We start from the raw sequence: 144,179 nt of genomic DNA, 5'->3' as shown, positions 1-144,179 counted from the left end.
CCAAAGAACGGATATGTCGTGACTTTTACGCAGCGGACCAACGCTGCGGAAAAATCACGCACATGTCTGCACGGCCCTATAGACTAATATAGGTCCGTGCGACGCGCGTGAAAATCACGCGCGTTGCACGGACGTATATCCCGTTCGTCTGAATAAGCCCGAAGAGTGTAAGATTATGTTCACACGTAACGTAATGGCTGCAGATTTTCCGTCTGGATTTGCGGGCGGAAAATCTATGGAGTATTACAGTAGCAGCCAAGTGTCTGAGATTTAAAGTGGTTTTCCGAGACCTAACATGTAATGGCCAATGACCTATAACTACAAAAAAAGAGTCACTTTCAAATTTATTCATGCTGTTTTCCAGATCGGATTGCGGGTCACGTATTGCTGCTCCCTTAGAACTTTGAGTCTTTCGCTGACGTCTTGTTCATTCACTGCTCATGTTTCCTTCCAACGTGCTGAATGTACAGAGCGTCATTACTGACGTCACGTATATGCTCAGACATACACAGAGCACGCGTGTGCATGGAGCAGGCTCTGTTTGCTCCACACGTGCTTAGTGCATTGCCTCAACTCCACCTGCGTGAGGATTCTTTCATCAAACAAGCCCGAGAGTTCACCATTGAGTTCAATATGGAAGGGAAAATCCACAACAAATGGCAAATGTTGCGTTTTTTGCTGCAAAAGAAATGTGAATCCACAGCAAAGAAAAACCTGAGGGAAAAACCTGTAGTAAAAACCTGGTCTGTATTAATTCGGCCTCCTGAGATGACATTTTGTCTCGTGTGACCGCTGTACCATGACATGGGACAAGACGTCAACCCAGGAGGCTAGATCAACAGAGACCTACAATGGGAGCAGGGACATGTTGCTATGGGAGTGCAAAGGGATATGAGTATGGTTTTTTTTCTAATCCCCTCTTGTACTCCACAGCGGCAAATCCGGCTGAAAATCTGCGCCATATCAAACGCGATTTGGTGCAACATTTCGACCGGAATTCCTTTCGGAATCTGGGTCGGATTTGCTGCAGCAAATTCAACATCTGTGAACATTACCTTGAGGTTACCCATGTGGGTATGTGGTGCAGTGAACATCCAGAACAGAATCAACATCCTGGGGATGCGAAAATCCACAGCATGTTCGGATTACCCGTGACAGTCTTCTGCTGCAGATTGCTGCAGATTTTCCTCCTGCAAAGCCATATGGGAGATTCGCAAAAATACGCTACGTGTGCAGGTGGCTACTGGGAAAATAAATCGTAGAAAAGTAGGGCGGAAAGTGTTCTGCGCACTTTCGATTCCGCAGCATGTCAATTTATGCTGCGTATTCTGTGCGGAAGTGCTGCGTGTTTGGGCCATAGACTTCAACGGGGAACATAAATTCAACACTAAAAGTCGCAAGTTGAGTTGTGTTGCGGTTTGTACATTATTCCACAGCGGAATCGCAGTAAAAACCGCAGAGAATTCACAGGTGCACATAAAGTTTGCTATGATCAATGCTTCACACTAAGGCCTTGTTCACAGAGTACAGATTCGATGCAGATTTTGCATGCATTTTTTTAAGCCAAAAGCAGAAATGGATCCAGTAGAGGAGACACTTTAAGGCCTTTTTATTTTTTTTACAACTTTCTTGTTTAGGTTCCGTTCCTGGCTTAAAAAATACATGAAAAATCAACATTGTGTGAACAAAGCCTAAGGCTGAATTCAGACGAATGTAGAGTACGTCCGTGTGATGGTCGTTAAAACAACGACCGCCACACGGACGCATGTATTTCATTGGGGCTGTCCTATTTTCTTCCGTTTTCATGGAACCCTCCATAGACTCAAGTCTTTGGGGATCCATGAAAACAGAACCTGCATGGGGGCACCTCGGACAAGAAAAACTACATGCGTTTTTTTTAAAAATTACGCAGCAGATTATCTGTTGCAGAAAATGTGCAGCGTATCCGGCCTGTGGGAACGTAACCTTAGCATTGCGGCCTCTACAGTATTAAAATACTGGAACTACTAAGCTGCCAGTAGCAAGTTGTATATTAACGGACAACATATTCTAATTGTTAGCAGAACTGTACACTGCAGCATTGTAAGGGTATGTGCACACGATAACGACCATTACGTCTGAAATTACGGAGCGGTTTTCAGGACAAAACAGCTCCTGCATTTCAGACGTAATTGCTCGTACTCATGTTTTGCGAGGCGTCAATTACGGACGTAATTTGGAGCTGTTCTTCATTGAATTCAATGAAAAACGGCTCAAATTACGTCCCAAGAAGTGTCCTGCACTTCTTTGCCGAGGCAGTCATTTTACACGTTGTCTTTTGACAGTGACACGTAAAATGAAAGGTCGTCGGCACAGTACGTCAGCAAACCCATTGAAAGCAATGGGCAGATGTTTGCCGACGTATTGAAGCCGTCTTTTCAGGCGTAATTTGAGGCGTAAACCGCCTCGTTTACGCCTGAAAATAGGTCGTGTGAACCCAGCCTTAGTGATGAGATGATTGAGTCCAAGAGAGAGAAAAAAAGCTGAACAAAATAACACAAGACCTAATTAGAAACCTGAGCCTTATTACATCATCAGTAACTGGGCAGCACAGAGCTCCCGGAACTACATTTCCCATGAGCCTCCTGGGCGCCGTCATGACGTATTCGGAAGCGGGCGTCGCGTTTTCACTTGTGCGTGACAGGAGGATCCGGCGGCACGCAGAGAGAGTCGAGGCTGCACTCACTATAAGACAGGATGACCGGGTTACCCCGCAGGATCGTTAAGGTAACACGTTGCTCAGCCATCTCGCCTTTCTGCCGAGGCTAACCACCTCATGTCAAAGGAGGAAGCCGGGAGTGATCCGCCCTCCGTTCTTCTCCAATATGGCAGCCGCCGGGTGGTGGAGAGGCCTGGTCTATGTCGTCCCAGGTGTCGGTGCATGAATGGGTTGCGGCCGCTTCGCACTATCATCCCGTGCTCCACCCCGGCTGTCTCAGTCTCTGTTAGTGCGCCTGTGGCCGGTTCATATTGACTTCACATTCATTGAATGGTCTATGAGGGCCACACCCACAGCCGCCAGTGGCAGCCCGCCCTCCAGCAGCATCGCGGGTACAGCCACTTACTGGTGTCGCATCGCTGAATGTGCGGTACTAAACCTGTCATACAGCGCTCTATCGCATACAACGAGGAAGGGACAGCTGCGACTTGTGTGCGGTACTGCATCCAACTTCTATCCGTGAAGAGCTGCTAATGTCGCACACATGTATGGAGGTGTTTCTGGAGCTATGCGACATAGTGATCCTGGGGCAGACCGTTTCCTCTCACTAATTCCATTGGACATTGTAGCCAACATGAATTGGCTGATAACAGGGAACACTAGATTGCAAGCTACTGCACACAGAAAATGTACACAATAGGTTTAGGTCCCATTTACAGCTGGTGGTGGAGCTGAGGTCTGCCCAGAAAATTGGGAAAAAACACGGAGGTTGTTTTTAAAAAATGCAGCCAATCCTATAAACCGCATAGTGTGAACGAGATTGTGTTCTCCAATTGGTATGGGGAAAAAAAGTGGCCATACATGTACTGCCTGGAAATCACCAGGTCTGAATAGGGCCTTATGGCCCATTTACACGTGCCAATTACAAGCGATCATCCAACAAATGAACAAACGCTCGTTCGTCGGCTGATCGCGGTTTTTTTGTGCAGCCTATAAAATCATCGTTGTCAGAAGCACGCGTCCCCGTGTAAATAGAAGATGTGCTGCCCACAATAACGCAAACTGTATGGGGGCCGAACGATCGTATTAACGATCATTCATCCCCATACAAAAAGCATTGGCTCATGGAAAGGGGCCTGTAAACGGGCGCTGTTATTGGCAGAGCTCTTCCCGTGTAAACCAGCCTGTAGTGTCCCTTTAAATGTTGTCATTAGCTCACCACATCTTTAATTATCGAGGTGATCATAAAGTAAAACCACAGTATGGACAGTGATGATAATGTGCAGTCCTAATGTCTCATTACTTCATTTTTATGGCTGGTTATTAGCAGCTCATTCATCCATCATGAAGTATAGACATGCGTGGCGCAGGGGTGTGATGATCTAAACAGATTGATTCATGTAAACACTTGTGTTGAGGGTAAGGCCCCAAAATTGTGCGGCCGTTACTGAATAACACCCTTCATGGCTGCTCGATTTTTCTGGTAAACAGCCATTTTACGCACTGCCGTTAACTAGCAATCTGAATAGGGTGCCGTCATGGCTATCGGCTGCATTGCAGTTGTGTTAATTCCAGCATCTCAAAGCCCCTAGCGTCACTGCCCATATATGGACAGTGACGTCAAGGGCTCCCTCTTGGAGTAGACTTCCAGACCGTTGCCTGGGATTCTTACAAAGCCTTGTTCGGGCCAGGATCAGTTTTTAACGGCCGGAACATGGATGGCTTTCTGAAAAAGGCTGTTAAAAACGGATCCATTGACCTCTGTGGGGTCTGTCGGGCCGTGAAAACCGCTGAAACTTAGATTTTTTTGATGGCCAGTGTTCACTGGGTGTTAAAAAAAACAAACAAAAAAGGCTGTGTGAATACACCCATAGAACTTCATTGTTCTGAATACGGCTGTGCGATGGCCATTAAAATAACAGCCGTCATGCAGCCATTTTTAACTGTTGTGTGACTATAGCCATAGGTGAAAAAAACAAAGGAGGGTGCAAACAATTTAGGGGTCCAGGTATACTGGTCACTTTTGTGGCTGACATTTTGGACTTGCTTTTTTTTTTTTTTTCGTAGCTTTAAAGATAATCCTCGTTCGCACACTTCTCTTCAGCCTGTGACGCACAACAGGCTTAAGTCCTCATACACATGGCTGTCTTCAGAATCCATGACACATAGTAGATGCTGCATTACGTAAGAATTCTTCCCTTTTTAAAGGGGTTTCCTTAGGATAGGTCATCCATACTAGATCGGTGGGGGTCCGAGTACCATCACCCCCATGATCAGCTGACTGAAGGGGCCATGGCAACAAACGCTACGGCCTCTTCATAGTTTACCAGGCACTGCGCCAAACACTCCCATAGCAGCAGCGCCTGGGATTGCAGATCGGTCCCATCAACTTGATGTGGATAGTTCATCAATATAAAAGTGCCAGAGAACCCCTTTAAATCATCGCTTTTGAAGGCACCATGTGGAGTGCGTGTGGATCCGTAGTACGGACCCATAGACTGTGCCGCTGTGTAGACTCCATGCACACTGCACTGCTATGTGCATGAGGCCTGACTGTCAGACATTTCTGTATACAGTAGTATTGGGGTGCAGTCACACGAGGCAGAAATTCATCTAAATGGGGATGGTTCTGCAGTAAGCACATGGATTCCTACAAGTTCCATTCCAATGAATGGAACTAATTTTCAGGCACTTTCTGCAACACAATCTGCCGAGTGTGAATCCACCCTAACACCTAGTGCATGAGAAGCCTGGAGTACAGGTCTATGAGACTATTTCTTGTGGCCTGGTTTGTATACCAATGAGGAAGCCATGGCAGTGAATTCTAGGGAAGTGAATGTGTAGCATTTACCGGAATAGCCTTTGTACGCAGGATTAATACAGGGATTTCCTTTTTATTTTAGGAAGATTGTGACACTTTGTGTTCCATAGGATTAGACCGTAGCTGCCTAATTGTCAGGGTTGAAAAGTGCAGGTTTACATGTTGTGCTGCCAGTCAGTCTGATCACGCCGATTATTACATTAGACAGACTGGATTGGCTCTAAAGAATAGCCCAAGACCCGCGAGCGCGGAGCCGAGTGCCAGCAATTCATCTAATCTGCTTTCACTGCGTTACATAGTGAAAGCAAAGATTGCAGCTACTGTAGGTGCCAGCAGTGTGGTGCCCATGGGAGGTTGGTCATGGGGTGACGATGACACTGACCGGATCACATCCTCTTTTAGAGACTGTTTCCAAGGAAAGGATTTCTCATAGATCACTTCCATGTCCAGCGCTATCTTGGCTACTTTTATAGGAAAATCCTTAGTATTTTTTTGAAGATAATCTGTGGCAGAAACTCTGTTTTCTGTCATGGATTAAGATGTGGATCTGCACGCGGATTAGTTATTCAGTGGAGCTGATCAGCAACTTTTTAGAGTTGAATCCGTGGCAATATTGAACACGCTGCAGATTTTAACCCCTTCCCGACATTTGTCGTAAGTATATGTCATGGAAAGCCAGTGCTTCCCGCAAAATGTTGTATACTTACGACAAATGGATGGCATCGGCTCAGAAGATGAGTCGGTGCCATCATCCCCGGATATCAGCTGTATCTTACAGCTGACATCCTGCTGTAATGGCGGGGACCGAAGTTAGCTTCGATCCCCGCCATTAACCGCTTAAATGCAGCAGTCAAAAGCAATCGCTGCATTTAAGGGGTTTGCAGCTCATCGACACCCCAGCAATGAAATCGCCGGGGTGTCGGTGGCTGCAATGGCAACCGGAGGCCTAATACTGGTGTGACTAGCACGGGAAACTTCCAGCTCCCGTCCGGAGACGGGGCCTGAAAATCTTCCGTAGCCGCCGGCAAGATGGCGCCGGCTCAGGAGATGAGTCGGCGTCATCCGCGGTGGATATCGGCTGTATGTTACAGCTGACATCCACCTGTAACGCCAGGAATCGGAGCTAGCTCCGATCCCTGCCATTAACCCCTCAGATGCAGCGATCGGATGTGATCGCTGCATCTTTGTGGTTGTTAGCAGATCGCCAGCTGTGCCCTGCAATCGCACGACTGCCGACTGCTATTATGACAACAGGAGACCTACGTTATTCCACGTGGTAAACAGTGTAAAAAATTATGCCAGAATTTCTGGTTTTTAGTCACTTTGCCCTACAAAAATTTAAATAAATAGTGATCAAAAAGTCACATGTATCCAAAAATGGTGCCTATAAAAACTATAGCTTTTCTCGCAAAAAAACAAGCCCCATACAGCTCCGTTGACGAAAAGATTAAAAAGTTATGGTTCTCAAAACTTGGCGACAGAAAAAATACATTCTCTTACAAAAGTAATTTTATTGTGCAAAAAGTTGTAAACCATAAAAAAGTGCTATAAATTAGGCAACGCCTGAATCGTACTGACCCGCAGAATAAAGTTCACATGTAATTTATAACGCATGGTGAACGCTGTATAAAAAAAACCCTAAGGCTGGGTTCACACGACCTATTTTCAGACGTAAACGAGGCGTATTATGCCTCGTTTTACGTCTGAAAATAGGGCTACAATACGTCGGCAAACATCTGCCCATTCATTTGAATGGTTTTGCCGACGTACTGTGCAGACGACCTGTCATTTACGCGTCGTCGTTTCACAGCTGTCAAACGACGACACGTAAAATTACAGCCTCGTCAAAAGAAGTGCAGAACACTTCTTTGGACGTTTTTGGAGCTGTTTTCTCATAGACTCCAATGAAAACAGATAGACTCCAATGAAAACAGATCCAAAAACGGACGCGAAAAACGCGAGTTGCTCAAAAAACGTCTGAAAATCAGGGGCTGTTTTCCCTTGAAAACAGCTCTGTATTTTCAGACGTTTTTGGTCACTACGTGTGCACATACCCTAAAAAGACTATGCCAGAATTGCTGTTTTTTGGTCACCTTGCCTCTCAAAAAATAGGATAAACAGTGATCAAAAAGTAGCATGTACCTCAAAATGGTACCAATAATAACTACAGCTCGTCCCGCAAAAAAACAGCCCTCATACCACTACGTCTATGAAAAAATAAAATTAGTTAAGGCTTCCATAAGTCAGGAAATAAAAAATATGCAGTTGTGCCGGCCCGAGGGGAACATTTGTTCTGTTTCAAGGGGAGATTTATCGGGGCCCTAAAATTAGGGAACCAGGAAGGGGAGGTGGGCCCAAACATACCTGCTAGAAGCGAGGGTGCCCGTATTATACCAGGACAACAATTTCCCAGCAAAATTCCCCACACTGCAAAGGTGTGAAGTGTGGACCAGAAGGGGGATAAGTAAAGACACCATTTATCAGTGCGACACCGGCCTGTGCAGAAATAATTGCTTCACAGCGTAACATACATCTATGGATTATTTTATAGTTTACCCCATTATTATACCCCCTGACTATGCCCCTGATATACTCTGCCCATCTTACATATGCCCCACATTATAAACAGAAACACCAGTAATACTCAAACAAAACTACTACCAAGCAAAATCTACGCTTCAAAAGCCAAATGGCGCTCCCACCCATCTGAGCCCTACAGTCTGGCCAAACAGCAGTTTACTTCCACATATTTGGCACTGCCATACCTGGGAGAACCCTTTTAACAATTTTTGGCATGTGGCCTAAGCTGGGTACGACCTATTTGCCACTGATTGGCATATCCGGGGAAAAATGTTAATTTTTTTCTTTGCGCCATCCGCAGCGCATTCATTTATGGAAAAGACCTGTGGGGTGAAAATGCACACTACACCCTTGAATAAATTCCTTGAGGGGTGTAGTTTCTAAAATGGGATCACTTCTGGGGGGTTTCTTTTATTATTTCCCATCTGAGCCTCTGCAATTGTGAACCAATTCTGTGTAAATCGCCAAATTAGGCCTCAATTTTACATGATACTCTCTCACTCCTGAGCCCTGCCAAATGTCCAGGCAAAAGATTAAGGTCACATGTAGGATGATTCTAAAACCGGGACACACCGCATAATAATTAGAGAGCTGTCTTATGGTGACACAAGCTGAGCACCACATATTGGCATATCTATGGAAAAATGCAATTTTCACTCTGCAATATCGAGTGCACACTAATTTATGCAAAACACCTGCAGGGTTAACATGCTGACTACACCCCTAGGGGAATACCTTGAGGGGTGTAGTTTCCAAAATGGGGTCACTTTTGGGGGGTTTCCACAGTTTTGGTCCCACAGGGGCTTTGAAAATGCTACATAGCAACCAGAAACCAATCCAGCAAAATCTGTACTCCGAAAGCCAAATGGCGCTCCTTCCCTTCTGAGCCCTGCCGTGTGCCTAAAAACTAGTTTATAACCACATATGGGGAATTGCCATACCCGGGAGAAATTGCTTAACAAATGTTGGGGTTCTTTTTTTGCTTTATTTTTTGGAGAAAACGAAAAATTTTGCGCTAAAGCTACGTCTTATTGGAAAAAAAATAATTTTATTTTCGCTGCCCAATTCAAATAAAATCTACGAAACACCTGTGGGGTCAAAATGTTCACTACACCCCTAGATTAATTCCTCAAGGGGTGTAGTATCACAAATGGAGTCCCTTTTGGGTAGTTTCCACTGTACTGGTACCTTAGGGGCTTTGCAAAAGCGACATGGTGTCAAGAAACAAATCCAGCAAAATCTGTACTCCAAAAGCCAAATGTCGCTCCTTCTCTTCTGATCCTTGCCATGTGCCCTAACGGCAGTTTATGACCACATGTGGGGTATTGCCGTACTCCAGAGAAGTTGCTTTACAAATGTTGGGGTTCTTTTTTTCATTTATTTGATGAGAAAATGAAACCTTTTGAGCTAAAGCTACATCTTATTGAAGAAAAGGGATTGTTTTTATTTTCACTGCCCAATTCTAATAAATTCTATGAAACATCTTTGGGGTCAAAATTATCACTACACCCATAGATAAATTCCTCAAGGGGTATAGTTTCCTAAATGGAGTCAGTTTTTGGGCGTTTTCACTGTTTTGATCCCTCAGGTGCTTTGCATATGCGACATGGCCTCCGCAAACCATTCCTGCTAAATTTGATCTCCAAAAGCCAAATGGCACTCTTTCCCTTCTAAGCCCTGCCGTGTGTCCAAACAGATGTTTATTACCACATATGGGGTATTGTTTTACTCGGGAGAAATTGCGTTACAAATGTTGCAGTGCTTTTTCTCCTTTAGTCCTTGTGGAAATGAGGAAAAAATTAGCTAAACCTACATTTTCTTTGGAACAATGTAGATTTTCATTTTCACAGCCTACTTCCAATAATTTCTGCAAAAAACCTGCGTCGTTAAAATGCTAACAATACCCCTAGATAATTTCCTCAAGGGGTGTAGTTTGCAAAATGGGGCCACTTGTGGGGGGTTTCCATTGTTTTGGTCCCTCAGGGGCTTTGCATATGTGACATGGCCTCCACAAACCATTCCTGCTAAATTTGATCTCCAAAAGCCAAATGGTGCTCTTTCCCTTCTAAGCCCTGCCGTGTGTCCAAACAGCCGTTTATGACCACATGTGGGGTATTGTTTTACTCGGGAGAAAGTGCTTTCCAAATTTCGCGGTGCTTTTTCTCCTTTATTCCTTGTGGAAATTTGCTTCTTTGAAAGAATGTAGATTTTCATTTTCACGGCCTACTTCCAATAATTTCTGCAATAAACCTGTAGGGTCAAAATGCTCACTATACCCCTAGATAATGTCCTTAAGGGGTGTAGTTTCCCAAATGGGGTCACTTTTGGGGGATTTCCACAGTTTTGGCACCGCAAGAGCCCTTCAAACCCGACATGGTGCCTAAAATATATTCTAATAAAAAGGAGGTGCACCTTTGATTCTGAGGCCGGTGCTTCAGTACATTACCACACTAGGACCACATTTAGGATATTTCCTAAAACTGCAGAACCTGGGCAATAAATATTGCGTTCCATTTCTCTGGTAAAACTTTGTGATACCAAAAAAATTGATTAAAAATTAATTTCTGCAACAACAAAAAATGAAATTTGTAAATTTCACCTCTACATTGCTTTAATTCCTGTGAAACGTCTAAAGGGTTGAGAAATTTTCTAAATGCTGTTTTGAATATTTTGAGGGGTGAAGTTTTTAAAATGGGGTGACTTTTTGGAGGTTTCTAATTTATAAGGCCTTCAAAGCCACTTCACAACTGAACTGGCCCCTGTAAAAATAGCCTTTTGAAATTTTATTGTAAATGTGAGAAATTGCTGCTAAAATTCGAAGTCTTGTAACGTCCTAGAAAAATAAAAAGATGTTAAAAAAACAATCTAAAGTAGACATATTGGGGATGTTAATTAGCGACTATTTTGTGTGGTATAATTGCTTGTCTTACAAGCAGATACATTTAAATTGAGTAAAATGCAAATTTTTGCAATTTTTCGCTAAATTTTTTTTCGCTAAATTTAAATACTGAATGTATCGAGCAAATTTTGTTAGTAACATAAAGTCCAATGTGTCACGAGAAAACAATCTCCGAATCGCTTGGATAGGTTAAAGCATTCCAAAGTTATTACCACATAAATTTAAGCATGTCAGATTTGAAAAATAAGGCTCTGTCAGGAAGGTCAAGAGTGGCTAAAAAACCGTGGTGCGTTTATTCCACTCAGATCTTTTTCCCAGAGCATGTGAATGGGACATATACACAGTTAGGTCACATTATTATGACGACTAGCTAATATCCAGAGTAACCGCCGTGTGCAGCATGGACAGCAGCTAGACGGGCTGAGGGTCACTCAATAAGGTGCTGGTAGGTTGTCTCAGGTATCTGGAGCCACGCTGGATGCAGTGGATCCCATGTTTTCTGGAGGATGCGTGGGGGAGGATCCATAGAGCGAACAAGACGATTGAGGCGGTCCCACAGATGCTCAATTGGGTTCAAGTCTGGCGAATTAGGGGGCCAGGGAAGTACTTGGAGTCTTGGTCGTGCTCTTCTAACCACTGTCGGACATTTCTAGTCGTGTGACATGTCAGATTGTCTTGCTACAAGATTCCATCTGCCCCAGGGAAGACAAACCTCATGTATGGGTGGACGTGATCTGCATCGATGGATTCATACCCAAATCGGTTCAGAGTGCCTTCCACATGGATGAGTGGGCCCAGAGAATGCCATGAAAAAATTCCCCAGACCATAACGCTACTGACACCAGCTTGTGTTCTTCCAGCAATGGTTGCAGGCTATTTTTTCTCTGTATCTTGCCTGACACACCAACGTCCATCCCTTTGATGACGCAGAAAACATGACTCATCAGAGAAGGCAACCATTTGCCAATCAACGGTGGTCCAATTCTGATACTGCCGTGCTCCACTGTAGCGTGTCGTTCAGCCCTCGCGCACCTTCGTATCTGACGCTCACATCAATGGCACGTGTTGCTCTGCAGTTTCCATGTCTGTTATTCCAAATGGTGCCATTTGTCCACTCACGATATGTTTTCACCACCTCCGCATGCGAACCGTTCACAAACCGTGCTGTTTGGGAAATACTGCCACCCTTGGCCCGAAAGCCACTAATCATCCCTTTTTGCAACTCTGATAAATTGCCCCTTTTACCTATGACCACAACGAGTGATATGTGTTCAGACAGCCTATCGTACACCTGCTATACCCACCAAGCCAGCCCACGACACATCACTTCCTTCATGGGCGACGTCAAAAGTAGGAAGTGGTCATATTCATGTAACTCGACTGGTTAATACCCCATTCACGTGTATTGCTGGCGGAATACTAGCAGATTCTGTCAGGAGTTAGGTGTGGAATCTTCTCCTAAATCCTTACTGAAAGGGAACAGTGGAGTGGCTGATGCTGTCATTGTCCAAAGCTCCTGGAATCTGGTTACCTTGGTCAAGCTGTAAAATTCAGGGATTACACAGGTATGTTAATGCTTGTAATTTATAAATGTAAATACATTTGTAATATACTTACTTTTTCCCAAGTGACCCCATTTCCAGATCCCGCTGTGGGGTACTTGACGGGTGACGTCACTCTTTTCTCTAGCCACTGTGTTGATCTTCATTTCTTTTCCAGGTATACGACACATCATTTCTGACTTGCTGTGTATGGGCTGTTCTATTGTAACGTGCATGCGTGGCCCCTGCTGTTATCTCGAACAGCAATGACAGCGCATGCGCGTTACGGGCTGCGCAGCAGAACAGCCCATACACGGCATGTTACAAGTGACGTGTCGTATACCCGGCAAAGAATTGAAGATCAACACAGCGGCCAGTGCAGAGAGTGACGTCTCCCATCAAGTACCCCATGGCAGGATCTGGAAACGGGGCCACTTTGGAAAATATAAGTATATTACAAATGTATTTACATTTATATATTACAAGCATTAACAGTCATTTAATCTAGGACAACCCCTTTAAATTTTTCCTGAAACAGACAAACTGCCCATTGCCATTGTACTGGCGTCTTAACAGCCATGTCCAGCTTCACGTAACTTTGTGACAAACAAGAATTATTATTTTAAAAAATAACATACATTTGTGTCTAAAACTCACATAAAGGCCACTTTCACACGGCAGGATTTTTATCAGTATCTGTAAGCCAAAAGCTGGAGTGGGTCCAAAACATGGAAGAGGTACAAATCTTTCCATTATAATTCTTCTCTGTGTAGGTTCCACTCCTGGTTTTGGCTTCCAAATACTGATCATACTGACGTGTGAAAGTGGCCGAAAGCGAAGTTTTGCACGCACGCACGCACGCACGCACGCACACCACAGTAAAAATAATAGACCATGATGTGCGATGTTGGTATATACCGCAAGCATCTACATCAACTAGAGCTTATGTTCTCAAAAATGCTGAAACAGGCCATGCAATATTAGTCCGTCATCCATAAATATGTTCAAAATATATACTTTACATGGCAAACAGCTACTATATTACCAAAATCTACATTGTATAGAAATACAACTTAATAACTTCCACACTACCATCTTCATGCAGCTTTGCATCAAAGTGATTATATGAAAAAATTGCATGAAAATAAAACTTTGACTGAAGTGCGTACTCAAGCAGAACCCCTAATGCAGACAACATGTGCTCTACAAAGAACTGTAAGATGTGCGTTCATACATGCTACAGGTCTATGTTCACAGGTGTGTATGTTAAAGACTTTCCAAAACCACAGGAATACACCAACCAATTTTTTTTATGCATATAAAATTGGAGATTATATAGGTATATAGTTTTCCATCTCCCTATCCAAACTGAGGCTATGTTCACATGTCACAGGCAAAATTGCCTCAAATTGGAGTATTTTGCCGCGATTCTCCAACAAATCGTGGCAAAAAACACGAATTGACCGCTTTGTAAACAGTCTAACCCTAATCACAATTCCCTAAACTTATTCTAATGCAATAATAAGTTGTTTTGGTGGAATTTGTTGGAAACTATCTTTTATGGCGACTGTCAGTGGATGGAAATGTATTTTGCATCGATCAGAAATGTGTTCCCTCTAGTGATCATTATCGCTATGACTGTCGCGTGTAATGGGTATCTCTAAAGATTGGGTACGGAAAAGATAGGGACAGTGCAAAATGTACAAACGACACTATTTGTGTCTGGTGTAAGTGCTTGGTACCGCCTATTTGACGCTTCAATCCAGACGCTGGTAAATGTCCGGATCGTGGAGTCAATAAACGACCTCATTAGGGTGATAAGATGTGGTACGTCTCCATATGTCACGATAACATTCCTAACTTTGAAACAAGACCTGAGTTAAGGAAGGCCCTACTACACGAGACAATTTTGGCAGGTGCAGCGAGCACCGATCAATGAGACAACTCGTTGATCGTCGCTCGTTTGCTCCTGTCACAAGGAGCTATGGATGGGGACAAGTGGTCGTTACGCCGATCGCTCGTGCCCATACATTATCATGTCCGCAGCACCTCTCCCTGTTTAGGGAGAGGTGCTGCCGACAACGATAATATTTGACTTTTTTTTTAAACCATGCGATCAGCAGATGAACAGGCATTTGCTCGTTCATCTGCTGATCGCTGCCCTGTTTACACACGGCAATTATCGGCAACGAGCGTTCTATGAACTATAGTTTGCCTGATAACTGCCAAGTGTAAAACCCCCCTTTAGTGCCTTGGATTTGACCAGTATTAGGGTTGTATTGTGTGTCAGAGGCACACAGAAGCCGCTGTCAGATGAGCCGTCAGTTCAGCTCACTGACTAATTCGGTTTACCGCGGCATTATGCAGCTTCTATGTAAAGTGGATACATCGAAGCTTCAGTGCTTAAAGAGGCTCTGTCACCAGATTTTCAAATCCCTATCTCCTATTGCATGTGATCGGCGCTGCTATGTAGATAACCGTAACGTTTTGTTTCTTTAAAATCGTTCATTTTTGGCCAAGTTATGAGCTATTTTATATATATGCAAATGAGGTTTGAAATGGACAACTGGGCGTTTTTTTTCGTTATGTCCAACTGGGCGTGTATTGTGTTTTTAACTGGGCATGTTTACGTGTATGACGCTGACCAATCAGTGACCAGTCAGCATCATACACTCCTCTCCATTCATTTACACAGCAGCGATGTGCAGCCGCATAAACAGAGATTAACGTTACTGCAGTGTCCTGATAATGAATACACATGATCATCCAGCCTGGACGTCATGTGTATTCAGAATCCTGACACTTCTGACTCTTTTCTGTGTTAACTATATTAATGCCCATGGTTTTGATATTGAATGCCACATACTTTTGACCGCAGAATATATTGCCCAGTATATCTGTGTGGAGCAGTCACTTACATACAATTTTGTATTTTGTTCTCTAGTTTTGTGTTTGCCAATTTTAAATCTTATTATGTATTGACATTATACAAAATCTTTTTCCTAGTTTTCTTTATTAGAACCATTTATAGGCCTTATGCCGCCTTTTATTGAGATAGCCAGAGCATATATGGAGGGATCAGATGACACCTGTACAATGTCCATTGAAGAGACGTTGGTGTCAGAGAGGACCCTGCTCTTGCAGTCAGTTAGCATGCCACTCTGGTGAGGGTTTAAAGAGTTTGTGGTATGGGCTTAGTCCGCATTATCTTGCTCATTGCGGTCACCCTATGAAATCCAGGAAGCAGGCCAAGTTTTTCCATTCGGAAAGTGTGCCTCTCCCTAGTGACCCTTGAATGTTTGACAGGCCTTTCGATAAGTAAAAGTGTCTCACAGATGTTGTGCGTCATTTACCATACAGCCAGCCTTTGCCCAAGTATGAGCACAAGTCCCTTTTAGTGTTTTATTATATATTTGGAGAAGAGCTATCCAAACTGGTGCAGAGAAAAAGTGGAGCAATTGTCCACAGAAAAACCAATAAGCTTGCTTCTTTCATTTTCAGCCTCTGAAATTGACTTGTCCTTTGCACCAGTTTTGATAAATCTCCCCCAATGTGTATTACAGTGTAAATGAGAATTGTGTTTTTGTACTTGTGTAATGTGTCCGAAGTGAAGTCTCAGAACTGATAGTGAAACCAAGTGATTAAAAATGCTTCTTCCTGCTTTCATTGCTTTTCTGTTAGCAGTAAGTGTAAGGCCTGATTCGGACGAGCGTCTTCGTTTTGCGTCTGAAAGAAACTGACCGTATTTATTGCATTTCAGTTCCGTATGCCATCAGTTTTTAATATCCGTGTTGGTGCACATTATTATATATTTTTTCTTCTCTGCATTTATTTAGCAAGTGGTGCATGAAACACGGACAGCACATGGATTACGTCCGCATGCTGTCCGTGATTTTCATGCACCCATGGACTTCAATGGGTGATGTGGCCTGCAAAAACACATAGCATAGATGCCTACTGTAGATAGCGCCACTGTAGCTCCCTCTAGGTGTTGAATCCTCGACCAAAGTGTTGTTGAAACTCTGGCTGGGGACTCCGCTCCTAGATGGAGTCCCTGACGTCTCCGTCCACATATGGACAGTGATGTCGGGCTCCCTCTAAGAGCAGAATTGCCTGCCAGAGCGTCGGCAACGCTCTGGTTGGCGATTCCACTCCAAGAGTAGCCCCTGACGTCACTGTCCATATATGTACTGCGACGACAGGCGCTCCTCCTGGAGCGGAATCCCCGGCCAGAGCGTTGGCAACACTCTGGCCTGGGATTCTTCTACAGAGGTGCTATCTACAGTGTGGGAGGGGGGAAGGGCTTAGTTCAGTCATTTCTGTCCCCCTCTTCATAATATTTAGAGATTCTCTAGTGACTGGTATAGTGCCAAGGGACTGGCGCAGGGCAAATGTGGTGCCTATTTTTAAAAAGTGCTCTAGGTCTTCCCTGGATAATTATAGACCAGTAAGCTTAACATCCATTGTGGGGAAAATGTTTGAGGGACTATATACATGATTATGTGACAAAAAATAGTAAAACCGTGCTGGCTGTCACTTATAATACTAAGGACAGAAGTTGTCAAACCAACCTGATTTGTTTTTATGAAGAGGTAAGCAGAAGCCTAGACAGAGGGGCCGCTGTGGATATAGTGTGCTTGGACTTTGCAAACGCATTTGACACTGTCCCTCATAGACATCTAATGGGTAAATTAAGGATTATAGGTTTAGAAAGTATAGTTTGTAATTGGATTGAGAATTGGCTTAAGGACCGTATCCAGAGAGTTGTGGTCAATGATTCCTACTCTGGTCCCCGGTTATAAGTGGTGTACCCCAGTGTTCAGTGCTGGGACCCCTATTATTCAACTTATTTATTAATGATATAGAGGATGAGATTAATAGCACTATTTCTATTTTTGACGATGACACCAAGCTATGTAGTAGGGATGCACGATGCATGGAAACTTCGATTCTGTGCATCCCTAAACGGTTCGATACCGTTATTTCATGTATTTCGATACTTAGCTGTGCGGCCGCACAGCTAAGTGTAGTAACACATGAATGTATGAGAGCAGGGCTGCAGCTGCGTAATACAGCCATTGCCCTGCTCCTGAGTACTGACAAGTGCACGCCGTCAGGATGATGCGATGCGGCCGGCGCTGCACTAATGATCGGCAGCACTGAAGACAGAACATGGCGGGCGCACTGCAAAACACCCCCATGTTCTGTCTTCAGTGCTGGCTGCATGACCTCATGCTGACCGAGTGCGCACTTACTGTCCGGAGCGGGGCAATGGCTGTATTACACAGCCAAAGCCCCGCTCTATAACGGCCGAGATCAGAGAAGCCTCTCCTGAATGCTGCGATCAAAGCTGACTGCAGCATTCAGAGGTAAATGAGATGGGGGGATGCCCCTTTGGATCGCGTCACAGGGAATTCCTGTGACGCAATTGAGGGACATACCATATATGGGTAGACAGCCCAGGGTCCATTGAAGGACCCCAGGGCTGTCCTACCATATTTCCTGTTAGGGCATACTTGGGTATGTCCTAACAACTGCCTGTGTACTATCCGTACACAAACTAATGTACATTAAAGTTAAAAAATAAAGTAAAAACTTAAAGTAATATTAAATTTAAAAAAATGCACATATACTTTTTTTTTTTTTTTACAATAAACATTAAAATAAGCCTCAATACATAAAATATACACACATTCGGTATTGGCGCGGCCATAATAACCTGCACAACAATTTTTTTGCGTCATTTATGATGTGTACGCTGTAATTTTTTTTTATAAAAACTGCTTTCTTTCACTTATTAATGTGAGGCACGAGGTGTGATGAATTTAACCTCCATGTGCCTCACATTAATAGTATATAACCCCATCATGTACCTTACATATTAACCCATTATGACTGGGAAAAATGATGGGGTTAATTACTATTAATGTGAGGCACATGGAGGTTAACCCCTTAGTGACCAGCCCATTTTAGGCCCTAATGACCAAGCCATTTTATTCGTTTTTCTATAGTCGTATTCAAAGAGCTATAACGTTTTTATTTTTTCGTCTACATAGCTGTATGAGGACTTGTTTTTTGCGGGATTATTTGTGCTTTTTAATAGCACCATTTTTGGGTACATATAATTTTTATATTAACTTTTATTAACCTTTTTGGGGGGGTATTATAACAAAAACCTGAAATTCCGCCATTGTTCTATGCGTTTTTAAATTGACGCCGTTCACTGTGCGACGTAATTAACATGTTACCTTTATTCTATGGGTTGGTACGATTACGGCGATACCACATATGTAGAGGTTTTTTTATGTTTTACGACTTTTGCACAATAAAAACACTTGAACTAAAATTATTTGTTTTTGCATCGTCGCTTTCCAAGAGCCGTAATTTTTTTATTTTTCCATCAATGTAGTGATTTTTTTGGGCTTGTTTTCTGCGGGACAAAACGTAGTTTTGAATGGTACAGTTTTGGGGTGCATGGGACTTATTGATTCATTTTTATTATGACTTCTTTGGGGGGCAATGGGAAAAAATTGCAATTTCGCCATGGTTTTTTGCGTTTTTTTTTACGGTGTTCACCTTGCGGTTTAAATGACATATTAACTTTATTAATGGAGTCATTACGGTCGCGGCGATACCACATATGTGTACTTTTTTTTTTTTTTACACTTTTTATGGGAAAAAATTATTTTATTTATTTTTTTACTGTACTTTTTATTAATAATCTTTCACTTTGATGACTTATTTTATTAGTCCCACTAGGGGACTTTACTGTGCGATATTCCGATCGCTGCTATAATGCTCTGGTATACTTCGTATACCAGAGCATTATTGCCTGTCAGTGTAAATCTGACAGGCAATCTGTTAGGACGTGCCTCCGGCGCGTCCTAACAGGAATATGTCCAGGGCAGACCTGGGGGCTTTTATCAAGCCCCCGGCTGCCATGACACCCCATCGGAGACCCGCGATTGCATTCGCGGGCCGCCGATGGGTGACAGAGGGAGCGCACTCCCTTTGTAAACAAAGTAAAATGCCGCGGTCGCTATTGACGGCGGCATTTAACGGGTTAAACGGCCGCGATCGAAGTAAACTTCGATCGCGGGCTTTGGAGCAGGAGCTCAGCTGTCATCAGACAGCAGAGCCCCGGCTCCTGCCTGCACGGGAGACCCGTGCAGGACTTAGACTAGGCTGACGTGAAAAGGCGTCAGCCTAGCCTAAAGCCCATTAGTGACTCACGTGAAAAGGCGTATTGGTGGTCACTAAGGGGTTAAATTCATCACACCACGCGCCTCATCAGAAAATGGAAGAACTTTTTTTTTTCTTCTTACTGTTGGCAAAGTATCGAATTGGTATCAAAATCGCAATACTACACAAAGTATCGGTATCCAAGTCCAAATTCTGGTATCGTGACATCCCTACTATGTAGTATTGTTCAGACTATGGAAGATGTTCGTAAATTGCAAGCTGATTTGACCACACTAAGTGTTTGGGTCGTCCACTTGGCAGATGAAGTTTAATGTAGATAAATGTAAAGTTATGCATCTGGGTACAAACAACCTGCATGCATCATATGTCCTAGGGGGAGCTACACTGGGGAGACACTTGTTGAGAAGGATCTGGGTGAACTTGTAAATCATAAACTAAATAACAGCATGCAATGTCAATCAGCTGCTATAAAGGCCAGCAAGATTTTGTCGTGTAAAAGAGGCATGGACTCAATGGACAGGGATATAATATTACCACTTTACAAAGCATTAGTGAGGCCTCATCTAGAATATGCAGTTCAGTTTTGGGCTCCAGTTCATAGAAAGGATGCCCTGGAGTTAGAAAAAATACAAAGAAGAGCAACAAAGCTAATAAGGGGCATGGAGAATCTAAGTTATGAGGAAAGATTAAAATAATTAAACCTATTTAGCCTTGAAAAAAAGACAACTGAGGCTTCATGCACACGACCGTGCTCGTAATTACGACTCGTAATTACGGGCACGGCCGGCCGCGGGCAGCCGGCCTTTTTTGCGAGCCGTGCTGTCATTATAAAGTATAGCAGCACGGCCCGTAAAATAGAACATGTTCTATTTTTTTAACGGCACGGGCACCTTCTCGTGAGAAAACGAGAAGGTACCGGTGGCTAACACAAGTCTATGAGCCCGTTATTGCGGGTCGTAATTACGACCCGCAATAACGGGTGTTTTTACGGTCGTGTGCATGAGGCCTAAGGGGGGACATGATTAACTTGTATAAATATATGAATGGCACATACAAAAAATATGGTGAAATCCTGTTCCATGTAAAACCCCTCAAAAAACAAGGGGGCACTCTCTCCGTCTGGAGAAAAAAAGGTTCAACCTGCAGAGGCGACAAGCCTTATTTACTGTGAGAACGGTGAATTTATAGAATAGTCTACCGCAGGAGCTGGTCACAGCAGGGACAGGAGATGGCTTTACAAAAGGCTTAGATAATTTCCTAGAACAAAAAAATATTAGCTCTTATGTGTAGAAATTTTTGACTTCCCTTTTCCCATCCCTCGGTTGAACTTGATGGACGTGTCCTTTTTTTTTTTTTTCATCTGTATGAATTATGTAACTATCTACAGGGGAGTGTGGCACTTTACTAGGGGTCCCTGCTTCCCCATGGAACTGCTGTTCCATACTTCATCATTTTGTTCAGTATAGAACAGCGTTTCCGTGGGGAAGCAGGGACTCCTAGCACCATATATGACTATGATGCCAGGAGTCTCGTTCACATGTACATGTTTTTCACAGCTCGATCACGGTCATGTGAAACAATGGAGGCAGAGCCGGGACAGAACAGGGAGCAGATGAGGCGACAATGCACAGCTCCTCAGACAGGACGGATCAGGCAGGTGACAGGGTGGCGCTTCCTCCTGCAGCACTGCGCCACTAGGGGATTGATTCAGTGATTTTGATAAAACAGAATTGTCAGAAGCCTTGAGGGCGAATTAATCAAATTAATTTGATTGCCCAGCCCTAGTCCAGAGCACCTTCTGTCATTTTTCCGCACCCCAGTTCCTATGTTTTCGTGCATAGTTGAGTTGCTTGGCCTTGTTTTCATGTTGCAGGTTTGCCTTTTGGGCCGCAATTTTTCCATGAAGACCACTTCTGGCCAGACTTCTCCAAAGTAGATGGGTGTACATGGGTCCCACTGGTTTCTGCCAGTTCTGAGCTGATTGCACTTCTGAACATCTTCAGATTTCGAAGAGAAGTAAGCACGATGTGTTTATGATCTGCTGCACTAAGTTTCCTTGGCCGACCATTGCGTCTACGTTCCTTAACGGTGCCTGTTGTTTTTTTTTGTTTTTTTTGTGCTTCTTCAAAAGTGCTTGAACAGCACATTTTGAAACCCCAGTCTGATTTGAAATTTTTCGAGGAGAGATTTTTGCTGATTCAATATAACTACATAGTGACTTGTTGCTGTGCTCAGTCTTGCCACGGTGGACCTGTGACATTAAATTGTCTTCCACAACCTCGCCTTTGTAGCAGAGTTTGGCTGTTCCTCACCCAGTTTAAGAGCCTCCTACGCAGCGGTTTCTGTTAAGGTTAATGACTGTTTCAACCTACATATGAAAATAATGATCACTGCCACCTGTTTGGTATAATTGGTTAATTATACACCTGAGGGCTTATTCAGACAAACGTATAATACGTCCGTGCTACGCGCGTGATTTTCACGCGCGTCGCACGGACCTATGTTAGTCAATGGGGCCGTTCAGACTGTCAGTGATTTTCACGCAGCGTGTGTCCGCTGCGTAAAACTCACGACATGTCCTATATTTGTTTTTCGCGCATCACGCACCCATTGAAAACGGCACACGGACGCGCTTCCGTGTGCCGCGCGCTACAGTAGTCAAAACTATGAATGAAAACAGAAAAGCACGACGTGCTTTTCTGTTTACAAACATAAAAGCACGACATGCTTTTCTGTTTACAAACATAAAGAGAGTGTCATAATGATGGCGGCTGCGCGAAAATCGCGCAGCCACGCATCATATGCTGCTGACACACAGAGCTTTTATGGACCTTTTGCGTGCGCAAAACGCACACGCTCGTGTGAATCCGGCCTGACTATAATCCTACAAAATCTATTACTTTGCAAGTGTATCTAGTAGAATTGATGCTGTTTTTAAGGCAAAGGGTGGTCACACCAAATATTGATTTGATTTAGATATATTTTCTGTTCATTATCTTTGTATTTCAATAGTTTTTTTTAAATCAATTAACGCTTCTATTTTTGAAAGCATTCTTAGGCTTTATTCACACGAACGTGTTTAACTTCCGTGATACGCGCATGAAAATCGCGCACGTTGCACGGACCTATGTTAGTCAATGGGGCATTCAGACATTCCGTGATTTTCATGCAACGTATGTCCGCCGCGTAAAACTCACGACATGTCCTATAGTTGGCCGTTTTTCGTGCATCACGCACCCATTGAAGTCAATGGGTGCGTGAAAATCGCACGGCACGCGGGTGATTCGCGCAACAGTAGATCAAGAAATGAAGGAAAAAATAAAAGCACTTCCTTAATTTCTTTTTCTAAACCTCAAAACCGCGTGTCATAAGGATGGCATATGCATGAAAATCACGCAGCCACGCACCATTAACTGATGACACGGAACTGCAACGCGCGCAAAACGCTGCATTTTTCAATTATTCAATTTTTGGGGGGCTGAAGTGACTAAGTATAGCAATTCTGGTATTTGTTTTTTTTATAATAAAAAAATTACGCAGTTCACCATGCGGGATAAATAACAACATTATATTTTTATAGTTCAGGCCGTTACGGATGCGGCTATCAATTCGGCATAGTTTTATTAAATTTTTTTCTAATAAGAACTTTATAGGGGAAAAGGCTGCTTTTTAATTTTATTACTTGGAACTTTTACGGTTTTTATTTTTATACACTTTTTTTTTTTTTTTTTTTAGTCTAATCCATTAATTTAATCCAACTGTTGGATCGTTGTTATAATACCCTGCAATACTTATGTATTGCAGGGTATTACACCTGTCCGTTTCACACTGACCGGCAGCGTATTAGGTCCTGCCTCTGGCAGACCGGGACAGCTTTAAGCTGCTGGAACTAGTCAATCACAGTGTGGGGTGTTCAGGTTTGACGGCCACTGACCGCTTCTGCTCTGGGTGCTTTCATTGGGACATGATAGGTTCTAGTCCCAATGATGGCACGCAGACCAGCAAATGTAAGTTACTGGACACTGTTGTGCTGCTAGAACCTGGTGATCGCAGCGTCCCAGCAGCATAAGGGTGTCCAAGTCTGCTTAGACCATAACCTCACCTGCCTGTTGTCCAGGTGATGTTATGGAGACATGAACCAATAAGGCCCTGATGATGGCACCAGTACCAGAGGCTGTCCGCTAAGCCAGATCTGGACACTCAATGCAGCAGCAATGCTGCAATCGTTGGGAAAAGGGGGACCGTAAATACTTGGTAGTTTTGCAGACTGGCACGCTGCTAGCTTCCGCATTTTTACACTAAGCAGTCAAAGGGTTTTAAGGGACTTGAGGTGTTTTAATGCAACCCTGGGGACCCGTAGTGATGGTAACCTACAGCAGTAATTTGACAATGTGGTCGTGTGACATTGCATTTCTATGTATATACTGTCCATACTTCCTAGTCATAAAGTCAGACTGAGGGACACGGCCTACAAGGTACACAGGAAGAATTTGGATAGTAAGTACGGTAGATTTAAATTTTTATTTTATTTACGGTTCCGGTGGTTTTAGAACATGACAATGCACAACAAACACTACAATTTTCCTGGCTCACTAAAACTCTTGATAAACATATTGAGCCTTAACCCTTTCACTGCTAAGGATGTATGAAATCTATTCGGGCGCAACACTTGTTTGTCCCGCCTTACAGCCTCCAGTGGCCCCAGGAGGGTGAATACAGGAGCCTTTCGTCCAGATATCACTCCTGCCAATCAGAGAGGACATGTGCGATCTGTCACATTTAGGCGTAAACACTGCAACATAATACAGTAGCAGCACAGAAAAAAAAAGTTTCTTTGGCATTAATAAAAAAAAAAAGTTTTGTTCTTACCCTGGCCGTAGTCCTAGCGACGCAATCTTCTCTCCTGAGCGCAGCCCAGCCTCCTGGGAAACCGTTTCATCCCATGTGACTGCTACAGCCAATCAAAGGCTGCAGCAGTCACATAGAGTACAGCGTAGTTTTTACGCAGTGGACATGCCGCCCGAAAAACTGCACCACACTTTCGTTCTGTTTTTCATGCGAAATTCCGTGCGGCTTCCATGACAGATACGCTGTGTACTTTTATGCAGCGTATCCGCCCTGTGTGTTCTTACCCATTAGTGGGAGAGTCTTCTTTTTTTTCCTTTGACAGGGGTGAAGAAATAAGCAGTTACACATCTAATGACCCCCTGCATTTATCGACTGCGTGACTCAGAGCAAAAATCCAAATGCTGGTAAGAAATTCTATTTAGTTCTGGTGATTATGTGAATACCTTTGCGTGAAGACCTAAGACATTGGCAAAAGTGGCATGTATGAACCCTGTACACATTGAACTTTTACTTTCAGGAGATGTTTTGCATCTCTGCCTCTGCTTGGGGAAGACTTTTAGCCACAAACGTGACTTTTCTGCATTTTTCACACAATGTGTTCTGTTGCAAAAATTGCATGGAGGTAGCCATGAGTGATGGGTGGAATTTTCACAATGTTGCCAGATGTCTACTTTCAAAAAAATGAGGGTTATGGGGGTATAATGTGATTATTATATTCATGTTTGTGTATGGGGCAGCTAAAGGGAAAGCAATGCCCATTTTTTAAATGTTTGTTTACTGACTCTTCTAGTGGAATTTCCTCAACTAGACCTCTCACATCGTTCCTCTTCAAACTGTGTGTCGGCACGCTTACTGGGGCACTATGAAAATATGTTGAGTTGGGTTCTGATCAAGCTGGCATATGTTTGTTATTCAGTACTGCTATTTTTACCTCAAAACACAGGCATGTTTCCTTTAAAGCCACCCTCCATGATCCGCATAAAAACTTGTCCACAGTACAATAATGGGATATATTATACTGCCTTGCCCAGTTTGTATTTATTTTTTTTTGGACTCTATTTTTTACCCCTTTCATACACCATTTCTTTGTCCCTGTGATCTACCACAGATTTGGCAAAGTGATGTCAGTGTTTTCATCGTCCAGCCTGCCAAGTACTCTGCGTCTCCTACACGGGCCAATGATCGGGCAAATGAATGTTCATATAATGCTCGTTTGCCCGATCATTGCCCTGTGTAATCAGAACAACCATTAGCCGATGAACGAGCAAACGCTCATTCATCGGCTGATCTGCTCTTTTATGCAGAATTAAAAATGATCGTTGACGGCAGCACATCTCGCTGTGTAATCGGAGAGTGGCGCTGCCGACATAATGAAAATGTATAGGAACGAGTGATCGGAGTAACGAGCGCTTGTCACTATACATAAGCAATCATTGCTCCGTGTGAAAGGAGCAAACGAGCACCGATCTGTCATTTATTGGGCCGTGTATGAGGACCCTTAGGCTGTCTGCAGCAAATCTGCACTGTGGGAACCCAGCCTTAGTGTAATATATAGCTGTGTCCTCAGTGTGCCCAAAATTGTATGAATATGCTGCTGACAATGAGGCATTCCTCTGAAAATCGGTCATGCAGCGCTGATAGGAACCTCCTACACTGAATTGCTAGGAGCAGCAGGGGAATTTTTAGGTTAGACACAGTGATGATGTAATGGGTAATCTAAAGGGTCTTAGATGATCGGCGCACACAGTTTGCATATTGTAGTCTGGGACTGCGTATAACACGCATTAGGTGACATACAAAGCTACAGTGAACTAATTTGATCGTCGGGATAAAGAGCCATTGTTATTGTAAACAGATGCATTTTTGACTTCCTGAATTTTTTTTATTTTTTTTTGTCCGTGCCTATGTATATTAATTAATTTATTATGTATTGTAGGAAACCCAGCGCTTAATGGCAGAGCCAGTCCCTGGGATAAAAGCTGAGCCAGATGACTGCAATGCACGATACTTCCATGTTGTAATTGCGGGTCCACAAGATTCACCCTTTGAAGGAGGGACATTTAAACTTGAATTATTCCTTCCTGAAGAGTACCCAATGGCAGCTCCTAAAGTACGCTTCATGACAAAAATCTATCACCCCAATGTAGACAAGCTGGGGAGGATATGTTTAGATATCTTGAAAGGTAAGACCACTAACTGATTTGGATCACCGTACTCCAAAATCCCTAACCCATTGCTATGATAAGGTATCTATATAAGGATTTAAAGAAAACGTTATTTTAGGCCACTTTCACGCGGCCGTATTTTACTTCAGTGTTTGTAAGACAGAACATGGAAGAAGTGCCAATCTTTCCATTACACTTTTTTTCTCTGTGCAGGTTCCACTCCGGATTGTGGCTTATGAATACTGACCAAAATACTGCTGTGTAAAAGTAGCCAAAGGCTCTATCCACACTAGTGTCATGACTTCTGTGTATAACAGAGCCACTACCTCTTTTTGACATGATTTAAATGTAATCTTACAGACCTTGGGCAGCGCTGCGGCCCCTTCATTCTCCAGATCGGTGGGGGTTTTTGCCAGTCGGACCCCCTCTGAACAAAAAGTGATCACTTTGAGATTGGAATAACCCTTCAATGGGTCTGTAGGGGCTTCTCGTATTTTTTTTATGGCTAGAATAGTGCTGCTTCATTCCAAAATGTGTGAACTGAAGTGCCCCCAATATTGTACCTTGGCATCCGTGATCTACACAGGACCTTTCAAAGATCTACCAGTAGAATGCGATCTACTGGATGCTTACCTAGGATGTAGAAGAATATCTATGACCAGGATGGTTCTGAATATAGCAAGCAAGTATTTTTCATTACGACATGTCAGTAGTTCTCCCCATGAACGTCTGATGGGCTCACTGCACCAGACACTTGATCTGTGCAGAGGTCAGCGGCCTCAACGGAAAGCAGAGATGGGTAAACCCTTACTGCATGCTAAGCACAAATATGCACATAACCTTTACATTTACCTTGCTGACGCAGAGAGCATTTACATGGGAGTGTGATATACCAGTCATTGGTGATGTAAAAAGAATAGTTGTCACCTTACTCATGTCCCCCATTATGCATATTTAGGCAATTTGTCGCCTTTAGACAAAATCTAATATTCGACCAGGGGAACCGGAGTAAAGATATAAGTTATCTCCCCCATTGAAATCCAACATGGCTGATCCTTTTTCCCCTTAATATCTTCCATCTGGGGAAAGTTGGAAGATACACATTAGTTGGCCAAAATCGTTGGGTTTGGCCAACTTTTATCGAATGTATATGGCCTGTATGAGAAGGACCTGTCACCTCTCTTGACATGTCTTTTTAGTAAATACTTGTATATCCCATGAAATAACAGTTCTGAAGCAATCGTACAGCCATAAGGGTCTATTCATTAAGGGGTGCATCATCTTGCAGGTAACAAGTAGTTTTACCCACTACACCGTGCAGCCGTTAACCAGCAATTTTACAACCGCTCCGAACATCAAGCTGGTAAGGTTCTTGCCCGTGTCCTTGTCGTTCTGTGGGGCCTTACCCTAAGTAAAGGTGCTCCAGCATGGTTGTATCATGGGGAATACAAGTGTTTACTAAAAGACATGTCAGGAGAGCTCCTCTTTAAGGTTCTGCTCACACTATGCATTTAATCTGTCCTTCTGTTCTGTCATTTTTGCAAAAGACATAGAGAAACGTCTCTGTTCACACATTTTATGTCATTGGGACTAGCTAATCTTCCGTCAGATGCATATGTAAACCGAGCCTATTAATTGTAACCAAACAATTGTAACCGTATACTATAATTTGATACCCAACTTTGGCTAAGAAACAAAAGCAGCAATGCCAATTTAATAATACCTTCACTTTGAACTATTAGACTGATGGTCTCACTCTTAAAGAGGATCTGCCTCAACTTTATTAATGCCCAATCTCCTTAATAATCACGCAGATAATTACAGTGAAAATTGTGTCCCAATAAGTTTATTTTAAGTTATGAGCTTTTTTTCTAGGTATGCAAATGAGGCTATACCAGCCAAAGGGGCGGTAACGCTCTGCTCTCCGTGGGCGGTGTTTGTGTTGTCTGTATGACTCAGTCTAATCCGCATCATACAGTTCCCCCCTTTGCGAGATTACACTGTGCAGGGAAGGAGAGAAGCTGTATGATGCTGTTTGGGTAATATTCTACAGACAACATAAACACCGCCCAAAGAGAGAGCAACTTTACCGCCCCTTTGGCAAGTATAGCCTCATTTGCATAATTAGAAATAATAAGCTGATAACTTTTAACATGGTAAACTTTTCAGGACACAATTTTCACTAGAATTATCAGCATCGTAGCGCGTATTCGATTAGTTAGGAGATTGGGCATTAATAAAGTAGTGGCAGATCCTCTTTAATGGGGGTTTTCCTATCCGAGACATTTGACATATCCACAGGATATGTCATAAATGTCAGATAGATGCGGGTCCCACTTCTGGGACCCGCACCTATCTCCAGAACAGGGCCCCCTAAACCCTGTTCAGCCGCTCTGTTAAAAATGTTATATGGTCGGGAGTTACAAAAACAGCGTAGCTCGCCGAGATACGCTGTTTCCGTAAATCCCATAGAACTGAATGGTAGTTACGGAAACGGCGTAGCTCGCATGCTATGCTGCTTTATGTAAATGCCATTCACTACTATGAGAGTTACGGAAACCGCGTAGCTCAGGGAGCTACGCTGTTTTTGTAACTCCCGACCATATAACCAGGAAGTGGCCGTGAGGCTGCGGGAGCACAGAGCGGCAGAACATGCTTTAGGGGGCCCCGTTCTATAGATAGGTACGGGTGCCAGAGCTGGGACCTGCATCTGTCTGACATTTATGCCATTTCCTGTGGATATCTCATAAATGTCCTTCATGGGAAAACCCCTTTAATAAAGGGGACCATATAAGCTCCATTGGACTCCTTCTGTATGTGAGATATATTTTCCCCTAAAAACAATTTACTTAGAGAAAAGAGAGCTCAATGTGCAATAACAGAGTACATGCGGAAGGACAAATAAATATTCCTAGCACTGTATGCTAATGCTATATGAAGAGGGAGGTTTGCCTGAAGAGTAAAGCTAGATATACATTAGAGATTTTAGCTGGCTAATTTAGACCATTTTCTAAAGACCATCGGGATACGAAAAGATGGCGACTGAATGCAGATATCTGTGGATCGTTCTTGGGTGCTGCTTGTAGTTGGACCGTTGTTTATACCAAATGACCAATCTTCATCCTATCAATAGAAGAGCGGGCCATAGCTTAAGGCCTTAGTTGCACGAACGTGTCCTTTTGCGCGCGCAAAAGTTCTGTGTGGCATCAGTATGTGGTGCATGCCTGCGTGATTTCCGTGCATATGGCAGTGTGAAGACACTCTGGTTTTATGTTTACAAACATAAAAGCAGGAGGTGCTTTTCTTTTTTCATTTATTTTACTACTGTAGCGCGAATCACGCGTGGCACGCAGAAGTGCTTCTGTGTGTCGTGAGTTATACGCAGCGGACATACGCTGCATGAAAATCACTGACCGTCTGAACGGCACTATAGACTAACATAGGTCCGTGCGACACGCCTGATTTTCACACGCGTAGCGCGGACGCAATATACGTTCGTGTGAATAAGGCCTAAGGCAGAGATCAATCGGTGAATTGTTGTTTTAACCTTTTATAGACCAACCATCAACGACGGCCGTCTGAAATGCTTAATGTATGCCGGCTTTAGTTTCTTAGGCTGGAATCACACATGCAGATTTCATGGCAGTTTTCAATGCAGTTTTTTGAGCAATACAGCAGTGGATCGAAAAAGAATAAAAAGTATAAACGAAAGACTACTTCTCCTTTCTTTTGTATCCACTCCTCCTGGTGTGATTTCAGCCTTTGACAGATTGGGTCAATCTGGTTTCAACAAAAGAAAACAAGAGCTGTCAGAAATTCCTTAATGGAACTTGAATACCTATATACAAGAACCCTGGATGGCTGCTGAAATCTTACTAGTAAAAGTCCTTTATCTCTCTCTTGAGTGTCCGTTTTTATTTTTTTCTTTCTCTAGTTTCTACTGTAAAAACAAAAGTTTAGCTAAAAGTTTTTGTCACGCTGTCACAATTACCACGCTTGGATAACTGGCTTTGCCTCTGACACAGAACAGTGTTGATGTCCTTTTCACCTCCTGTGTGTGCAGATAAATGGTCTCCGGCTCTGCAGATCCGTACAGTGCTTCTATCAATTCAGGCTTTGTTAAGCGCACCCAACCCAGATGATCCATTAGCAAATGATGTAGCCGAGCAGTGGAAGACAAATGAAGCCCAAGCCATAGAAACAGGTATTCTTGTTTACTAGTAACATAATCTAGCGTGACACTACTTCTACACTTCGTTATGAGCGTAATATATTACACTGTAGGTAAGATATGTTTTTCTGAAAACCGTGTTTTTAAAATATTGATACTTTCCAAAAAGGCTTAGAGAGAAGTGGCGCAAGCGGTTTCATAGTGTGCAAGATATTGCCCAACGCCATTACAAAATCGCAAAAACAATTTAGCGAATAGGATGTAGTCGTTGCAAATGCGACCTCCAGCTTACCTCGCTTAAAGGCAATGTAATAATATTTTTTAAAGTAATTAAAAAGTTGCACCAAAAACCCTGATACACTTATTAATAATTATTTCAACTTTTTCAGATACAGCTGCTTTGTATCCTGGATACATAGAAGCTGTATCTTGCACTGGGTTCTGAATCCATCAGGTCAGCGGCACTGACTGATTCAGTGACGGCGGTTCCTGCGTGTCAGATGTGATCAATAACCGCTCAATCTGACAGGCAGGAACCGCTGTCACTGACCCAGTCAGTGCCGCTGAAGTGATGGATTCAGGTTTCAGCGCAAGATAAAAAGATCAGAAAAAGTACAAATAATAATAAAAACGAATTACAAAGTTGCACCAAACACACTTAAAGCACGAAAATCTTTTTCAAGGTGTACATAGCCTTTAACCCCTTAATGACCAGCCTATTTTGGACCTTAATGACCAGGCTATTTTTTAAGTTTTTCAATCGTCGCATTCCAAGAGCTATAACCTTTTTATTTTTGCGTCGACATAGCTGTATAAGGTCTTGTTTTTTGCGGGACAAGTTGTATTTTTTAATAGCACCATTTTGGGGGACATATTATTTATTAATTAACTTTTATTAACTTTTTTTTTGGGGGGAATAGAAAAAAAATCTGAAATTTCGCCACTCTTTTTTGCGTCCTAAATCTACGCCGTTTGCCGTGTGATATAAATAACACAATAACTTTATTCAGCGGGTTATTAAGATTGCAACGATGCCAAATTTGTATCGTTTTTGTATGTTTTACTACTTTTACACAGTAAGAACGCTTTTTTTTCTAAATTATTTGTTTTTGTGTCTCCATATTTGAAGAGCCATAACGTTTTTATTTTTTCGCCGATGCAGTTGTATGAGGGCTTTCTTTTTGCGGGACGACTTGTAGTTTTTATTGGTACCATTTTGGAGTAGATGCGACTTTTTGATCACTTTTTAATCACATTTTTTTAAAGTCAGGATTCACAGAAAACAGCAATTTTTCTGTCGTTTTTTATTTAATTTTTTACGGCGCTCACCGTGCGGGTTAAGTAATGTAATAGCTTTATAGTCGGGGTCATTACGGACGCGGCGATACCAAATATGTGTAACTTTTTAGCTTTATTTTGGTTTTTTAATAGTAAAGCATTTTGTAAGGGGAAAAAGTGTTTTTTTCATTTTTTTTTCACATTTTTTTTTTAACTTTATTAAGTTGTTTTTTTTAAACTTTTTCTGCGATCGTTATTATAATACATTGCAATACTTCTGTATTGCAGTGTATTATGCCTGTCCGTTTAAAACGGCATGATCTAGCAGGCATTCACTCCAGGCAGACCTGGGGGCCTTTATTAGGCCCCCGGTTGCCATTGGAGACGCAGACACTCGGCGATCGTATCGCCGGGTGTCGGTGGGGGAGAGAGGGAGCTCCCTCCCTCTCTCCAAAACCACTCAGATGCGGTGCTCGCTATTGAGCACCGCATCTGAGGGGTTAAACGGGTGAGATCGATACTAATATCGATCTCACCAGGCAGAGCAGGGACGCCCCCAGCCCTCAGCTGCCTCTGGCAGCTGAGAGAAGGGAGATTTGACAGCTCCCTGCTCTGTTTACTTATTCCGATGCCGCGACGTAAAAAGTCTATGGCATCGGAATAAGGCCCGTTAGTGACCGACGTAAAAAGACTATGGGCCGGTCACTAACGGGTTAAGAAATAATTGTGATAATGTGTTTTCCAATGATCCCTTCTCCTACCTGATAAACGATGAATATAGCATGCAGACTGAAAGATCTATTGCAACTAATTCTTCACCTATTTTCTTTGTTCCCTGCAGCCAGAGCGTGGACTAGGCTATACGCCACAAATAATGTTTAAATTCTTCTTGATCTCCCAAGTGTGCATCAAATCTTCTGTTCTGCCAAGACTTCTTCCTTTTTTTTTGTTTGCATTTAATGGACACAGTCTTAAAAAATAAAAAAAATACAGAATAAAAAAAAAAAAAGCCCAGACATGGTCAGTCTTTGGTGATTAAATGCACAGTAGCAAATCTCATGTCTTGTCCTATTTCACTGGTGTACCGCATGAGCAGAGGCTGTAGATTATCATTAGCATGTTCAGAAGAGGTGGCGCTACCTCCGTATCTCTCCGTTGAGATGTTCTAGGTTAGTTGCGTCTTGATTATTATTATTTTTTGTTTTTTTTAATTACTGGGCACCTCCCTTTTATTATTCTCCTAGTTTTGTCCTTTGAATGCAGCTAACCTGAACTTAGTGTATTTGCCTGATGTAGCCTGCTATTGTAGACAGAGTAGGCGGACAAGCTTGATCGAAGAAACAATGGCAAAACCGGGAGCCCGTTCTAATCTCGGCTCAACCTTCACTAATCACCTTTCTTTTGAGTGTTAAACCTTCCAAAGCTTGTGACCATTTTGTATGGCTTGTCTTGAAAATCTGTATATCTTATGTTTTAGTAAAATATTTTTTTGTTATTCTACTTTTGCCTTTGTACAGTTTTTCTTTATTTTTCTGTAATGCTTATGAACTTGATAAAAAAAGAAAAGTCTTCTCCTTCCCACCATCGTGTCAGAGATGGTTAGCAGGACAGATGAGTATTCTACCTTTGAGTAGATAATGGTATGTTTTATAGTAACCCTCAATACTTGCAGAATAGTCCTTAAATCCGGTGCTATTACAAAATGTGAATTTTATAACCGAATTCCGTCTGTTCAGGGAAAATTATGTCAAGAAAGATCTTTTCCATGTTGTGATAGGCATTCGCGGTTAAGCCTGGAATTCTAAGGGCTTAGATATTGAGAATGCTATGTTTCCGAATACTCCGTGCCATTTGAGGTGCTTCAAACATTCACTTCTATCTGTAACTAAGATTGTTGCAGACATGACATTCGATTTTTGTGTTCTGCGCTCAACTATAGAATTTTTGTTTTCTCTTTTTATATATCAAATTTTTTCAGGTTTCCTCTACACGATAAAAAAGAAAAATCTGAAAGATTGTGGTGTCTCTTTGTTTAATGGGATTTGCGCTCATTTTTTCAGTAGTTCTTCACATATGTATGAAGTTGCATGACCCTACCAAGAATACCATATGGTTTATATATTCGTCTGAGGCTACACACAGACTTTTCTTTTGAATTACTTTCATGTAACTGTCACACAGCAAAATATGAGTAAGAAAACGGACTTCAATTGTACAATAAGTGTGCGTGGAACAATATAAAAGAGTCACCAATCAGGCCGAATTAAATTAGTGGATGCAAATTGACATGCCACTCCAACTTGTGGGCACTCGGGTCTTTTTACCAGCTGAAACTGTTCCTTTTAGGGGCTGAGAGATACAGATAGGGCACACTTTACCACTTTCTCCCCCAAACGAATCACACATCAAGGAGCTGTGTGGTGGGTGCCCTTGTACCCACTAATTAAGTTGTAGTATTGCATCTTATAGGTGCCCTTATTGAGATAGTTCTGTACTGGTGACCATCCTTTTACTGAGCGCACCCACTAGTTGTATATGTTTTCAAAACTTAGAGCGTGGTCTACTTTATTAAGCAACATGGGGAACACAAATTATCGCCACTGATATTTAAACATCCTATCAATGTGGTGTTTTCTAGGTTCTAAATTTATAACACGGATACAAGATCCTGAATTGATGGAAAAGGCAGTACTGACAGTATTGTCGGTGATGGTCCGTCTATATATACATTACCACATTTGGAATTGGATGGATGCTTGTAGAGGTTTCTTAATGAAGGAAATTGTCATTCTACATATTTCAGTTTTGGAATCCTCTTTATCCATTGTATGTTTGAGAAGCCGTCATTGCACAGGTTCTTAATGGTATAATAATGCATAGTCCGATCTCTATGATGTTTTTAGTTTAGGTCAGTAGACACATGGTTGAGTCGGGACTGGTAGCTGTAATATGCACGCTAAAATGCAGCCGTATTACAGCTGTCTGACACTATCACTCCATCAAGGGAGACATGTTGCATTTTTCTAAGGCCTCATTCAGCCTTTTTCTGTAAGGGCGTGTTCACACGCCCTATTTACGGATGTAATTCAGGCGTTTTACGCCTCGAATTACAGCCGAAAAAACTGCTCCAAACCGTCTGCAAACATCTGCCCATTTAATTCAATGGGTCTTACGGTGTTCTGTGCAGACAGGCTTTTTTTTACGCACCGCTGTCAAAAGACTGAGCGTAAAAAGACGCCCGCTTCAAAGAAGTGCCTGTCGCTTCTTGGGACGTAATTGGAGCAGTTTTTCATTGACTCCAATGGAAAAACCTCTCCAATTATGTCCGTAAAAGATGCTGCGAAAAACCTGTGCACTTGTCAAAACGTCTGAAATTCAGGAGCTGTTTTCGCCTGAAAACGGCTCTAATTTCAGACGTAATTGGTGTTGCCGTGTGAACATACCCTAATAAGGTTAGCTGTTTTACAAAAACCTTTACATAACTGCCCCCATATGTTTATGATTAATTGAGACATTTCAAAGGAACAAACTTTAACTGGTAGAGATAAAATAAGCGGCTTTCAAACCACTGTTGTGAGGCGGCAGCATTTTAAATAAGGGCATCTTCAGGGTGGCCATAAAGGGTTAAAAACAGCCCACTAGGCTGGCATTTGATGGTGTTAAACGACACTTCTGCATTCCCTCTAAAAAAGTCTGTATAGGTGGGGCTTCAGGAGGACAGTAGAAAGTGTAGTCAACAACCACCTATAAGATGTTCATAAAGTGCCACTGTCTCATGACGCCTCGGAAGATTTGCTAAACTGGCGTCCAAATATCATTGTATATGGGAGATCATTTATTTTTTTCTCTAATGATTTAACGGTTACTGTGAAAAGAACTATAAGGAAATGATACAAGTAAAGCAGAAAGTATGTGACTGACAAGTCTGGACTTCATCACCATGGTTTCCATTTCATTTTTACATACACCAGTTTTTAGTTTTTGTAAAAAGTCATATTTAAAGAGGTTGTTAACATAAACTTGCCAGTCTTCACAAAAAAAGCCCAAACATGCACTATGCCACATGCAACTTTTTTTTTTTTGCTCCTTATTTCACATTGAGCAGTTTGAGGCCTTGCAGGCACCAAACTGCCAATGTGAGCTCTCAAAGCCTCTTTCCCTCTCACAGCAAAAAGTCCCAGCAAGATTGCAAGTGCTGTTTACCACCCCTTTACATTGAATGTATATTAGTTTTGCAGGTAACCCACATAACCTCTGTTAGACTGTAAGAAATGATTAAAGTGCACTGCGGCACTAGCGATGTACAATGCACATTATTTACAAAGCAGGCTTATTTTTTCATTACTTTTCTAAACTTAAATGCCAGTGGCATACAAAAGCTTATACAGCATCAATTTAGAGATTTTTTTTACCCTTTTATTTTGCTGTGAACGAAAGTCTACCCAGCATTCCTAATGCTAATCTGTAGACTTTGTGCTCTTCCTGTAGAACTGAACATTTGGTGTCCATAAAAAAATCGTCAATCCTCCGGTCAGTTTGCTGATTTTAAACTGTTTAGCAGTGCAGTAAATCCTCATGTATATTTAGACTGTATTACTGCAGTATGATTTATGTTATGATACATTAGACATGACCTGCTAAGCAGACTACCATCTAACAATACACACAGATGGAGACAAGTGAGAATCCCTGCCAAGTGATGTTTCTGCTGGATATAGATGAGACGTACCCAGCACAGTTTGTAAATAGACGTTAATGCAGATTTATAACCTAGAAAGTAGTCCGCTACTGTTTGAATATGTTTTCTGCATGCGAGTCCATGTCCTATGTGATGTCTGACTGCTCAGAGATCACATTATGTTCATGTTTTTGGCCAGACCTTAAAAGTAAATTTTTTAGGAACGCATTCTTCCATTCAATGGTGTCCTGTGAAATGGTTTGTAGTTCCAATTGTGCAGTTCCTCATCTAAACTTCTGTATGTTAATTCTTTAACTTATTGTAACACTTTTTGTAATGACTCATTAAGAATGTTTAATAGGTCTTCTCCTATAATGGCATGTCTCAATGTAAGATAACGTTGCAAATAAAAGGAAGAAACTGTTCTGAGTCCTGCATTTCTTCCAGCTGCTGTTATACATTTAATGCTAGAGATAGGAAGGGATAATAGGCCAGGAATCGTGTTCACAAAAGAATTGCTTTATGTATCGCAACATTCAGTACAAAAAGCGACTACCAAAAGCTGCGTTCTGTACGTGTACAGCAGCAATTTCATCGCAACACATCGACAAGAGAAATGTAACATAATAGGCAAGTATTCTGTCTGCGTTTTTTTTTCTGCGTGCGTCTGAAAGGCTACAGAAATTTTGCATAAAACACGGGTGTAAAGTGGGTTGCCTCTTTTAGACCCCCCCCCCCACTCTACAAAAAAATGTGCCTATTCTGATGGGTCTAGGTCAACAATGTGTTACGAGGATGGCCCATTGATTTCAAGAAGTGCTGTGTAATTCTTTACTTCACCCTACAGCTCATCTTCAGGATCACATAGGAAGAGGTTGTCCAAAACAAACATACCCTTTAGGGCGGATTCAGACGAACGTGAGCGTTTTGCGCGCGTGGCAGCTCCGTGTGTCCTGTTCATATGGATGCGCGGCCGCGTGCTTTTCGCGCAGCCGCCATCATTATGACACTCCGTTTGGATGTTTGTAAACAGAAAAGCATGTGGTGCTTTTCTGTTTACATTCATTCCTTTACTGCTGTTGCGCGAATAACGCTTGTCCCACAGAAGTGCTACCATGGGGCATGCGTGATGTTCACGCACCCATTGACTTCAATGGGTGCGTGATAAACGGCTAAATATAGAACCTGTCGTGAGTTTTACGCAGCGGACTCGCGCTGCGCAAAACTCACGGACTGTGCACTGCCCCATAGACTTGTTTAGGTCCGTGCGACCCGTGTGAATACCACGCGGGCTGCACGGACGAAAATCACGTTCGTCTGAATCCGCCCTTAAAGTGTAGCTAAACGTTTGACAAACTTCTGACTTGTCATAGTGACATGTCAGAAGTTTGGATTGGTGGGGGACTGAGCACTGAGTCCCCCACCAATCGCTAGAGCTGAAGCGCTCTTGTGAGCACTCAGCCGCTTCGGGTCTGTTGGGCTTTTTCTGGAAAGCCGATGTATCGGAACCCCACCAATCCAAACTTCTGACAGGTCACTATGACAAGTCAGAAGTTTTTCAATCATTTAGCTACACTTTAATTTTTCTCCTGATCCCTTAAATCTTTGGCTGGCAGACGACTGAGGGGCAAGACTTTGCAAAGCGGGCAGCATTTATTCTGCATGGCCTGCTATTGCACACAGGGTAATGGAGGAGGGCTCCTGCTGCAAGCACTTACCTCACAGCCAGAGACCAGTCTGAACAGAGGTTTCAAAGGAGAAAATGGATGAATGGAAGACTGAGAAATAAAAGATTTCTTTTGGTTTTGAATTTTGTTTTTGTATTTTCTAAATTTTTCCTTAATGTGTGACTTACGTGCAAATATGGTGGGTGAAAAAGCATTTTGTCCTATATGATCCATGTAATATATCTCCTTATGAATAGGAATGCTACAATGTTCTGTTTAAGGCCCCATGCACACGACCGTAAAAAACCTCAGTGGAAATGTTCCGGGAATTATGGAACATGTCCGTTCTTTTTCATTTTGCGGGCCGTGCTCCCATACTTTGTATGGGAGCACGGCCCAAAAATGTGGCTGTCAGTCGGCGGCCGGCCGTGCCTGCAATCGTGGGCTGTGATCGCGGGCACGGTCGTGTGCATGGTGCCTAAGTCTTTAGTAGTCAGAGCTTATACAATGAACCACAAGTGGAATGACAGCAGTATTTTGACCATAATCACACACACAGTTTTTGGCTGTTTTTTTTAAGCCAGAGTCAGAGGTGGATCCAAAAGGTATAAAGAAAAGACTGAGCTTGCTCCTTTCTTTTATGTCCCCTTCTGGCAGTCAAAAACGGCATCAAAACTGTGTGCGTGATCTTGGCCTTAATGTGTAATCTACTCCCATGAGGGCACACTCCAGAAGGTGGGATAGTAGCAGTTTCTGTTTAATCTGTATAATGTTTATAGCAAAAATGGGAATAAATCTCATTAGCAGGGGCGTAGCTTTAGGGAGGGCAAAGGGAGTTGTTGCGCCAGAAGGGGCCCATAGTCCCCTTTGGCACATAAGACAACGGTATTCTAAAAGACACATGGGGGATGGGGACCTGTTACAAAGCTTGCGAGTGGAGGGTCCAGGAGCTTGAAGTTATGCCTCTGGTCATTAGAGGAAACTTAACACGGTTTATGTTTTTCCAATTGAAGTACCTGCGAGAGAATATTTAAGTTGAATTAAAGAGCAACTTAGGTGAACACATTTAACCCCTTCAGGACTGAGCCTGTTTTGGCCTTCAGGACTGAGCCTGTTTTGGCCTTCAGGACGAAGCCGATTTTTAAAATCTGACATGTGTCACTTTATGTGGTAATAACTCCGGAATGCTTTTACCTATCCAAGCGATTCTGAGATTGTTTTCTTGTGACACATTGGACTTTATGTTACTGGCAAAATTTGCCCGATAGATTCAGTATTTAATTGTGAAAAACACCAAAATTTAGCGAAAAATTAGCATTTTTCTAAATTTAAATGTATCTGCTTGTAAAACCGATAGTAATACCACACAAAATAGTTACTAGTTACCATCCCCCACATGTCTACTTTAGTTTGGCATCGTTTTTTGAACATTATTTTATTTTTCTAGGACGTTACAAGGCTTAGAACTTTAGCAGCGATTTCTCATATTTTCAAGAAAATTTCAAAAGGCGATTTTTACAAGGACAAGTTCAGTTCTGAAGTGGCTTTGAGAGTCTTATATATTAGAAAGTCCCCATAAATCACCCCATTTTGAAAACTGCACCCCTCAAAGTATTCAAAACAGCATTCAGAAAGTGTATTAACCCTTTAGGCGTTTCACAGGAATTAAAGCAAAGTAGAGGTGAAAGTTACAAATTTCATTTTTTTTTATACAAAATTCATTTGTAATACATTTTTTTCTATACCACAGAAGGTTTTTCCCAAAAAATGTAACTTATTATTTATTGCCCAGATTCTGCAGTTTTTAGAAATACCCCACATGTGGCCCTAGTTCGGTCATGGACTGAAACACAGGCCTCAGAAGCAAAGGAGCACCTAGTGGATTTTGGGGCCTTCTTTTTTTAGCATATATTTTAGGTACCATGTCAGGTTTGAAGAGGTCTTGTGGGGCCAAAACAATAAAGACCCCCAAAAGTGACCTCATTTTGGAAACTACACCCCTCAGGGAATTTATCTAGGGGTATAGTTAGCATTTTGAAGCCACAGTTTTTTTGCTAAATTTATTTGAATTAGTTTGTGAAGATGAAAATCTACTTTTTTCTGAAAAAACGTAGAAATTTTAAATTTTTTCAAGGTATAAAAGAGAAAAAACACCCCAACATATGTAAAGCAATTTCTCCTGATTATAGCAATACCCCATATGTGGTAATAAACTGCTGTTTGGACCCACAGCAGGACTCAGAAGGAAAGGAGCACCATTTGGATTTTGAAATTCTGATTTTGCTGGAATGGTTTTCAGTGCCATGTCGCGTTTGAAATGCACTGGAGGGAACAAAATAGTGGAAACCCCCGGAAAGTGACCCCATTTTGGAAACTACACCCCTCAAGGAATTTTTCTAGCGGTAAAGTTATCATTTTGACCCCACGGTTGTTTTGCTGAATTCATTGAAATTATTCTGTAAAGGTAAAAATCGACTTTTTTTCTGAAAAAAGGTAGCCATTTTTAATTTTTACAAGGAATAAAGGAGAAAAGGCACCCCAACATTTGTAAAACAATTTCTCCCGATTACGGAAATATGCCATATGTAGTAATAAACTGCTGTTTGGACCCACAGCAAGGCTTAGAAGGGAAGGAGCGCTATTTGGCTTTTGGAGCTCAAATTTAGCTGAAATGGTTTTTGGGTGCCATGTCGCATTTGCAAAGCCCCTGAGAGGCCAAAACAGGGGAAACCCCCCAAAAGTGGAAATTACACCACTTAAAGAATCTATCTAGGGATATAGTGGGCATTTAGACCCCACAAGTCTTTTGCAGGATTTATTAGAATTAGGCCGTGAAAATGAATATCGACATTTCTTCCACTAAAATGTTGCATTTTTTTCAATTTCACAAAGGATAAAGGGGGTAAAAGCACCCCAACATTTGTAAAGCAATTTCTCCCGAGTACGGCAATACCCCACGTGTGGTCATAAATGGTTTTTCATTAGAAAGTAATTAACCCTTTCTGGAGTGATCCATTTTTTTCTTTTCCTTCTTAGTTTTTTCCTCCCCGTGTTCCAAGAGCCACAACTTTTTTATTTTTCAGTCAATAGAGCGGTATGAGGGCTTATTTATTGAGGGACGAGCGGTCGTTTTTATTGGTGCAACTTTTTGGTACATACAACTTTTTGAGCACTTTTTATTACATTTTTAGGTAGAGCCAAGGTGACCAAAAAAACAGCGATTTTGCCGTTCTAAATTCTTTATTTTTTACGTGAGACGCTCCATACATCACCCCCCACACTACGACATGCTATGTCATGGTGCGCGCAGGGGTTAATGCGCAGCGCATGGTGCGGAGTGAAAATTACAATTTTCCACTCATATGCCATTTTAGTGCACTATATGTTATGCCCAGTTTGTGCCACTGAAGACAAATAACTCAAAATATTAACCGGGTTCTCCCGGGTATGGCGATGCCATATCTGTGGACTTAAATTGGTGTTTAAGCACGCTGCAGGGCTCAGAAGGGAGGGAGGTCATTTGGCTTTTGGGGCGCAGAGTTTGCTTGGTAGTTGTTCTGTTTGGGGTTTTACTGGTGTTTCAGTTTATAATGTGGGGGCATATGTAATCTGTGCGGGGTACATCAGGGTACATGTTATCTGTGCGGAGTACATCAGGGTATAATAAGAGGGTATAATAATGCAGTAAATAAATAATAATCCACAGATATGTGGCCGGTGTCGCACTTTTAAATGGTGCCCGATCTTATCTGCTTTTGGAACACTCTGCACATTTTGCATCGCCATATTCCGAGAGCCAGAACGGTTTTATTTTTTCTCCACCGGAGCCGTGTGAGGGTTTATTCTTTGCGGGACAATCTGTAGTTTTCATTGGTACCATTTTGGGGTACCAGAAATTTTTTTGATCACGTTTTATTCCATTTTTTGGCAAGCAAGGTGACCAAAAACCATCAATTCTGACAATGTTTTTTATTTGTTTTTTTTATGGCCTTCACCCTGGGCTATAAATGACCATTATACTTTATTCTGCGGGTCGATACGATTACGGCGATACCAGATGTATATAATTTTTTTATGTTTTGCAGCGTTTGTGCAATAAAATCACTTATTTATAAAATAAATAAATTTTTGTGTCACCATATTCTTAGAGCCATAACGTTTTTATTTTTCAGTCAAAAACGCGGTGTAAGGGCTTGTTTTTTGCGGGACGGGATGTAGTTTGTATTGGTACCATTTTGGCGTACATGCGACTTTTTGATCACTTTTTATTGTATATTTTGGGAGGGTTGGTAACCAAAAAATTGTGATTCGGGCACTGTTTTTCGTTTATTTTTTTCGCGGTGTTCACCGTGCGGGAAAAATAATATTACAGTTTTATAGTTGGGGTCGTTACGAACGCGGCGATACCAAATATGTGTACTTTTTTTAACGTGTTAATTTTTTTCCTATAATAAGTCTTATTATAGGAAAAAAAGCATTCTTTCTTTATGTCACTTTGATGTCTAACTTTGATTTTTACACTTTTTCAAAACATTTTTATTATCTTTTTTTTACTTTTTTTACTTGTCCCACTAGGGGACACTTAGACTGGCAGCTCTGATCGCTGCTGGAACACATTACACTACACACGTAGTGTAATGTGTTCTAACTGTCATTGTGACGTAACTGTCACACTGACAGGAAGCAGGGGAGGAACGGCCGGAGGCTGATCCTCCGAGGCTTCCGTACATGGCAACCCGGAGGTCATTGTCTGGCCTCTGGTTGCCATGATAAGGATCACCAGCCCCCGCAAATACATGTGGGGGGCTGCCGATCCGCTGTAAACCTCTTCGATGTGATCGCAATCGACCACCGCATCGAAGGGGTTAATTGCCGATTTCAGCGGCGACAGGCCGCTGATCGGCAACGGGGAGAGCAGGGCTGACACCCTGCACAGTTAACCGCCGCTGCGGTGTAGCGCCGCGCGGCGGTTAACTGTTAAAGCGCGGACGTAACTGTACGCCCAGGTGCGCGAAGTTACTGCTTATCTGGACGTACAGTTACGCCAAGGTGCGGGAAGGGGTTAAAGGAAACTACAAAATGGAATGACTTGTAAAAGAAATATTTACAAAAAATAGAAACAAAGCTAGAAAATATGTATTGTTCTGCATACTTGTCTCCTCTTACTTTATCCGAGTCTTTCAAAATTGGGGGATACCTCCTGGCAGAGCAGGCAAGTCTGTGGCATATGTATTTATTTGGTACCATTCTACTTCAGCGGGAGGTGTTTGTGTGTGATCTCTACTGCATGGCCCCAGGCAAACATTTTATTATTTCATTATATTGCTTTGTAAAGGAAAGCCGGAGATTTAGAGGTCTTTATCATACAAATTATGGAGCTCTAACCCTTAAAAAGATTTATTATGAAACTAAAGGCTCTCTTACAGGGGCCAATGAGCAAGCAAACTAGTGTTCCTATGAATGCTCGTTCCCGATCATTGCCCTGGGTAAACAGGCCAGCAATCAGCCGCTGATTCATCAGCTGATCGCATCTTTTGTGCAGCTAAAAAAAAAATTATTGCTAGTCGGCAGCACGTCTCCCCGTGTAAATGGAGATGTGCTGCTGCTGCCGACATGCAAATGCATGGGAGCGTTTTACGCCTCGAATTACGCCTGAAAAACCGGCTCCAATACGTCTGCAAACATCTGCCCATTGCTTGCAATGGGTTTTACGATGTTCGGTTCAGACAAGGTGTCATTTTACGCATCGCTGTCAAAAATACGCCCATGTCAAAGAAGTGCAGGACACTTCTTGGGATGTTTTTGGAGCCGTTTTTCATTGACTCCATTGAAAACCAGCTCCAATTACGTCCGTAAAGGACGCTGCGAAAAACACGAGTACTTGCAAAAACGTCTGAAAACAGCTCCGTAATTTCAGACGTAATTTCTTAAGACGTGTGAACATACCCTGAAACACAGATCCTGCTGTTTGAGTGGGCCAAAGGGCCTCTTTCCCACATTAAAACACCAGGAATAGAAGGACATGGTAGTTGGGGGCCTACAGATTTTGCATTACTGAATTAGAAAATTTTATTTTAGGACTCGGACATTAGATATGTATAATATAAAAAAATGCAACTTTTTTTTTTTTTCTTTAAAGCATATTGTTTGCAGATGCAATTGTTTTTTACGATGTGACCAAATGTTACTAGCATGTTGCACAAAAAAAATGTATATAAGCATCAGTAAACCTCAATTAGCCATAGTTACACTTTGCTGTTACCTCGGAAATCAGTCCCTCTACATAACGGTCTGGTGCCATTGTGATACTCCTCCAGATTCAGTTCCTCATGTAGAAATGAAGCCTGAGGCATCTTGGCTCCAAACAGAAAAATACCCATTTGGGGAGTTTATTTTTTTTTTTTTTAAAGTCACTTTCCAAAGCATAATTGGAGGTGTAAACACCTGCAAATATGCTCCAAATAGAGGGCCAGTGTATTTGGAGCAAATACCTTCTATTGACTTTATTGGGAAATTTCAGCTTAAAAAGCGCATCAAGAAGTGACAGGCCACTTCTTTTTATGCTGTACAATTTTACGCGATGTGTTTGAATTCAACGGCAGAAATACGCCTCATCTGAACTACACAGTGTATTTCCCATTGAATTCTTGGACGATGTTTGTGGGCGTATTGCAAGTGTATTTCAGCGCACAAGCGGATTACAAGCGGATTACGCATTGAAATACACCTGCAAATTGCCCTTGTGAACATACCCTAATAGTGGCTTCCTCTTCACTTCTCTTCCATAAGGCCTATTTTCTGTTTTTGGGCAGTATTTTGTATCAGTATTTGTAAGACAAAACCAGGAGTGGGTCAAAAACATGGAAGAAGTGCAAATCTTTCCATTATACTTTTTCTTTTCCATTCCTAGTTTTGTTTTCTAAATACCGAGGCAACATACTGACCAAAATACTGCTGTGTGATAGAGGCCTAATGCTGTGAAACACCAGCCAGATTACAGAGTTTATACCTACATCCCAGGTATGGGATTAAAAAAACCATGGTACTTACTTCGCCACATCCAGGACCCCACTCCTGCTTCTGGTTGCTGTGGCCAAATGACTAACACAAGTAGCCGATTTGAACTATCCATGGACATCCAGACCTCATCTGAACCTTAGAGGGTGTGTGTTTCTAGCTTTATAAATGTTCGTTTGGTTCCCTTTGTACCCCCATATAGTAGTTAGGACACCTTTGTGCCCCTGAATAGTAGTTAGGATACCGTTGTGCCCCTATATTGTAGTTAGGTCCTTTGTGCCCCTATATAGTAGTTAGGTCCTCCTTTGTGCTGCCCCTATAGAAGTTAGGCCCCTTTTGTTCCCCCCATACACTAGTTAGGCCCCTTTGTGCCACCTATATAGTCGTTAGGCCCCCTCCATAAAGTTAGATTGCCATTTGCGGCAATTAAAAAAAACAAAAACCTGACCCCGTTCCGACGACGAGCGGATAGGTCTTCTGCTTGTTGTCCATGGCCGGCGCAGTGACGTCATCAGATCACCTGCGGTGGGACGCCGACATCCTCTGTATCCTCCCAACCTGTAGTAAGCCACAGGCCTTAAACAGCTTGTGGTCTACTAGCGTAAGCGGCTGTGCAGAGCCAATGGCTCTCCACTCTGTGGCCAGAAAGCAGCAGCTTCTTTGGTGGGCCAGTCTAAAGCTGTTCTCGCCTATACTGCCATGTTACTGCTCCTTCCCTGACAAGCTGTGCAGAAAGCTATTTCTATAGGTTGCCCTGCGGCGAACAGATGATCACTATGCAGAGACGTGGCTGTAGGGAGTGATTTGCTTGTCTACCAGCACTCCGCTCAGAAGGTGGCTATGCACATTGCTATACACTTTGAACACCAGGTGGCACCATACTCTAAAAAAATCTGAAGAATTGACGTTTACTTAAACAGAATGGCAAACATTGTTCATTTTTTATGATTTATACAATGAATATGAAATGTAATGGTGGGACAACCACTTTAAGTTACTGTTACCTTATTGCATATAGTATCTTGTATATTCCGTATTTGTATTTTCTGATCCTGGTTCCGAACTTTGTTGCAACCGGACCTTCGCTCCTTTGGATTTACATGTGGTACCTTTCTTGCTGGGCTCTCTGATAGTGATCTTGATTCCATCTTCTGGGTACTTTTGCCGATTCTAACCACTTCCTGGTATGGACCTGTGGCTATCCTTACCTGCTCATCTGTGTTATCGCCACGTCCTTGCCCGACAAAGTCAGCACGCATGATGCCAATTGGTGACTAAATGTGAGGGCCGTGCCCTGGGGATCTGACTGGGGAGGTCCATACCATCACGAGAGGGTAAATGGTGAACAGGTGGGCTCCTTAGACTTAGAGCCCTGATAAATCAGCGACAAACTAGTTGCAGCACTAGAGGTTCCACTATCCGACAGGAACCTATTTGTGAGCAATTGATAACCGCCTGCTGCATGCAGCTATTGCTTGCTGCATCAATGTGTGCCAGTGGGATAGGCAACGAGCTGACTTCGAACGAAGCTAGAAGTCATTTAAAATCCATGCACTTGGTACCAATGGAAAAAAACCTATGTGCCAAATACAAATAAGGCGGGAAGGAAAACCAGGTCACCACTTTGACCCGTTCTTGTTTGACCCTAGCAGGAAACAAAAATGCTACCAAAGCCTGATTTACAGGAGCGTGTGCGTTTTGCGTGCGCAAAAGGCACTTAACAGCTGCGTGTGTCATCAGTGTATGATGCGCGGCTGCGTGATTTTCGCGCAGCCGCCATCATTATGACACTCCGTTTGGATGTTTGTAAACAGAAAAGCACGTGGTGCTTTTCTGTTTACATTCAGAGTTTGACAGCTGTTGCGCGAATCACGCAGTTCGCACGGAAGTGCTTCCGTGCGGCATGCGTGGTTTTCACGCACCCATTGACTTCAATGGGTGCGTGATACGCGAACAGCACACAAAGAAAGGACGTCGTGCGTTTTACGCCACGCACTCGCGCTGCGCAAAATTCACGCACTGTCTGCACTGCCCCATAGACTAATATAGGTCTGTACGACACGCGTGAAAAGCACGCGCGTATATTACGCTCGTGTAAATGATGCCTAAATGTAATAAAAAAAACTCTGAATAGAATTGGCTGATGACTTGGATCACCTTTCTTAGGCCTCCTTCACACATAGTTTAAAATGCCAGAAATTTTCTGTCTAAAAATGCTAGCTTTATTAAAATGAAATATGCGTTTTTGGTGGAGTTTTCATTTTGTGCATTCCTTGTTACTTTGCGTTTTTGAAGTCCTAGGGTATGTTCACACGGCAGCGTCCGTCACGGCTGAAAATACGGGGCTGTTTTCAGGAGAAAACAGCTCCGTAATTTCAGCCGTGATGGCATGTTGAGGCGCTTTTTCGCTGCGTCAATTACGGACGTAAATGGAGCCGTTTTTCCATGGAGTCAATGGAAAACGGCTCCATTTAACGTCTGAAGAAGTGACAGGCACTTCGACGCGGGCGTCTATTTACGCGCCGTCTTTTGACAGCGACGCGTAAATTTACGCCTCGTGGGAACAGACCAACGTAAAACCCATTGCTTTCAATGGGCAGATGTTTGCCGACGCCCGAATTACGTCCGTAAATAAGCAGTGTGAACATACCCCTATAAAGAAGCCTACGGGGAAAAATGCGTGAATAACGCCTTACTCAGAGCATGCTACGTTTGGGAAAAAAAAAGCCACAGACCACAAAATTTGCCACAAAAAACAAAACGCAGTTGTGTGTAGTGCATTTGATATTTTACTATAGACTTCAATGTAACATCTGGCTTCACTAAAAACAAACAAAAAAAAAAAAACACCATAAACCGCTCCCAAAACGCTGTGTGTGAATCCAGCCTCAAAATGAATCTGTCACCAAAACTGCAAACATACAACATATACACAATAGACGTATAAAATTATCAAATCAGAGTGTGGTAGAGCAGTGGAGGACACAGCAGGTTGCAATATCTACAGACAGTGCAAAGAGACTACAGCTGGGAGGCATGGTTATGCATGTAGACAGTATAGTATAAAGGAGTATAATGCAAGTGAGCAGTAAATACTGACACTCCTCAGGTTCAGTCAATCATTTGAAACATCTACACTGATATGTACTGTGTCACTCTTTTCAAACTACATGGAAGGTAAGACCAAACCAAAAATATTGCTGATACGTTGATAAAAGGGAAAGAATGATATTAGTCAAAGGCTTGAAAATATAACAATGTAGAATACAAGCTTTACAGACCTGAATTGGTCATACTGCAGACAAGCCTCCTGTCGTGTCCTCTCCCTGCACATTTTGCAATCCTTCAGGGAGAGTAAGGTGAGAGGGCAGAGAGGAGGTATTTATATGGGCAAATATTCAAATCACTTAACTTACCACTCCGGTACCTAGTGATATTATAAATGTGTCAGATGTTTCCAACATGGCGCTCTCCACGCCATCCCAAACCGAGGGAATCTGGCGACGCCCACCACTTCCGCCAAACCGAGCCGTCGGCACTTTCAGGAAAGCGGATATGACGACACCCATCACAGCGGCGGGACGGTGCATGTGCAGTGGCCATTTTACGAAGGGGCAATTTAGCAGAAATCTATATTTTGGTGAGAGCAATGCATATATACATGAAAACTCAACAGGGACAATATAGGGGAGCAACCGTATAAACCCTGGACTAATACCAGACCAATGTCTCTGCAGAAATAAAGTTGTATAAATACACCAATAGGTATATTTCTAAATGTATGTAATCTAAATAGTATCTAACAGAACAAAGTAATCCAAAAACATTGGAATATTATTACGGATAATAAATCTATGTAAACACATATAATAGATAATAATAATAAGCATCCACTCGACCCAAATATGGACAGTGATAAGGTGTAAAAAATAAATAAAATAATAAGTGGTGATGGTGATATCATATATATATATATATATATATATATATATATATATATATATATAATAAATATATATATATATATAAAATAAATATATATATATAAAATAAATATATATATATATATAAAATAAATATATATATATATATATATATATATAAAATAAATATATATATATATATATAAAATAAATATATATATATATATATATATATATATATATATATAAAATAAATATATATATATGTGCATGTATGAAAGATATATATGAAAAAATTCCGTTATTTACTTAAGTTATCCATTCATGGATGTGTAGCGTATAAATATACACAAAAGTGTAAAGAGAAAACCTAATCATGCCAGTGCTACTGAAAGTGAAAAATAAAAAATATTTAATAAAACTAAAAACATGTGAAGTGCAGAAAAACAATATGAGGAATAATATATGTTAATAAACAAACGATTCCAATACCAATACAAGTGGGTATCAATAATACAAAATAGGAATATTGTTATAATCTTGAGGGAAATATATGTTGAATAATGGAGTCATCCAAATTATCCAACGTCATCTTTTAGTCCTATCTGGTGTAGATCACATACATATTCCATGCTAAGAAAAATTTGTAAAGCAGAATAGGAAGAGAATTAGAGTATATAATGTTCAGGTACAGTCCATCACTCATGATAGTGGAAATATAAGACTCATAAGAACATCCACAGCCCTATAGAGAAAACTTTGCATGCTAGACTCAAAAATTGCCCCTTGTAAGTATGCCCTAAAAAACAAACCAACCTCTCAAAGTCCTGCCCACCCAAAAAAGTGATTCTATTAAAAAAAAATCACAAGATTTACTGAACAATAATGCCATGTATATTGTATTATGTTGTATCAAAATATTAATGTGTTATCAAAATTTATTAATAAGCAGAGGTCACGGAAGATCATATACTACTCACAAATATGATGAAAACGCCAATCTTTCATTTAGCCCCATTGGTGAGATCGTTCTGAGTACAGTAATCCATTTACATTCAATCCTCAGTAGTTTTTGCATCAGGTTCCCCCACCTGGATCCCAGGGTAACATGATCAATGCCCCTCACTTGTAGTTTATTCCATTGGCCATGATGGCATTCGCTGAAATGTTTCGCTACTGGTTTCAGCTTCCTAATTTTATATTTTTCCAACAAAGATAATGCATATGCCCTTTTAATATCTCCGACATGTTCTTGAATTCGAACGCTCAATTCCCTTGACGTGAGAACAACATAAATAAGTCCACAAGGACATGTAAGGTAATAAACCACTGAAGATGTACGACAATTTACATGATGCGCAATTTTGTAGTTACGATCACCGATGGAATTGGTAAAACAATCTGTCCTGACCATATATTGACAAACAGAACAATGTCCACATGGTAGAGAGCCCCATTTAGGGCCACGTGAATCAAAAATGAAGCTAGATCTTGGAGCCACATAGTGGCTATGTACCAAGATATCCCCTACAGTCCGGCTCTTTTTGGCTACTTTAGGTTGTAAGGACAAGAATCTATTAAGACCCGGATCTTGCCTCAAGATAGGCCAATATTTTTTTATAAATCTGCATAATTTCATTCCAACGTGTATAAATCAAAACTGGTGATCAATCTCACCAGTATTTTGCTTACAAGCTTTTGGGCACCAATAATTGAGCCCGATTTTAATTTTTAACACTTGTATAATATGTGGTTTATAACCGCGTTTAAAAAAACGTCTTTCTAGCTCTAAGGATTCTCTCTCAAATTCAGAGGTTTGATCAGATTCTTCTAGCCCGCAGAAATTGGCCGGTAGGTGTAGCTCGTATAACATGAGCTGGATGGGCAGATCTCGCATGCAGTATTGAATTCACACTAGTTTTTTTTTACGATGTATAGTTGTATGTATTATATGGTCATACCGACTGAGATACCAATATCCAAAATGTCAATAGATGTTTGGCCGATAACATGAGTAAGACGAATATTCAATTCATTATCATTAAGTTGCTGAATGAAACATTCCAGAGATTCCAAAGTGCCCTGCCAGATGAAGAGGACATCATCTATAAAGCGCATCCATGATATAACAGACCCTGCTTCGGTGCAATCCTGAATCTGTTCTCGTTCCCAATAGCCCAGGAAAAGGTTTGCATAAGATGAAGCATATGCTGCACCCATAGCCACTCCTCTTGTCCTTAAAGAGAAAAAAATTATGATTCAGTGCAAATTCCAGCAATTGCATGAGAAAATTCACAAATTCAATATCGTGCCCCTGTATCAATAGAAAAAATCTTGATGCCACCAATCCATGCTGGTGATTGATGCAGGTATAGAGAGACTCTACATCACAGGAAACCAAATACATATTTGATTCCAAGGTGACCCCTTCTAATCTCTGCAAAACTTCACCAGAATCCCTGATGTAAGAGGGTAACTGGAAAACACATGGTTTTAAATAAAAATCAAGAAATTTGGCTATGGGTTCACATAAACCTCCACTCCCTGAGACTATAGGTCTCCTAGGGGGATTTTTTTTTTTATATCTTTGTGGACCTTAGGTAAAAGATATAAGGTTGGAGTAATAGGATATTCAACCCAAAGTCCTTCTCAAGTTTTTTGGGGGATGAGAAGTTGTTGAAGTGCTTCATCAAGAATATTAACTATAACTATCGCTGAAAAATCAATGTGGGATTAGAGGGTAATTTTCTAGAACACGATGTGCCCCCCAATTACATGGGGGGAGTCAACAGGAATTGGCTGGAGGTGACGCAAACTGGCAGTAGCTGTGTGGCGAGGCAGACACCAGTGAGACTCCTGAAGTAATTCAGACCCCTAAATAAACTTACATCCCCAAATCAGATCCCCATATTAATTCAGTCTCCCGCCCAGACCCCTAAATTAGTTTACACTCCCAATCAGACCCCTGCTTCAATTCAAACTCCCGACCAAACTCCTAAATTCAAAACCCCAAAATTCAGATCCTAGAACCCTAATTTAAATTACACCACCAATCAGACCCCTAAATTAATTTACACCCCAGAACAGACCTCCAAAAAAATTCAAACCCCTATGTACTTACTGTACCCAGGTTCTTTTTCCTCCACTTCTGTCTCTGGGCATCTCTTCTTCCTGGATGCTTCTTCCCGGGCATCGGGGCTCACAAGCCCAGCCAAAAAAAGAAACTGGCCCGCTGACATGCTCACCAGCCCACAGGCTTGCCCGGCCACCGGCATGCCTGACCACCAGCACATATCCCTGCTGCCAGCCAGAGTAAATTTGAAGAATCAAACACTCATATTTCTGGGCCCATTCCCTTCTACTAAACGCTGGTCTCTTCTATCCAAGACGGACGCTCGGTGAAGTCACGATGTTATATAAGACGGCGCATATATCGTCATGGCGCTACCCTGCGTCAGTCTTATGAATAGGAACCCAGCATCCGTTAGTAGACGGTAATGGGCCATGCAAAATGGGCCCGTTCCTTTCTCCAAATTAACTTTGGGCAGCAGACAGTCTCTGTGGACTCAGGCCCCTGTTCTCTCTCTTTGTCCAGGCCCCAGACAGGACTACCAGCTGTACTGCCCTCTTGACGGCCCTGCCTGCAGACATTAAGGGAGCTTATAGTATGGCCTTTAAGGCTGGATTCACATGAAACAGTAATGACACAGATTTTCTACAACAAAATCTGCACGTCTTAGCAGTGAACATCCGTAACAGAATGAGAAATGCGGTGTATTTGAAAATCTGCAGCTTGCAGATTTCCACCTGGAAAACATTCAGCAGCATGTGGAGGAGATTTGTTCAAATCTCATACACATGGCTGGGACTGTAATCTACTACGGATTTTCTGCACTAAAAATCTGCAGCATTTGCGTCCCATGTAAATCTAGCCTAAGAGAGGAGCCAAAAGTGCAAAGCCCAGGAGTCAAGGGATTTCACAGCACCAGAGAGCAGACTATTTCCTTAATGATCAGGCAGTGTTCTGGCCAGTCAGACACCACTCTGCTAAATCACAGTCATGGAATGCTCATCGAAAATTATTTGTATCTTGGGAAATATGCATTTTTAATGTCCCACATGTATTTATTAACACTAAAACATTACAATGACGTGAGACCGTATTTCGAGACATAGAGCAGGTTGTATTAAATCGTTAATCATCTATGACCTGCTTAGTAAACCAAGCCCTTCACACCATTTTTAAAAGACAAAACAAAAAAGTGTCACAAGCTGGCCATACAAATTGTTGTCAAATCCCAAATTTTGTCATCCATCGGGAACAAGGATTGGCAATATTGGATTTCAGCATGCCAGATCCTCTGTTCGCGTAGATAGTGCTGTCAAGTGTATTGTAGCAGCTCTTTGTTAGAATAAACATTGATACCAGCCTGTATAATTATGTGATTTGGGAGATAGTTTATCATGGGGACGGCCAAAGACTTAAGCGGCGGCCCAGAGAGTGCCGATCAACAAGACATCTTGTCACATGGAGCTATGGATAGGGACGCGCGCTCGTTGCTCCGATCGGTCATCCCCATGCGTTATGTCGGCAGAGCGTCTCCCTGTTTACACAGGGATATGTGCTCCCGACAACGATAATCTTTTTCGAAATGATACGATCACCAGATGATCTGCTGATCGTTCCCGTTTACACAAGGCAGTTATCGGCAACAAGCGTTATACGAACGCTCGTTTGCACGATAATCTGCCAGTGTAAAACCCCCTTTAATGTCCTCTTACACTGTAAACGAGCGCCGATCAACGAGACACCTCGATGATCGGCGCCCGTTTGTTCCTTTCACAACTAGCTATGTATGGGGACGAGCGGTCGTTATTGTGATCGCTCGTCCCCATACATTATCATCCCACAGCTTACACACTGGGATGCGCTGCCAAAAAGAATATTTTACCATTTTTTTTAAACCGATACGATCAGTAGATAAACGAGCATTTGCTCATTCATCGGCTGATCATTGCCGTTTACACAGGGCAATTATCTGCAACGAGTGTTCTATAAAACGAGCGTTTGCCCGATAATTGCCCAGTGTAAAAGATTTTTGAATTTTTTTCCCTAATTAAGAAAGGAGCAGATCCAAAACAGTCACAAAACTCGGGACGTTATCACAGACCATGTGGGATACCAGGTCTCCATCAGCAGCATTTACAAACCAGCATGCCTTGTGAAACAGACTCTTTACCCACCTGTTCTTTCCTCAGCCACACATAATCTTCGCTCCCAGGAGTCGCAAGTTGTAATCTGGTATAAATGTGCCGATACAAGCAAGCATTTATTGTTCACATATCTGTGCCTTCATAGGTCTTTATTTCACACACCTCGTCTATTATCGTCCCCTCCGGAACCAACGAGGTTGGGGAAATGTGTCTGGATGGTTATAAAGTATTAGTGTTGTGGTTTCTCTTTGGGTTTGTCCATAGGTGGTGTACGGTACCACACAGTCTTAGTAAAGGTTTCTGGACTCCAGGTGATTGTGGTTTGCTTATTTGATTCAACCCTGTGTCATGGGTATTTGTGTATCACAATAATTACCTAGAGAATTTTATTCTTAATAACGAATAAAAGGTTATTTTTTTATGAAGAGTTCCTACATATTGATTGCAGTGATAACAGATCCAAAACTGAAGTAGTATAAAAGGAAATATTTATACACTGCTCTGGAGTAATTTTTTAGAAGAATGTTTTTATTTGATTTTTAAATATAAAGTACACAGACCCAGTACGGCAGGATACTTAGAGGTTATTCACAGGAACAGCATAAATTGGCCGCATGACAGACATTATTTTTTTTTATTTAACGGCCATCACACGGCTGCATTAAAATCAGTTCTTCTATGAGGCTATTTACACAGCCATTGTTTTAACGTACCATGTAAACGGCCCGTGAAAACACAGGACGTGTCCTATTTGTGCCCATTTTCACAGATCACTCAAAAGGCTCACGTCTATGAGGGATGTGTAAAAAGAGTCCCGCACATATGCAAATCGGGCGTGAAAAAAACGCTGTTTTTCACAGTTGCTTTGACGCCCATTCGTGTGAATAAGCCCCAAGGCCACTGGTCCGTATTAGAAACTCAATAAGCACAATAACGTGCCTCTTTGTGGCAATGTAGTCTCTCGAAAAAAAAAAAAACACTTCTAGGATCTGTAGTATGCAAATATTCTCACAAATTCAGGAAGAACATTGCAGACCTTAATCTGTTCTCCTTGAAGACCTCGATCAGTCTCAAGAATTATCAGATGAGGTTTAAGAAATACAGTGCAAGTCACCGCTGATGGTTTTCAGGACCCCATTACCATCAAGAAGTGGGTGTTTATAATAGATGATGACATGTGGCAGCGCTACAGACCATTATGTGAATGAAATCTACCATTTAATTAAACTGCACTGCAAGCCAGGAATTTTATTAATTAGTCCTCGTCTATAAAAAGATAAGTATAATTAAAAAAAAAAAAAAAAAAAAAAGCACTATTAACATTTCATACACAAACACTCGTCTTTAGAAAATCACAAATGGTTATTTTGTGCATCTGTCTCTTCAATTGCAGTCAGTAAGCCACATTCAATGCCACCACTACAGCCAGCCGAGATCATTCAGAGCTCTCACAAGAAAATCACAGTAATACAAGCCTATCTGGCTCATAAAATAGAACATGATGCACATGAACAAAGTGACCGGGCATGTGTGACCATTTTCATTATTTAAATGACGGATTTTATTTTAATAAACAAATTCATACGCTGAACATTTGATTGTTTCACTAAAAACAAAAAAATATATACAGCCCATTTCTGTATACTGAAAAATTTGTACATTAGACATGGGTTACTGAAGTATATACATGTTCCCATGTGCTATATGTTATACCTACAAAACGGCAATGTATGCAACAGGCATTTCACATTTTATTCCTTTTAGATTTCATCATTTACATCATCATTTAAAGGAGTACCCCTTATGTGAAATTTCAATACACTATTTAAGGTACCCCTTGATATGCTATTCACATTCATTAATGACAAGGTATTACCAAACTCAATCCAAATAGATTATACTGCACAATACAGCATTCTGTCCAAGAAAAAGGACACAAATATCCAGTTCAAGGGAAAACCTAACTACCATACAGACATCTCTAAAGCATAAAGTACACCTCTACCCATTGTCGGCCATTTTGTTGTGTGTTTATCCTGTGGGGAGGCCAAAACCATAGCTTTAGTTAGAGCCATCTTCACCAATGTGTGTGGTCGGAGGTGAACTAAAAACATACCCTACCCAATTTAACCTACCAAATTGGCAACCAGACAGGCATCAGAAGACCATTCTGCAAAAATGAGCATCACCTTTATACGGCCATAGTTCTGTGACGGTGCGATGGAAAAAAAAAATTAAAAATCAAAAACATCTAGGTAAACGTTCTCTATAGAAAGAAAGGACTGTTCATAAGAGGATCTGTACTTAAATTGCATAGAGGTTGCGTGCATTCAGTAACTGTTGTAGGATTTTGGCACAAATGAATAGCAAAAGATTGAATGGCATACATAAAACCCAACTAAAATGAAGTGTAAATGCCATCAAGTTGATAAGCAACATCAATACTGTACATATTACTTTATTTGTCAAATACATTTTTATCGTTACAAAAGACCATGCAGCAAAATCTCTAAGAATACAGTGACGCAAGCTTAGCCATTTTCCAGAAGAACTCTATACCTTTATTTCCCAATTTATGTATGATGAAATGAGATGTGTAATACATGTATGCTTTCCATATCTTTACTGAACACGTATACAGTAAGGGCTGCACCACATACCCAGTGAGATCATGCGACACTACCTCTGTTAACGTTAGTAAAGTCGGGGAAAAGTGGTTTCACATGTGTGTGCGTTAGGATGACATCACAATTGCTCCTTTTATGAGTGGGCACAAGTTCTGCGTATTAGAGCAACGCTGGAGTCTGCTGACAGGGAAGCTACAACCTGAGTGCTCTATTAGACCGATCTCCATCTCATAACACTCTGCAAGAATCAAATTCTGTAAGGATTTCCCACTTTTAACTGAATCTTGGAAGTAATGAGCGCACGCTATGACAAATTTGAAAAACACTGTGAACACTAGTAAATTAGAGGTTTGCGTTCTGATAAACACTATATACATGGGAATATACATGAGAAACTTCTATGAGAGAGCAAATGCCTAAAACTGCTTGGTGGTCAGTGTGTGCCTTACAGAGTTTTTTTTTACCCCAACACTATGACCATCTAGCCAAGCTACTAGAATGCAGCACAGGCAAGTCAGGTGCCACACAAGAAAGGCAAAGCAATAAAAGCCCTTTCAGTGTAAAGGTCGTATCACACAACCTACAAAATGGTAAGCTCGGCTAATTAACACCTCCTCCCCACCCCCTACAGGCGAATGAATGGTCACTACACGTGAACACCTCATGGTTGTGCGGCTCCAAAATCACGGTGGTTCGTTACATGAAGCTGCAGAACTAATGCGATAATCCACTATAGGTACTAGTCATCTGGCCACAGGCCGGACATCACTGTGACAGAGTGGACTAAGCAGAAGCAAAAAATTGCATATCTATGATGTACTAGACGTGTCATGCACTTTATTATTTACAAGTTACAGCATTGTCTGAGCTCTGTGACATTAACCTGAAAAGTCTGAGCTTTTTAAGCAAGGGGCCCTTTTTACAAAAATAAAAATGTGATGTTCAAAACATAATTTTAGCTATGGTTACAATATTCAGTGGTATAGCCCTCTCCCCAAACCTCAAGCACCTGTATTCATGTATTACCTCATCCACTATTAAACTAGATGCTCAACTGCACACTACCAAACCCAGTGAGGCTGTATGTGGGTTTATACCACTGTATATTCCAACGAACACAGACCTGCTTGTTTCTGGAGGCCTAATCCCACAATCCTTAACATTTGCATTCTTCTATCTGAGGAGAACTTCAGAACCTCTTAAGGCTATGTTCACACGGGGTCTTTTGCCGAGTTTTTTGACGCGGAAACCGCGTCGCAAAACTCGGCAGAAACGGCCCGAGAACGCCTCCCATTGATTTCAATGGGAGGCGTCGGCGTCTTTTTCCCGCGAGCAGTAAAACTGCCTCGCGGGAAAAAGAAGCGACATGCCCTATCTTCGGGCGCTTCCGCGTCCGACCTCCCATTGACTTCAATGGGAGGCAGGAGAAAGCGTGTTTTATGCCCGCGGCGCTCAATGGCCGCGGGCGAAAAACGGCGCGATAATTGCTATTCACACGGAGTATTTTGGGGGAGGAATATCTGCCTCAAAATTCCGTTTGGAGCTTTGAGGCAGATATTCCTCCCCCAAAATACTCCGTGTGAACATAGCCTAAGAATACAAAAAAAATTAAACAAAAAACAAACAAAACAAAACAAAAAACCAAACAAACAAAAACAAATAAACAAAAAACAAACAAAACAAAGACTTAGGCCTCATTCACACGGCAGGGTTTCCCGGCCGGGTGCCGGCCGTTCATAAATCGGCCGGCACCCGGCTGCATTAGGAATGATAGACCCCTAATGGGGCTATTCACACGACCGATTTTTTGACGGACGGAAAATCCGGCCGTCAAAAAATAGGACATGCTCTATCTTTGCCCGGGCACCCGGCCGCCCGGCTCCCATAGAAGTCTATGGGGCCGGGTATTACACGGCCATCACCGGAATGTGTTCCGAGTGATGGCCGGGTTTCCCGGCGCTTGCGCTCTATCTCCTCCTCCTCACAGCGCAGAGTGCATGTGAGGAGGAGGAGTTGATGCCATTCTGACGAATGGCATCGCTGCACACTGTGTTGCAGGGCCGGGGTGTACAGCAGGTGGAGGGAGCGCTGCGCTGGCTCCCTTCCCCTGCTTGTTAAAAGCACCCTGGCTCGGCGACACCTTAGATGGCGCCGCTAGTAGCAGCAGCTGCTGCTGCTGCTACTACTGTAGCGACGCCACTATAGCAGAGCGGGGAGGTATCTCCCCGCTCTGCTATGTGCTAGCCGCACTTTAGCTCCTTGAAGGAGCGGAATCCCCGTGTGTTCGGGGATTCCGCTCCTGGACAGAGCGCTTGATGTCTCTGTCCATATCTGGGCAGTGACATCAGGGGAAACTCCTGAAGCGGAATCCCCGAACACATGGGGATTCCCCTTCAGGAGCTGCCGCTGATGTCACTGTCCGGATCTGCCCGGCCCGGCACGGATGCATAACTTTATGCAAACCGGCCGGGCAGAATGGCCGATTTTACCGGCCGGCACTCGGGCTCGGACCCGACCCGGTCGTGTGAATCCCGCCTAATGAACCACTGAATTTGGAGCTATAAAGAGGCTCTGTTATGGGGCACAACTTGATTAAATAATGAAGGTTTTTTCACCCCATTACTCAAAAGCCCATGACCCCATCCAGAAGAGTTTGAGATCCCTGGACATTTTTGCAGGTTTTATATAAATTGTGATGCTCGTGCTGTTGATTAATAAATGAAGCTGCGTCCTAGTGACTGATCCTGTAATTCTCAATATGCACCCAAAATATGGCTACATTCCCATCTGTGAACCATTTCTAGCCCTCCAGAACACAGATAAGAATATGGGCAGCCTAGGGACATACGAGAGAAGAAAGAGGGGTTAAACGCTTCAAAGAAATAAAAAAGGATTAACCAGTGTAAATATGCGTGGTACAAACATTACCCTTAAAACGTATAAAGGCAATCATATGGCACAGGTACATTAAACTAACAGAACAATTGTGGCACCATCCTCTCTTTAACAAAAAGTGTAACAGCACTCACAATTATTTTAATTTATAGCAGCATTTTACACAGTTTGTGTTAAAAAAGTAGAAGAAAACAATGTTGAGTAACAAAATGCTTAAATTACAACAATCCTTTGTGCACGCACGGCCATTTTACTGGTTTGATTATTTACAAGAAAGTATTTTTTTGTTGTTTTTTTTTACATGAAATCTGATAATGAAGGAAGCAATATTACAACTTATCTACACATATTTTAATACAACTAGGGACATGTGTTAAGGTAAACATCACCAGGTGTTGGGTTTTACCTTACTATGAGGCTTACTAATGTAGAACTTTACTTATAAAAACAGTGAAGTCAACCATTGTATTTGCAGTGAAAAAGGGAGGAGCCACAGTACGGGTACGAATACAAGTGGTGTCTGGTGGGGACCATGTGCAGAACGAGAAACTAATTACAGGTTTTCAAAGTCATTCAGGAAGATTAATGGGGTATTCTCAGAAAAGACATGTATTACCTATCCACAGCAAAGGTAATAAAGGGTCTGATCCCTGGGGGCCAAAAACTAGAATGGGGGTCCCAAGTCCCCCATTTCTCCTCATTGAACTCCATGCAGTGAGCTTGAATGGAGCGGAGGGGGAGCATGCACCCTGTCTCTATATAAAGCCTATGGGACTGGCAGAAACAGCCAAGCGCTGTACTCGGCAGTCGAAGTCAGACTTTGAAAGGCGTAGTAGGGCGCATACTCGTCCACCGCTCCAGTCAAAGTTCTCCTTACGGCGAGGGTCCAGGAAAGAGGAATGGGGGGCGGGTCCAGGACCCGTTTTAGTGACCAGTGGTGGGGGCCAAGGTGATTATCACCTAGCCTGTCACTAGGTAATAAGTGTCTATTCTGGGAATACCCCTTTATGAGATATGACTAATGAAACTCATAACATAAAAAGATATTTTCCTCCAATGGAGTACTTAAAGAGGCTCTGTCACCACATTATAAGTGCCCTATTTCCTACATAATGTGATCGGCGCTGTCATGTAGATGACAGCAGTGCTTTTTATTTTGAAAAACGATCATTTTTGACCAATTTTAAATTTATGCTAAATCGTTTCTTAATGCCCAACTGGGCGTTTAACTTTTGACCAAGTGGGCGTTGTAAAGAGTGTATGATGCTGACCAATCAGCGTCATACACTTCTTTCCATTCATATTCACTGCACAGCTTGATCTCGCGAGATCACGCTGTGCTGGCACATACACCCACATTAACATTACTGAAGTGTCTTGAGAGTGAATAGACATTACCTCCAGCCAGGACGCGATGTCTATTCACAATCCCGACACTTCGGTAAAGTTTTTGTGCGACTTAATCACACAGCACAGCTGTGCCATCATTCACAGCGTGATCTCGCAAGATCACGCAGTGCTGTGATTAAGTCCCACACAAACTTTACCGAAGTGTCGGGAGTGTGAATAGACATCGCGTCCTGGCTTGTGGCAATGTCTATTCACTCTCAAGACACTTCAGTAAAGTTAATGTGGGTGTATGTGACAGCACAGCGAGATCACAATTTGTGGAGTACAAATGGAGAGAAGTGTATGACTCTGATTAGTCAGCGTCATACACTTCTCTTTGCAACGCCCACTTGGTCAAAAGTTAAAAAACGCCCAGTTTGTCATTAAGACAGTAATTAGCATAAATGTAGAATTGCTCTTAACTTGCTCAAAAAGGATAGTTTTTCAAAATAAAAAAAAACACTTATATACATTACAGCGCAGATCAGATTATGTAGGAGATAGGGCACTTATAATCTGGTGACAGAGCCACTTTAAGGTTTGTAAAAAGCAGATAGCCACATCAAACATACGCTTTGTGAACATATGTATGGCAGACTGCTATATATATATATATATATATATATATATATATATAATATATATATAATATATATAGCCTTATGGTATTAAACCTGAGAGAAATTGCTTGCCTTCTGTGTCCCTATGAATAGGAGGCACATTCAGGGGTCCAACGTCATCAACACCACAGAAACCACTTAGGTCTAAAGGGTTAAAAGGCCTAATTTTGCTACTTGAAATAAAGTTACTATGCAGGAAAAAGCAATGTGTCCCTGATTATCAGTCTACGAGTGCATTAAAAGGCGAAAATGTAAATTTCTTTGGCAGCCAATGCATCGATGGCTCGTGAGTATGTTTTGATGTAATACAGCTTTACATTTCTTAAGCTACATTCCATATTTAAACCTTCCCATAATGCACCCCGTTCTTTGAAAGTGACTGATATAGGTAAAAATTCTAAATAGAATTGCAACAGACCAATAACAGACAGGGAAGGCAATATCATTCCTAAGCCGGCTACAGACAGGTAATCTGAAGTATTCCTCAGGAGGCACACAAAAAAAAAAAAAAAAACACGACAATTCTCTATCCCCAATATCATAGGTTTGGCTCTGCCTGGCAAATACCTATGGCACTGCTTATTTTGGGAGGAAATCTAAGGTCTGAAATCTACTTGTGCACCCTCCCTCCCTTCCCACATCTGGTGTTAGGCCAATGTGTGGCAGCCACATAAACATTGACTTTTTGTCAAGATAATGTTTGTGCACCCATTGCCAGGTATATGATCGAGATAGCTATATAGATACAACGTCAGTATGTCTTCTCTTCGAATACTACCATAAGGGACCTTGGTTCACTGTAAAAAAAAAAATTTAGTTGTCCATTTCCAAAGCATCCTAAATTTTGGCTTTGCAACAATGCTAAATTGCCTTTAAAATACAGGTTTGCCATGCGACTAAAGCAATGTCCTAAGCCAGAGATGGACAAAATACTGTAGACTGTAGGAGCCGGGCTTTTTCTTTTAATGGTCAGGTAATAAGACATCCATAGAAAGCAACTTAACAAGTTAGGCTCGGTCTATTATTCTCTATGATCATTGGCTACCTGGCTCCTGGAATCGGTCAAGCCCTGTCCCAAGTACCAAAGAAATCATTTTTGCCTACTACTACATTTACACATATCAATAGCTATTTAGAGGGACCGACCAGAAGCAACACAGCTTACCACAATATGCATGTTGAGAGGCGACAAAGGGGGGGAAAAAAAATACAAAGAGCCAGCTAAAGATGGTTTCTACCTAAATCTACAGAGGGTATTGATTTTGATTTTTTTTTTGTAATGGGACCACATTTAAAAATAAAAATCAAACTAGGTTTGAAATTCATCTGCACCTAAATGTAGGACATTTCTCAACCCTGCACAGATATCAAATAATCTTCCTTGCTATTGACCCATCACTTCACAGGAGAAAAAAAAAATAAAAAATCTGGAACAGAAGCCAACTACTAGGACTATTAAACAGGGTACACATCAGTAAACTGATCAAATCCAGCCAATCTTCTGCAGTATGGAGTAGCCAGTAATAGAACAGCAGCCCTCTTTAAAGCTGGAGAGACCAAATCGAGGAGGATAACCTAGTTTTACTCTGCAGGATGGCCTTCATTTGGTATTGAACCTTTTACACTGTACACCCGAGGCCCATCTCAGACCCAGCAGTAGTTAAAGCCCTTACGGAAAGAAAGCAGTTGGAAAAGAACGCCATAGTACGGCACAGAAGCCATTGTGATAAGCATGTGGATAAACATAAGACCAGAAAAGATGGCCATGTAAGGCAACACAAAACAAAAAAAATTATTCCTATGGCTTTTATCTGTTGAATGCTATTTTACATGGTTAAAACAAAAAAAATGAAAAGAAACCAAAAATTAGTTTTAGCACATTTTGCAAGAGAATCCAGGTCTAAACATTAGGATGTCCGCATGAGAACACAAAAGGCCATTCTTCCCACTGAATCAGCAAGTCGCCTTGTAAAGTGCAGCGTTTATCTCACTGTAGACGGCAGGCCAGAAGTCTGTGCAGAGGTGACATATAAAGTACTGTTGTCCGATAAGGGTGGGCCTACAGAATTTCCATTAGTCGGGGAGCATCCCAGTTTCAGTTTTTCCAAATATTCTGCATGAACTGGCTTGTGGCACTGCAGGACTTTCAGGGCATCTTCAACTTTAAACCATTCTCTCTTTCTCCCTAAAATCAGAGGAAAAAAATAATGAGGTACACATTCTAGCCTAAATTCCAATGCCAGCCGGGCAACAGGCAGACTACAAAACACTGGTGTGCTGGCACAATAGATGTATGAAAAAGAACGTCCTCTGGCATTAAATATACCATCTACTGCAGTTTTAACAAACTCATAAGAACGTGTCAATTCAAAGTGAAGTAGAAGAAGTACAATAAGGGTACCTGCACACGCGCTGGAAAATTTGGCCTAAAATACGCTTGCGCATTTTACCACATATCCGCAAAGTTTCTGCAGCAAAATTTGTATAAAAAAAAAAAACCGACTCGTGTTAAAAGCGAAAAAAAATATATATTTCTCTCTTATTTGACTTCTATGCAGAGATCGGATTGCTTGAAATTCCAGGCCTAAAGTCTGAGGCTGGACTATTGAGAGATTCTGACAATACATCCGCTTCAGATTTCTGTAAGGTACGATGTTCTCATGAAGACCTTGTGAGGATTCAAATCATTGTCTACATTAATATCTACATTCTATCTAGCTTCAGTAAAGGAAAATATGTCGGTATGGGTGTAGAAATTTATATAAAAATGGTATTTGAATCCACACAAGGTCTCCATGACAACACTGCTCCTGATCGAAATCAGAAGGAGATAAACATGTCATCAAAATCTCAGTAATTACATTGCATCACTTATTTTGTACTTGCCTAGCATTAAAGGGAACCTGTCACCAGCATTTCACCTATTGGACTTTACTTCTCCCTCACTGGCCGCTGCTATCAAAAGTTCATTGCCATTATCCCCGCTCCTAAATTCCTCCTCCGCCTGTAAATAACGGTCTGCAGACATTTCGCGCCTTTTATCGTAATAATCCGGTGTCCCATTGTGCGCAAACACCAGAGGACGACATCAATGCACAAGCACTGGATTTTGTGTGCTGGGGGAGGTGAGGAGCCGTCAATCAAAAGTAAGGAGGCGGGGTAAACTCGGAAAGACTGGAGGAATGAAGATATGACTCTTTTCTGCTCATTAGCATACAGAGCGGGAACACTAAAAAACTGAATACTAAAGCTATAGAGCCGACTTAGAAGACAATTATAGGTTATACAGAAATGATTTTTCACCCACTACCACCAGGTATTGCTGGTTTAATAGGTGAAATGTTCCCTTTAAAGGCCGTATTAAAGGGAATGTGTTGCCAGCAAAACATGATTTTTTTTTTTTAGTTAAACAATTAGTGTATAGGTGATTAAACATTGTTCTAATTTTTTTTTCACGAGTCAGGAAATATTATAAATTGGATTCAATTGGATTCTAATTTATAATATTTCCCATTGCTGGTCACTAGATGGAGCCATTCCCAAAATTGCAGCATTGCATGTGGTAAAGCAACCACATTGCTTTATGCTGCAAAATTGGGTAAAAAGCCCTCGCTCTAGTGAGCTCTCAGCATCCCCCCCTCCTTTATCCTGGCTAGTGCCGGGAGAAACGAGGGGTTTGAACGGTCTAACCTCCTACACTGTGTGTCGCCATTTTTTGAGCTAACACACAGTGTAGTAGGTTTACATACAGTAGTAAACACACACTGAAACACAAACATACATAGAAATCCCTTACCTGCTCCAGTCGCCGCCGCTCCCTCCGGTCCATCCGCTCCGTCTGCTGCCGCTGCTCCATGTGCACAAGTCCGGAAGCCGCGACCGGAAGTAGTAATCTTACTGTCCGGCCGCGACTTCCGGTCCACAGGAAAATGGCGCCGGACGGCGCGCATTTCAAATTGAACTGTGTGGGAGCGGCGCATGCGCCGTTCCCACACAGCGGCGTACACGATAGTGGATGGAACGGGCCCCGTTCGCAGTCCCTATGGGACTGGAGCTGCCGTATTCCATTTCTGTATGTGTCGTTAATCGACACATACAGAAATGGAAAAAAAAATGGCAGCCCCCATAGGGAAGAAAAAGTGTAAAAATAAGAAAAAGTAACACACAAACACACAAATTAATCCAAACGTTTTTAATAAAGCACTAACATCTTTAACATATTAAAAAAATTTTTGTGGTGACACTGTTCCTTTAAAGGCAAGAGCTACATTCACAGTTCTGATGGTTGTCATTGGAAACCCGTCAAGGTGCTTCAGACAGACACACCCTCAACAGTTTAGCTGTTCTATAATAATAGTAGTGGAACAGTTCATTTTTCCTACACCGGATTACTGTACAACGTGTGGAGCAAAAAAACAAAACAACAAAAAACCCACACCAGAATATATATAAAAAAAGTCAGCAAAACAAAGTTCAGTATAGGCACTGAGCAAGCAAGTAATCCTGGGAGATTTCAGCTCTGAATCCTTGTAAAGGCAGCCCTGGGCTGTAACTCCAGATCATTATCAAGAGAAGTAATGCAAAGAAAAACAAAGTTACTGAACATTTTACACTGTATAATTCTATATGAAGTGTGAAATGGTGTTCACAAGGGAAGATATACTGCCTGTAATTGGAGGCTGTAAAAAGGAGTATAACATTAAAACAGATATAGAAATATAGCCCACTGCAATGTTAGATCAGCCCCTCATCAAAGACTAAGTCAATTCTGGCCTTAAAGTGGAGCGTGCAGCCCATTTGACTAAATGGTTACCCCCCCCCCCCGGCTCTGTGCCAACCCTGGTGTTGGAAAGTATAGCATACGCAAATCCGATTTTTTTTATTGTGACTCCCAAAATCCACTAATGTGGGCAAGGAATGTGTGTGAAGTTGCACTCTCATAGTCACATAAATAAAATGTATTGCCAATAGAGTATTTGGCTTACATTTTTTGTTTTAATAGTATATTGCTTGAAAACATCAGAACTCCGTATAAACCCTGCAGTTGTCGGTTTGACATTGTAACAACGAGATTTTGGATCCATTGAGGGGAGATTTGATGGCACCGCACATCATTGACGGCCTCCATCTGTTTGGTTTTGTTGGTTGGACCTTTTTTTTTTGCAATTTTCAGTTCGCAATATGCAATAAATTGTCAAAGTTCTGGATTGAGATCATAATTTCCAGGCCACTCTAGCACCAAAATCCCAAGTTCACGGAAAGTTGCTTTCACCGGATAAAGTCATCATTGGTAGGAGTACACAATAACAATGCCTTAAAATAAAAAGGAGTTCTGGTACGGTTACCGTATTAACAGTATGGCACGGAGCAAGGTCCTGCTGCAAAACCCAATTGTTGTCAGGAAACGAGGAGTTGTTGAACATTAGTGTATTAGGGGACATTCATCATTCCAGAGATGTAGCGAATGCGGCCAACTTCAATGTATGACAAAGCCCCCCACACCATGACTCCAGGAGCAGGTTTTACGGTTTGCTGAAAACACTCCAGTCACATCCGTTCCTCGGTGGTACAGTAAACAAGCTGCGCTCCATTGCTGCCAAGAAAATTCAGCTTTCGTCTTTAAACAATATTTCCACAGGAGAAACCTCTTTCTTGTATTTGTTAGCAGAGGCTTATTCTTCAGTTGTTAGGCATACAATCTCATGGAACAGTCTGCACCGCACAGAACTCGCAGTTGCGGCAACAGAAGTGGAGACTTGCCATTCTTGTGCCAATTCTCTGGACCTGCTGAAACGGTTCTTTTGGCAGATCCTGTTACAGTCTTGGTCTTTCCTTCCTAACGGTCAGTGTTTTCCTCTTCATTCAGGCTATTTATCAGTTGTGATACAACACAATGTTTTTATAAAGCCTTTTCAAGGTTCCAGAGGATTTTAGCAATTTGGGCAGATATACATAAATTATCCACACCATCTGAACTTTCTCACACCAGTGTAGGTTTTGTGTAATGGAAGGGGGGGGGGGGGGGGGGTCACCTTCCCATAAATGCCTTGCTATATTAGGCTTATACATTTATGCCTCCTTCCTGCATGCTGCAGTCAGTCACTCACACAGACCTCAGCATAGCACTAACTATGCAATGCAGGTAGGAACTTCCTTATAGAGAAGCCAGAGAGAAACAACATGACTGCTGGGCTAAGAAGCTAAAAGTGGATTTAACTATAATAAAGGGGTTTTCCTATCAGGGACATTTATGACATAGCCACAGGATATACCATAAATGTCAGATCGGTGCGGGTCCCACCTCTGGGACCCGCACCTATCCCTATAACCAGGCCCCCTAAACCCATTCTACCTTTCACGGTTCCCGCTGCCACTTGTAATTTCAGACCATGTGATCAGAAAACAGCGCAGACCGCTGAGCTACGCTGTTTCCGTAACTCCCATAGAAGTGAATGGCATGGAGATACCGAATAGTAAAATATTGTTTACGGTTTTGTGATACGTGAAAAACTCCCTGTACAGCGCTGCAAAGTTTAGAACAGAATTTTTTTTTTTAACTGGTAGATCCTTATATCCTAGGTTAAACAACTGCTGCACATGCACGATCACTATGACTTATATAAACATCCAGTTAAGAGCTCCCCAACTGCGATGTGTTTACACGTCATTTTATGGAACTTAAATGAGACCACTAAACAGAATTGCTCCTGTTTAGTAACTTATTTTGGAGAAATCCTTACAGCCAGCATGCAAATTTATCCTCCACTACACTGCATCCTGGAGCATCCGTAGAACGCTTCAGGAACCTGGGCTGTCTGGTCTGTTACTTAGGCCTCATGCACACGACCGTAGTTTTGCAGCCGCATACTATCTGCAATTGCGGATAGTATAGGACACATTCTATCCTATGGGCTGGAATGGTTTGGAAGCCCGACGGCAAAAAAAAAAATAGGACAAGTCGTTTTACAGGTCGTATTTGCAGTCCGGGATCCTTGACCCCTTAGTGACCACCAATAGGCCTTTTCACGGCTGTCACTAAGGGGCCTTAGGCTAGGCCGCTGCCTTTCTTAGAGGCAGCCTAAGCTAAGTCCTGCATGGGTGTCCCGTGCAGGCTGGAGAGGGTGCTCAGCTGTCTGATGACAGCCGGGTTCCTACTCCAATGGTAACTATCGAAGTAAATAGCGACCGCGACATTTAAGTCGTTTACAGAGGGCGGGGAGCTCCCTGTCACCCATCAGCGGCCCGCAAGTGCGACCTGCCCTAGCTATATGCCTATTAGGCCGTCCTAATAGATCGCCTGTCAGATTTACACAGACAGGCAATAATGCTTTGGTGTACCAAAGCATTATATCTGCGATCAAAAGATCGCACAGTGAAGTTCCTTTCTAGGACTAAAAAAAAATAAGCAATGAACGTGAAATAAAAATTAATAAAGATCACAGTTAAAAAAAATAAAACAATTTTTTCCAATAAAAAGTGGTTTTATTTAGTAAAAGTGTAAAAAAAATAGAGAAGTACACATATATGGTATCGCTACGACAGTAACGACCCAAAAAATAAAGTCTAAATGGAATTTAAACCGCAAGGTGAACGGCGTAAAAATAATTAAATGCAAAAGATTTTGACGAAATTGGTATTTTTTTTCCATTGCCCCCCAATAAAGTAATTATAAAAGTTAATCATAAGTCTCATGTACCCCAAAAAAGTACCAATGAAAACTACGTCTTGTCCCGCAAAAAACAAGCCCTCATATTGACGGAAAAATAAAAAGGTATGGCTCTTGGAAAGAGACTATGCAAAAACAAATAATTTTAGTTCAAAAGTTTTTTTATTGCGCAACAGTAGTAAAACATAAAAAAAAACATACATATGTGGTATCACCGTAATCGTACCAACCCATAGAATAAATGTAACATGTTATTTACGCCGCACGGTGAACGCCGTAAATTTAAAAACGCATAGAACTTTGGCAGAATTGCTGGGGTTTTTTTTCTATCCCCCCCAACAAAAAAAAAATCTAAAAATTATATGTACCCCAAAATGGTGCTATTAAAAAATACAACTAGTCCCGCAAAAAAAAGTCCTCATACAGTTATGTTGACGGAAAAAAAAAGTTACAAAAGTTAGAGCTCTTTAAGTGCGACAATAGAAAATTAAAAAAAAATTGCTTGGTCATTAAAGAGGCTCTGTCACCAGATTTTGCAACCCCTATCTGCTATTGCAGCAGATAGGCGCTGCAATGTAGATTACAGTAACGTTTTTATTTTTAAAAAACGAGCATTTTTGGCCAAGTTATGACCATTTTCGTATTTATGCAAATGAGGCTTGCAAAAGTACAACTGGGCGTGTTTAGAAGTAAAAGTACAACTGGGCGTGTATTATGTGCGTACATCGGGGCGTGTTTACTACTTTTACTAGCTGGGCTTTCTGAGTATCATCCACTTCTCTTCAGAACGCCCAGCTTCTGGCAGTGCAGATCTGTGACGTCACTCACAGGTCCTGCATCGTGTCGGCACCAGAGGCTACAGTTGATTCTGCAGCAGCATCAGCATTTGCAGGTAAGTAGCTACATCGACTTACCTGCTAACGCCGATGCTGCTGCAGAATCATCTGTAGCCTCTGGTGCCGATGTGTCCTCGCTCGCCTGACACGATGCAGGACCTGTGAGTGACGACACAGCGTGATCTCTCGAGAACACGGCTGTGTCTGCACTGCCAGAAGCTGGGCGTTGTGAAGAGAAGTGGATGATACTTCTATACACAACGCCCAGCTAGTAAAAGTAGTAAACACGCCCCGATGTGCGCACATAATACACGCCCAGTTGTACTTTTACTTTTAAACACGCCCAGTTGTACTTTTGCAAGCCTCATTTGCATAAATACGAAAATGGTCATAACTTGGCCAAAAATGCTCGTTTTTTAAAAATAAAAACGTTACTGTAATCTACATTGCAGCGCCTATCTGCTGCAATAGCAGATAGGGGTCGCAAAATCTGGTGACAGAGCCTCTTTAAGGCCTAAACAATTGGGCTGGCCACTAAGGGGTTAAAGTGTGTCCACGGTTCGGGATTGCGGACGGCCCGCAGATGACACTCGTTGGCTGTCCGAGCTGTAATCATGGACTGTGCACACAGCTACGGTCGTGTGCATGAGGCCTTACATAGACCTTGCAGTTTAAGTAAATTGCTTTTGCTGAGATTTCCGACATTATATCAGAATTGTCAAATGCTCCAATTCTATGTTTGGGTGGGGAGCCTCTAACCACCACCTTGTTAGAAGCAGTACATGTTGACAATGTCCGTTACCATTTAAAAGTTTTTTTTACTGAGATCGATCGGAGAGCACCGGATCGGCTGCGCAGAAACGCCAGGGGATCGGTCAGGTGAGTAAGGGTTCTAATGGTTTTATGGAATACCCGCCCCTCATTTTTCTGATCTCGGAAAACGTATTTAAGATGCTCCTTATCAACTGTAATGTCGCAAATCTCAGGGATAAAGAAGCTATAAGCAATAAAACAGGTCCCATATTGGAGAATACACGTCGGATGGTTTATGTTCTGTTAATACGACAATGTTTTGTCGTCAGTACAAGCTAATCAAAAGAGAATTAGGTTAATATTCATATACACATATCGACCTATATCATGTTTTTTGGTACAGTTGAGGCAAAACGTTTACATACACTTACCCCTCATGCACACGTTGTGCCACTCGGGCCGTTTTTAACGGCATCCGAGTGGCACCAGATAGTTTTCACGGACCCATTCACTTTAGCGGGGGGAATCGGGTCCGTGAAAACTGACCAGATTCTCGGATCCGAGGAAAAAGAGGACATGTTCTATCATTCCTCGGATCACTGACGGGACTTTACCCACATTTTTGCCTATTCCTCCTTACAGAACTGTAAGTCAGTCAAGTTTCTGGGTTGCCTTAATGAGACAGGTTTTTTGCTTCACAGTTGGGATAGAGCTCCTTGGATTAAAAGCCTCACCGTTTTGACTCCATACATAGCGCTGATCATTCTAACCGGTTAAATTTGTGTTTCATCGGACCAGAGAACCCTCCTCCAAAAGGCTAGGTGTTTATCCAAGTGCAGGCTTCAGTCTGGCTTTTTTATGCCGGTCATGGAGTAGGGGCTTCTTTTGCATGATAGTCTTTCAGGGCATGGCAATGTAGGACACTCTTAAGGGTGGATATAAATACTTTGGCACTTGATAGCTCCAGCTCCTTTTCTTTTGTTGTTGTCTTAGAGCAAGTTAATACGGCTTATTTTAAGGCGCATTTTGGTGAATAAAACATTCGTATTATGCTCTGAAATACACTGCAAACAGCTTCCCATTGATTTCAGTGGGAAATACAGTGCAGTGCATGTTATTTTGTAACATTTAACAAGCCGATTTACCATTTACACTAGAAATAAAATAAATGAAACTTTAAAAATTCACCTCAAAATATGCCTAAAAAAAACCCCTTCAAAATATGCTTCTGAAACGCTTGCAAAAATAAAAAAAACTCTGAAAAATCTGCTGGTTTTTAAATCAAGCTCACATTTTTCTGCCTTAAATTTATACTGTATGTAACATACCCTTAGGTCCCTTTCAGACGAGCGCTGTGAAACTAGTTTGTTACACATCAGGAAAAAAACGGACGATTTTTCATCAGCGTTAAATCGTTCGTCTATTTTTTACATCCGTATAGCATCAGTTTTTCACATTTGTTACGGATTTCGTTTCAGCGTCTCCTAGCAAACCATCCATGAAAGATAGACCGCACTAAGATCACATCCACGCGCTGTCAAGATTTATTCATGAACCCATTCAACCCAACTTCAATGTGAGAATCAGACAAAACTAGTGGCTTTTAATGGTCCGTGTGAAAATATTTAAAAAAAACGGACATGTAAATTATTCCATTGAATTTAACGTGTCAGTGTTTAATTCATTTACTGTATTTTCTGAACTCTGGACAGCACACGGACGTTAACAACGCTCGCGTGAATAGGAGCTTAGTGTTAAGTTGAACCATTTCAGACCAAAGCCCTGGGAATTCATTTTTGCCTCCTTCCCAAGGCTCTGAGCACAATTTTTGTACCACGCAGCAAAAAAACAAAACAAAAAAAAAACCCACGTGAGAACACAGCCTAAATTTGTGACCTTCACTTATCAGACTTGGGGAGAGCCACAATTTTTTTCTGAGGTCCTAGCTTGAGTTGCTTGAATTTGCACTGGATGAAAGGCATGCCCTTAAATATATTAGTTGGAATAATATAGGGATGTTTTAGATTATTACATCAGGTGTACAATAGTAGATAGGAAATAGTGCGGTCATTTAAAAATGTACTTTGATTGAATGCAATTAAACTATATGCATTTTCATGCTTTTTAACTTTTTCTTTCCACTTATTTATTACTTTTGTATTATTTATTAAAAATAAATAATAGGTTAGCCCGCATAAGTGTCAGCTTTATTGTGAATATAGCCATCATTTCTTATGTTGTTGATAATCAGCTGTTATATAAAAGAAAGCGCTAGTACATATACAAGCTATAAATACACAGTTATATCAACGCAAAAAAAATTATTATTTTATACATTGAGGAATAGGAGTGTCTGTGTTAAGAAAAGTGGGCTATATTCACAATAAAGCTGACACTTATGTGGGAACGCTGGTGAAAATGATAAAAAACAGAATGGGGACTGCCAGCCTATGTCCTGTGAAATAGTCAATAACCCAGTAACCTATTTATTTTTAATAAATACAAAAGTAATAAATAAATAAAACAGAAAGAAAAAGTAGGGCCTGTTTTACAAAAACTGCACCCCTCAAAATGTTCAAAACACCATTAAGAAAGTTTCTTAAACCTTTTGGTGTTTCACACGAATTAGAGCTAAAGTAGAGGTGAAATTTACAAATTTCTTTTTTTTCTGTACCACAGAAGGTTTTACCCGAGAAATGCAACCCATTATTTATTGCCCAAATTCTGCAGCTTTTTTTTTTTTTTTTTTTAGAAATATTCAACATGTGGCCCTACTGCGCTAATGGACTGAAGCAAGGGAGCACCTAGAGGATTTTGGGGCCTCCTTTTTATTAGGATATATTTTAGGCACCATGTCAGGTTTGAAGAGGTCTTGTGGGGCCAAAATAGTAGAAACCACCCAAAAAGACACCATTTGGCAAACTACATCCCACAAGGAATTTATAGAGTGGTATAAGGAGCATTTTAATCCCACAGGTTTTTTGCTGAATTTAGTGTAGTCTGTAAAAATGAAATTCCAATAAAACGTAGAAATGATACATTTTTACAAGGCATAAAGAAGAAAAAGCGCCACAAGATTTGTAAAGCAGTTTCTCCTGATTACGGCAATACCCCATATGTGGTGATAAATGGCTCTTTGGACACACGGCGGGGCTCAGAAGGGAAGGAGCGCTATTTGGCTTTTGGAGCTCAAGTTTGCTGGATTGGTTTCTGGTCGCTATGTCGCATTTGCAAAGCCCCTGAGGGACCAAAACAGTTGACACCCCCCAGAAGTGACCCCATTTGGGAAACTACAGCCCTAAAAATAATTTAGGGGTATAGTGAGCATTTTGATCCCACAGGTTTTTGGATGAATTTAGTGTAATTAGGCGTTCACCGTACATTATAAATTACATTTAATTTATTCTGCGGGTAGATGCGATTGCGGTGATACGCATATAGGTTTTTTATGTTTTACGGTGTTTGCACGATAAAAATCACGGTTTTAAAAAAATTATTTCGTTTTGTGTCGCGATATTCTAAGAGCCATAACTTTTTTATTTTTCCATCAAGAATGGTGTGTGAGGGCTTGTTTTATGCGGAACAAACTGTCGTTTTTATTGGTACAATTTTTGGGTACATGCGACTCTTTGATCCCCATTTATTAAATTTTTTGTGAGCTGAAGTGACTAAAAAAAGCAATTCTGGTATCTTTTTTTTTTTTCTTATGGCGGTTACCGTGCGGGATAAATTACATTATATTCTTACAGTTCAGGCCGCGGCGTAACGGACGCGGCGATACAAATTATACATGGTTTATTTTATTTTTTTCTAATAAAGGACTTTATAAAAGGGAACAAGGGTGGGGTGATTTTTAATACTTTGAACTTTTACATTTTTGTACAATTTTTGTAGGGACTTGTAGTCCACTAGGGACTTGAAGATCCAACTGTTGGATCGTTGTTAGATTACCCTAATACCCTGCAATACCAATGTATTGCAGGGTATTATACCGGTCAGTTTCACACTGACTGGGGGCATATTAGGTCCTGCCTCTGGCCATTCAAACCATTCCTATTTCAATCATTCGGATCCAGTATATAGGCAGTGGAAATATATAAGAACAAATGTGTGTGTGGTATTAGCCAAAGTAAATGTTGCTGGAGAACAGTGTGTCAAGACAACCCCAAAAGAGTAGCTCGACAATAAAGCAAAACTAGCACGGTGATAATAACCTTATAATCTTCATTAAAAAACAAGCAGTACTTACCTATGTTCACAGAATCTTCCCAGTCTTCTAGAACCTCAGTGACAGTGAGTACGTACACATAAGTCCTATGCTTTCTATCTTGATTCTGCTTAAAAAGGAGAGAAAAAAAAATTCTTTAGTGTGACAAAGTATGGGTTAATATATTTGTTTTAAATATCATGTAATAGATTGGGATTTGAATGATCACATTGATAAAAAATAGGGCTGCGTTAAAATATTTAGACCTGTAAATTGCCAGTTCACCAGTTGCTCAGGAATTTCATTAGTGTATATAAAATCTACCAGTTCAATGTTTAGCAGCCCCTTATCTTTCTGGTCCATAATGGCAACCCCTTCCCAGAGAGAATACTACAAGAATCCAACCCCTTATTCAGCTTTTTGATGGAATGGGAACCCATTTCATGGGTCAATTTAAACTGAGCACCTTTGACTATTAACCCTTTCATGCCTACAATCTGTAGATTCACGTTCTTTTCGCACATACCCCGTGCTGCCAGGATGTGAATATACAGATCTCTGTTCCAGTCGGCATATCGCTGTGAAAAGCGCTCGGACGCCGGCTGTGTCAGTGTCCTCGTCTCCCCAACAACCTGCTCACTGACTGGTTCGGCTACAGAGATTATTATCACCATTATTAACGGCTTCCTGACCGCCCAGAGTAAATTCACGTCGGCGCTTGCTAGAGACTGTGCAGCGCTGACGTGAATTCCCAGTGGGTGTTAAAAGCGCGATCCGGGTAACTCAGAGTAGTGCGGACACCCGGATCGCGCTGCTAACCCCTGCCTCTGGTCCCGGAAACATAATCGGGACCTGATTGGTTCAGGTCCCGATCATGTGATCGCAGGGAAAGTTTGTTGTAGTAACAAACTGAAAAGTTTGTTGCTACAACAAATTTTCCCGAGGACCGATTGCGGGTGCTGCCGTCAGTTGCATGGCAAAACCGGAGGCCATACAACGGCCTCCGGGTCTGCCATTCACGGAAGCCTATGAGGACCAGCTGGTTCTCATAGGCTTCCTGTCAGTGTGACTGTCAACGTCACACTGACAGTTTATAATACGTTACACTACCTAGGTAGTGTAATGTGTTATAGCAGCCACCAGTGCTGCAGGTCTTCAAATAAAACAAGTAGAAAAAAAAAAAAGTTATAAAAATGTTTTATAAAAGTGTAAAAACAAATTATAAGTTACAAAAAATGCTTTTATTGTACACATATTTGGCATCACCGCGTTCGTAACTACCCAAACTATAAAACAATAATATTATTTTTCCCGCATGGTGAACACCGCAAAAAATAATTTAAAAAACAATACTAGCATCACTATTTTTTTGGTCATCACCCCTCCCAAAATATAGAATAAAAAGTGATCAAAAATGTGCATGTACCCCAAAATAATACCAATAAAAACTACAACCTGTCCCGCAAAAAACAAGTCTTTACACAGCTTTTTAGACTGAAAAATAAAATTATGGCTCTCAGAATATGGTGACACAAAAAAGAAATAATAAAAAGTGATTTTATTGCACAAACGCCACAAAACATTAGAAAAAACTATATACATATGGTATCGCCGTAATCGTACCGACCTGAGAATAAGGTAAAATGTCATTTATAGCGCACAGTGACCAGTGTATATAAAAAAAAAAAAAGACAAAAAAACATTGTCAAAATGTATGTTTTTTTTTTGTCACTTATCTTGCAAAAAATAAATTTAAAAAAAAAAATCGAATAAAAAGTGATCAAAAAAAAAAAAAAATGACATGTACCCTAAAATGGTACCAATGAAAACTACAGATTGTAACGTAATAAATAAGCCCTCGCACGGCTCCGGTGGAGAAAAAAAAAAAAGTTCTGGTGCTCAGAATATAGCGACAGAAATTGTGCAGAGTGCCCAAAAGCGGATAAGATTGGGCACCATTTATCAGTGCAACACCGGCCACACATCTATGAATTATTTATTGACCCCCTTATTATACACTCTTATTATGCCCTGATGTACTCTGCCCAGCTTACATATGCCACCGCATTATAAACTGGGGTTTTGCTGGTATTTCAAACAGAACTATTACCAAGAAAAATCTGCGCTCCAAAAGCAAAATGGTGCTCTTTCCCTTCTGAGCTCTGCCATGGGTCCAAACAGCAGTTTATTACCACATATGGGGTATTGCCGTAATCGTGAGAATTAGCTTTTGCAAGTTTTGGGGGTGCTTTTTATTCTTTATTCCTTGTAAAAATTTCAGAAAACAAAAAATTTAGATTTTCATAGACATATTCCAATAAATATAACAAAAGACCTGTCGGGTCAAGATGCCAACGATACCCCTAGATATATTGAGGTGTGTAGTTTCCAAAACCACTTTTGGGGAGATTCCACTGTTTTGGCACCACTAGACCTCTTCAAACCTGACATGGTGCCTAAAATATATTCTAAAAAAAAGGAGACCCCAAAATCCTCTAGATGCTCCTTTGCTTCTGAGGCCGGTGCTTCAGTCCATTATCACACTAGAGCCACATGTGGGATATTTTTAAAAACTGCAGAATCTGGGCAATAAATATTGAGTTGCATTTCTCCGGTAAAACCTTCCGTGTTACAGAAAAAAATGCATTACAAATTAATTTCGGCAAAAAAAAATAAAAAAAATTTGTACATTTCACCTCTACTTTGCTTTAATTCCTGTGAAACGCCTAAAGGGTTAATAAAAATTTCTGAATGCTGTTTTGAATACTTTGAGGGGTGCAGTTTTAAAAATGGGGTCTATATAGTACACAAGGCCCTCAAAGCCACTTCAGAACTGAACTGGTCCTTGACAAAATAGCCTTTTGAAATTTTCTTGAAAATGTGAGAAATTGCTGCTAAAGTTCTAAGCCTTGTAACGTCCTAGAAAAATAAAATAATGTTCAAAAAACAATGCAAACATAAAGTAGACATATGGGGGATGTTAATTAGCAACAATTTTGTGTGGTATTACTATCTGTTTTACAAGTGGATTACATTTAAAATTAGAAAAATTATAATTTTTGCACATTTTCTTTAAATTTTGGTGTTTTTCACAAATAAGCTATGAATTTATTGACCAAATTTTTCCACTAACAAAGTACAATATGTCACGAGAAAAACAATCTCTGAATCGCTCGGATAGGCAAAAGTATTCCAGAGTTATTACTACATAAAATGACACGTCAGATTTGAAAAAAAATGGGGCTGGTCATCGATGAACCTTGGTCCTGAAAGGGTTAAAATTGGTATCTTTCCCAGTAATGTCAAGTTTCAGGAGACTGAAGTCCATGAAAATACAATTAAAGAACACTCACCTCAAATATTCCCAGGAGTCTACCCAACTTCCCCTTCACTCCAGCCTGTATAAAGAAAAAAATAAATTCAATTTAAAAAAACAAAAAAAGAAAAAAAAAACCAAAACCTGTACTTTGGAATGAAACCGTTTCAGATTTAGGCTGAGTTCATAGGTCGCAGATTTTGTTGTGGATGTGACGTGGATCTCCCCCTTCGCTTTGCAAACTGTGAACTTCCTCTGTTAGTCCTCCTAGAAATGCATGAATAAATTGACAACTGGGTGTTAAGGGGGTTTTACACAGGACGATTATCGGGCAAACGAGCATTAATATAACGCTCGTTGACGATAATTGCCATGTGTAAACAGGGGAACAATCAGCAGATGAACGCGCAAACGCCCGATCATCTGCTCGTCGTATAGTTTAAAAAAAAGTAAAAGATTATTGTTGTCAGCAGCACCTCTCCCTGTGTAAACAGGGTGACGCGCTGCCGACATGATAATAATGGATGGGGACGAGCGATCGATGTCTCGTTGATCGGCGCTCGCTGCACCGGCCGCTGTAAAAGGGCCTTTACCATTCCTCTGGTCAAGGGACGTGTCCCTCCACAATCTGACAATGTCCAATCAGTGCCAAGAGTGAGAATGTGTAGGGTCACGTCCCCTGAACAGAGTAATGGTAACACCCAGTTTATTCATGCATTTCTAGGAGGAATAACAGAGGAACGGCACAATGCAGTTCTAAAAAACACATGTTCCAGAATTGTTATTTCATGGGGAATAAAAGTATTTACTAAAAATAGACATGTCAGGAGAGGTGACAGGTCCTCTAACATATTACGCTTGTTAACTCTTTCACTATGGCCCCTCAAATGCTACGTACATTATAGTTCCTTTACCACAACAAAAGAGACTGCTACAGGTTACTTGGCTGTACAAGAACAGTTGTCATAATGACATCCCTTTTGTGACATCACTCCTGCTCTGCAGCGATTGGCTGAAGCTGCATTTCACAGACTTTTTCTTCTGCCCACCCCCTGCACATAATATTGGTAATACTGAACGCTCTCTGTTCCATTTTTGCTGCTTTCTTCTGCATTTGGACCTTATAGAAGATAGTGAATCTCTTTAGACCATTTTCAAATACTGGTAAAACACCCACAACAGATAAATGCTCCGTTGACCACTAGTGCAGTTTAGAGCATGCAAATTTGTTTTGCCTACTGCAGTCTTTAAGGGTGAATTCAGGCCATTTGTCACAGATTTTCACTGCTGAATTCTCTCTCTTTGGAATGCAAAGGGAGAAATCTGAATGTAACATATGCATATTTTGCTGCAGATTCGCTATGGATTGGTGTCAAAGTCCACTGAGGATTTTGTATCTCCCCGCCTCCACCCTAAAGCTGGCTATACTTTTCAGATAGCTGTCCCGACCCCCCCCCCCCCCGCCCCCATGTACACTCGGGCCAATCTTCTATGAGTTCTCAATAGGGAAAAGACTTAAAGGGAAGGTGTCATGAAATTTTTTTTTTTTTTATCATATTGCTTTTAATAGGATATTAACATCAATTTTATTTATTTGTGTTCTCATGTTCTACTTTTTTCTTACTTTTACTTCTCTATGGGGGCTGCCATTTTTTTAATCTCTGTACGTGTCGATTAACGACACATACAGAGATGGAATACGGCACATACAACCCCATAGAGAATGCGAATGGGAGCCGTTCCATTCTCTGCAGCGTACTCAGTCTGTGTGGGAACGGCGCATTCGCCGCTCCCACACAGGCCAAAACTAAGCTCGTTCGCAGAGCGAAATCCGGCGCCATTTTCATGTGGACCGGAAGCCGGACAGTAAGATGACGACTTCCGGCCGTGGCTTCCGGCCATATGTTCAAGGAAGCGAAGGCACAAGTAATAGGAGTGGAGGCGGCAGGAGCAGGTAATTTATGTTCGTGTATGTGATGTGTGTATTATGTTCGTGTATGTTTGTGTTATACTGTCTGCTGAGCCCTGTATCTAATCCTAATACACTGTGCAGTCGCTCAGAAAATGGCGGAACACAGTGTAGGAGGTTTGAAGATTCAAACCCCTCCTCCTGGCACTAGCCAGAATAAGGGAGAGGGGCTTGTGTGAGGACACTAGAGAGTGTGTCTACCCCAAATTTGCAGCATAAAGCAATGAGGTTGCTTTAGCACATTGACCATGCTGCAATTTTGGGAACTGCTCCCTCTAGTGGCCAGCACATGGAAATGTTATAAATTAGAATCTAATTTATAATATTTCCTGACTTGTGAAAAAATTAAAACAATGTGTAATCACCTAAAAATGAATTGTTTAACTAAAAAAAACAAAAAACATTCGACACATTCCCTTTAAAAGCCGCTGACAGACTCCTCTGGCGACATTTTATCTTCTTGCAAACAAAAGGATCTGGCATATTGAAATCCAACATGCCCAACTCTTCTCTATCCTGACATCTGCCGTCAGGGGAGAGTCGTACACCACCAAACTCATTAGATGGTCAGTCATTTCGGCCGACATACATCTAATGTGTATGGCCACCTATAGCGGTTAATCTTTTTTTTGTTTTAAATCTTCTTTTGAAGCAACACTCAAACGGAAACACAATATGCTGCCTTTACTTAAAGGAACAGTGTCAAACATTTTTTTTTTTATATCAGTTTTATGTTAGGGTTTTTATTAAAAACGTTTATATTTATTTGTGTGTTTGTGTGTTACTTTTTTCTATTTTTACACTTTTTCTTCCCTATGGGGGCTGCCATTTTTTTTTCCATTTCTGTATGTGTCGATTAACGACACATACAGAAATGGAATACGGCAGCTCCAGTCCCATAGTGACTGCGAACGGGGCCCGTTCCATCCACTATCGTGTACGCCGCTGTGTGGGAACGGCGCATGCGCCGCTCCCACGCAGTCCAATTTGAAATGCGCGCCGTCCGGCGCCATTTTCCTGTGGACCGGAAGTCGCGGCCGGACAGTAAGATTACTACTTCCGGTCGCGGCTTCCGGACTTGTGCACATGGAGCAGCGGCAGCAGACGGACCGGACGGAGGGAGCGGCGGCGACTAGAGCAGGTAAGAGATTTCTATGTATGTTCATGTTTCAGTGTGTGTTTACTAGTGTATGTAAACCTTCTACACTGTGTGTTAGCTCAAAAAATGGCGACACACAGTGTAGGAGGTTAGACCGTTCAAACCCCTCGTTTCTCCCGGCACTAGCCAGGATAAAGGAGGGGGGGATTCTGAGAGCTCACTAGAGCGAGGGATTTTTTCCCAATTTTGCAGCATAAAGCAATGTGGTTGCTTTATTTACCACATGCAATGCTGCAATTTTGGGAATTGCTCCATCTAGTGACCAGTGCTGGGAAATATTATAAATTGAACCCAATTTATAATATTTCCTGACTCGTGAAAAAAATAAAAAAAATTAGAACAATGTTTAATCACCTACACACTAATTGTTTAACTAAAAAAAAAAACAAAACATGTTTTGCTGGCAACACATTCCCTTTAAGTTAATAGGCAACTAGCAGTTTGAGTTTATGCTCTGAACTACTATGCTTATCTTATTCTAAACACTACAAGGTTAAATAAGAGCAATGTGATCAAGGTCATGCTTGTGGCGGATGCAGAGTATAAAGCACTAGGAAAAAAGATCTTGATCTCTCTATTGCTGCTGTAATGTTTCTCTAAATTTATTATTGAGCTAAGGGTCAACAAACTTTATCTGAACCATGCTAACTCAATGAAGCCAGTTTTCAGTTTTCCTACATTTTATGGCCAAGGAAATTAAAAATATCTAGTGAACATAACCACACGGTTTCACAACACCCAAATCAATAAATATATGGGAAAAGTGTTTATTATACCTCTTCATACACCTCTCTCACTGCCGCTCCGCCAGGCTCCTCCTCTGGCTCCATTCCGCCACCTGGTACAATCCATTGATCAGGGTAACGACTGCTGCTGACCAAGAGTATCTGGAACATAGTAAACACATTGCAAGATTGGAAATCAGAATTCATGCATATAAACACACACACACCATTTGTTTACCCTGCCAAGCCGAACAAATAGTTTAACCTTTTGATGACTAGAATGCTTTCACCTCAAAAGCGTGAATCACAATTTAGAGGATCTGCCACTAGATTACTAATGCCCAATCTCCTAGCTAATCTAGTGCTGGGGAAAATGGTGTCCCAAAAAGATTTTAAAAGTTTAAGCTTTTTTAAAAATATGCAAACGAGTCTATACTAGACAAGTGGGTGTCAAAAGCAGCGATTCTCCTGAGGTGGAGCTACGTCACAGCGTCTGATGGGGTCCTGTGTGAGAGACTGAGGCTGGAGGGAAGGGTGATCACTTCAAATAGTTATATCTCCGGCTGTGGACCATCTGAAAGAGGAGATGCTAATCTTTCATATGGCACCGGGATCGTAGTTCTGGCTGTAAAACAACCGGAGGTATCACCAATTGAAAACACAGTCGGGAATGGAAGCTGTATACTATATCATCACACTGTGCGCAGGGAAGAGAAGAACTGCATGCTGATTGGACAGCGTCATACAGAACACATTGAACCGCCCAGAGTGAAAAGAAAGTTACCACCCTTTTGGCAAGTATAGCCAAATTAGCATATTTAGAAAAATACACAACTTTGCAAATAATAAGTTGAAAAAAATAAAACAAAAATACACTAGTTATCAGCATCATAGCGCCTATTAGATTAGTTAGGGCATTAATGAACTAGTGACAGAACCTCTTTAACTAAGAAAACAAGCCATTTTGGAGTTTCGGAAAACAGAGCGTCAATCCCTGTAGGAGGCCATATTAATAATCTGACTTTCACACATACAAAACAGCTAAATAGCAGAAGTTTTACGACAGTTTACTGGCGTAGAAAAATTGCAAATACCCCCCTCTCCCCATTAACTTTATAAAACAGCATTTCAACAGAAAGCACTGAATCTGTTATGGGTTAGGCTACTAATGAAGCAATGAGGTATGCTACTCTTATATCAATCATTTATACACTACACAATTCTGAGCCTTGAACCCAAATCTCAAGCCAAATCAAGATAAGCCTGCCTATTGAGTCACTTACTCATGACAGCATGGAATGCATAAAATGTGCAAATGCCGGCAGCTTCAGTTAATCTTTAATACAAGGGATTTGACAAAATGGAAAAATATTCATAGCTAGAAATGAACACCTCAATTTAACAAATTAATTGTAATCAAAATGATATCAAAACACATATTGCAATAGAATAAAAGAAAGAAAACACATTTTAAAATAGTTTGATCTCAGAAGAATTGTATGCTCTTGATGACTAAACTGTCATATTAGGGGTTACACACACCGTACACGGGGTCCCCCAGTGTGTTGCTCATAGTACCCTATGGGCCCATAACTGGACATCCAGGTGCCTCAGATTTTCACACAAGGTCTTTTTTCTCATTAACTCCGTAGCATGCTGTATGACCAAAATGTATCCTTAGGACAGGCTATAAATGATTGAACGATTGGGGCCTTTTCTCCGGGACAATCAGCAGAATGAATGGGACTAAGTTGCAGCACCAGGCACAGCCACCTGTACGGATGAGCTGCTGTGCCTGCATAAACAATGAAGCCAATGTGGCATGTCAAACTCATTCTGCGGATAGATTGCCAATCAATGTCCTGTAAAAACCCCTTTAATAAAACGTACCCTTTTACTTTTTTCTATTATCTATACAGTGCAGTAGGGAAGCACGATGCATCGAAACTTCGATAGGGTTTCGATACCGTGCACCCTGAAACTGTTCAATACCGTTATTTCACAAACCAAAAAACACCCCCATGTTGTCTTCCGTGCCTATGCCGCCGCTCAATAGTGCAGCGCCATCCGCACTTGTCAGGAGCGGGGCAATGGCTGTATTACACAGCCGCGGCCCTGCTCTAACGGCTGGGATCAGAGAAATCTCATCTCCGCAGTTATTGCCCTGAAGTCTGCCATCAAAGCTGACGGCAGCATTCAAGGGGTAAATGAGATGGGGGGTTGCCCTATGGATCGCGTCACAGAGAATCCCTGTGAAGCGATCGAGGGACATACCATGTATGGGCAGACAGCCCAGGGTCCATTGAAGGACCCCAGGGCTGTCTGACCATATTTCTTGTTAGGGCATACTTAGGTATGTCCTAACAACTGCCTGTGTATTATCACTACACAGGCTAATGTACTGGCCTATAGATATATGCCAGTACATTAAAGTTAAAAGAAAGTCTCAATACATAAAATATACACATACTCTATATCATCGCAACCGTAATAACACATTTATAGCGTCATTCATGTTTACGCGGTTATAAAATAAAACATTTTTCACTTATTAATGTGAGGCACGAGGTATTATGAATTTTGAACCTCCATGTGCCTCACATTAATGGTAATTAACCCTATCATGTTCCTCACACATTAACCCAATGTTGTCCATTATGACTGAGCAACATGATGGGGTTAATTACTATTAATGTGAGGCACATGGAGGTTCAAAATTCATCACACCACACGCCTTACATCAGAAAATAGAAGAACTGTTTATTATTATTATTGTTGGCAAAGTATCGTTTTGGTATAGAGTATTGTAATACTACACGAAGTATCGGTATCGCAGTCCAAATTCTGGTATCGTGACAACCCTACAGTGCAGGCATTTTTTCCACAGCACTGCATAGAGAAGTGGTGGTTAACCAATCATTATGGAGACCTCAGACAGTGCTCTTCACTCCATCAAGGAGCTGTGCCTTACATTCATGTGTACCCTGCTTGCAGCAGGAAGGTGGCCAGTCTTTACGTTTCATCCAGACAGGGTCCTTTTTTTACGTGGCCGTTTGAAAAAACGGCATGTCAAAAAACTCCCTGTAACATGAAGTGCATGTCACTTCTCCAGCCGTTTTTCATTGTGTCAACAGAAAAACAGCTCCCAAAAAAACGTTCGATGCTTTAAAAACAGCTGAAAATCAGAGGCTATTTTCCCTTCAAAACAGCTCTGTATTTTACAGCCGTTTCTCATGTGAACATACCTTTAGCAAATACGTGTCTGATTTGCCCACACATGTGAAGGGAGATGGGAGATATGGAAAAAAATCGGTGCACGTGCCATTTATTTTTTTTTTTTAAATATTCTGCCTAGATACTCACAGGTCATACGGCTGTGATTCACAAAGGTCTATGTCCTTTTAAACATGGAAGTCACAAGCAGTAGTTTAGAGGAGTTGCTTATACCAACTGAAACCCCTTAGAAGAGCCCATCAGCCATGAATAAATAAAGATCCAGTTTCTTCACTACAATTGCAGCCCTTCGTCATATTTTGTACAATGATGTGAAAATCACAAATTGCCAGTCCTGATCCAGTGTTCCAGTAAGACCATAGCAGAGCATTTGTTAAGCCAGTCTTACAATTGTGACTACATTGGAATCTTAAACTGGCCACAAAAATCAGATACCGCTATGAAATGCACACAAGGCTTAGCACAAACGGAATAGGTCATTCCCTCTGCACTCTTCTCAGATTACCACACCGGAGCAGGTAACAAAGAGGGTGAAATCCTTAGCACCCAAAAATCCTGTAGTTCCACAGAAGGAATATCGGTCTTTCAACACCGATTCTCCGGACAGAATGGGAGCCTATATTAAAGATGTAGAAAAGATATGGCGCAACACTTTTGGGATAGGTTTCACTACACGCAGATTTTATTATTCCATACTCCCAGGATATAAAAGAATTCAAGGATATCAAATATAAAAGCACGCCATATGGGGCACGCCAATACTCCTGCCCTATTCTGTCTGGTAAATCAGGGTCAAGAGACCGATTGCAGGAGGGGGGCAAAACACATATAAAAACCATCATATGCCACAATTCTGCTCATCACTAAAGGTCTCAAAATCATTTTACAAATGTCCCGAATTTGTCCAATGCCTTGTGAAGAAACACAACTCTCCAAGCTGGGTGATACGGAGGAGCAGGGCACGCACGTTATGCACCGGCATTGTGCAGAGCAGGAGATCAGGCGGTGTTATGCAGTCACACAAAGCCATTAACATTCCTGGTGATGGCATGTGAACCAATGGTGGAATGTAAAATCGCACACGCTGGTTGGAATTTTCCATGTCTGCAATACAGAAACTGCAGAAAGAGGTTAAGGTATATTCACACCTGGCAGATTTGTAGCAGAAATTTCTGCGACTTAAAATCTATTCTATACATCTGAATGTGCATGGATTTCTGCAAACCCAATTCAGATGAATAGAGGAGATGCAGAACTTTCTGCAACAAATCTGCGGTGTGAGCATACACGGAGACTCCAAAGCAAACGTAAGGCTCTGTTTACACTTTGATGCAATTTTTTTGCAGCCAAAACTGGGAATGGATCCATGAAAGTAGTAAGGGTGGATTCACATGCGGTAGATTTTATTGCAATTTCTGCGACTGAAAATCTGTTCCACCCCCAAGCAACCACAAATTTAAAAAAAAGTTACTGATTTTCATTTGCAGAAATTTCTGCAACATAATCTGCCACGTGTGAATCCACTCTAAGGCCACATTCACAAGTATGTGGCCTGAGGAAGATGCCGGTGCGGCATTGAAACGCGTAGCCTACTAATAAATACCATTATCTACTCCTGCATCCTTATTGAGTAGCAGCGCCGTGGTTATATCCCTCTTTTTCTACCTTTAAATTACCAACATTCACAAGTAATCTCATCAACATGTTGTAGCATTTTTCTGCATGTATATTCACCTGCGGTGGATATTTTTAAACCTGCAGCACGTTAATTTATCTTGCATTTCCATCACAGAACATATCTGATAAGATTCTTTAAGAAAAAAAACAAACAAAAAAAATAACACCAATACCCGCAGCATAATATCTGTACCGGTTTCCACCTCAAAATGTAAAAACCGCATCTAAAACCGTGACATTAAGTGCTTATTTTACCTGCAGAATTACCTGTGCGTATCTGCGATTTTCTGCACCAAATGAGGCAATGTAACCTATGGTTGCGGATTTTCGATGGAGAACCCACGCTGAAATTGTACCTACACATAAATACTTCCGCAATAGGGAGTGGGGGATAAGCCACAGCAAAACATTATTCTTCTTACAGAACTGTATTATTCCAGATGGATTTATAGGTGACGGAGGAGGTTTATGAACATTTATAGGGAGCCTGCAAGGAACGGGGAACTACAGGAAGCCCAAAGCATATGTGTGAATTGACTGACCACATTCAAATTAAATTTCAAAGTTAAATCTGTGGATTCCTAATAATTTTACTTAATCTTAGGAAGAGTTGTTTTTTTGTTTTTTTTTAATTTTGGCTTAAGACAACACTTTTCAACAATCTGACCCACAGCTCCACCCTTTCAGCCAGGACGGAAAACCCTAGGCCTCATGCACACTTCTGCTTGCCTTTGAACGGCCGCTAATGATGGTTCCGTGAATCACGGACCTCACACGGATGGCTTCCGTGTGCAGTCCGTTGTTTCACGGACCAAATCAATGCAAAGGCCGAGACTGTTCCATCAAAAACGGGAAGTAGTACCTGCCCTATTTTTGACGGAACAGCCGCACAGTTCCGTTAAAAATACAGACATGTGCATGGCCCCATTGAAATGATTGTGTCAGGGTGCTATCCGTTTAAAAAACGGATAGCACCCTAATGAAAAAAGACTGAAGTGGGCATGAGGACTTACTAAGTGCATAGCCACTCGGCAGGACCAGTCACATCATCGATTTCAATGAGCACTGAATAACGCGTCATCGATGCAGACACCCCAGCTGCTTCATTGATCGGGGGATCCCCTGAATAAAAATAGTTGTACAAACCAAACAGCTTTTTTTGTTTAAAGAGGCTCTGTCACCAGATTTTGCAACCCCTATCTGCTATGTGCGTACATCGTTTTTAATACTTTTACTAGCTGGGCGCTCTGAAGAGAAGTAACATCCTCTTCTCTTCAGAACGCCCAGCTTCTGACAGTGCAGATCTGTGACGTCACTCACAGGTCCTGCATCGTGACGGCCACATCGGCACCAGAGGCTACAGTTGATTCTGCAGCAGCATCAGCGTTTGCAGGTAAGATCGACTGCAGGTAAGCTGGGCGTTCTGAAGAGAAGTGGATGATACTTCTCTTCAGAGCGCCCAGCTAGTAAAAGTATTAAAAACGCCCCGATGTACGCACATAATACACGCCCAGTTGTACTTTTACTTTTAAACACACCCACTTGGACTTTTGCAAGCCTCATTTGCATAACTACAAAAATGGTCATAACTTGGCCAAAAATGCTCGTTTTTTAAAAATAAAAACGTTACTGTAATCTACATTGCAGCGCCTATCTGCTGCAATAGCAGATAGGGGTTGCAAAATCTGGTGACAGAGCCTCTTTAAGAACGGATTTGTCAGATAGCAAAAGCTGAACCTGTCTAGATGAACGAGTACTCCTTTCTACAGTCCCTGACATGCCTACATGAAGTAGAGACTCAACATCTGCCACTTCTAGGGCACAATAAACGCAGCACTTGCTAGCGGTGTTCTTACCAGTGGTAAATTTCGTACCCTTTGACCCCCTCGTCTTTTCTCTGGCTCTCCTCTCAAGGAGCAGCATTTATCTCTCCATTTTGGTATAAACTTTATTATATCTGTTTTTATAACTCCTTGACAGGATCTGCAGCAGAAAAAGATAAGGCTGGATTACGGACCCATTTAGTAGAATTCCATCCTGTGCTTTTTACATTCTACTTCTTATACACCGCTTGACAGCCATTTTCGTTTTTGGTACAAATTCCATTTTATGCAGCACCTCTGTACAGATGTAGAACGTAACCGTCCAGTTTGTGGCATACCCATACTTCTTAGATTTACTTTTTTCATCATCTGTATGCTCAAAGGTGCATAAGTGTTAAGTGCCAATAAAGTATATTGGATATTTAAACAAATATACAGCGTTAATTCAGACGTTGCAGAATTGCGGTGGGTTTTCGGTGTGGATTCTGCACTGAAAATTACAGTACAATAAACGTGGATGGGGTTTTTCAAAACACCATCCACACATGGAAAAATGGGTGCGGAAAGGTGGGCACGCTGCGGATTTTCAAATCTGCAGCGTGTCAATTTTTGTGTGGATTTGTAGAGGATTTTCACCCTAACGCATAGGGTGAAATCCACATCAAATCTGCATGCAACAAGGAAATCCACAGCTGAAAATATCTGCCACGTCTGAACGCTCTGGTGTTCCTACAGTTCCTATGATATAGACCAGTGATACAGCAAGACAAACGACTCACACGTTTTGTATTCTGTTCACCAAAAAGGGTGTTGGCATAGAGAACAACATTGATGGGTATATCCAAGAGGCAATAAATGATGGTAAAACAAAGAGAAAAAGTCTAGAATTAAATACAGGTATACGCATACACCGTGCTATGGCTAATTACATTTCCACCTGTGCATGTTAGATACATGTGTGTCAAAAAAAGACAAACGTATTATAGGTAGGATACCCATCAGCTAACCAGCAAAATTATGTTTGCAAGCTTTTAGACCACACAGGCTCTTTGAGCAAGCAAGTTCACAAAAACGTATCCTACCTATAATACTAGTCTTTTTTTTAATTTATTTTTTTACACAAAAGTATTTAAAGAGGCTCTGTCACCAGATTTTGCAACCCCTATCTCCTATTGCAGCAGATCGGCGCTGCAATGTAGATTACAGTAACGTTTTTATTTTTAAAAAACGAGCATTTTTGGCCAAGTTATGACCATTTTTGTAGTTATGCAAATGAGGCTTGCAAAAGTCCAAGTGGGTGTGTTTAAAAGTAAAAGTCCAAGTGGGCGTGTATTATGTGCGTACATCGGGGCGTTTTTAATACTTTTACTAGCTGGGCGTTCTGATGAGAAGTATCATCCACTTCTCTTCACAACGCCCAGCTTCTGCCAGATCACGCTGTGACGTCACTCACAGGTCCTGCATCGTGTCAGACGAGCGAGGACACATCGGCACCAGAGGCTTCAGTTGATTCTGCAGCAGCATCAGCGTTTGCAGGTAAATCGATGTAGCTACTTACCTACAAACGCTGATGCTGCTGCAGAATCAACTGTAGCCTCTGGTGCCGGTGTGTCCTCGCTCGTCTGACACGATGCAGGACCTGTGAGTGACGTCACAGCGTGATCTGGCAGAAGCTGGGCGTTCTGAAGAGAAGTGGATGATACTTCTCGTCAGAACGCCCAGCTAGTAAAAGTAGTAAAAACGCCCCGATGTACGCACATAATACACGCCCACTTGGACTTTTACTTTTAAACACACCCACTTGGACTTTTGCAAGCCTCATTTGCATAACTACAAAAATGGTCATAACTTGGCCAAAAATGCTCGTTTTTTAAAAATAAAAACGTTACTGTAATCTACATTGCAGCGCCTATCTGCTGCAATAGCAGATAGGGGTTGCAAAATCTGGTGACAGAGCCTCCTTAACATTGCATAATTTTTTTCTGCCTACTTTACTACACTATTTTTTTTTTACTCCATTTCAAGTCCATATATGCAGCCAGTAGGTGACGCTATTGCTAAAGCAATCAAAGATGTCACATTGTCCACAACCTTAAAAAAAAACAACTATTTAGGCTTCTTTCACATCCGCGCCATTGTCCCGTTCAGACGATCCGTCTGAGCTTTCCGTCAGAACGGGACCCTGACTGACACAAACGGAAACCAAAAGGTTTCAGTTTCCATCACCATTGATTTCAATGGTGACGGATCCAGGGCCAATGGTTTTCGTTTGTCTCCTATGTGCAAGGGTTCCGTCGTTTTGACGGCATCAATAGCGTAGTTGGAACAGGACCCTGCCGCAGATGTGAACGAAGCCTTACCTGCACAATCCTTGTTGATGGAAACCAAATATACCCAAGGACGGATTTAACTCAAACCGTAGTGACGCAGTAATCCTTGTTGATGTTAAAGCGTCACCAATGAATCAATTATTAAAACATACAACATATCACATAACACCGTAGGCCACGGCTGCACCTAGACTTTTTGTAGCACTACTGATTGATTTGAACTATTTAAAGAGTGACTGCACTTTGCTCCTTCAGCTGTGATGAGCGCACCGTCAGATGTTCTGTGTGAGCAGTCTTCAGGCTGTTTAGGAGCGCCGATCACTGTCGAAGGTGCAAAGCGGTCGGCTAAGTGCTTCTGCACCAACGGTGGAGTTCTCAGCACCCAGACCCCCACCGATCCAAAATTTAATATGTCTCTATGACACATCAAAAACAATGAAAGTGCAGTTGCTCTTTAACTACAGCTGCAGTCAAACACACATTGAGTTGAATGCAATCTTGTGGATTGCAGCTGTGGCTCAATATTAAATCAGTAGCGCTACAAAAAGTCTTCGTGAAGCCCCAGCTTTACCGCCCACTATATTTCCAATAATAAAAGAAAATACTTTTTAGGAATACATCATCCAATAGTTAAGTGGGAATTTTCAGCAAGCTAAATGCAGTCGACCAATGCGGTCAGACAAGTCTAGATTTTCAAAATCCCTTTGTGATGAGCCAAGTGATGGAGAATTTCATAATTCACCTACCGAGCTGTTTAACAAATTGACTAACATTTCAGTAGTATCCACAGACCTGCTACCACGACAGGCACACGTCTGACAACTGAAATCAGCTATTAGCATTTACTAAGTGAGTCTACGCGTAATCCTAAAATGTTTCACTGCAACCTTCTTCAGATGCCGAATTACACTGAACAAGGTTCTCGGACATCCTATAAGATAATTACATGTTTATACACTTCAGATGATAGGTGGATGGAGCGTAGACAACTGCTATGGACAATCAACTGTATAAATTAAAGCCCCAGGATAGCCAGATGACAAGTTATTTCTCTCTTACCTGTGGGTTCACAAAACGATTATTTTGTCATTGGCAAACTAATAAAACACAATATCAGAAGAAGTATGTTTGAAATGACCCAAAAAGTTCCACCTAATTTTCAGCGGATAACTTTTTAACCAAGATTAAGCGGACACTGGCCATCACAGCCAACTTCTAATGAGTGGATAGACAAAATCGTGTAGACTTAAAATTGTGGTGCACAATCTCATAGCCCAATGCTGTTTCGTAAGGCCATAATTGCATCTACAATTGAGACAAGCAAAGAAGAGTGCTGTCACTTGATGGCAGTTCCATTAGTTCCTGCACAGAGTGCAGGACCAGGAAGATATGAGCAGCTGTAAGGGGGGTAGTCACTGCACTTTTGTACTATGTACAATGTTTCTGCAAGGAAAACTGCAACATGAAGGCGTGCACAGTTGAACATACCCCAAGTCCTTGTTCACACAGTGCAGATTTGCTGCATATTTTGCATGCATTTTGTAAGCCAAAATCAGAATTGGATCCAGAAGAAGACGACGACTTTTCCTTAATATATTTCTTCTGTTTAGGTTTCATTCCCGGATTTGGCCTAAAAAAATAAATGCAAATTTTGCGGACCTGGATTGTGTGAACAAGGCCTTAGGGCAGGGCAACAGGTCAGTCCACAATTTTTTACCACTTTCATCTTAACCGAAATATACAGTCCTGGCCAAAATTTGAGGCTGGCACAAGTTTTGGTTTTCACAAAGTTTGTGGCCTCAGTTTTTATAGGCAATTTGCATTAACTCCAGATTTTTATGAAGAGTGATCAGATGAATTGCAATTAATTGCAAAGTCATTCCTTGCTATGAAAACTAACTTCATCATCACAAAAACCCCATTTCCACTGCATTCCAGCCCCGACACAAAATGACCTGTTAACATAATTTCTGTGATCTACTCATTAGCTCAGGTGAAAGTGTTAATGAGGACAAGGCAGCTGATATCTGTCATGCTGATTGAATTATAAGAGCAGACTGTTTGCTTTAAAAGGGGGGGTGCTTGAAATCATTGTCTTCTTCTGTTAACCATGGTCACCGCCAAGGAAACACGTGCAGTCGTCATTTGTTTGCATCAAAAGGGCTTTACAGGCAAGGACATTGCTGCTTGTAAGATTGCCCCTAAATCAACTATTTATCAGATCAAGAACTTCAAGGAGAGAGGTTCTGCACGTACAGGGAGGCGAAGGCTTGTGGTGGCTGGCCGGCCTGTTGAAGGGCAGCAATGAAGCCACTTCTTTCCAAGAAAAACATCAAGAACAGACTGACATTCTGCAGGAGGTTTAGGGATTGGACTGCAGAGGACTGGGGTAAAGTTATTTTCTCTGATGAAGCCCCCTTCAGACTGTTCGGGACATCTGGAAGAATGATTGTCTGGAGAAGAAAAGGTGAGTGCTAACATGAGTCCTCTGTCATGCCAACAGTAAAGCATCCTGGGGCCAGTCATGTGTGGGGTTGCTTTTCATCCAATGGAGTGGGCTTGCACACAATTTTGCCTAAGAACACTTCCATGATTAAAGAATGGTATCTAAACATCCTCCAAGAGCAGCTTCTCCCAACGATCCAGGAGAAATTTGGTGACGAACAATGCTTTTTCCAGCATGACTGAGCACCATGTCACACGACAAAAGTGGTAACTAAGTGGGTCGGTGAACAAAACCTTGAAATCTTGGGTCGATGTCCAGGGAACTCCCCAGATATCAATCCCATTGAGAACCTGTGGTCAATCCTCAAAAAAGAGGGTGGGGAAATAAAAACACAAAAATTGTGATAAATTCCAAACAAACACTGATTAGGCAAGAATGGATTGCCATAACTCAAGATTTGGTCCAGAAGTTGATATCCAGCATGCCAAGGCGAATCACAGAAGTCTTGAAAAAGAAGGGTCAACTCTGTAAATATTGATTCTTTGCATAAACTTGATGTGTTTGTCAGTAAAAGTTTAAAAACGTATAAAATGTTTATAATTGTACTTCAGTATACCATAGAAACATCGGAGTAAAAGATCTAAAAACACTGAAGCAGCAAACTTTGTGAAAGCCAAAATTTGTGTCAGTCTGATTGTACATACACTACCTAAAAACAAGTCATTCTTGCTGAAGCTTTATTTCTACATCCATGAGTAACGACTTGATGATAAACTACCTCAAATTGTACCAAAAAGAAACAATGCTAAACGGTCTCTGGTTCATGAACTATCATTGGAGACATCTAGTGACCGATGAATTTGAGAATGTGCCACCCAGTCAAGTTACAAACAGACCTATATCCATTAGCGGATATATGAATATACTCTTCGTACAAGAATCACTCTACATTTCCAGTTGCCTCTGAAGGCCATCAAACCATAGATTGTGGTTTACAGAAAAGCACAAGTTACAGACCACCCTAAGACAGCTTGAAGGCAGCCTATTAAGGGGCTGGGAGTCATGTGGTCGCCACAGCTGCCCTGTGCTCAGTTCAGGTTCTAATACAAAGGGTATATGAGTGGACCACATATAATGCTGTTCGCTATTAGATCAGTCCCAGGTATACTAACTACATGATGAGCGAAGACACACATATTGCGGTGTTTTTTTTATGCTGTGAAAGCTCACATTCTTGCCATGCCATTGTGAACTATGGGGAGATTTAAAGGGAATGTGTCGCTAGAATTTTTTTTTTTCAGTTCAAGAGTTAGTATATAAATGATTACACATTTTTCAAATTTTTTTAATTTTTTCACAAGTCAGGAAATATTATAAATTAGATTCTAATTTATAACATTTCCATGTGCTGGTCACTAGAGGGAGCAATTCCCAAAATTGCAGCATTGGCATGTGGTAAAGCAACCTCATTGCTTTATGCTGCAAAATTGGAGAAGACACACTCGCTCTAGGGTCCTCAAACAATCCCCCCTCCTTTATACAGGCTAATGTACTGTAATATAGATATATGCCAGTACATTAAAGTTTAAAAAATAAAGTAAAAACAAAGTAATGTTAAAAAAAAAATATATACAAATACACCATTTTTTAAAATAAACATTAAAATAAGCCTCAATACATAAAACACACACACATTCAGTATTGGCGCGGCCGTAATAACCTGCACAACAATGTTTTTTGCATCATTTATGATGTGTACGCTGTAAAAAAAATAAAATAAAAACTGCTATCACTTATTGTGGGGAACAAGGTGAGATTAATTTAACCTCCACGTGCCTCACATTAATAGTAATTAACCCCATCATGTACCTTACATACTAACTCATTATGACTGAGAAACATGATGGGGTTAATTACTATTAATGTGAGGCACGTGGAGGTTAAATTCATCATCACACCACGCGCCTCACATCAGAAAATGGAAGAACGTTTTTTTTTTATTACTGTTGGCAAAGTATCGAAATTGCAATACTACACAAAGTATCGGTATCGAAGTCGAAATTTGGATATAGTGACATCCCTAACTAAATGTGTAAAAAAAAAATTAAGATACACATATGGTATCGTCGCAATCGTAATGACTCAAACAATACAGATAATGTGGCGACAGAGCCTCTTTAAAAGTAGCCTATATTGTACATGATGTGATCGGCGCTGTAATGTAGGTTACTGCAATGTTTTTTATTTAGAAAAACGATCATTTTTGACGGAGTTATGACCTATATTCGCTTTATGCTAATGAGTTTCTCAATGGACAACTGGGCGTGTTTTACTATATGACCAAGTGGGCGTTGTACCGAGGAGTGTATGACGCTGACCAATCAGCGTCATACACTTCTCCCCATTCATTTACACAGCACATAGCGATATAGCTATATCGCTATGTGCAGCCAGATACACAAAAACAGTTTCCTGTCAGTGAATATACATTAACTCCAGCCAGGACGTGATGTCTATTCAGAATCCTGACACTTCGCTAACGTTTCTGTGAGATTTACAGCAAGTCAAGTGTAATCTCGTTTTAAATGACAGTTTACAGCGTAATCTTGCGAGATTACGCTTGCCTTGCTGTAAAACTCACAGAAACTGATTCTGAATAGACATCACGTCCTGGCTGGAGGTAATGTATATTCATTGTCAGGACACTGCAGTAACGTTAGTGTTTGTGTATGTGGCTGCACATAGCGATATAGCTATATCGCTATGTGCTGTGTAAATGAATGGAGAGAAGTGTATGACGCCCATTTGGCCAAAAAGTAAAACACGTCCAGTATCCATTAAGAAATTCATTAGCATAAAGCTAAAATAGGTCATAACTCCGTCAAAAATTATCGTTTTTCGAAATAAAAAACACTGCTGTAATCTACAATACAGCGCCGACCACATTATGTACAAGATAGGCCACTTATGTGATGACAGAGCCTCTAACACATTAATTAAGCCACCAGGTTAACGCTGTACCAAAAAAAAAAACTAAAAACTTCCATCCCCCCACATCAAAAAATAAAATATAAGTTAATCAATAAGTACCATGTACTCCAAAATAGTACTAATGAAAACTGCATCACGTCCCACAAAAAACAAGCCCACATATGGTTACAATGAAAAAGTTAAAAAATAAAAATAAAAAAAAATAACTTACAGCTCTTGGAAGCGGCAATGCAAAAACAAATAATTTGTGTTTACAATTGTTTTATCAATCACCGTCATGCACTTCTCCCCATTCATTTAGTCAGCGCATAGTGACCCTGCGTTGTTCGCTATGTGCTGTCTTATACGGACATATTAACGTTACTGAAGTGTTTAGACCGTAACTAGAAATTCCTTCCAGCCAGGGCGGTATGTCTATTCACAATCCCGGCATTTCGCTAACGTTTCTGTGGTACTCACAGCAGAGCAAAGCGTAATATCGCTGTAACCTGTCATTTACAGCGAGATCTCGCGAGATTACTCTTGCTCTGCTGTAAGTACCACTGAAAAGTTAACGAAGTGTCGGGATTGTGAATAGACATCCCGTCCTGGCTGGAAGGAATGTCTAGTCACTGTCTAAACACTTCAGTAACGTTAATGTCAGTATAAGGGTATGTGCACACACACTAATTACGTCCGTAATTGACGGACGTATTTCGGCCGCAAGTCCCGGACCGAACACAGTGCAGGGAGCCGGCCTCCTAGCATCATACTTATGTACGATGCTAGGAGTCCCTGCCTCGCTGCAGGACAACTGTCCCGTACTGAAAACATGATTACAGTACGGGACAGTTGTCCTGCAGCGAGGCAGGAACTCCTAGCATCGTACATAAGTATGATGCTAGGAGCCCGGCTCCCTGCAGTGTGTTCAGTCCGGGACTTGCGGCCGAAATACGTCCGTCAATTACGGACGTAATTAGTGTGTGTGCACATACCCTAAGATAGCACATAGCGGACAACGCAGGGTCACTATGTGCTGACTAAATGAATGGAGAGAAGAGCATGACGCTGATTGGTCACTCATTGGTCAGCGTCATACACTCCTCTGTACAATGCCCACTTGGTCTAAAGTAAAAACACGTCCACTTGGGCATTAAGAAACTAATTAGCATAAAGCTAAAAATTGCTCCTAACGTGGCAAAAATAGATTGTTTTTCAAAATAAAAAGCACTGCTGTCACCTACATTATAGCGCCAATCTCCTTATGTAGGAGATAGAACACAATGTGGTGACAGAGTCTCTTTAAGGGCTTAATGGACACTTTATTGCAGCTTCATACAACTTGGAGGTAGTAATACAGCCGTGTGCATGAGGATTAAAGCAAACATGTTCTATCTACCAACTCTTTATAATTTAGATTCCTATTACATGGGGCAACCACTGATCAAATTCTAGGGCAATTTCTGATAGAACAGTTCAAAAAGGTAGATAAGTAATTCCGCAAACCATGTCGTAATTAGAAAACTCAGCGTCTTCATAACACTAGGAAACCAACCATGAAATATATTCACACGCGTTAAAATTTGTTACAGAAATTTCTGTAGCTAAAATACACAATTTACAGCAGCAAGGGTAGACCACATATGGCATATTCGATGCAAAATTTTCCACCGAATTTTAGATGCAGAAAATAGTCAGCATTTTCACAACATAACATACTGCTGATTGAAATTCCGTACAGCCGGTCAATTTCCGCACGTCTTTTCTACAGCATGTGGATGATCCACCTCGCTGCTACTGCAAAAGAAGCGAATACGGCACGTGTGGCCTGATCCAAAGTGTTGTTTCTGCAGAATATTCATGGATTTCTGCAAGTCCCATTCAGATATATGGGAGAGTCGCAGACATTATTTTTAACCAAATCTGCCGCATGTGAACATACCCTAAAGGCCCTTTTACATGGGCCAATTATCAGGCAAACCAGCGTTCACGTGAACCCTCGTTCCCGATCACTGCTCTGTGTAAACAAGGTAACGATAAGCCAATGAACGAGCAAACACCCATTCATCGGTTCAGTGTATCATTTACACTACCATTCAAAAGTTTAGGGTCACTTAGAAATTTCCTTATTTTTGAAAGAAAGGCACAGTTTTTTTCAATGAAGATAACATTAAATTAATCAGAAATACACTCTATACATTAATGTGCTAAATGACTATTCTAGCTGCAAACGTCTGGTTTTTAATGCAATATCTACATAGGTGTATAGAGGCCCATTTCCAGCAACCATCACTCCAGTGTTCTAATGGTACATTGTGTTTGCTAACTGTGTTAGAAGGCTAATCGATGATTAGAAAACACTTTAAAACACTTGTGCAATTATGTTAGCACCGCTGTAAACTGTTTTGCTGTTTAGAGGAGCTATAAAACTGACCTTCCTTTGAGCTAGTTGAGAATCTGGAGCATTACATTTGTGGGTTCGATTAAACTCTCAAAATGGCTAGAAAAAGAGAGCTTTCATGTGAATCTCGACAGTCTATTCTTGTTCCTAGAAATTAAGGCTATTCCATGCGAGAAATTGCCAAGAAACTGAAGATTTCCTACAACGGTGTGTACTACTCCCTTCAGAGGACAGCACAAACAGGCTCTAACCAGAGTAGAAAGAGAAGTGGGAGGCCCCGCTGCACAACTGAGCAACAAGACAAGTACATTAGAGTCTCTAGTTTGAGAAATAGACGTCTCACAGGTCCTCAACTGGCAGCTTCATTAAATAGTACCCGCAAAAACGCCAGTGTCAACGTCTACAGTGAAGAGGCGACTCCGGGATGCTGGCCTTCAGGGCAGAGTGGCAAAGAAAAAGCCATATCTGAGACTGGCTAATAAAAGGAAAAGATTAATATGGCAAAAGCACACAGACATTGGACAGAGGAAGATTGGAAAAAAGTGTTATGGACAGACGAATCGAAGTTTGAGGTGTTTGGATCACACAGAAGAACATTTGTGAGATGCAGAACAACTGAAAAGATGCTGGAAGAGTGCCTGACGCCATCTGTCAAGCATGGTGGAGGTCATGTGATGGTCTGGGGTTGCTTTGGTGCTGGTAAAGTGGGAGATTTGTACAAGGTAAAAGGGATTTTGAATAAGGAAGGCTATCACTCCATTTTGCAACGCCATGCCATACCCTGTGGACAGCGCTTGATTGGAGCCAATTTCATCCTACAACAGGACAATGACCCAAAGCACACCTCCAAATTATGCAAGAACTATTTAGGGAAGAAGCAGGCAGCTGGTATTCTATCTGTAATGGAGTGGCCAGCGCAGTCACCAGATCTCAACCCCATAGAGCTGTTGTGGGAGCAGCTTGACCGTATGGTACAGAAGAAGTGCCCATCAAGCCAATCCAACTTGTGGGAGGGGCTTCTGGAAGCATGGGGTGAAATTTCTCCCGATTACCTCAGCAAATTAACAGCTAGAATGCCAAAGGTCTGCAATGCTGTAATTGCTGCAAATGGAGCATTCTTTGACGAAAGCAAAGTTTAAAGGAGAAAATTATTATTTGAAATAAAAATCATTATTTCTGACCTTGTCAATGTCTTGACTATATTTTCTAGTAATTTTGCAACTCATTTGATAAATATAAGTGTGAGTTTTCATGGAAAACACAAAATTGTCTGGGTGACCCCAAACTTTTGAACGGTAGTGTATGCTGCAAGAATTATTATCGTTGTTGACAGCACATCTTCATGTGTAAACAGGGAGACGTGCTGTGACATGATGGAAATGTATGGAAACAAGCGATCGTAGTGACAATCGCTCGTCCCCAAACGTAGCTCCTTGTGAAATGTTGATTGGAGCTCGTTTACACCACCCATGTCAGACAATGTAAGAGGACCCCAATAGTAACATCTTTGTGATTGTTTTATTCTACTTTTTGTTATCCTTTCTTAAAAACTTGCTGATCGTGGTGGTCAGACAGCTCGAACCCCCACCGTTTACGACAACGGGGTTCCCAAACCTCTCGTTTGAACCGAGCGGCAGGTCGCTCATGTGTGCTGCCGCTCCATTTATTCTCTATGGCAGCGCCGGAAAAATGCCGAACACTGTACTCGGCTATTTCCGGCGCTCCCACAGAGAATGAATAAAGCGGCAGTGCGCATAGGCGACCTGCCGTTCGGTTCACATGAGGGGGGTTAGGGTCCCTATTCTCGTATACTCCTTGGGTCCGAGCTGTCATACACCCACTGATCAGCAAGTTACCCCTTACCTTAAGGATAGGGGGTAAATGGTTGTAACCGGAATACCCCTTTAAATATCTCATGCTTTTAACAGTAATATAGGTCTCTATGCTCCACAACGGGCTTGCAGATTTAGATAAAGTTTCAAACAACTATCTGTCTAAACGTGGAGTGGTCTCATGGGCTAAGGCCCCATTAAGACGACAGGGATACTTAGCCGAAGTAAGAACAATAGACCCCAAATGGGGCTATTCACATGGCCGAGTTTTTGACGGCACGGTAAACCGGGCTGTCAAAGAATGGAACATGCCCTATTTTGGGCTGTACATGCGGCCGCACGACTCTCATAGAAGTCTATGGGGCCGTGTAAAGGACAGCCGTCACTTGGATGTGATCAGAGTAACAGCCGAGCTTTCTGTTTTTTTGCTTTAGGTAGTGCCAGAGCCCCCTTCTAGATGGCAGCCACCGTAAACGGTACTCACACCCGTCTGTAGATAGCGCCACTGTAGCTCCCATAGGAGTGGAATCCCTACAATCACCGGCCACAGCATTGTCGTGTGGCATCATCTACAGGGGGGCAGCGTGTGGCATCATCTACAGGGGGGCAGCGTGTGGCAAAATTGCTCTTCTGGCAGGGCTTAAAAAAAGATGGTAAATAGCACAATACACTGCAATACATAAGTCACTAAGTATTATACATAAGTATTGCAGTGTAATATACCAGTGATCGAACGATTGCACGTTCAATAAAAACAATGTTTTTTAGAATATACAAAAAAAAAAAAAAAAAAATTTACGGTAAAAAAAAAAAAAAACCTTATCCAGGGGAATCCCCCCCCCCCATTACACATCTCAAAATTATTTTAAAAGCTTCCCTGTACATTATATCGTACATTAAAGGGAGCCGTTAAAAACTAAAACTCATTCACAAAAAACAAGCCATCATATGGCAATGGTAAGGCAGGGAGGAAGAAACGAAAATGAAAAACGAAAAATGGCTTGGTCCTTAATGGGGACCATTGAAATAAACATTTTTATTATAAAAAAAAAAAAACAATGTTTTCAGTGTGTTTGGTGCAGCTTTGAAATTACTTTTTATTAAAAATTATTTTGACATTTTCACTGGTTCAGTGACAGCAGGTCCTGCGTGATCGAGCGGATACCGATCACACCTAAGTTCATAACTTAGATGTGATCGATAACCGGTGGATCCAACCCACTGACACCGAACCCATCAGTTCCGCTGACCTGATGGATTCAAGTTTGAGCGCAAGATACAGCGGCTGTGTATCTAGGATACAAAGCAGCTATAGCTGAAAAAGTTACAATTATTTTTAATAAAAAGTATTTAGAAAGTTGCACCAAACACACAGATGGACATACAATAAACAATAAATAAGTATATATATATATATATATATATATACACACACACACACACTCTATTTCAAAGGTGTACATAGCCTTTAAAGTTAATTTTGTCAAACATCTTACATTTTAATCAGTCAAATTGTTTTTATATTCACACAAAGTGGTGCAAGTCTTGCTTATAGTTGGCCAAACTTCCTCTAATTTTATGAAATGTTGTACTGTATATGACAAGCCAAACTGTAAGATTGGTGAGGTTCCTACCACTGGGCTGTTTCTATCAGTGCAATAGATTTTGAATGGCACGGCAGGGCACATGCCCGACCTTCACTCCATTCAACGCCTTCTGACAGCGGGCTTGTGGCTGGGTGAAATGAGGGACACTTATTCTAGCGATCGGTAGAGGTCCTAGTGGGCAGACTCCCACCGATCTAAGGGTATGTTCACACAGCTGATTTTCAGCCGTTTTTTGGGCCGTAAACGGCCGAAAAAAAATCGGGGACAAAACATCTGCCCATTGATTTCAATGAGAAAAATGGCGTTCTGTTCCAACAAGCCGTTTTTTTACGTGGCCATTATGAAAACCAGCTGCGAAAAAGAAGTGCATGTCACTTCTTGAGCCGTTTTTCATTGACTCTTGCGTTGCCGATTTGTCGCAGATTTTGTTGCGGTTTTGACGCAGATCTCACCCTTTTGTATTGCAAAGTGTAAAGTCTGCGATGAAAATCTGCGTGAAATCCGCGACGTGTGAACTCAGCCTAATAGTTTACACTGGTTTGGACATACACTACAAGCAGAATAAAGCACTTTCTTATAGTGGAATCCCAGTTAAGGGCTTAAAATATTATTTAAACTAGGGATGCACGATGAATTGAAACTTCGATACCGTGCACCCTGAAACTATACAATACCGTTATTTCATGTATTTTGATACTAAGCTGTGCGGCCGCACCTTAGTACAGAAAAAACATAAATGTTGTTAGTGCGGGGCTGCGGCTGTAGAATACAGCCATTGCCCAGCTCCTGAGTATTAAGAAGTGCATGCGCGATCAGCATGATGTGATACGACCGACGCTGCACTAATGATTGCCGGCACTGAAAACAGAATATGGCGGAAGCACTTCAAAACATCCACATGTTCTGGCTTCAGTGCCGGCGCCGCCGCTCATTAGTGCAGCGCCAGGCGCATACCTCATGATGACTGCGCGCGCTCTAAGGGTATGTTCACACGGCCTATTTTTGGCCGTTTACGCCCGAAAAACCAGAAGCAGAACGCCTCCAAACATCTGCCCATTGATTTCAATGGGAAAAACGGCGTTCACTTCTTGGGACGTTTTTGGAGCAGTTTTTCATAGACTATTGAAAACCGCTCCAAGAAAGTCCGTAAAAAACGCAGCGATAATCGCGTGTGGCTTAAAAACTTCTGAAAATCAGGAGCGGTTTTCCCTTGAAAACACCTCTGTATTTTCAGACGTTTTTGAGTTTGCGTGTGCACATACCCTTATTGTCAGGAGCGGGGCAATGGCTGTATTACACAGCCGCAGCCCTGCTCTAATGGCAGAGATCAGAGAAACCTCTCCTCTCCACCGTTATTCCCAAGAATGCTGCAATCAAAGCTGACCGCAGCATTCAAGGGGTAAACGAGATGGGGATGCCCTTCGGATTGCGTCACAGGTAATCCCTGTGATACGATCGAGGGATATACCATATATGGGCTGACAGCCCAGGGTCCATTGACGGACCCAAGGGCTGTCTGACCATATTTCCTGTTCGGGCATACTGAGGTATGTCCTAACAACTGCCTGTATACTATAAGGGTATGTGCACACGACCAATTTTCAGGCGTAATGGAGGCGTTTTACGCCTCAAATTACACCTGAAAATACGGCTCCAATAAGTCGGCAAACATCTGCCCATTGCTTGCAATGGGTCTTACGATGTTCTGTGCAGACGAGCTGTCATTTTACGCGTCGCTGTCAAAAGACGGCGCGTAAAATTACGGCCGCGTCAAAGAAGTGGACACTTCTTGGGACGTAATTGGAGCCATTTTTCATTGACTCCAATGAAAACCAGCTCCAATTACATCCGAAAAAGATGCCGCGAAAAACGTGTGCACTTGTAAAAATGCTTGAAATTCAGGAGCTGTTTTCTCCTGAAAACAGCTCCATAATTTCAGACGTATTTGGCGTGGTCGTGTGCACATACCCTTAGTACACAGGCTAATGTACTGGCATACAGATATATGCCAGTGCATTCACTTTTAAAAATAAAAAAAATAGGTAATGTTAAATTAAAAAAAACAAAAACATTTTTTTTACAATAAACATAGCCTCAATACATTCGGTATTGTCGCAACCGTAATAACACATTTATAGCGTCATTCAGGTTTACGCTGTTATAAAATGAAAAACTGCTTTCTTTCACTTATTAACGTGAGGCACGAGGTATTATGAATTTTGAACCTCCATGTGCCTCACATTAATAGTAATTAACCCCATCATGTACCTCACACATTAACCCAATGTTGTCCATTATGACTGAGGAACATGATGGGGTTAATTACTATTAGGCTGGATTTATACGTGTGTGCGTTTTGCGCGCGCAAAAGGCACTTAACAGCTCCGTGTGTCATCACCATATGATGCGCAGCCGCCATCATTATGACACTGTTTGTAAACAGAAAAGCACGTGAAGCTTTTCTGTTTTCATTCATACTTTTTACTGCTGTTGCGCGAATCACGCACGTCACACGGAAGCGCTTTCGTGTGCTGCGCGTGATTTTCACGCACCCATTGACTTCAATGGGTGCGTGATGCGCGAACAACGCACAAATATAGGACATGTCGTGAGTTTTACGCAGCAGACACACGCTGCGTGAAACTCACGGACAGTCTGCACGGCCCCATAGACGAATATAGGTCCGTGCGAGGTGCGTGAAAATCACACGTCCGTGCCCTTAATGTGAGGCACATGGAGGTTCAATATTCATCACATCACGCCTCACATCAGAAAATAGAAGAACTGTTTGGCTGGGTTCACACAGAGTTTTTTGCAGGCAGAAAATCTGCCTCAAAATTCTGTTTTTCCAGATTATGCTCTGCATGCACGACGATTTCCACTGCATTTTTTGCCCGCGGCCAAAAAACACAGCGTAATACGCTTCTTCTGCCTCCCATTGAGGTCAATGGGAGGTCAGAAGCGTAAACGCCCGAATATAGGGCACGTCCCTTCTTTTTCCCGCGAGCAGGTTTTTCCGCTCGCGGGAAAAAAACGCCTCCGCCTCCCATTGAAATCAATGGGAGGCATTTTCGGCCGTTTTTTGTTGCGTTTTCCAACGTGGATTCCACCAAAAAAAAAAAAAAGTGTCAAAGAACTCTGTGAACTGGCCCTTTATATTTTATTATTACTGTTGGCAAAGTATCATTTTGGTACAGAATATCGCAATACTACACGAAGTATCGCTATCGAAGTCCAAACTCTGGTATCGTGACAACCCTAATTTAAACCACTACCTAATAAAAGACTAACCCAGAAAAGAAAATGCAGTCTCTCAATGGATCACTGCAAGCATTGGGGCAACAAAATGTCAAAATGAAACCTTGCTTCAAACAAACTGATATTTCTCGGCAGACTCTGCCAACAACATTATTTCTATTAACCCCTTAAGGACACGGCCAATTTTAGCCTTGAGGACAGAGCAATTTTTTTTAAATTTCCCTCTTTGCATCCCGACGCTCATAACGCTTTTATTTTTTGTACGACGTAGTTGTATGAGACTTTGTTTTTTGCGGGACGAGTTGTACTTTATGTATGTACCATTTTTTGGTACAAATACATTATCGTTTAATTTCTATAAATTTTTAATTAGATTAAAATGCAGAAAAAAAGCAGTTGCGCAGCAGTTTTAATATTATTTTTTTTACACCATACACCGATCATCATAAATAATGTTATACATTTGTTGTACAGGTTGTTACGGTCGTGGCGATACCAAATATGTCTATATTATTTCATGTTTTTGGACTTATATTTTAAAAAGTTTATTTATTATAAAAAATGTGTGTTTCTGTGTATTTTATTTACTTTTTATTTATTTATTTACCATTATTTTTTTTTTACATTCATTTAACTTTTTTTTTTAATCCCATAAAGGGATTTATCATTTTGATTTTTATTTTGTACCTGTAATGTACTGGCATAGATCTATATGCCAGTACATTAGCCTGTTACTGATCGTACACAGGCAGTTGTTAGGGCATACCTCAGTATGCCCTAACAACAGGAAATATGTTCAGACAGCCCTGGGGTCCTTCACTGGACCCTGGGCTGTCTGGCCATACGAGTTGTGGGCTTTGATCGCGTCACAGTTATCTTCTGTGACGCGATCAATGTGCAGTCCCCCCTCTTTAAACGCCGCGATCAGCTGTCATCGCGGCGTTCAAAGGGTTAACAGCGGAGAGAAGATGTTTCTCTTCTCTCCGCTGTCAGAGCGGGGCCGTGGCTGTGTATTACAGCCGTTGCCCCGCTCTCGATCGCACACACAGAGACGGCACAGACGGCTGTCACACAGGACGAGTATGCTCGTCCTAATGCGCGAAGTGCTCGCTGCTCAGGACGAGCATACTCGTCCTGTGTCGGCAACCAGTTAAACTAGTCGGACAGTCACCCAATGTCACCAATCAAGGGAAATATGCATGACATCCACTTATCCGCTCCCCTATTCAAATGAGTGAATCAGTGCTGACAGCCATCAACCAAACAACTTCTAGAAAAAATACCTAGAACACGTTAAGAGGTTATCAAGGCTAAGGCAGAATACGGTCAGAGGAAGATTTATAGTGTAGCTAAACGTTTGACAAACTTCTGACATGTCATAGTGACATGTCAGAAGTTTGGATTGGTGGGGGTCTGAGCACTGAGACCCCCACCAAATCGCTAAAACAAAGCAGCTTAAGTGCTCGTGTGAGAGCTCAGCCGCTTCATGTCTGTTCGGCTTTTCCCGTAAATAAATGTATCGGAGTACGGACTCAATAGAAAGTCTATGAGCCCGTTCTCCGATACATCGGCTTTCTGGAAAAAGCCGAACAGACACGAAGCAGCTGAGCGCTCACACGAGCGCTTCAGCTGCTTCGTTCTAGCGATTGGTGGGGGTCTCTGAGCTCGGACCCCCACCAATCCAAACTTTTGACATGTCTCTATGTTTTGTTTTTAGGGATTTTTATTTTTTTATAAACATCCATTGAGAAGTATAGGAGTTTATAGATCAAAACAAAAAACCACACAGGGCTTCATGCACAAAAACCCCCATAAAATATCACTGTATTACCCATAGCAGCTAATCAGATCACTTTATTTTTAAACCTGGCCTGGCAGAATAAAAGAAGGAATCTGTGGCTACAGGCCTTTAGTTGTAGTTAATGCTAGTCTCACACCCATCACTAAATAGTTGACCCCAGTCCCCCGCCACCACTTGTGTATATTACATCTTTACATTTTTTATTTTAAATATGGAGTTATTTGATGTGGTTGCTTGAAAAAATGTGCCTCAATTTGGTAACATTCAGATCTCCCCTTAAAGTAACCCTTCTGCCATAAAAAAAAATTACTATACATTTCAAATATAGTCAAATGATCCAGCCTCCGTACTAGTTCCCCGCTTTTTGGTATCCAAAAAGGCTTCAGCTGTCTCATATATGGAAATCTTTTTGAAAGTCCAACATACGCCCCCACCCCCTCCACTGCCCTCCGATGGACCAGCGCTGATGTTGGCCATTTTGGATACCGGAAAGCGGGAAACCGGAACACATGAACAAACGCTCATTCAAGAGAGGGGCAGCAGGTAAGTAGACTGTAAATTTGCAACGTATAGTCAATTTTTTGTTTTTGGCTAGAGGGTCACTTTAGGCTTATTTAGAGTAGGGGCTATGTGGAGATCTCCAGGCTTCTCCCCGGCTCCTCCCTTCCAGCTAACTATGATAAAACCTGTTCAACAAGAAACTGCTCTGGGCCACATGAAAAAAAATGTGGACTCTGAACTGACAAGGAAGATAACAAGCTGCCATCATTGCCACTTTTCACTTATTTTGCACGTGGTGAGGTGAATTGAGTGGCATGGTGCTAATTTATAGCCAAAGCCAGATGGCTTTAAAAGGAATGGGAATTATAAAAGGAAGAACTTTTCCTCCATTCTGGATCCACTTCTGGCTTTGGCTCAAAAATCTGCATCAAAATCTTCACCAAATGTGATGTGTGAACTCAGCCTAAGGCTAGATTCACACGGGTGTTGCCCATCTCGGATGTGAAAAACAGCTGTTTCACGTCTGAGGTGCATCTATGCTCTGAATGCGGGATGCAAAATCACACATTCTCCATAGACTACAGTCTATGGAGGGGTGCGTGAAAAAACTATGCCTGTAGACATAGTTGATGACGCTCCGTGCAGTCGGAAGTGCTGGCTGAGCAAAGACACGGAGCATCGTCATCCATAGTACACGCCCCTCCTCCTTCGGTCTCGTCATCCACACCTCCTTCAGTCTTGGAGCTCCCGCACTAGGTAGTTGATGACGCACCGTGCCTCTGTTCAGCCGGAAGTGCTGGCTGATCAAAGACACGGAGCGTTGTCTCTCCTAGTGCACGCCCCCTGCTACTTCTACTCTCTGATGTAGGAGGGGGTGGCATTGTTATTCCTAAATCTCCACGCACCCCGATGCTTAGATAAATATAGGAATGATGGGGTTACATGACCCCCATCATCCCTGTATGTGACCCCATCATCCCTGTATGTGACCCTCAACATCCCTGTATATAACTGCCATCATCCCGGTATAGGATGATGGGGGTTATATAGTGATGTTGGGGGTTCATATACAGGGATGATGGGGTTCATATACAGGGATGATGGGGTTATATCATCCTTGTGTATTACCCCATCATTGATGCATATGCCCTGTGATCCCTGTGTATAACCCCTATCGCCTGTGTGATAATTACTGGGTGTGTGTGTGACAGTGCAGGGAGCTGGTTGACTAATTAGAGCAGGGAATGAATGACCTGTGAACATAAAGGGGCGTGGCAGTATGCAAATAGCGAAGATGCTGTGGAGGGAGGAAGGGGGATGTAAGCTGTCTCCTCAGATGCAGCAAGGGATCATGGGTATGGTGGGTTACAAGACAAAAACCAGCCAGGACTAGAAGCATGGGATTTAAACAAACAGAAAAACCAATTGTGAGGTTGGAGATCAAACAGAAACTGGTTAGAAAGTATGTAGGGGGTTTTAAGGAAGGCCAGCCATGGCTGGGGGACACTTTTTAGAAAATATTTTTTTCCTGGCCAAACCCTTTAAGTTTTTGTCTTCATTTAAGACAAGTGAAGATGGGTCATAAGCTATAACGCATGGCCTGTCCTTACCCCTTCCAATTAAAGCAAAGACAAATCTTCGGATATAACACTATGAGCAGCTGCAGTATCTGTGTCTCTCACCCTGCTCCCTCCTTTCCTTCCCCTCTCCATAAACTTTGATGGGTAGCTATTCCCTGATCCCTCAATCAGCTGATAGTCTGCCTAGTCTTGAAACAGCAGTAAGTTTAGAGAGTGAAATACTACGGTTTGTTTACAAGTCGCTTTTTTTGTGGCTTTCTTGCCACAAACGCAGTATTTTTTTTTAAACTCTTGTGCAGTTTTGGCCCGTTTGCGGCGACCGCAGCAAAAGCCGCCACACAAAAAAATTACTCATGTAAACATACACTTAGGAGAAAAGGGGGGAGGGAGCAGAGGAGCCTGATAAGTGGAGAAAAAAAAAAGGTATTTTATACTATTGATTTATGTAAGGTTTGTCTAAAGTGCAGTGCCTATTTACATGAGATGTCCTAACATGTTTGTGATGAATATTATTTATTTCTGTGAGGCTAGGTTCACACTTGCGTTGTATGATCCGTTACGCTGACCAGTTTTTAGGTCAGAATAAGGATAAAAACGGATGAGTTAAACATCCCAGTGAAATCAAATCTACAATCCGTTTGTATCAGTTTTACATTGACACCAACGATAAAAATATCCCAACCGGCAGACATTTTTTTTTTCTTAACAAAGTCCTGTGCTCTGCACTTTTATCTCCATCAAAAAAATGGATGACTAACATAACAAACGCAAACAGATGCTAATGGATATAATTAAAAATACCATGGATTTCAATGGGACTTTTAACGGATCCGTTTTATCCTTATTCTAATCTAAAAACGAATCAGCGTAACAGATTATACAATGCAAGTGTGAATTTAGCCTTAAGCTACATAAAAAACTGATCAATTGTCAGTTTTTCATGACGGTTTTGCATCATTGGGTCTCCAAATTTCCCCCCATTTCCAGTCCATCTTTAATGGCCGTTTGCCATCCGTTTTTCATGGCTGTTAAAAAAACTAATGGATTTAACTTGTCTGGGGTTTTTTTTTTGTCCAATCCCCACTGTAGAAAGTGCCACACACAGTACACACATGTAGATAGCGCCAGTGTCCCCTATGGTGCCACAGTGCCCATGTAGATAGCGTCGCCAGACAGCCTCCCCTGTAGGCAGCGCCAGACACCCTCTAGGAGTGGAATCCCCAGCAAAAGCATTGGCAACACTCTGGCCAGGGATCCCGCTCCAGGAGGATCCCCTGATGTCACTGTCCATATATGGAGTGACGCCATGGGCTCTTCCAGAATCACCAGCCAGAGCGTCATTAACGCTCTGGCCAGGGATTCCGCTCAAGGATGATCTCCTAACATCACTGTCCATAAAGCTCCCCAGCCAGAGATTCCGGCAGTGACGTCAAGGATATCCCCAGGCTCAGCACTTAAAGTAGCGATGTGCCCTGGGAGTCCTCTTGGCCAGTATCAGTTGTAACAGCCGTCATAAGTATGGATTCCTAAAAAACGGCCGTTAAAAACTGATCCATTGAGTACTATGAGGGACGTATGGCTGTGAAAACGGCCAAAAATAGGACGTCTTATTTTTTTGACGGCCCGTATTCATGGGCCATTAAAAAAAAAAACAGCCGCGTGAAAACAGCTATAGAACTACACAGTTCGGAAAACGGCCATCATACGGACATTTTTCACTGTTGTGTGAATGCAGCCTAAGGTCACTTTCACAAGGCCGTAATATGGGCAAATTTAGCGTCTGTATTACATCCACAACACCTCCTGCCCTTTAACTGAACTAAACGTAAATCACGATAGGGTTACATTTTTACACAGTATTCTGCCTATTAAAAAGCTACAGAAACCTGACAGAACCAAACCAAATGCGAGTAAAGCCTAAGGGCTTATGTACTTGGCAATGTCATGCAGAGTCCATGTACAGCGGCACACGGAGTGGCTTTGGGTCTGTCTTATGCAGACATAGGCGTTCTGTATATCATAGTATGGTGCCTCTGTCAGACATTGTAAGTGATGCTTTTGAAGGGAAAATACCACTATAATAGGGCATGCAATGGAGTATATGATATGATTTTTTTGGTGTAAAATCAGAGGCATAGGAAGGTACATTATGGGTGTTATATTAAAGATACATACACCATTCGGTAAGATGGTAGTGTGTATGAGGCCATTGGCTGAAGCAGTTGCTAAAGTTTATCAGCTTGCATCAATTTTTATTTCTGATAGAGACCTATGGATTAAAAAAAATAAAAGAATTTGGTATCCGTTATTTAAAGCGAACATGTCACTGACTTTTTTCTGCTGTCTGAGGGCAACCAACTAGTGACAGATAAGCAGCTTTCAGAAGTCGGTCACTTATGTCGAATAGTTTTGGGACATTGGAAAACTTAAATTTTGAATGTTGCAGCACGATGCGAGCGCTGCGAGGAAGAAGTCCGTTATATTCATGACCGGCCGATCCACCCACCAACGATTGACAGCTTTCTCCGTATTACTATTCAAAGCAAGATAGCGGTCTTATCAGCAGGGGGAGCAGCAGCTCATGAATACGCTGGATTCCTACCTTCCAGCGCTCGCATGATGCTGCAACATTCAAAATGCAAGTTCTCCAATTAGGGATGCACGATGCATTGAAACTTCGATACTGTGCACCCTCAAACGGTTTGATACCGTTATTTCATATATTTCGATACGAAGCTGTGCGGCCACACAGCTAAGTATAGTAATACATGAATGTATGAGAGCGGGTCTGCAGCTGTGTGATTCAGCCATTGTCCCACTCCTGACGAGTACACGCGGTCAGCTTGATGTGTTGCGGCCGGCGCTACTCTAATGAGTGGTGGCAGTGAAGACAGAACATGGCGGGCGCACTGCAAAACACCCCCATGTCAATAAATAACACATTTATAGCGACATTCATGTTTACGCTGTTATAAAACAAACTGCTTTCTTTCCCTTATTAATGTGAGGCACGAGGTATTATGAATTAAGAACCTCCATGTACCTCACATTAATAGTAATTCTTCAAGTATATAAATGCTAAAAAGCCAAGGTCTGAACATGTAGGACCCCTAGATAATGGTAATGGGGAGTTGATCACAGGGGATCAAGAGAAGGCAGAGTTACTAAATGGGTTCTTTAGCTCTGTATATACAACAGAAGAAAGAGCAGCTGATGTAGCCGCTGCCAGTGCTGTTAATATATCAGTTGATATACTGAATTGGATGAATGTAGAGATGGTCCAAGCTAAATTAAATAAATGTGCACAAGGCCCCGGGACCAGATGGGTTACACCCTAGAATTCTTAAAGAACTTAGTTCAGTTATTTCTGTCCCCCTTTTCATAATATTCAGAGAATCTCTAGTGACTGGTATAGTGCCAAGGGACTGGCACAGGGCAAATGTGGTGCCTATTTTCAAAAAGGGCTCTAGGTCTTCCCCAGCTAATTATAGACCAGTAAGCTTAACATCCATCGTGGGGAAAATGTTTGAGGGGCTATTGAGGGACTATATACAGGATTATGTGATAATAAATAGCATTATAAGTGACAGCCAGCACGGTTTTACTAAGGACAGAAGTTGTCAAACTAACCTAATCTGTTTTTATGAAGAGGTAAGCAGAAGCCTAGACAGAGGGGCCGCTGTGGATTTAGTGTTTTTGGACTTTGCAAAGGCATTTGACACTGTCCCCCATAGACGCCTAATGGGTAAATTAAGGACTATAGGTTTAGAAAATATAGTTTGTAATTGGATTGAGAATTGGCTCAAGGACCGTATCCAGAGAGTTGTGGTCAATGATTCCTACTCTGAATGGTCCCCGGTAATAAGTGGTGTACCCCAGGGTTCAGTGCTGGGACCACTATTATTCAACTTATTTATTAATGATATAGAGGATGGGATTAATAGCACTATTTCTATTTTTGCAGATGACACCAAGCTATGTAATATAGTTCAGTCTATGGAAGATGTTCGTGAATTGCAGGCAGATTTAAACAAACTGAGTGTTTGGGCGTCCACTTGGCAGATGAAGTTTAATGTAGATAAATGTAAAGTTATGCATCTGGGTACCAACAACCTGCATGCATCATATGTCCTAGGGGGAGCTACACTGGCGGATTCACTTGTTGAGAAGGATCTGGGTGTACTTGTAAATCATAAACTCAATAACAGCATGCAGTGTCAATCAGCTGCTTCAAAGGCCAGCAGGATATTGTCGTGTATTAAAAGAGGCATGGACTCACGGGACAGGGATGTAATATTACCACTTTACAAAGCATTAGTGAAGCCTCATCTAGAATATGCAGTTCAGTTCTGGGCTCCAGTTCATAGAAAGGATGCCCTGGAGTTGGAAAAAATACAAAGAAGAGCAACGAAGCTAATAAGGGGCATGGAGAATTTAGGTTATGAGGAAAGATTGAAAGAATTAAACCTATTTAGCCTTGAAAAAAGACGACTAAGGGGGGACATGATTAATTTATATAAATATATTAATGGCACATACAAAAAATATGGTGAAATCCTGTTCCTTGTAAAACCCCCTCAAAAAACAAGGGGGCACTCCCTCCGTCTGGAGAAAAAAAGGTTCATCCTGCAGAGGCGACAAGCCTTCTTTACTGTGAGAACTGTGAATCTATGGAATAGCCTACCGCAGGAGCTGGTCACAGCAGGGACAGTAGATGGCTTTAAAAAAGGGTTAGATAATTTCCTAGAACAAAAAAATATTAGCTCCTATGTGTAGAAATTTTTCCTTCCCTTTTCCCGTCCCTCGGTTGAACTTGATGGACATGTGTCTTTTTTCAGCCGTACTAACTATGTAACTATGTAATTAACCCCATCATGTACCTCACACATTAGCCCAATGTTGTCCATTATGACTGAGGAACATGATGTGGTTACTTCCTATTAATGTGGGTTACTTCCTATTAATGTGAGCCACGTGGAGGTTCAAGATTCATCACGCCTCACATCAGAAAACGGAAGAACTTTTTTTTTTATTATTATTGTTGTTGGCAAAAGTATCATTTTGGTATCAAGTATCGCAATACTACACTAAGTATCAGTGTCGAAGTCCAAATTCTGGTATCGTGACATCCCCATCTCCAATATCACAGCACTATCAGACATAAGTGACAGCGTGTCGGTCACTACTTTATGCTGCCCTCAGAGAAGAGCATAAAGCCAGTGACCGGCTCCCCTTAATATAAAGCAAAAAATGTGAACACAGCCTTACAGACGCCTGTGTTCTCTCAGCAAAATTTACACAGGCAGTGGTATACATTTTAGATATGAATCTGATCCCATGTATAAGAATAGAAGAATACGTGCTATATTATTGATACTTTCCACAAACACGATGGGTCTTATGTATAAGGGTATGTTCACACACAAACTCAAAAACGTCTGAAAATACGGAGCTGTTTTCAGGTGAAAACAGCTCCTGATTTTCATAAGTTTTTTTTAACAACTCGCGTTTTTCATGCCCGTTTTTGGAGCCGTTTTTCAATGAAGTCAATCGCCTCCAAAAACGTCCCAAGAAGTGTCTTGCACTTCTTTTGACGAGCCGTCATTTTACGCGCCGTATATTGACAGCGACGCGTAGAATAAAGGCTCGTCGGAACAGAACATCGTAATTCCCATTGAAAGCAATGGGCAGATGTTTGTAGGCGTATTAGGGGCGTTTTTTCAGGCGTAAAACGCCCGAGTTACGTCTGTAGCCACTGCGTGTGTACATACCCTCACTGATCAGGTACTGTACAACACATGAAATGGGGATTGTACCAGTGAGTAATGACATCTGGTCTTTGGTCTCTTATTCCACATCATTCTACACATGATATGAGATGGAGCTAAAAAACCATGAAGATTACAAATAACCATTTGGAGCCAATCTACTCTAGTGGTCCAGCATTACAACTAAGGCTTCGTACACATCTGCGTTGGGGTCCCATTCTGATGATCCGTTGGAGGTTTCCGACAGAACGGGGCCCTGAACAGACACGAACGGAAACCAAAAGGTTTCCGTTTCCATCACCATTTCAATGGTGACGGATCCGGTGCCCATGGTTTCCGTTTGTGTCTGTTGTGCACCGGACCCGTCGTTTTGCCGGAAGCAATAGCGTAATTGACTAGCAGATGTGAGCGAAGCCTTAGTTAGATATCTGTAGGTGGATGGAGTCCTGGCTAACTCCACTAATAACTAAATGCAACTAATAAAAAAAAAAAAACAAGAGAGACATAGGAACATTATGGACTCCCTAACCTTCCACAATGTACGATCAACCCAACATAGTCTACAAGTGTAAGGCTCTGTTCACACTGGCCATCGTGACTTTTGTTTCTACAGGATCCATGAAGATATGTAGGATCTGTCCCCCCTATTGGCTTATAATATGTCTGATATTTCATTTTTTTTTTTACTTGATAGAATATCGCAGAATGCTAGACTATTCCGAATGTCAAAAGGCAACAGGCTCAATGCCACCTAATGGATGCCCCAGACGTACGCGACTGCACACACGTCTCCCATTCTAATAAAAATACTAAGGGGTGTACTTTTTTCTTGAGGAATTCTCTTGTATTGAAAAGCATAGTAAACTGTGCTGATCAATAGTTAAAAAAAAATAAGGTAACCACTCAAGTACAGACCAAATGGGTCACCGAATAGTTGAAGAGTGCCCCTTACGTATATATGCCAAAGGTACAGCAAAGACATGATGTGAACACAAATCAGACAAACACAAGTGTAAACAGAGCCCTACGGTGTCGTCAACCTGACTTTTAGAACGTGACTTGTTGACCATTTTTCCAGACACTGTCACTAGAACAATGAGAAGAAACCAGCAGACTAATAGCAGGAGTACAGGATGGCTCAATCTCTAAACAGCACAATACAGCTCTGTGACTAGAGCATGACTCAGGATCATTAGAACAATATATCAGCGTAAGAACAGGACCAGGCTAGCCCGGAAGATAAGGTGACTGGGTCGTACATGCACCTCCACTGGTCTGATCTCATCTGCTTATCGGTCTATGCAGTATACACGGACACTAGACGCGGCTGTCCCCAGTACAACGCAGCAGCAGGGGGTGCTGGACTCCAGTGAGACACATGTGGATGCTGGAAGGGTTTAGGGGGCTCCTGTCAGTGGGTGCCTAGATCCAGACACACAGTAGCACTGACACAGAGGGTCGCATTACACAGGGGCTTGCCTGGAAACCCCGACTAGCGGCCTCTGGGCTTCCTGCACACAAAGACACGGCTACCGGTGAGAAGTAAACGGCCAAGAGATGATACCAGGCCGGCGTGCTGGGGGCGGGTCTCCCGGTCTCACCTCATCCTCCCGCTCGTTCTTGAAGCACAAACAGGCCGCCCGCTTCTTAAAGCCTTCCCGGTCATAAGTCCGAGTCTGGTTCGGCTTGAACTTCATCATAGAGGCGGCTACTCCTCCAACCTCCCCGGATGCTATTGCTGCTGTCACTGCGACTCTTGCCGCTCCCTATCCGCACAACACGTCCGAGCGCCCGGAGCAGGAGGAGAGCCGGCCCGGGGTTAGAGAAGGCTGGTGGTGAAGAGAAGTGAGCACCCGGGGTAGACGCGCCTCTCCATGGACTTGTGTCGTCTCCGGTCTGTGTCCGTTCAGCTGGTCCGGCCCCGCTGCCTGCACTCCCCCGGCCCCCCCGTCACTCCCGCCCCTGCGCGCGCACTGCGAGTCTTTCTAGGAGAGTAGGGCTTGCATTCCACGGCGCGGTCGAGAGAGAAAAGCTAGGCGCATGCGCGGCGGCGAGGGCGGGATTGCTGGCTACAGCTCTCAATGAAGAGCAAGCGTACTAGAGCGCGCATTCCTGTAGATTCGCTGTCCCCGCCCAGGGGCTGAACGGCGGCGGCTGAAGGGAGAAGCGGTGTACGGCCTACTCCCTGCGTTACCCAGACAACTACTCCATTAGTGCCATTAGTATACGTGTATGGATATCTCACTGTACGCTACACGTCTGGGCGGTGGAGGAGGATCGCTCCGGTGTGTTATGTGTGGGCGCTTAACAACTGGTGTCATAATACAGGAGTTCTGTACACACAGAGGTGGTCTGCTAGTAGTCTGCCACACAAAAACGGCAGTAATTATCATGGGTACCTTACCAACAACCACTATACAGTAATGTTCATGGGCACCTTACCAACCACTCTATAATGATCATGGGTACCTTACCAACAACCAGGGGCGTAACTAGGAAAGACTGGGCCCCATAGCAAACTTTTGACTGGGGCCCCCCCTCTGCTGGGTATTTCATTTCTACGGAGCTGCCGACACAGACCCCGGAAGTCCGAGGTTTGTCATGGAGAACTTAGGGGGGACTTTCGGTCCCCCGTTCTCCTCATCGCTGCCAGCGATCACACATGTATCCCCTATCCTGTGGATAGGGGATACATGTCTTATGTAGGAACAACCCCTTCAGTGGCGTCGCGCTGTAACAGCCATAGCGGCTGCTAGCGGAGCCTGCGGCCATGGGAGGGGGCCGTGCCGGCGGGTGGCACGGGCCCCCTCATGCTGCAGGCCCTGTAGAAGTCACTACGGCTGCTATAGCGGTAGTTACACCACTGCGTATAAGTTTGTACGGCGTAAAACTACAGCTCCCAGCATGGCCGGAACAATGGTAAGGATATGCTGGGAGATGCGGTTTCACAAAAAAAATCCTATCACCATCATCTCGCTGCAGATCATACAGTGACTACAATACTGATTAGAGGCAGAATAAACATTTACATTAAGTGACTCACCGGTGACGTCTCAGATTCTAGTTATTTTCTTCTCCCTCCAGTTCAGACATCTATGATGGATTTCTCCCGGCCATGACCCATTTCTGCAGTTTTCCGTTTAGATGTCTTCAGCTTCTCACTTTTAAAACATTTCTGCATCTATAAAACGAAGTTAAAATTCTCAACACATCTAAATATAACTGTCACAAACACACAACATGTCCCCTGTAGATAGTGACCTACATAGAAGCCCCTGTAGATAGTGCCCACATATGGACTCCAGAGCTGCAAGGCAATAGTGCTAACCACTGAGCCACCGTGCTGCCCTACATATAGCTTCCCCTATAGTTAGTGCTCCACGTATAGCCCACCTCTGTATATAGTGTCTCACATATAGCTCCCCCTGTATATAGTGTCCCACATATAGCCCACCCCTGTAGACTGTGCACTACATATAGCCACCCTGTTGCTAGTGCCCCACAGGTAACCCACCCCTGTATATAGTGTCCCACATATAGACCCCCCTGTATATAGTGGCCCACATATAGACCCCCCTGTATATAGTGGCCCACATATGGACCCCCCCTGTATATAGTGGCCCACATATAGAGCCCCCTGTATATAATGGCCCACATATAGAGCCCCCTGTATATAGTGGCCCACACCCCCACATATAGACCCCCCTGTATATAATGGCCCACATATAGAGCCCCCTGTATATAATGGCCCACACCCCCACATATAGACCCCCCTGTAGCTACTGCCCCACATATAGACCCCCTATATATAATAGCCCACATAAAGATGACCCCCCCCCCCCCATAGATAATGCCATTCACATTTTTATGAGGGGAAAAAAAACAAAAACTTGACATACTCACATTCTCCGGTTCCCACGCTGTTCACTGGCGATGCAGACATGCTCTCTTCTGAGCATGTCTGCAGGAGTTGAACGAGCGTCCTCCAATGACGCTGATTGGCGGGGCAGAATGACTTGCCCCGCCAATCAGCACCTTCCAAGCATGGAAGCGGCGCGATGATGTCATCGCGCCGCTAGCCAATCAGTGTCATTGTAAGGCACTGGATGGTCAGGCACGGAACATGCCCGGCCATTCATGTATTTGGCTGCCGCTAGCACTGGGGCCCCCTCCGGTGCTAGCGACACCTACAGGCATGAGATGGCCTGTGTAAGGCTCGGCGTCGCGGGCCCCACAGTAGCGACGCTACCGCTGTAGTAGCCATAACGGCTGCTAGCGGCGCCACCGGGCCCCCTCAAGCCCCGGGCCCCGTAGCAGCCGCTACTGCTGCTACCGCGGTAGTTACGCCACTGCCAACAACCACTATGTAGTAATGTTCATGGGCACCTTACCAACAACCACTATGTAGTAATGTTCATGGGCACCTTACCAACCACTCTATAATGATCATGGGTACCTTACCAACAACCACTATGTAGTAATGTTCATGGGCACCTTACCAACAACCACTATGTAGTAATGTTCATGGGCACCTTACCAACCACTCTATAATGATCATGGGTACCTTACCAACAACCACTATGTAGTAATGTTCATGGGCACCTTACCAACAACCACTATGTAGTAATGTTCATGGGCACCTTACCAACCACTCTATAATGATCATGGGCACCTTACCAACCACTCTATAATGATCATGGGCACCTTACCAACCACTCTATAATGATCATGGGCACCTTACCAACCACTCTATAATGATCATGGGCACCTTACCAACCACTCTATAATGATCATGGGCACCTTACCAACCACTCTATAATGATCATGGGCACCTTACCAACCACTCTATAATGATCATGGGCACCTTACCAACCACTCTATAATGATCATGGGCACCTTACCAACCACTCTATAATGATCATGGGCACCTTACCAACCACTCTATAATGATCATGGGCACCTTACCAACCACTCTATAATGATCATGGGCACCTTACCAACCACTCTATAATGATCATGGGCACCTTACCAGCCACTATGCTGATAATACATTCTACTATAGTGTATATTTGCAGGGACAGTGCATTCCTGTTGAGAACTATGCGCAGCTACTCAACTGCTACCTGGAGTGTAACTTAAAATCTACTTAAAAAAGATGGCGTTCGGTCCAAGCTCCAAAAAAACCCTATTGTTTTGTGAGCTGCATACAGTGAAGGAAATAAGTATTTGATCCCTTGCTGATTTTGTAAGTTTGCCCACTGTCAAAGACATGAACAGTCTAGAATTTTTAGGCTAGGTTAATTTTACCAGTGAGAGATAGATTATATAAAAAAAAATAAAAAAAATCACATTGTCAAAATTATATATATTTATTTGCATTGTGCACAGAGAAATAAGTATTTGATCCCTTTGGCAAACAAGACTTAATACTTGGTGGCAAAACCCTTGTTGGCAAGCACAGCAGTCAGACGTTTTTAGTAGTTGATCATGAGGTTTGCACACATGTTAGATGGAATTTTGGCCCACTCCTCTTTGCAGATCATCTGTAAATCATTAAGATTTCGAGGCTGTTGCTTGGCAACTCGGATCTTCAGCTCCCTCCATAAGTTTTCGATGGGATTAAGGTCTGGAGACTGGCTAGGCCACTCCATGATCTTAATGTGCTTCTTTTTGAGCCACTCCTTTGTTGCCTTGGCTGTATGTTTCGGGTAATTGTCTTGCTGGAAGACCCAGCCACGAGCCATTTTTAATGTCCTGGTGGAGGGAAGGAGGTTGTCATTCAGGATTTGACGGTACATGGCTCCATCCATTCTCCCATTGATGCGGTGAAGTAGTCCTGTGCCCTTAGCAGAGAAACACCCCCAAAACATAATGTTTCTACCTCCATGCTTGACAGTGGGGACGGTGTTCTTTGGGTCATAGGCAGCATTTCTCTTCCTCCAAACACGGCAAGTTGAGTTAATGCCAAAGAGCTCAATTTTAGTCTCATCTGACCACAGCACCTTCTCCCAATCACTCTCAGAATCATCCAGATGTTCATTTGCAAACTTCAGATGGGCCTGTACATGTGCCTTCTTGAGCAGGGGGACCTTGCGGGCACTGCAGGATTTTAATCCATTACGGCGTAATGTGTTACCAATGGTTTTCTTGGTGACTGTGGTCCCAGCTGCCTTGAGATCATTAACAAGTTCCCCCCGTGTAGTTTTCGGCTGAGCTCTCAGATTCCTCAGGATCAAGGATACCCCACGAGGTGAGATTTTGCATGGAGCCCCAGATCAATGTCGATTGACAGTCATTTTGTATGTCTTCCATTTTCTTACTATTGCACCAACAGTTGTCTCCTTCTCACCCAGCGTCTGTCTTATGGTTTTGTAGCCCATTCCAGCCCTGTGCAGGTCTATGATCTTGTCCCTGACATCCTTAGAAAGCTCTTTGGTCTTGCCCATGTTGTAGAGGTTAGAGTCAGACTGATTAATTGAGTCTGTGGACAGGAGTATTTTATACATGTGACCATTTAAGACCGCTGTCTTTAATGCAGGCACCAAGTTGATTTGGAGCGTGTAACTGGTCTGGAGGAGGCTGAACTCTTAATGGTTGGTAGGAGATCAAATACTTATTTCTCTGTGCACAATGCAAATAAATATATATAATTTTGACAATGTGATTTTCTTTTTTTTTTTAAATATAATCTATCTCTCACTGGTAAAATTAACCTAGCCTAAAAATTCTAGACTGTTCATGACTTTGACAGTGGGCAAACTTACAAAATCAGCAAGGGATCAAATACTTATTTCCTCCACTGTATATCTCATTTCTTTTGCACGTCCTGCACTTAGGGCTTATTAGACAAACGTGATATACGTCCGTGCAACGCGCGTGATTTTCACGCGCCTCGCACGGACCTATGTTAGTCTATGGGGCCGTGCAGACTGTCCGTGAGTTTCACTCAGAGTGTGTCTGCTGCGTAAAACTCACAACATGTCCGTTATTTGTGCGTTGTTCGGCATCACGCACCCATTGAAGTCAATGGGTGCGTGAAAATCATGCGCACCACACGGAAGCACTTCCGTGTGACGCGCGTGATTCGCGCAACAGCAGTAAAAAGTATGAATGAAAATAGAAAATCACCACGTTCTTTTCTGTTTACAAACAGTGTCATAATAATGGCGGCTGCGCGAAAATCACGCAGCCACGCATCATACGCGGCTGACACACGGAGCTGTTAAGTACCTTTTGCACGCGTAAAACGCTGTGTTTTTTTCGCGCGCAAAATGGACACGTTTGTGTGAATAAGGCTTAAGGGGCTGCGGGCTCTTTATTAGTCACGGCTCGAATACCAAATTTACATCAGACAATGATAAAAACAAATAAAATGTATATTTTAGGGTAATACTATATTGTTGCTAGAAAGAAGAAAAGCATATTTTTCTTTTCTATTTTTTCAAACAGAAAATTCTAAAAAAAAAAAAAAATTTATAAAAATAATAAAAAATAAACCTTTATTGTTAAAAAATAAAAACTCGCAAAAATCACATCGCTAGCCCAACAAATAAAAAGTTCTAGCCGTTTATTTAACGCGTGCTAGAAATGGCTAAACGGTGTCTAGTCCTGAAGGCTCAAAAGAGCCCGGTCCTGAACCAGTTAATAAAGTTTTGAACAATATACAACAAAAAATTAAAAAAAAAAACCTTTTCCCATTTTTGTCAATAAAATAATATAAACAAAAAACTAAAAAAGGCCTGGTCCTTAAAGAGGCTCTGTCACCAGATTTTGCAACCCCTATCTGCTATTGCAGCAGATCGGCGCTGCAATGTAGATTACAGTAACGTTTTTATTTTTAAAGCACCAGAGGCTTCAGTTGATTCTGCAGCAGCATCAGCGTTTGTAGGTAAGTAGCTGCATCGACTTACCTGCTAACGCCGATGCTGCTGCAGAATCAACTGAAGCCTCTGGTGCCGATGTGTCCTCGCTCGTCTGACACGATGCAGGACCTGGGGAAGTGACGTCACAGCGTGATCTGGCAGAAGCTGGGCGTTCTGAAGAGAAGTGGATGATACTTCTCGTCAGAGCGCCCAGCTAGTAAAAGTATTAAAAACGCCCCGATGTACGCACATAATACACGCCCACTTGGACTTTTACTTTTAAACACGCCCACTTGGACTTTTGCAAGCCTCATTTGCATAACTACAAAAATGGTCATAACTTGGCCAAAAATGCTCGTTTTTTAAAAATAAAAACGTTACTGTAATCTACATTGCAGCGCCTATCTGCTGCAATAGCAGATAGGGGTTGCAAAATCTGGTGACAGAGCCTCTTTAAGGGGTTCATTTTGCATTTAGGGAGCAAATGAACAGTAAAAAAGTTTCAGTGCAAAGGTGTGTCCCACCACTCATAGTCAATTCGATAGACTGTGTCACATGACCAGGGGACAGGACATGTCTATATTCATACATTATATTTCAACGTTGACCTGCTATCAGGCTCATGTTAGTATATTAGTTGTCAAAGCTTTCGTCCTTAGGCTAAGTTCACACTTGCTTTAGTATACATTTACCTCTCTTCTGTCAGACGAAGAGAGGATCGAAACATTAGGCTGGGTTCACACGACCTATTTTCAGACGTAAACGAGGCGTATTATGCCTCGATTTACGCCTGAAAATACGGCTCCAATACGTCAGCAAACATCTGCCCATTCATTTGAATGGGTTTGCCGACGTACTGTGCCGACGAGCTGTAATTTACGCGTCGTCGTTTGACAGCTGTCAAATGACGACGCGTAAAATGACTGCCTCGTCAAAGAAGTGCAGGACCCTTCTTTGGACGTTTTTGGAGCCGTTTTCTCATAGACTCCAATGAAAACAGCTCCAAAAACGGACGTAAAAAACGCGAGTTGCTCAAAAAACGTCTGAAAATCAGGGGCTATTTTCCCTTGAAAACAGCTCTGTATTTTCAGACGTTTTTGGTCACTACGTGTGCACATACCCTTAAACGGAAAGCAACGGTTCCATTAGATTTACCTTTGATTTCATTGGTAATTCTTTTGTTTCAGTAGCTTTTCGTTTGTCTCCATTCGCTAGGTTTCTGTTTTTTTGATGGAAGCAAAAGTGCAGTCAGGGCCTGTTCACATCACCGTTCATTTCCGTTCCGGGGTTCCGTCGGGTCGACTACGCTATTGATTTAGTCAGAAAACCGGAAACCAACCGGAATGGTGACGAACGGAAAGCATTAGCGATGTTTCCGTCACCATTGAGATCAATGGTGACTGAAACGGAAGCTGTGCTGTCAGTTTCACTTTCCGTTGCGGTGTTCACCCAACGGAACCCTCTGACGTAACCCCGGAACGGAAATGAACGGTGATGTGAACAGGCCCTTAGCCTTAAAGACATTTTATATTACTATTAAATAGAGGTAAAAATGTTTGCGCATATGTAATTCTCAGTCAAAATTTGTAAAAGGGACCTTGTTAAAATATTCCTACTGAGGCCCCATGCACACGAACCTAAAAACGGCCGTAATTATGGGCCAATAGACTTCTATTGGCCACGGGTACCTCCCCGTATGCTTACGGGAAGGTGCCCGGGCCGTTAAAAAATATAGAACATGTCCTATTTTAGGTCGTAATTACGGCACGTGCAGGCCCATAGAAGTCTATGGGGCTTTCGTAATTACGGGTGACTACGTGTGTGCACCCGTCATTACGGCAGCGTTGCTAGGCGACGTCAGTAAATAGTCACTGTCCAGGGTGCTTAAAGAGTTAAATGACCGGCCGTAACTCTTTCAGCACCCTGGACAGAAACTACCGATCACAATATAGATCAACCTGTAAAAAAAAAAAGACGTTCATACTTACCCAGAACTCCCTGCTTCTTCCTCCAGTCCGGCCTCCTGGGATGACGTTACAGCCCATGTGATCGCTGTAGCCAATCACACGCCAATCACAGGCTGCAGCGGTCACATGGACTGCTGCGTCATCCCGGGAGCTCGGGCTGGATGTCAAGAGAGGGACGCGTCACCAAGGCAACGGCCGGTTAAGTATGAATTTATTTTACTTTTACCTCGGAAAGGGCTGCCCCTTCTCTCTATCCTGCACTGTAAGCCTGGGTTCACACAACCTATTTTCAAACGTAAACGAGGCGTATTATGCCTCGTTTCACGTCTGAAAATAGGGCTACAATACGCCGGCAAACATCTGCCCATTCATTTGAATGGGTTTGCCGACGTACTGTGCAGATGACCTGTCATTTACGCGTCGTCGTTTGACAGCTGTCAAACGACGACGCGTAAAATGACTGCCTCGGCCTTAGGGTATGTTCACACGGCCTATTTACGGACGTAATTCGGGCGTTTTTGCCCCGAATTACGCCCGAAAATAGCGCCTCAATAGCGCTGACAAACATCTGCCCATTGAAAGCAATGGGCAGACGTTTGTCTGTTCACACGAGGCGTATATTTACGCGCCGCTGTCAAATGACGGCACGTAAATAGACGCCCGCGTCAAAGAAGTGACCTGTCACTTCTTTGGCCGTAATTAGAGCCGTTATTCATTGACTCCAATGAATAGCAGCGCTAATTACGCCCGTAATTGACGCGGCGTTCAAGCGCCTGCACATGCCTATACGGCTGAAATTACGGGGATGTTTTCAGGCTGAAACATCCCCGTAATTTCAGCCGTTACGGACGCCCTCGTGTGAACATACCCTTAGGGTATGTGCACACGATAACTGCAATTACGTCTGAAAATACGGAGCTGATTTCAGAGAAAACAGCCTCTGATTTTCAGGCGTTTTTGAAGCTGAAAATGAAATTTGGAGCTTCTTTTGAGGCTTCTTTTCAGACGTTTTTTGAGGCATTTTTGGAGCTGTTTTCAATAGAGTCAATGAAAAACGGCTTCAATTACGTCCCAAGAAGTGTCCTGCACTTCTTTTGACGAGGCTGTATTTTTACGTGCCGTCTTTTGACAGTGACGCGTAAAATGACTGGTCGTCGGCAGAGTACATCGTAAAGCCCATTGAAAGTAATGGGCAGATGTTTGCCGACGTATTTGAGCCATGTTTTCAGGCGTAATTCGAGGCGTAAAATGCCTCGTTTACGCCTGAAAATAGGTCGTGTGAACCCAGCCTGAGGGTATGTTCACACGAGGGCGTCCGTTACGGCTGAAATTACGGGGATGTTTCAGCCTGAAAACATCCCCGTAATTTCAGCCGTACCGGCATGTGCAGGCGCTTGAACGCCGCGTCAATTACGGCTGTAATTGGCGCTGCTATTCATTGGAGTGAATGAATAACGGCTCCAATTACGGCCAAAGAAGTGACAGGTCACTTCTTTGACGCGGGCGTCTATTTACGCGCCGTCATTTGACAGCGGCGCGTAAATATACGCATCGTGTGAACAGACAAACGTCTGCCCATTGCTTCCAATGGGCAGAGGTTTGTCAGCGCTATTGAGGCGCTATTTTCGGGCGTAATTCGGGGCAAAAACGCCCGATTTACGTCCGTAAATAGGCCGTGTGAACATACCCTTAGGGAGAAGGGGCTGCCGATTACTGCAGTGCAATTTTGCAGCGAAAACGTGCCCGTAAATACGGGTGGAATACGGGTGACACTGGACCCGTATTTACGGGCACGGGTCCATAAATACTGGTGCAATACGGGTCGAATACGTGTGACCAAGGACCCGTATTTACGGCAGTATTTACGGGAGGACAAAAATACATTCGTGTGCATGAGGCCTGAGAGTTGCTTTTGAAGACTGGGAAGGATCAGGGACTTATCTGTATTTATTGTTGTATCTGAGCTGGCAGATCTAGGGACTCGGATGCTTAAATTTTTTGCTATGTGGAGCCTTGACCTAAAACCCATCAAACACCTCCGATGAGGTGTGTTGGATCGCCCACGGCAAACCTTGCCCAACCAATGTCATTGCCTGACACAACTAATGCTGCTCTGGTAGAGTGGAGGCTGTTTTAGGATCAACTCTATGATTTTGGAATGTTCCATGTTCAGAATTTTACTTTCGGACTAATCAAGGATCCTTGTGCTGACATCATTGGCTGACGTCGTCTGTTACTACAATGTGCACAGTGGTTATTGTTACTTTCTGTTCTAACCCTATTACCAAATAGAGTTGGGGTGAAGATCTAACTTCTTAACAACTGAGGCCAGTTTCACATAAGCATAATAGGGATGCATTTCTGTACCCGTAAACTCTAAGCATGCCTATAGTTATGTGACCTGAGGTAGGATTTCACAGATCGTAGTTTGCATACAGCATAAATTTGCTTTGTATATAGAAACTCATCAGTAAATTGTAACTCCACCATTAGAGTTTTTACTGATTCTTATACCAAATATGACAGGTGCCCCCTCAATGCCGCATAGGTCAGGTACATAAACATCGTAAAGAAAGAAAAGATTACTGTCCAAAAGACACCTAAAAATAAAGGCTGACGAAAATGCTATTTAATATCAACATTTTTATTTATTTTTCTGCGGTCCAGACAGGTGTATGGACAGCAGATGGTCAAACCAAGGGAGGTTACTAAACTAGCACATTGGAAAATTCCTTCCAAAAGCCTGTGGCTACAGAATACACTCAGCCAAGTGACCACAATTGACTGGGCAAAGAGCAAAATGTAGACTAAATATGAAAAATATATGTGTGGTAAATTAAATGAAAAATAATTACCAAAATTTGAAGACAATTGCATGTATCTGGTATTTTATTACCATTTCAAGAAGAGACATTTCAGAATATATAAGGCTCTGTTCACACTGGCACTATGGTTTTTGCTTTTAGAGAACCATGACGAATATGACAGATCAGTTTGACAGATTTGTCATGAACCATTTTTTCCCCCAGTGACTTATAATGGTTGTTTTCATCTGGTATTTGTTTTTGTTTTTTAATAGGAAGAATAGCGCAGCCTGCCATGCTGTTCTGACCAGCAAAGAGTAACGGAAACATGATGAAAAAGAACGTACACAAGTGTAAACAGAGTCTTAGAGGAAGTTAATGAACTCTATGAGTTAATGAGTTATCCCTTAGCCTTAATAGCACTCAATAAGAGACAAAGAAGAGTTCCTATCCTATTTATTGTAGTTATAAAACCATCACACTCACAGGTCAGTAAAGATAGTTTTCTGCAATTGTCTTGAATTAGACCAAAACATATATAGCCTAACGATAGATTTACATGGGCAGATATGTGTCCATCAACACTTGCTTGAAGGCTTTTACATTGGCCAGTGTAAACTGTATTGAGGGCAGCATAAAGGGTAAAATCTGCCTTTGAATGAGCGTTTACTTGTTTGTTGATCAGGAATGAGCGTGTGTACAAACGCTCGTTCACCCGATCATTGGCCCGCGTAAATGGGCCTTTAGTCTTTTCTTATTGTTAATAATTGTCGCCTTCCTTTAATTTCCGTTACATTAAACTATGTTAATCTTTCAACATTTTCTTTTTACAGGACAAAAGGCAAATGTCAATAAACACACCTGCACAAAGAAATGTAAAGTTCAGAGCAAATTGTACATGGTTGAATGAGGGAAGGCATAACCAACCTGCTTTCCATCTCTTCTGTATTGAGGACATTTTCTGCTCATTCACGTTAATGACACGTCAATCAGACACAATGTAATAGCGTGATCCTGAGAATGAGGGGTCCTGGTTGCTCTCAATAGAGCGGTGGCTTCACATATTACACATTAGTTGAGCAGGTAATACTTGCATATAGGAGGAGTGAATGATTATCTAAGAATATTAGGCTCATTAGACCTGAGATTATTTTCCTCCTTATCCTGCGTTAGGTTGACTGTACATGTACATTGATCCCACAATAAATTCCATTTAGAAAATCACCTGAAAGGTTATCTGCCAACACTATAATAATGGCAAATAGGAGTAAAGGAAGCACTTTCTGTTTTCATCAAAGAACAATGAAACCCTGCACACATTATAATGGCTAGAGACACCTAACATATGTTTTTACCAGTTTTCAGATTTTAATAGAAACCAAGTGGTTAAATAAATCTCTAATAATTTCTTAAATAATGTAAATAGAATACTACATGTCATTATACTGTATTAGATTTCCATGTATAGACAGGTTGAGTCAACAGCTTTGATTAGAATGCTCATGTCACTGATTTTGTGATGTCACTCACGTCTTTGCACAGAATATTTAGTTATCGAATATTCCTGACACTGTTGACGTACACGAGATGTCAAATTTAAATGGACACTAACTTTTCATAAAATTTTTTGCTTAACTAATAGTATACATGTTTTTATATATGTATATATATATATACATATATATATATATATATATATATATATATATATATAAACTTTGTCATTTTCTTACTGTTAAAATGTAGTTTCATCTATGCAAATCCTGTGTGATGTTACCTAAGGCTGCCGTCCATCCCCTGTTGTCAAGCTACATTCGTCTTTAGTGACAGAGCAGAGGATATGGACTGCATGAAGTGGGGGTGTGTTTCTGCCAAATCACAGTCACAGTTTTTACAGCCTGCCCATAGATGTCTATGAAGAAGGGAGGGGGAGCAGAGAGAGACACACACACACACACACACACACACACACACACACAACACAACACAACACAACACAACACAACACACACACACACACACACACACACACACAGAGGGTGCCCATTGAAGACTGGAGGGGGAGGGAAGTGCAGGAGGAAGAAGCAGAGATTCACAGCCACACTGCTCAATACTGCTGTATAATCTCCTCCATGCTGTTGCTGCTTTTATATACAGTGGTGCTTGAACGTTTGTGAACCCTTCAGCATTCTCTATATTTCTGCAGAAATTTGACCTAAAACTACATCAGATTTTCACACAAGTTCTAAAAGTAGATAAAGAGAACCAAATCAAACAAAAATATTATACTTTATTTATTGAGGCAAATGATCCAATATCACATATCTGTGAGTGGCAAAAGTATGTGAACCTTTAGGATTAGCAAATAATTTGAAGGTGAAATTACAGTTAGGTATTTTCAATCAATGGGATGACAATCAGCTCTGAGTGGACGACCTGTTCTATCTAAAGAACAGGGATCTATCAGTCTGATCTTCACTACACATGTTTGTGGAAGTGTATCATGGCACGAACAAGGGAGATTTCTGAGGACCTCAGAAGAAGAGTTGTTAAAGCTCATCAGACTGGAATAGGTTATAAAACCATCTCTAAAGAGTTTGGACTCCACCAATTCACAGTCAGACAGATTGTGTACAAATGGAGGAAATTCAAGACCCTCTCCAGGAGTGGTCGAACAACAAAGATGACGCCAAGATCAAGGCGTATAATAGTCCGCAAGGTCATAAAGGAACCCAAGCAAATGTAATATCAGATATTGTTTTATTTACGACGCGTTTCGAGGCCGTACCTGCCTCTTCATCAGGTAAAATACAAATGCTATAGTGTAGTAAATAAAACTATCTGATATTACATTTGCTTGTTTTAAATCCTCACTACTCAAGAATGGTTTTACCATTTAGCAGCGACAGGGAAAATCCATTTTTTCCTCAAACTTTTTAAACTACCATTTATCACTGGACCCTGTGGATCAGGATCAGAGCCCAGGCTGCAGCAATATTTTAAAACACGCTTTCAAGGATGTTGTGCTGCTACAACAACCACCCAGGTCAGCAGAACTGATCACCTATCTGTGGCTTTTTACCTATATCATTTGATGCACTATGTGCGCTTTGTGTTGTTTTTTCTCTACTATAAGGGCTCGTCCACACGCTGCGGAATTGTCGCGTTTATTTTGGACAGAAAAAGCGCAGCAGAATACAGTAGCAGCATAGTGGATGAGATTTAACGAATCTCATCCAGATGCTGCTTAAAAATTCCAAGCAGAAATTCACCTGCGGTGCGTATTTTTCGGACCGCAGCATGTCAATTCCTGCTGTGGAAAGTGTCAAGAATTTCTGCGTTTTTCGGAGGATATTTCTCCATCTCCTAACATTGAGAAAAACACAGCAAAATACGCACCATTTTTTGCCGGAAAAACCGCAGGAAATGGTGCATTTTTGCTGCAGCGGAATGTCTGCGTTTTTCAACGGAATTGCTGCAGAAATTTTTTGCACCAATTCCATTGTGTGTGGACAAGCCCTAAAGGAACCCAAGATAACCTCTAAGCAACTAAAGGCCTTTCTCACATTAGCTAATGCTCAGGAGGACACTGAACAACAATCGTGCACATGGCAGGATTGCAAGGAGATGTAGTTTTAGGTCAAATTTATGCAGAAAATTCTGAAGGGTTCACAAACTTATAAGCACCACTGTATGTGAAAGATAAAGATAGGAGAGCAGGATTCTCCCCTTCTATCTATATGTGCAGTGAATAGAAGACACAGCTCAGAGAATACAGAGAATTAGAGATAGAACCTGCAGAGGGGAAAGCTGCTAAATAATGTAGAATACAAGTGATATAATGGTCAGAAATAGTGATATTCTTCATGTACACACATATGACACCTTATTCTGAACAGTTACCTGAAAAGTTAGGTACGCTTTAAGCCTATCACCCTAGAACTCCCATTAGCTTTTTAATGCCAGTTGTAACAAACATTTTATATTCACAATTACCCATCTTGACTGTGTATTACTATATTTTACCTTTAATTATGAGTTAAAAATACATATACCAAATGTAAAATGTAGCATAAGATGGTTTTTCAATGCAGGTATTAACATTTTTACCATTACAAATTATTTTATTATTATTATTTTAAACCTTAATGACCAGGAAATTTTTATATTTTTCCATCGTCGCGTTCAAAGAACTATAACTTTTTATTTTTCCGTCGACATAGCTGTATAAGGACTTGTTTTTTGCGGGACAAGTTGTATTTTTTAATAGCACCATTTTGAGGTACTTATAATTTATTGATTAATTTATCTTAACTTTTTTGGTGGGGTAATAGGAAAAAAACCTGAAATGTCGTCACTTTTCTTTGTGTCTAAAATTTACACCATTTACTGTGTGATATAAATAGCATAACAACTTTATTCAGCGGTTTTCTACGGTTGCGACGATACCAAATTTATATAGTTTTTTTAATGTTTCACTACTTTTAGGCCCCATGCACACCAACGTGCTTTTGCGGCCGCAATTCCCCCGAAATTCCACGGGAGAATTGCGGCCCCATTCATTTCTATGGGACCATGCACACGACCGTAGTTTTTACGGTCCATGCACGGCCCGGGAGCGCGCACCGCAGAAAGAACGGACATGTCTTATTACGGCCGTCTTCTGCGGTCCGGGCTCATTGAAAATAATTTGCGGGCGGCTTGCGGCTGACAGTCTGCTGCTGGCCGGCCCGAAAATCACGGCCGTGCAGATGGCTACGGTCGTGTGCATGAGGCCTTACACTGTAAAAACACTTTTTTTTCTAAGTGATTTGTTTTTGTGTCGCCATATTTTAAGAGCCATAACTTTTTTATTTTTCTGCTGACATAGTGTATGAGGGCTTGTTTTTTGCAGGACAACTCGTAGTTTTTATTGGTACAAGTTTTTTGAAGGCAACCGAAAACAGCAATTTTGGCTTTGTTTTTATTTTATTTTTTCCGTCATTCACCGTGCGGGTTAAATAATGCAATTGTTTTATAGTTGGGGTCGTTACGGATGCAGCGATACCAAATATGTGTACTTTTTTTCATAATAAAGTATTTTGTAAAGGGAAAAAGTGGGTTTTAAATTTTTTTTAATTATTTTTTACAAACTTTCTTACATTTTTTTTTAGTCCCACTAGGAGACTTTACTGTGCAATCTTTTGATCGCTTTTATAATACACTACAATACTTCTGTATTTCAGTGTATTATGCCTGTCAGTGTAAAACTGACAGGCATATATTAGGCCATGACAGGCATTTACTAAAAGCAGACCTAGGGGCATTTGTTAGGCCCCCAGGCTGTCATAGAAACCATTGGCACTCCGCGATTGCATTTCGGGGCTTCAGGAGCATCCTGCTTTTCTACGGAATGCCGATGTATCGGAGTACGGGCTCATGGACTTTCTATTGAGCCTGTACTCTGATACATTTATTTCCAGAAAAAGTCGAACAGACACGAAGCGGCTGAGCGCTCACACAAGCGCTTCTGCCGTTTCGTTTTAGTGATTGAAGGGGGTCTCAGTGCTCGGACCCCCACCAATCCAAACTTCTGACATGTCACTATGACATGTCAGAAGTTTGTCAAACGTTTAGTTACCCTTTAAATATTACTCACGTTTAGATATATTTTAGTTATCATTATATAATGAATACACTGGTTTTCTGTGGTGAGTTCCAGATACCGTCATATAAAACGTTTTAACAATGCCACAACTTAAACAAATATCTGAGCGTGATATGCTATCTTTCATGATTAAAAAGTAAAACACTTACAAAGGCAGCAACAAATAACAGCATGCACTCTACAAATACCCATGTTGACTCAAACTGGGCATAGAGTAAACTGTTCATTGGAAGAAAATGTAGAAACTTTTACAAGCTATGTTTATAAAACATACAGTCTTCGTACAGTATGTTACAGGCACATGACATACAATCTGAAATCACACAGCTCAATGTCGCTGCAATATATTCACTTGTCTTTTTTTTCAGCGGTATCTATGCACTGACCTCTGATATATTTCATATATTCTTCTGGTAACACTAACTTAGAATCTAGTAAAAGAATTGTGGTGGAGGCAATGTAAGGGCGGGTTCACACGTGGCGGAATTTCACTGAAATTCCGCTGCGGACACTCCGCAGCGTTAATCCGCAGCGGTGCCGTTTGTCCATTGACTTACACTTTAATTTAGCAGTGTTCGTTTAGACTAGGCGTAAAATTCCGCTGCGGAGCATAGGCTGCGGAGCGGAATTTGGTGTCCGCAGCATGCTCTGTCTGTTGCGGAGCAGTGGCGGACTGGTTGCGGACTCATGGCGGAATTTCTCCATTGACTTCAATGGAGAGTCAAAATTCCGCAATGAAGTCCGCAGATCTTATGTGTGCTGCGGAGCGTATTGTTTTTACTACCATGACATTTCTTCATTCTGGCTGGACCTATGTATTTCTAGGTCTACAGCCAGACTGAGGAAGTCAATGGGGCTCCCGTAATGACGGGAGCGTTGCTAGGAGACGTCTGTAAATAGTCACTGTCCAGGGTGCTGAAAGAGTTACGCGATCAGCAGTAACTGTTTCTGCACCCGGGACAGTGACTACCGATCTCAATATACATGTATCTGTAAAAAAATATATAAGTTCATACTTACCGAGAACTCCCTGCGTCTGTCTCCAGTCCGGCCTCCCAGGATGACGTTTCAGTGTAAGTGACGGCTGCAGCCAATCACAGGCCAAGCACAGGCTGCAGCGGTCACATGGACTGGAGCGTCATCCAGGGAGGTCGGGCTGGATGCCGAAAGAGGGACGCGTCACCAAGACAACGGGCGGTAAGTATGAATTTCTTGGACTTTCACTAGGGAAAGTGCTGTCCCTTCTCTCTATCCTGCACTGATAGGGAGAAGGGAAGCACTTTTCCTGCAGTCCGCAGCGGCCAGTCCGCATCAATTTTCTGCACATTTTGTGCAGATCCGCAGCAGAATCTGCAACGCAGATTCTGTGCGGCATTGATGCGGACAGTTGCGGAGGAAATCCGCCACGTGTGGTCATGCCCTAAGGGGAAGCTTGTTCAGTTGGTAATTCTGAAGTACTTCTGCCCTGTTCACACAGAGTTTTTTTGACAATTTTTTTGGCAAGGAAACCGCGTCGAAAAACGCGCCAAAAAATGTCCGAAAACACCTCCCATTGATTTCAATGGGAGGCGGAGGAGTTTTTTCAAAAATAAGCGACATGCCCTATATTCGGGTGTTTACGTCTCTGACCTCCTATTGACATCAATAGAAGGCAGAGAAAGCGTTTTTTTGTAGCGTTTTTGCCCGTGGCACTCAAATATTTGATCGGTAGGGGTCTGCCTGAAAACGGGCTTACATTGCTATCCTAGTGAGCCCCATAGGAATGGAGCGGTACTGCGCATACATGACCACCGCTAAATTCATTTCTATGGGGCTGCCGAGTGCTATCTACGTGTTAACCAGGCTTTTTGTATGGTTATAGCGTTATTCTCTTCTTCCAGCTTCAGAATTCTGCTCTTCTGTCACTCTTCTCCTCATTCCCCTGCTGTGCCTGTTTTGTTGGCAGGACCGCAGCAATGGTCGTGTCCAATGGAAATAGAACATAAACAACAAAAGGGAGCTGAAAAGAAAATAAGGATAACGCTGCAAAATAAAAAAAAAGTAAGGTATTTGCATATTTTCTTAAAGAGAACCTTTCACTTGCCCATAAATGTGCAGCTGAGTGCAGCATGTAATAGGCAGGGCTGCACAAACCCTGGTGCACTTTACAATTTTTTCTACCCTCCTCCATTATTTAGATATCGGTGCCGTTATATTTGGCGCCCGATATTTAAATTACCCCCTGAACTGTCAATGGGGCGTGTAATGGCAAGGGGGCATGTTACATGGCTGTTACACTGTCCAATCAGCTACGGACAGTGTCACAGCAAGAAACAGAAGAGAGAGCGCGCACACTCTCACTCTTCAGCTGTCGGCAGACAAGGACAAGACTGATCTCTCGCGAGAGATCACACAGTCTTGTACTAGTCTGCCGAACTGGCAAGGGGGTGTGTCACTGCTGCAGAAAATACAAGAGCTGGAGAGAGGAGAGTGCCCATGCGCGCGCACGCTCTCACTCTTCAGCTTTCGGCAGACAAGGACAAGACTGATCTCTTGCGAGAGATCACAGTCTTGTACTTGTCTGCCGAACTGGCAAGGGTGTGTGTCACTGCTACGGACAGTGTAAGAGCTGGAGGGAGGAGAGCGCGCATGCACACACTCTCCTCGCTCTTGCTGTAACACTGTCCATAGCTGATTGGACAGTGTCACAGCCATAGTAACACGCCACCTTGCCATTACACGCCTCATTGACAGTTCAGGGGGTTATTTAAATATCGGGTGCGAAATATAACGGCACTGATATCTAAATAACGGAGGAGGGTAGAAAAAAAATGTAAAGTGCCTCAGAGTTTGTGCAGCCCTCCCCATTACATGCTGCACATGTATGGTGAAAGGTTCTCTTTAACTCTGCCTCAGGGACAATATAAGATGTGATTGCTAAGAAGGGAATACCCCTTTAATACAGTTTTAAGTGTGGTGGTCAGGTATTATTGTTTCCTTGAATACAAGTAGTAGTAAAATTGTTATCTATCTATGTTTATACTTTGAACTTTAAATTTTATATTATTGTTCTACTGTTTATTTTTTACCAAACTTATTTTTATTAAATCTATGAAATCCAGCATTTATCAACCCTTTCATTAAAGTATAACATTTTTGGGGATGGAATATTAAGCCTAAGTTGGGCAAAAATGGATTTTCATATTTTCCCCTGAAGCTAGTTTTACATACAAAAGAGTATATTTTTTGGTGCCCAAGAAAGAGCTGCTTTATTGTATATATCCCTTAAGGCTGGGTTCACACGACCATGTTACGTCCGTAATGTACGGAACGTATTTCGGCCGGAAGACCCGGTCCGAACACACTGCAGGGGGCCGGGCTCCTAGTATCATAGTGATGTACGATGCTAGGAGTCCCTGCCTCGCTGCAAGACAACTGTCCCGTACTGTAATCATTACATTACATTGTCCTGCAGCGAGGCAGGGACTCCTAGCATCGTACATCACTATGATGCTAGGAGCCCGGCCCCCTGCAGTGTGTTCGGTCCGGGTCTTCCGGCCGAAATACGTTCCGTACATTACGGACGTAACATGGTCGTGTGAACCCAGCCTAACAGTGATGTAATTAAAAGCAGACCTGTCACCTCTCCTGACATGTTTATTTTAGTAAGTACTTGCATTCCCCATGAAACAATTTTGGAACATATCTCCTTAGAACTCTGTGTTGTGCCATTCCTTGTAGAAATTCCTGAATAAATTGACAACTGGGTGTTACCATTCCCCTTGTCAAAAGGGGCGTGTCCCTACATAATCTCATTCTGTCAGCTCTGATTGGACATTGTCAGTCTTCAGGGAAATATCCCCAACTGGTAACACCCAGTTGTCAATTTATTTATATATTTCTATGAGAAATAACAAAGAAAGGGAACACTGTGAGTTATAAGAAAAGAGTCTCCAAAATTGTTATTTCATGTGAAATACAAGTATTTACTAAAACAGACGTGTCAGGAATTTGACAGGTCCTTTTTAAAGCTATTAGGCCCAAACATTCTGTGTCCTCAGAGTCAGGGCCGGATTATAATTCCTACAGAGTTGGTGCAGTAGTCTCCCTTCAGTACTTCTGTACATGCGATGTGGGATGTCTATGTTGTAAACCAATAATTATACTGAAAATCAAAATCTTACTCCGGGGCATTTTTTTACCTACAGTCCCCTGAAATGTATAGCCACTACTGTAGTACTGTTGTTATTTTATTTTGCAGGGTGGTCCCCTTCATACATGGGGCCCAGGTTATGTTTGCAATCTCTGTACTATTTATTAATATCTATATGTCAGGCATTTCTTACCCCTTTCATGATTGTGGTGTTTTGGTCCTTGATTCCCGGAGTAGAATTTCATTTGGATTGCTGCATTCTAAAGGTGAATATGCCAAATATGTGTACATTTTGTAATGTTTGATGTCGATGTATCACAGCGAACAAAGACCCCAGTTTAGTTTTGCATGTTTACTTTAGCTTTACACGCCGACTCTGTACATTAATGATAATCATCGAGGTACAGAATTTTTTTGTAAAGATACAAAAGTAGGTAGGGCCGGGAATGAAGCTTTCCGTGTAACAGGAACGTAATACTGTCTGAACACTTACAACAATGCGTTCATATCATGCAAGATGTCTCGTATTTATGTGTGTGGGTTCGGATAGGTGTGCACTTTTGTTTTTGTGTGCTTTTTTTATATAATTTTTTTGACTGTATTAATATTTTTATAAATGTCATTTTTTCACAATTTACTATATATACTTATTTTAAATGTATTTAATTTTTTACTGTGGGGGCTCAGCTTAGCAGAGAACATATGATCTGTGTGTTCCCTGCTGTTCTCATGTACAGATCACTGATAACAGGGATCTGATCGTAACAGTCTATAAGATCAGTGTTATCAGTGTTCTGTATACACAGACATGCAGAGAAGTCAGACGTTCAAGTCCTATCTGCACTGGGAATCCCTGTGACATCAATAATCCTTCTGCATTCTGTAATACAGCACTCAATATCAGCACTAAATTCAGGGGCTTTTAGTGACAGAGAAGTCACCATATACCTCTAATGGAAGGCTGCAACATATATCACACTAAATGGCATACAGTGGAATACGGTGCCTGAATAGTCGTGACTCCGGCCCTGAGGAAACTCCCGAATTCACTGTCCATATATGCAAAGTGATGTCAGGAGCTTCCCCAGTGCCTAAGGCCCCGAGCATAGCGCTACTTGATGCTACCTCTACAACCTTTATGTAGTGCTGCTAGAAATTTTAAGGGCTCAAAACTGCTGACAGATTCTCTTGAAGCTTTCTCTAATGTTGTCAATCTTGCATTTGAAATATGTAACAAAATCCTCAGGTGAGATGAGCCATGTAGGCGGGGACACCGGTAAACATAGTAGAGAATTAAAAGTGATGAATAATTTCTGGGGTTGTGGGACAGAGAAGCTATGACAGTAGAGAAGTAGTCCTGTTTAGCAGAAGTGAGTGGAGATTTGACGTTGAAAAGTGCTTCTTTGTATATTGTGAAGTCTTCTTTGGAGTGAGTTTTCTTCCAACGTCGCTCTGCAGCCCAAGATGCTGGCCTCAAGTTTTTTTTTTGTCAGATTCTGCCAGGGTTGCCTACTGATTCATTGATTTCTGCTGTGTGGGAGAGGAGCAACTGAGTTGATAGCTGAAGTAATTTTGGTGGTATAGAAAATAGTGGCTGCTTCTGTACCATGAAAGGAAGATATATTAGATCGTTGTAGACAAGAATTAGAGTGTGTGAATATCCAGACATCTTAGGTTCCTATGAGATTGTCTACTTTCTGTACTGGTGGGAGGCAGTTGAAGAGAAAACGGAAGAGAAAGTAAGTCGATAACTCTCAGATAGGAGGGGAGGAAGGGTAGATAAGAATTCCATGCACATGTTGCCCTGGTCAGATTAAACTAAGCATCCAAGTTTTGCTATGGCAGCAGTGATGACCACCAAGCCACCATTCTGCTCCATTATCATATCAATATTTTAATGATTTAAAACCACTGCTGGAATATTTACTATTTTGAAATACGTGATTCTTTGGGTAAGAGATATCATGAAATAGAAATTGGGTTTCATTAGCGGGACAATCGAACTGGTGGTTAGAGGTGGAAGAATGTGCCTGAAATATAGTATTTCAAAGCATTCACATGATGTAACATGGGAATAGACAACTTTCTATCAGCATAAAATATTATGTATTTTGCTCAAGAAGGAATTCCCTATGTTAGCTCTTAGTTATATAAACATACTAAAGTGTTTTGACTGGGATAATGTAGGTTATCATTCCGAGGAGCAGAGTGCTTTCATGTGACAACAATTTAACCATTGCCCAGTGATAATGCTTGTTGTACGTCCATGTGATTTTACTTATTGTTGTGTGATAACTTCTAGACAAATCAGAGTAAAAAGCTTTTATTTGCATTAAGAGTGTATTGAAGCTTTGAAGTCAAATGAGACGTATTGTTCCTGCTCCTAGACAAACAAAGCAAAACAATGTGGAGATTAAGACTGCAATGGGACAATTCACTTTTATCACAATAATTGGGACACAAGTATATAGATTAGTACGTGTTAGTTATGTGTGGATCCTGCATAACCAGAGGAAATGTGAAAAAAATCCTTTTTTTAATATCTTACTACTATGCTAAGAGCGCTTAAAATCACGGGCTCGTGAGGCGGCACACCTGAGAGATCCCAAATTTCCTCTTCCAATGTTTCTGTCAGGTCTATATTGTCATGTGGATTTTTTGGAGTCACATCATCAATTACATGGACATATACAGGTAACTGCCACTGTTCAAGCCAGGAAAGATGTAGATATTGCTGTATTTGGTCACTTGAATCCATACAAGGTCTCCATGACAACACTGCACATATTTTTTTTGGGGATAATACAACAGTGCCACCATGTTTTTTGGGGTTTTGTTTTTACAGCGCTCAACGTGCGTTATGAATAACGTGTGAACTATGTTCTGCGGGTAAGTACGGATATAATGATACCCAGTTTATATCGTTTTTTAAACGTTTTACTACTTTTGCACAATAAAAAACACTTTTTTAAAAAAAATAATCATGTTCTGTGTCGCCATATTTTGAGAGCCATAACTTTTTTATTTTTCCATCGTCCGAGCTGTGTGAGAACTTGTTTTCTGTGGGATGTTGACATTGTGTAAGAAGCGATCAAAAAGTTGTGAAATTCTACCAGTTTTTGAGAGGCGGGATGAATAAACATTAAATAACATGATAACATGATAATTTTATCGTTTGGGTTGTTACGGACGTGCTAACAAACAATTATGTGTACTTTTTTCTTTTCCTTTTTTGAAATAATAAAGCATTTTTAATGGGGAAATAAAGGATTGCTGCGTTTATTTCTTTATTTTTCTTGTTTTAAATTTGTAAACATTATTTAACTTTTTTTTTTTTATTTTTTTATGTATTCCCCATACGGGACTAGAATATATAATACTTCTGTATTGCAGTATATTATGCCTATCAGGTTAATGCTGACAGGCATCCTATTAGGCTCAGCTTTTGGTGTACTAAGATGACAGACCTGAGTGTCATTGTTAGGCACCTTGCTACCATAGCAGCCCATCGGCATCCCAAGATCACGTCACATGGGGGGGTGATGGAGTGACAGAGGGACTCTCCCTCCCCCTATTTAACCACTTAGATGACGGAATCAGCATTAACTATGTCATCTAAGGGGTTAAACTGCCAGGATCAGAATTAGCGCAAACAGCAGTTTGTTCGTATATTTGGCTTATTCTCAAAATACTAATTACATAAGTGTTGTATACACTTGAACACTTGCGGAAAAGATGTGTCTGCTTTAGAAAAACCCTTTTCATATGCTATATATATATATATATATATATATATATATATATATATATATATATATATACATACACACTGCCGTTCAAAAGTTTAGAGTCACTTAGAAATGTCCTTATTTTTGAAAGAAAAGCACAGTTTTTTTTCAATGAAGATAACATTAAATTAATCAGAAATACACTCTATACATTGTTAATGTGGTAAATGACTATTCTAGCTGCAAACGTCTGGTTTTTAATGCAATATCTACATAGGTGTATAGAGGCCCATTTCCAGCAACCATCCCTCCAGTGTTCTAATGGTACATTGTGTTTGGATGATTCATTTCTAATGGATGATTAGAAAACACTTGAAAACCCTTGTGCAATTATGTTAGCACCGCTGTAAACAGTTTTGCTGTTTAGAGGAGCTATAAAACTGACCTTCCTTTGAGCTAGTTGAGAATCTGGAGCATTACATTTGTGGGTTCGATTAAACTCTACAAATGGCTTGAAAAAGAGAGCTTTCATGTGAAACTCGGCAGTCTATTCTTGTTCTTAGAAATGAAGGCTATTCCATGCGAGAAATTGCCAAGAAACTGAAGATTTCCTACAACGGTGTGTACTACTCCCTTCAGAGGACAGCACAAACAGGCTCTAACCAGAGTAGAAAGAGAAGTGGGAGGCCCCGCTGCACAACTGAGCAACAAGACAAGGACATTAGAGTCTCTTGTTTGAGAAATAGACGCCTCACAGGTCCTCAACTGGCAGCTTCATTAAATAGTACCTGCAAAACGCCAGTGTCAACGTCTACAGTGAAGAGGCGACTCCGGGATGCTGGCCTTCAGGGCAGAGTGGCAAAGAAAAAGCCATATCTGAGACTGGCTAATAATAGGAAAAGATTAATATGGGCAAAAGCACACAGACATTGGACAGAGGAAGATTGGAAAAAAGTGTTATGGACAGACGAATCGAAGTTTGAGGTGTTTGGATCACACAGAAGAACATTTGTGAGACGCAGAACAACTGAAAAGATGCTGGAAGAGTGCCTAACGCCATCTTTCAAGCATGGTGGAGGTAATGTGATGGTCTGGGGTTGCTTTGGTGCTGATAAAGTGGGAGATTTGTACAAGGTAAAAGGGATTTTGAATAAGGAAGGCTATCACTCCATTTTGCAACGCCATGCCATACCCTGTGGACAGCGCTTGATTGGAGCCAATTTCATCATACAACAGGACAATGACCCAAAGCACACCTCCAAATTATGCAAGAACTATTTAGGGAAGAAGCAGGCAGCTGGTATTCTATCTGTAATGGAGTGGCCAGTGCAGTCACCAGATCTCAACCCCATAGAGCTGTTGTGGGAGCAGCTTGACCGTATGGTACAGAAGAAGTGCCCATCAAGCCAATCCAACTTGTGGGAGGGGCTTCTGGAAGCATGGGGTGAAATTTCTCCCGATTACCTCAGCAAATTAACAGCTAGAATGCCAAAGGTCTGCAATGCTGTAATTGCTGCAAATGGAGCATTCTTTGACGAAAGCAAAGTTTGAAGGAGAAAATTATTATTTCAAATAAAAATCATTATTTCTAACCTTGTCAATGTCTTGACTATATTTTCTAGTCATTTTGCAACTCATTTGATAAATATAAGTGTGAGTTTTCATGGAAAACACAAAATTGTCTGGGTGACCCCAAACTTTTGAACGGTAGTGTATATATATATATATACATATATATATATATATACATACATACATACATACATACATACATACATACATATATATATATATATATATATATATATATATATATATATATATATATATATATAAAATAAGAAATTCCACAGCACTCCAGTAAAGCCAAAATATGTGGATTTATTCAGTCACCGTACAGTTGGCTTTACTGGAGTGCTGTGGGATTTCTTCTTTTATATTCTAAA

At 41.9% G+C, this 144,179-nt stretch overlaps 2 protein-coding genes and 1 long non-coding RNA gene across 11 annotated transcripts; 2 read left to right on the top strand and 1 right to left on the bottom strand.

Moving 5' to 3' along the window:
* Positions 1-2,653: 2,653 nt before the first annotated feature.
* UBE2N (ubiquitin conjugating enzyme E2 N) lies at positions 2,654-33,704 on the top strand. 2 transcript variants are annotated; one of them, XM_075856834.1, is made up of 5 exons: positions 2,668-2,766; positions 24,913-24,994; positions 26,527-26,773; positions 30,819-30,959; positions 33,046-33,704. In XM_075856834.1, exons 2-5 carry the CDS (start codon positions 24,989-24,991, stop codon positions 33,084-33,086), a joined length of 435 nt encoding a protein of 144 aa, XP_075712949.1. In that variant the 5' UTR covers positions 2,668-2,766; positions 24,913-24,988; the 3' UTR covers positions 33,087-33,704. The 2 variants fall into 2 exon arrangements, with proteins under 2 accessions (XP_075712948.1, XP_075712949.1); XM_075856833.1 differs by lacking the exon at positions 24,913-24,994 and having other exon boundaries at positions 2,654-2,766.
* A 29,477-nt stretch (positions 33,705-63,181) lies between these two features.
* Positions 63,182-118,061, bottom strand: NUDT4 (nudix hydrolase 4). 7 transcript variants are annotated; one of them, XM_075856825.1, is made up of 5 exons: positions 117,695-118,061; positions 82,917-83,027; positions 79,050-79,094; positions 75,739-75,826; positions 63,182-64,419 (listed from the first exon to the last, which is right to left on the bottom strand). In XM_075856825.1, the coding sequence occupies exons 1-5, from the start codon at positions 117,791-117,793 to the stop codon at positions 64,217-64,219; spliced, it is 546 nt and encodes a 181-aa protein (XP_075712940.1). In that variant the 5' UTR covers positions 117,794-118,061; the 3' UTR covers positions 63,182-64,216. The 7 variants fall into 7 exon arrangements, with proteins under 7 accessions (XP_075712940.1, XP_075712941.1, XP_075712944.1 ...); XM_075856826.1 differs by having other exon boundaries at positions 75,739-75,823; positions 117,695-118,059; XM_075856829.1 differs by lacking the exon at positions 117,695-118,061 and adding an exon at positions 117,573-117,676.
* On the top strand, positions 117,200-129,600 carry LOC142749165 (uncharacterized). 2 transcript variants are annotated; one of them, XR_012882382.1, is made up of 3 exons: positions 117,200-117,337; positions 129,002-129,214; positions 129,560-129,600. It is a non-coding gene; the product is annotated as an uncharacterized LOC142749165 (long non-coding RNA). The 2 variants fall into 2 exon arrangements; XR_012882383.1 differs by lacking the exon at positions 117,200-117,337 and adding an exon at positions 118,175-118,378.
* Positions 129,601-144,179: the final 14,579 nt, after the last annotated feature.

This window comes from Rhinoderma darwinii, chromosome 3 (assembly GCF_050947455.1).
Source record: "Rhinoderma darwinii isolate aRhiDar2 chromosome 3, aRhiDar2.hap1, whole genome shotgun sequence".
NCBI lineage: Eukaryota > Metazoa > Chordata > Amphibia > Anura > Rhinodermatidae > Rhinoderma > Rhinoderma darwinii.
Note: the sequence above shows the minus strand (reverse complement) of the source record. Positions and strands in the feature narration are given on the sequence as shown.

Coding starts and splice junctions, on each gene's coding strand:
- UBE2N (XM_075856833.1), top strand. CDS start 2,737: ATGACCGGGTTACCCCGCAGGATCGTTAAG. Junction 2,767..26,526: donor TACCCCGCAGGATCGTTAAG/GTAACACGTTGC, acceptor TATGTATTGTAG/GAAACCCAGCGCTTAATGGC. Junction 30,960..33,045: donor AGCCCAAGCCATAGAAACAG/GTATTCTTGTTT, acceptor TGTTCCCTGCAG/CCAGAGCGTGGACTAGGCTA.
- NUDT4 (XM_075856825.1), bottom strand. CDS start 117,793: ATGATGAAGTTCAAGCCGAACCAGACTCGGACTTATGACCGGGAAGGC. Junction 83,028..117,694: donor AGAACGAGCGGGAGGATGAG/GTGAGACCGGGA, acceptor ACTATGTTCCAG/ATACTCTTGGTCAGCAGCAG. Junction 79,095..82,916: donor TGAGAGAGGTGTATGAAGAG/GTATAATAAACA, acceptor TTCTTTATACAG/GCTGGAGTGAAGGGGAAGTT.